Here is a 144179-nt window from a genome sequence, read left to right on the forward strand (position 1 = left end):
AGATGGGACAGATGAGCTGCCTCTCCAGTGTGTCCATGGTGTGGCAGTCTCGGGGAAATGAGCTATAATCCATTTTCAGAGACATCTCATAGGTGAGGAAAAAGATAAAGCCACCAAGAAAAACCTCCTTCTTTATGGCCAACAGCAGCACTGAAGAGCTGAGACTTGTCCTGTTTACCCCATTTGTGTGGCAGGGGTTAGGGAAGAGGGGACAGGTGGGTTGTGGACATGCCTGTCAGTTGTGCTAAATGCAGACCCTGAGTCTCTGTCCCTAGGGTAGGTGCTCATACGTTAGTTTCTCCAGAACACTCTCATGTTACCCTTTGGGCCATAGAGAACAGGCTGGCAGGCAGCCCCAGCTAACTCCAAAGCCTAACCTACTGGAAGAATATTTGTCATATTCCACATGCACATCTCTGTTCAAACATTTAAACGACTGCCCTAGGAAGAAGTTTCTACTTAGACTTCTTCATAATCTCTACTCTTATGGGACTCCGGCTTCCTCAGCTGTATGATGGGTACATTGTTGTTGGAGCCAAGATTTATAAAGCTTGAAGTACTAGGCTCAAAATACAGAGAACCTTGGGAAGGAAACACAGTAGAAAATTCTATCCCAGATATTGTCCAAATAAGATCTAAACTCAGCCCACAGAATTGTACTACCAGACTTATGCCCCATTCCTTGCCTTTTATTTTATTTTTCAGAAAAATGAAGAGGCTTTCTTTCTTTCTTTTTTATTTTACTTTTGTTTTTCTTCTCCTCTCTGAACTTAGAGATCTTGAGTCTACTGGCTTTGTTTTACATGTAACAGCCATTGAGAGCCAGCAAGACTTGTGTCAGACCCATGCCTAGAAGAGGAAAGACACTTTTTACTTGATTTCACGAACAGCTAGCTCATGCCAACAAAATCAATTCCACTTTTTAAAAAATTACATTTTTTCAATCAGCAAAAATTTGCTTTTTCTCCAACACCCTCCAAATCTTCCCAACTAAGAATGAAAGAAAAACAAAACCTGTTATAAACATGTATAGTCAAACAAACAAATGAAAATTCTGCATTGGCCTTATCAAAAAATAGGTCTCATTCTTTTTCTTTTGTTTTCATTTTGTTTAGTATTTATTTCTCCCCAATTACATATAAGAACAATTTTTAAATCTTTTATTTTATTTTTTCCCAGTAACATGTAAAGATTGTTTTCAACATTCATTTTTTTTTTTTTGCGGGGCAGTGGGGGTTAAGTGACTTGCCCAAGGTCACACAGCTAGTAAGTGTGAAGTGTCTGAGGCTAGATTTGAACTCAGGAGCTCCTGAATCCAGAGCCGGTGCTTTATCCAATGTGCCACCTAGCCGCCCCAACATTCATTTTTATAAGATTTTGAGTTCCAAAGTAAGAACAATTTTTAACCCTAATCAGTTTCAAAGTTGTTGCCATTGTATACATTATTCTCCCAGTTCTGTTCATTTCATTCTGCATCAGTTCATAAAAGTTTTTCTGGGTTTTTCTTTTTTTTTGCGAGGCAGTTGGGGTTAAGTGACTTGCCCAGAGTCACACAGCTATTAAGTGTCAAGTGTCTGAGGCCAGATTTGAACTCAGGTCCTCCTGAATCCAGGGCTGGTGCTCTATCCACTGTACCACTTAGCTGCCCCTCTGGGTTTTTCTTAAACCATCCCTTTCATCATTTCTTATAGCACAATATAATTATACTATATTTTATAAGTTATTCAGGTATCTCCCAACTTTATTATATAGAAATGCAATTGATTTTAGAGGGTTCATTTTGTAGATTACAATTTTAATGAAGCTATTGTCTGCCCCGCCCCCCCCCCATTCCCTGGTATTTTCCAAGGTACCATATCATCAGGAAATAGAGATGGTTTTATCTCCTCTTTGTTTATCTTTATGCCTTTTATTTCTTTCTCTTGATATCACTGTTACTAACATTTCCAGCATAATATATTTTTTAAAATAGTGGGAAGTTGGGGCAGCTGGGTGGCACAGTGGATAAAGCAGCAGCCTTGGATTCAGGAGGACCTGAGTTCAAATCTGGCCTCAGACACTTAACACTTACTAGCTGTGTGACCCTGGGCAAGTCACTTAACCCCAATTGCCTCACCAAAAAAAACATAGTGGGAAGTTTGGGAATCTTTACTGTATATTTGTATTGCTTGTGTGCTTTTGCTTTTAGATATACTTTTAAAAATTATTGTGTGGGTTTATTACCCAGAATTGGGAGTCCTTATTTCTTTTTTTTTTTTTAGTGAGGCAATTGGGGTTAAGTGACTTGCCCAGGGTCACACAGCTAGTAAGTGTTAAGTGTCTGAGGCTGGATTTGAACTCAGGTACTCCTGACTCCCTGGACCAGTGCTCTATCCACTGCGCCACCTAGCTGCCCTGAGTCCTCATTTCTTCATCAACAATCTTTTAAACTCTGTCTATTCCTTTCCACTTCTACTACAAACATCCCAGTTCAGGCATTCATTACCCTGTCACCTGTTTTATCCTAATCTCTTGAAGTGTCTTACTGTTTTAGCCTTGCCCTTGGTTGGTGCTTAATAACTGCTTGTTGAATGAATCATTTTCAAACTATCATCCCACCTGCACTTAGAGTCTCCTTGAAGTGAGGGGGAGCTCATTACCTCCTAAGGCTGCTCATTTCATTTTGGGTAGGTTTAATCATAAGGATATGTGATAGGCCTATTTCCCCCATTTTAATTTTAATTTTTTTATTTTTTTGGCGGGGCAATTGGGGTTAAGTGACTTGCCCAGGTTCACACAGCTAGTAAGTGTCAAGTGTCTGAGGCCGGATTTGAACTCAGGTACTCCTGAATCCAGGGCCGGTGCTCTATCTACTGTGCCACCTAGCTGTCCCCTTCACATTGATTTTTATAACCAAAGTTTTTTTGTTTGTTTGTTTGTTTTGCGGGGCAATGGGGGTTAAGTGGCTTGCCCAGGGTCACACAGCTAGTAAGTGTCAAGTGTCTGAGGCCGGATTTGAACTCAGGATTTGTACTCCTGAATCCAGGGCCAGTGCTCTATCCACTGTGCCACCTAGCTGCCCCCACCCTTCACATTGATTTTTAAAAAATTTTGTTCCAAATTTCCCTCCTCACCCCTCCCTAAGAAATCAAGCAATTCAAACATCTTCACATTAGTCAGGTTGTGAAAGAAAACAGACAAAATAACTTTAGAAACAAAGAAATTAAACAAATAAATAACAAATAAAATTATACTTCAATCTGTATTCAGTAGACGATCCCTGCCATCTTTGGCTGAAAAATCAACATAGCCACGTGTAGGTGTGTGTTTTAGGCATGTGCTTAAGGCATGTGTTTTAGGCATGTTTAGGTGTGTTTTACACTGGAGGTACATAGATAAGTATTGTGATGTAGTATGGACCACCCTCAAGTCACGTCAACCTCAACTCTATCAAAAGAGCGAAGACCTAGGCTTGAGAGCTTGATCTGGACCTGCTATCTCTTGGTACTCTCCTCTTAGGTCACAGTGGGTAATGCAGGGCTTCCGAACTCTGCTTGAGGGCAAGTGCTTTCTTAGAGACAATATGGCACTGGGGCTTTTTGGCTGGTGTTAAATGTCATGAAGTCAATACTTTAATAATATGTAATGTTAATGAATAATAAATGGTGCAACAGCCATTATTACACAAATAACCATTGATAAATAAATAGCAAATATTTTAGAAAACCCAACCTAGTTCTCTAATAATTTAGCAAACACAATTTGGTGACCACAAAATACACTAGCCTTAAAAAATGCTGGTTGAATTGAACTAAGTTCATTAGAATTCATCTAATTTGACTTCAGATGGCAAAGGATTATAGTGAATTACTCAACTGAAAACTTGTGAGGCTGACTTACCTTATTCAGGCTATATCTTGAATATTTCCACTATTTAGACACTCCACTTTTAAAAAAATTGTTTATATTTCATTCATCCATTCATTCATTTAATATTTTATTTTTTCCAATTGCATATTCATTTAAAAAAATTTCATAAAAGTATTTTATTATTTTCCAGTTAAATGTAGAGATAGTTTTCAACATTTGTTTTTATAAGATTTCTAGTTTCAAATTTTTCTCCTTCCCTCCCCCCTCCCCAAGACAGCAAGCAATCTGATATAGGTTATATATGTACAATCACATTAAACATATTTCTGCATTAGTCATGCTGTGCTACAAGAATCAGAGCAAAAAGGAAAAAACTCAAAAAAGAAAAACAACAAAAATAGAAATAGTATGGTTCAATCTGCATCTAGATTCCACAGTTCTTTTTTTTTTTTCTTCTGGATTTGGAGAACATTTTCCACCATGAGTTCTTTGGAACTATCTTGGACCATTGTATTGCTGAGAAGAGTCAAGTCTATCACAGTTGATCAACACACAATGTTGTTGATACTGTATATAATGTTCTCCTGGTTCTGATCATCTCACTCAGCATCAGTTTATGTAAGTCCTTCCAGGTTTCTCTGAAATATGCTTGCTCATCATTTCTTATAACACAATAGTATTCCATTATATTCACATACCACAACTTGTTCAGCCATTCCCCAATTGATGGGCATTCCCTCAATTTCCAATTCCTTGCCACCACAAAAAGAGCAGCTATAAATATTTTTGTACATGTGGATCCTTTTCCCTTTTTTATGATCTCTTTGGGAAAAAGAACTAATAGTGGTATTGCTGGGTCAAAGGGTATTCACAGCTTTCTAGCCCTTTGGGCATAGTTCTAAATTGCTCTCCAGAATGGTTGGATCAGTTCACAGCTCCACCAACAATGCATTAGTATTCCAATTTTCCCACAGCTTCTCCAACATTTATTATTTTCATTTTTTGTCATGTTAGCCAATCTGATAGGTGTCAGGTGGTACCTCAGAGTTGTTTCAATTTTACATTTCTCTAATCAATAGTGATTTAGAGCATTTTTTCATATGGCAATAGATAGCTTTGATCATCAGAAAACGGCCTGTTCATATCCTTTGACCATTTCTCAATTGGGGAATGACTTGGATTCTTATAAATTTGATTTAGTTCCCAATAAATTTTAGAAATGAGGCCCTTATCAGAAATACTGGCTATAAAAATTGTTTCCTAGCTTTCTGCCTCCCTTCCAATTTTGGATACATTGCTTCTGTTTGTACAAAATCTTTTTAATTTAATGTAATCAAAATCATCCATTTTGCATTTCATAATATTCTGTATCTTGTTTGGTCATAAACTGTTCTCCTTTCCAAAAATCTGAGAGGTAAACTATTCCTTCCTCTCCTAATTTACCTATAGTATCACCTTTTATGTCTAAATCATGCACCCATTTTGACATTATTTTAGTATAATGTGTAAGATGTTGGTCTATGCCTAGTTTCTGCCATACTATCTTCCAGTTTTCCCAGCAATTTTTGTCAAATACCGAGTCCCTATCCCAGCAGCTAGTCTTTGGGTTTATCAAACAGTACATTACTAGTCATTTACTATTGTGACTCCTGTGCCTAACCTATTCCATTGATCCACCACTTTTTCTTAGCCAGTACCAAATAGGTTGGGTTTTTTTTGGGGCGGGGGCAATGAGGGTCAAGTGGCTTGCCCAGGGTCACATAGCTAGTAAGTATCAAGTGTCTGAGGTCGAATTTTAACTCAGGTCCTCCTGAATCCAAGGCAGTTGATTTATCCACTGCACCACTTAGCTGCCCCCCCAATAGTTTTGATGACTGCCACTTTATAGTAATATAGTTTGCTTTTGAATCCAAGTGTAAGCTTTCACATTTATCCTTAATACATTTTATCTATTATATTAGTCCACTGTTCTTGTCATTCATTGTATTAGTTCTCCCAACAGTTACTGGTATGAATGATAACCATACAACCCTATCAATAAAAACAAATAGTAATGAGTAAAGCCAGATTCCTGAAGCACTAGAGCTTCTCTTAAATTAGATAAACCTATGAATCATTACTTTCTGGTCTGGTAATTGAACTAGTTCTTAACACTAATCTAGTTCACATAGCAATCTTGCCCCAGGGATATGATAGCCTTCACTGAAATCCAGAAATATTATGCCTACAACTTTATCCTTTCAAAAGAAATGAGGTTTGGCATAACCCATTCTTGATACAGTGTACTGTGCCCTTCTAAATGTTGACTTGAATTGGATTCCTTTAATAAAGTTTTATACTTTTTTCAGAAATGCAAGTCAAGCTTACTAGCCCATAGTCTGGATATAACCATCTTCCCATTTTGGGTGGAAAAAAAGGACCATATTTATTCCTCTCTCTGAGCCTCAACAACATCCATAGCTTTTTAGCAAATACATTAGCTAGATCTTTGAGCACCCTGGAATAGAGTCCAGTTAAGTCTGAAGACTTGAACTTCTTTGGTGCAGCTAGATGATCAATCTTAGTGGTTGCTTTCCTATCTTGAGTTTCAATTCCATTTATTTCCCCCATCCTTCCCAAACTGAAGGTAGGGAGAAAAAAAATGCTAAGAATTGATACTTCTTTCTCTACTGACTCTTATCCTTGATCCATTTACTGGAAGCAGTGGCACTATTCTTCCTAATTCTCCTCTCGCCTCCAACACATGAAAAGCTTCTTATCCTTTGCTCTGCAACTCAAATATCCTTCCCGATTCATGGCTCTGATCACATCACCTTTTTACTCAAACATCTTCAGTGGCTACATGATATAAACTCTATCCTACTGAGGCCCTCCAACCTAATCTCATGTTATTCCTTCACTATCACTTTTTATTTCAGCAAAACTCTCTGCTTTCCTATGCTTAATTTACCCTTTCTATTTTTTAATAATTGACTTGCCAAGGTCATGCAGCTAGTAAGCATCAAGTGTCTGAGGCCACATTTGAACTCAGGTCCTCCTGAATCCAGGGCTGGTATTTTATCCACTGTGCCACCCAGATGCTCCACTCCTTTCTCTTTCTGTTCATGCTATTCTCTGTACTCTAAAGCTACCTTTAACGTGAAAGTGCTCTTCTAAAATTTCTCATAGCACGTTATCTGGACTTTTTTACCCATAGCTCATTAATCCTGCCTAATCGTGTAACTACTTGCATCATTAAGTCCACTGAAGGCAAGAACTATATCCTATCTTTGTGGTTCTACCATCCTGCACAGGGCCATTATATAGAAAAAGCATTTAGCAAATCTGTTGAATTAAACCAGTCAGTAGCTGATTTCAGCTACAACCAAACCAGTTTTAAATAAAGACCAAACACAAACTGATATGCATTGAAAACATTTATTTTACAACAGTAGTTTCAGATAGATAATTTAGCAATCTTTATTTTAGTGGATATTCAGACATACAATACATAAATTACCATGCTAAACCATAAAATAATTCCTTCGGCTTTAACCTTATGTATGTACAGGAGCTCAGTAGTATCAAGTGTAACAATCCACAAAGTTCTGACAGCCACATCTACTTACATACAATTCAAATTATGGTCCTTTAGTAACATAACAAAATATATGTCTATATATATATATATATAACTGCTTTTCAGATGCATTTATACTTGGGTTTTTGTTTTTTTAAACATGTCGTACCCCACCCCCCCCGAATCGAACTACAATGTCAAAGTCAAACACCTTCCCATCACTATTAATTCCACTCAGGGCCTGACTTATACTAAAAAAAATTAAGAACCCTCTCCTCCCTATAGTTTTGGATATGTAAAAGATTATGCAACATCCACCTCCCCTATCCAGTCTCTTCCCCAAAACTGAGGGACTGGACAAAAGGGAGATGGAAGAACCAGGACTACCTGTTGGACACCCCACCTAAATCACAAAGAAATGCCATGTGCTTTTATTAAGGTGACAAGTTAAATGGCTCATGGATTGTACCAAGAAAAACTGGTTTTTATGTTTGAGGTAAGAGAAGAAAAGAAATAATTTAGGGGAACGGAAGCCCCTCTAGTCTCCCCTATACTTCACATCTTGTGGACCCAGATAGCAATTTATAACTCAAATGTGCTTTGTGCGTGAATTTGTTCACACCAGGAGGAGCTTTCAAGGCCTTGAAGCTATGTTGTGCTCCAGACCAAAAGAAAAGAATGGTGTTAAGTGATAATTACTGCTACTGTGCCCAATGCAACTCATTTCCAGTTCTTAAAAGACTACCAAATATACTCCAAATAGTAGTTTCTCCCTGTAAGCAGAATGACTGGCTGGATGATACAGTGAAAAAGATGGACCTGAGCATCTCCTGTCCTGGGATGCATCTATCTATTCTAATACTGGGAAGAAGCCTGGGGAATCTACATGTAAACTAACAGCAGGGGCTCTCCAGTCTGTCATGGATTTCTCTCACTCAAGCATTCTATTTACACAACAGGATTGACATCTGTATAGCTATTTCACAGAAATCTAATTTTTCTTCTTTTCTCAAAGCTAAAAGAAACAGTCTAAGGACAATGTTCTTGCTTTCATTTATCAAATCAAAAGTTTGAAGAAGTCATTTTAGTCAAATTTTATTGTTGCTTTACCACTTAAGAGCAACAGTATTGACATACCTGTTGTATAAATATACATATACACATATGTACATACATGACAAAGACATACAATATCACAATCTTACACTTACAGCATGTGATTTGAACCTTGTTTTTCCAAGATATGAAAATGTATTCTTTTTTTACAAGTACCACAGGACCATGAATTGTAAGAACTAAGGACATTTCTGTGTCTGTGTTCACAGTAATTTTTATGTCCAACCTCTCAACCCCATCATTCTAGGGGCTCCCTGCACTCACCATCCAGACTTCTTGTTGAGTTTGAATTGTCAGGGAAGCTACGTGACACAGTGGACAGAGCACTGGCCCTGGAGTCAGGAGGACCTGAGTTCAAATCCAGCCTTAGACACTGTACTAGCTGTGTGACTCTGGGCAAGTCACTTAACCCTGATTGCCTAAAAAAAAAGAAGTTTGAAATGTCCCCATATAAATGAAATCTTATCCTTAGTAACTGGTCCAAGAGAGGCTAAGGAGCTTCAAAACTAGATGTAAAACACCAAATGAAATCACTGCTGAGCATAAAACCACAAGGACAGATGACTCAATCTACAATGAAAGGAACACATAACTGGATAAAGGAGATAGGAGAGAAGCACCTTTCATTCTAAGTATTACTCTTCATCCTGTAAACTAGTCAATTTGATTTTCCCTCTCAGTATTAAGCATAAACCCAGAGTCACACAGTTGGTGAGACATTGATCTTTTCTTTTTAAGTGATTTTACAATTTCTAACAAAAAAGTTTATTAAAGATTGAGTTGAATTGATTAGACAAACATAGCTCAGCCTCTTGTGCACAGGATACCTACTCTCTCTCCTTTAGGGACTGACAGGTTGGGAAAGTGTTTTCTCCTTTCCACATTTTTATTTAAATTGGTGGCATACCATTAATCAGCCCTTTCAGAATTGAGGCAACATTGAAAAGACATGTTCAGTTTCCTTTCCTAAGTCTGAAAGATATGTGGATTTCATGACACCACTTCTGAGCATGTTTTAGTGAAGCTCTGAAAGACTAGGGTCCTGGTCAGGTTTCAAGCCTCACATAGAGTCTAAATTGTAGGAAGTCCTAATACATAGAAGCAATGCCTGTGGGTAAAAAGAGTTCAATCTCAAAAAAAGCAGGAAAAAATAACCAGCTGGGCTTTGCAATAAGATATGGTTATTGATAAAATTGTCTTTCAGGGAAAATGTTCTTTATCTTCATCATTCAACTTCTATGTAGTTCTAAGGCTTCAACGTGCTCTCTGGCCAGATTACTGAATTTTGTTTCTAGTAGGGCCTACTTGTACTGCTTAGATGTATTCATTTGATGTCAGAGAGCTTAGGAAAAGATAAAGAACACAACAAACACAAATATCTAAAGCAGTTTATAACCTTTACAAAACTCAAAAGACTGCAAAAATAAATGGGTTCAAAACATTCCCGTGTAGAAATAGAAAACATGATCAGTTGTCATCAAGAAGTTCACAAGTCTTGTAAGTGAAGAACAAATGGAGAATATGACATTTTTTCTACAAATTTTGTCAAAACAAAATACAAACAAAAACCTAAACTCCAAAACCTTGTTTTTATCAGGTGCAAAAGCCATTTAGTTTATCTCAAGAACAATTTTCTTTAAGGATTTCCTAAAAGCAATGGGATTTCTACTGTAAGAGGAATGACACCAACATCAGCTGCATCAATTTAGCACTAGTTATATAAGAAAAGTGGCCTTTAAAAAACAGCTTGGTGTACTCTAGAGGCAAGACTGACAAACGCCTTGTTAATATTTATGAGATGATAGAACTAGAGAATATAATTTAAAAAAATTAAATACTATTATTTTAGGGGACATTCTAAGAGTAAATTATCAAAGATTTCATGATGTATATATATATATATGAATAAAGTGTGTGTGTGAGAGAAAGAGAAAAAAAGAGAGGGGGAGGGAGAGAGAGAGAGAGGGGTCAAATTTGCATCTTCTCAGATCTGACTTCATCCCTGTTGACTTTTACCATAAGGGGATAATGGGAAGCTCTATTTTTAAAAATTTCATAAAGATACACCCACACCTCAGGAAGCACCTAAGTAACTGTGACTAGGAAAGAAACTTTTTAAAAATAAGAAACAAGAACTCAAAAGTGATGCTGGAGAAACAACATACACAAAAAAGTTAGCTTCTATTTCTTTCAAAGTTTCAGGACTTCGAAGCAAGTATTCAGCATGCCTAATAGGCTCCTCCCAATTTAATGTTCCAGCTTTATCCCAGAACATCAGTCCATCTGTGACAGTTCTGAGCTCAAGGATGCTAAGAGAATCTTGGCACACAATGTTGAAATGTAGAAGCCATTGTTTCCTTAAAATGCTTTGCAAGGAAAAAACAAATTTGGCCAGAAATTTCTTCAGACACACCTCCAATCCTGGGAAAAACTTTACATTTTAAAGCAATATTCACATAACCTGAACATAAATCTGGCAAACTACTCACTTTGACACACATAGATAAGAGGCTTGAGTCTTCTACAGCCTCCTTAGGGCTATTAAAAATAATATACATATATTTGTGACAAAGGTTGGCTCTCTGGGGAAGGGAGAAAAGATATTTTGAAATGAAAGCATAACAACAAAAGATACCAATAACATTTTTAAAAAGAACAACAATTCACTCAATCCATTTTTATAAGACCCATAAAGATCATGTCAAACATAGACCTAGAAACACAGGTTGCCAGATGAGTCTCCTTATTATGAACTACAATACAATAGTTCAGCTTTACCCAATAGGCAGAAAGACTTGGGAGGAGGAAAAAAAAAAAGGAGGAAGACATTTGAAGCATCTTTCAAGCTGTTATATTTTTAAACAAAACAAATGAAAAGTGCTCTCCCCTCATTATTGCCAATCCCTGGGCTCAAAGAAATCCACTTCCTTTGCAGTGCTGGTACCATCACCACTTAAAACAGGGCAATTTCCTTTTACGAAAGTTGATTTTAAAGTTTTGAACTTTGTTTTTGACAATTCTGGGAAAAAGTAATTTCTAAAGTATTTTTTGAAAATACAAATTTAAAACCATACACACTTTGTTACCAACTTGAATTTCAAGCTGAATTATTATTTTTAATGGCAAAGATCACTATGTTATTCCATTATGCTCCTTTATTTTCAGAATGCATGAAATATGAAGCTACCACAATGGACTTTCTATCCCACTCCCCACCCCTAATAACAGAGGGTTAGGACGTGAATAAAGGTGAATCTAATTCATAATTAAAGCTAGATGCATCTGAACATTATTCCTCTTTCACCGTCGAAGGAAATATCTATGCTGGTCACAAAGTTAGATGTCGTATATTTCTCTTGCTACTTTCAATTGCTTCCCTCAGGGAGTAATGTGTCAGTGGTGTTGTTAACAGCCAACAACCACGATCCGCAATCCAGTTCCACATACAGTATTGGTTAACCTTATACACCCTTAGAAGAAAGTTTGTGCTGCTTTTAATTGTAAGGTTGGAGCTTTTTATTAGGCCTCTCTCCTAATAAAGAAGAATGGAAGTTTACAGAGAAATATGGAGGTAAATAAGCATGAAGGGGAAAAGTATCTAGATCGGAATTATCTCCCTGGTGGTGTTGTGACAGTTTTTACAACATCATGCCATGTATGAAGATTATCATGTGATCTCAAATCTAGTTCTTCAGATCTGCCAAGAGGTCCAGCAGGCTCATGGGTAAAAAAAAGTTGCCTAAAGTGTTGATTTTTGGCAAGTCCTAATGAGAGAGAGAGAAAAAAAAAAAAAGCCAGATTCACCCTGCTCCCAAATCCTACTTAATGTTGAAGAAATTTTCAGCTTTAACTATTAGGGACATTGCTTAAAAAGGTTTCACAGATTCAACAAGGGCAGTTACTATAATGGTTCTTTTAAATCAAGCTCCTGGGGAGAAAAATAGATCAGGGCTCTCTACTCTAGCACATACCAGGCATATAACCAAGGAAACCTTTTATATTCATTTCACATAGAGAATGCCTTGGATACTTCCTGTAAATGGCATCAATTAATAAGGCTAGTAAGAAATAAGGATGAGAAATTGATTCCCTATGTAAAAGAAAGTTCATATGAAAATGTAGTAATCAAGACCAATAATTATATAGTATTAGTCATCATATGAAGTTCTTTGTTAATGAAGCATCAGGACCAAACAGTTAAGAAATATAAGCTAAGAAGAGTAATTTATGATTGTTTGCTGGACACCCAATTCTTAGGTCAAACTAGAAACAAATGTAGTCTATTTTAAATTCTATCAGTCTTGTTTTTAGTGGACAAGGGCCACTGAACAGGCTTTTCTTTAACTGATGAACTCAGCCTAAAAGACATCTATATGCTTTATATAGTTTCAGAATCAGGGTAATGACACAATACCTTCACAGATACCCATTGGTGATTATGGCAAGGCTAAGCCTGCTGTATGGGAGAAAGAAAAAGAGAATGAAAACAAGAGGGATAAAGGAAAGGCAAAGGTTTATGTGGTGGGGCTTCATAAAGAGCACTACCATAACTTATCTTAAGATACTCTAATTTTGTCCATTGCCAAAGAGCTTTTAAGAAAAATTTGGACTGATTTGGCAGATTTACCAACTAGTCCCTTTAGAAATCTAAAATCATTTGAATAGAGTAGGCAGGTCATTATTTACCAAAATTACAATTTACAATGTCTATAAAGGAGGCCCCGATATCAATCAAGCTTTATAGAAGAAATTCGGTGTGCCTTCAACACTATAATTACTAGGAAAAGACTTTGTTATTTTAAATTAACTGCTGAAGAGGGTCTCCATTGGGAATGATGAATGGAGGAATGTCAAACAAGAAGCAAGAAAGGGCAAGATAATGAATACAGAGTGCATCTAACTACAGGATACCTGCTTGGAAGTTGATAGCTATTCTGACTCTTTACTCTATTGCTCTGTTGTACCCTCACAACCCTCACAGTGGTGGGGGTAGAGGGAACCAACACTGCAACCCAAACACCCTGAATCTTCCTTAGCATGGAATCTGTTAAATGCAAAAAAAAAAGAAAAAAGAAACAAAGAAAAAGAAAAGTACAATTATTGTTGCAGAGTAACTGTGCTTGGGAAAACAGAAGAGACTTAAAGTAAATTTTAGATACAGAAAACTGGTTTTAAACACTGTGCAAACATGATTTGGTTTCAATATAAAAAAGGAAATTTTTTTCATTTCCACAATAAATTTACCTGAGGAGAAAAAAACCCCACAATGATGTACGTAAACAAGGCTGAAGAGATCAGGTACAAAGTATAAACCACATAAACACAGGGATTATGTCTTCTGAAGAGTCATTTTCATATTTCCAAATTCTTTCATAATTACAGAACCTGGAAGGGACCCCAAAGGTCATGTAATCTAACCCCCTTGTTTGACTGATAAGCAAACCAGGGCTCAGAGAAGTTTAGTGACTTGCCCAAGGTCATTTATAAGATTAGAGGAGTTGGGACCAAAACACAGGTATTCTGACTCCGGGCAAGGAGCTATTCATCATTTCTGGAGCTCATGAACAAAAGGAAGTGTCAAAGAGTAGGCCAGTATACAAAGGTCAAAAACTGATAAGGAAGGATAAAATTCCTATCTGGAAACATCCTCCATTTTGAGCTAAGTCATACATTGGCTTTAACATGGGCACAGGGAATGTGAACAAGTACTCTTGGTTGAGAACGATGAATTCCCCTTCCTATTTTTTAAAGGTCCTCACAACTAAATTGTATGGAAGCAAAAGTGGCTTCAGAGCAATTCTCACTTAAACTCGTAGGTTGAAAAATATATTTAGGCTGGTACCACTGCTTAAAATGCAGATTGCTTCCATTATTCACTTAATTCAGTAACTCCTCGATACATTTACAACACAGACATACATAAAACATAACCCCATACATGCGATTAAAAAAAAAAAAAGGATAAAGGAAGACCGTAGCTAAACTGCTTTAAATACTGCATGCTACAGCACTTCATGTATCATCAAGATACGACACTGAAGGTGACAGAAAAGGCGGAAGGGATTACAAAATATTCTTGGCAGGTCAGTGTCTGCCCTTTCCCTGTGGCAGGAGCTGTTCCCTCCCCGATCTCTATTTCTACTGTTCATGATTCTAATGTTGATTGGCCAGGTACTGATTTATCCATTCTAATTACAGTGTTTTCTTAACTTAGTTAAATCCATCAGTATGGTAGCTGGGGTGGGAGTCAGTTGTGAGCTGGGTGGTCTCTGTGGCTGATGCTGGTTGTATCACAATAGGTGTGTCTGTAGCCTCTGAAAAAGGGGAAAACACACATACTTTATTGCACTAAGAGAACAAAAGCACACACGCAACTTTTGTTACATAACAACTAAATTCCTAACCAGAAACACTCCATTCCCTTTATTAGGAAATGGAACAGAATGATCATTTCAACAAGTCTCTATGATATATCATAGTAACACTTGCTCTGAGACCAAAAAACTGTCAGTTGTCCCCACCCCAATTAGCCTTTTTTAATTTCTTGAGATGTTTTTTAGCTACCCATCACTAGAAGTCCACCTTCTACATCCCTCCCAACCACCACCAGTCTCCAAATTTCCAACCCCACAATTCTACTATTACTACAGAGTCAATGGGTGGGAGACAGTTATTTATGTAAATCTGGTCATTCTTGTTTCTATTTTTACCTCAAATTTCCATGTTCACACCTCAAACGTCCCAGCTTCCACCAAAAACACTCCAAGCACAGTATCAATGCCCTCCTGTTTGACAAGATAGTTCAACACTGGTTCAGGGATCATTCTAGCTATTACCCATGCACACACTGGAGGCTGTATCTATTTTATGGACTGTAACTGTTAAAAGATACTTACCCCTCTCATCAGACTGTAACTGTGCCTCCAAGTCCTCTGGGGAGACATAGTATTCTTGGTCATCACCTTCAGGAGGTTTAGGTTTACACTTTCCACAGCAGCAGTTAAAGCAGCAGCACAGACAGCAGCAACAGTAGCAGCCAGTAATGATCCCACAAAATAAAAACAGGGCCTGGGTAGAAGGAAGAGATTGGGCATTGTTTCAATGACCAGATTTAACATATAGTCCCATTTTACAAGGGATAAGACTTTAATGTACTTGCAAAAAATGGCATTTAGGATGTAAGATGATCATCAATATAGAATGAAAAGGGAAAAAAATTACATATGATACCATTTTCCTATTCAAACTATTGCACAGATAAATCTCAAGTTATTGTTAGAAGTGATAAAAGAAGGAACTCCAAAGATAAATAATAAAGCTCATAACAAAATGAGAGTAATTGCTTGCTGATGCTGGACTCAAAGTTCACTCATAACATACTAAAAAAACCTATTTCCCTCAAGAACTCCAGTGCCTAGTACAATGCCTATATGATTTTTCATGATAAAGTGGTGACCCAGTTTTATACTGATCCCCCTCTGAGAAAAACTTTCTCAAGTTTCACTGGAGAATGGCTATCAGACTAACTCTGAAGAAAATGAATGTCATATGCAAAAGAAGCATTTTTATTTCTGAATATTTCAATAGATCTATGATTGGGGCAGCTAGGTGGCGCAGTGGATAGAGCACCGGCCCTGGATTCAGGAGTACCTGAGTTCAAATCTGACCTCAGACACTTAACACTTACTAGCTATGTGACCCTGGGCAAGTCACTTAACCCCAATTGCCTCACCCAAAAAATTAAATAAATAAAAATAGATCTATGATTTCACACTAACAAGGTGAATTCCATCCAGCAGCACAGAGGACAACCCATCCATGTCATCTCATTTTGTGAATTATCCATTTTGTCCCAGAAATCCTCTTTAGAAAACACACCCAATATGCTGGAGACCTCCCTTAAGGTCTTTTTTACATTTTGTATGTTTTAGCAGAGCACTTAGGCTGTCCATGTGATCCTCATTTTTGCCACTTGATATCCTTCATGTCACTCCTTGTATGTAGTCAACAGTGCAACGATACTCAAGTCTGTGCCCACCATGTCTATTGTAACGATTGGAATAATGCCACCTGCTGGAGAGTTACTGTAGAAAAGCTCTGCCATGAGAAGAAGATGCCTGAGGGCAAGCCATGTGGCTTTTCTTTGGCATCAGGAAGTGAGTTTGCTTGTAGGAGGAAGAAGGGGCAAGGCCGGCTCTCTAAAATGCGTAGATGAATCTAGGCCTTTCTCTCTATCTCTTCACCAAATTCTTATTTTCCTTAATAAATACTTAAAAGTCTAAACTCTTGCTAAGCTTATAATTTACTGGCGACCATTCACTAGATATTTTAGACAGTATAGCTAGAATTTTAGCCCCTTACACTATCCACTGCCCTTTGGTTCATTTGTAACTTAGGGGTGGTGATGTTTCAGAAGATATAGTGTCACAGAGTGTGGCTCGAAGAACATTTGTGTTAAAGTTGGATATTTGCACTGGGATACAGCTTGGGAACTGTAAAAGCATAATGGAATTTCGCCAAAGCAATCTCCTTTTCACCAATTCAATCCTGTTGTCCATTGTCCATTTGCAGTGCCTAGACTATTGCAATAAACTCCTATTACATCTGCCTGCTCCAACTCTCTCTCCTCACGCCAATCCATTCTTTATACATCTGTCAAATGGCTTTTTCCTAAAGTGCAAATCTGACCATGTTTTTCCCTCTACCCAATAATCTCCAGTAGCTCTTTATTATAAACAGAAATACAAGCCCACTTTTTTTTTTTTAAAGGGCATGAGGATGAGTTCAAATCCAGCCTCAGGGGCAGCTAGGTGGTGCAGTGGATAGAGCACTGGCCCTGGATTCAGGAGCACCTGAGTTCAAATCCGGCCTCAGACACCTGACACTTACTAGCTGTATGACCCTGGGCAAGTCACTTAACCCCAATTGCCTCACACACACATACAAAATAAGGGCATTTAAAGCCCTTTCCAACCTGGTCCCAAACTACCTTTTCAGCTATATTTCTTGTTATTCCCATGAACACTGTGATCCAGTCATACTGTCCTTCTTACAATTCCTCATATACAGCATTTCATCTCCAAACACCATGCCTTTGTGCTGGCTGTTCCCTATATCTGGAATGCACTTCTATCTCTCATCTTCAACTCTCAGAATCTCTAGTTTCCTTCAAAGACCAGCTCAAGTACCACCTTCTATATAAGACCTATCTTGATCCCTCAAAATCTATATGTACTCTGACATGTACATGTCTTCCCAACTCTAAGGACAGGGATGATTTTCGTTTTAGGAAAAGTCAGATTGCAAGGTGCTGAGAAGTGAGTAGGAGGTGAGAAAGTGGAGGGACAATGAAGGCAGATAGCTTTTTCTAAGAGTTTGGCTGTTGGGGGCAGCTAGGTGGTACAGTAGATAAAGCACTAACCCTGGATTCAGAAGGACCTGAGTTCAAATCTGGCTTCAGACACTTGACACTTACTAGCTGTGTGACCCTGGGCAAGTCACTTAACCCTCACTGCCTGGCTGTAAAAAGGAGGGGCAGTGGCTTTAGGGTAATAGCTTGAGGGAATGGTTGTACAGATTTTTCTTAAGGGTGGGGAGAGTGGGCATGTTTGGAGGCATCAGGAAAAGAGCCAAAGGATAAGGAGAAGCTTTAGAGAGGTGATGACTGAAAGAGCTCACCCTTGGGGGAAAAAGGAAGATTTGGTATTAAGGGAACATGTTGGGGGTATTGGTGTTAGTAAGAAGGGACACTTTATCTTCCTAGAGGAGAAAAGGGGAGATGATATTGAGGTGATCTGAAATACACAAGTGGGGAGAAAGAGCTGGTAATGGATAGCCTTAAATTTTTCAGTCAAATGAGGCTTTGCTAAGAGGGAAGGTTGAAAGAAGGTGATATAGGCCTATTGAGAAAGGAAGATTAAGTATAGAAGACTGGAGTATAGGGCCTACATGAGAATGGGTAACAAAAATCAGCAGTTTTAATGACTTTCTAGTAGTATCAGAAGAATTTGAACAGCAGCAGAGAAGATGGATTAATGGGGAAAAACAAGGCTGAGTTATGAAAAGGGATAAGTGGTGAGAGAACAAGGGGAAAATAATTAAAAAACAATGAAAAGCTGAGCTAGTTAACTGAACTGGTCAAGACTTTGCAGAGTGGAAAGTTAAGTCTGGAAGAGTGAAACAAAAGGAGAATTAAATGAGGGGTTTGGACAAATGGCTTCTAAGACCCCTTTCCAGTTGTAAATTTGTGATGTTATGATAGAATACTGGCAGACACAGAAATTTCTATAGACTGTGATGGTGCAACACTGGTGGGTGATGAAAAGAGCAAAGGTATCCCCATAACAGTGTGAGCACTAAATATAGGGATAAAGAAATACACTGTGGAAGAGTCCTGAAGAAAATTAGGGATTCTAAGAGGCAAAATAAGAATGCATTCCAAGCATGAGGGACAGCTTGTGCAAAAGTAGAGGTTATAGGCAGCTAGGTGGCGTAGTGGATAAAGCACCGGCCCTGGATTCAGGAGTACCTGAGTTCAAATCCGGCTTCAGACACATGACTTACTAGCTGTGTGACCCTGGGCAAGTCACTTAACCCCCATTGCCCCACCAAAAAGAAAAGTAGAGGTTACAGAAGGAATAATGTATATAGGGAATAATAATAAGGCTAGTTAGACTCAAATAAATATATGAAGTGTGGTAAAGTAGGCTGAGCCCAGATTGTACAGGACCCAACTGAGGAGTTTGTATTTGATCCTAGAGGTCCTAGAGCTGCTGAAGATTCTCGAGAAGGATAGTGACATGATCAGATCTGCAGTTTAGGAAGATTGTTCTGGCAGTTAGGTAGAGGAAGGGATAGATTTGACAACGGAGGACTAAGTAGGAGGCTATTAAATTGCCAGGCAAGAGGTAACGGTGGCCTCAATTACGGCAAGGTCTATGTGAGAAGAGATGCTGTGAAGATTTAAAAAAAAAAAAAAGAAGAGTTGGCACCTAGCTGTATAGGAGAGTGAAAGAAAAAAGTAGAGTTAAAGATTCCTGAATTGAAAGGTGAAAGAAAGGAAAAACTAATGATAGTACATTATGACAGAAATTATGAGCAGAGGGTCATAGAGTCTGAATTGAAATAGACCCATAGAGGGCATTGGAGACAGGAGGAGAAGTAGCTTTAAGATAATAAGTTTTGTTTTGGACATGCTGAATTTGTGTTTCAACAATGGAGCTCAGGAAAGAGAAGTGGATTTGTATAGATCTGAAAGTGACACCTGCACTGATGGAAGTTAATAAGATCATCATAAGTAGAATGTAGAGAAAAGGATTATTATGACTGTTTTACTTTGGTTAATTTTTGGAAGAGTGATAATCAAGTTCCCTTTCTTTTTCCAATCCTAGTTCAGTCTGTATGGACAGCCAATTCCATTTTTGAAAAGCAGTATGACATAGTAGAACAAGGGATGGGAGGCATCTTACTTTGCATCTTGCATCTCACATCTTACACTTCCTAGCTACATGACCACAGGCAAGTCATTTAATTCACTGAAACTGAGTTTACTCAGATATAAAATACTATCTGTGATAGGACTGTGAAGATCAAATGAGATCACCTAAGAAAAGCACTTCACAAAATTTAAAGTACCAAAAGTGTTGGTTGCTATTATTATTTTTGGTGAGGCAATTGGGGTTAAATGACTTGCCCAGGGTTACACAGCTAGTAAGTGTTAAGTGTCTGAGGCTGGATTTGAACTCAGGTCCTCCTGACTCCAGGGCCAGTGCTCTATCCACTGCACCACCTAGCTGCCTGGTTGCTATTATTATTATTAATGTGGTTGCTCTCCAGAGTCTTCTGATTCTCATCTGGAAAAAAAATTCATGATACAGAGGTATGAGACTTCTGAATAATCTACTAACCATGGGCCTCCTTCCTTTAGCACACCTGAGATTTCTTTTCTTTCTTTTTTTTTTTTAAGTTTTTTTTTTTCTTTTTTAGTGAGGCAATTGGGGTTAAGTGACTTGCCCAGGGTCACACAGCTAGTAAGTGTCAAGTGTCTGAGGCCGGATTTGAACTCAGGTACTCCTGACTCCAGGGCCGGTGCCCTAACCACTGCGCCACCTAGCTGCCCCTGAGATTTATTTTCAAAAGTATTTTTCACCATTTTCACTTCTGCCTACCTTGGTGTTAAAGTTATTGAGTATTAAAAATATGTTCATTTGGTTGAAAGGATCTTCATTGAATTTCTCTAGGTCTTTATCCTTCACAATAGATGTGAGTCTATAAACTGCAATTACCCCCATTTTGGTCTTTGTTTATGTTTACCGTGAACACTGAAAAAATGACTATTCCATAAAATTTTGTTTCTTATTGTCTTCAGACACATGAAGAAACCAACTTTGTCAACTCTTTTGTCTCCCCAGAGAGGATGTATGAACCATGTTCCCATTTAACAATAACTTTATGGGTTTTTTGTTTGTTTTACTTTCTTTTGTGGGGCAATGAGGGTTAAGTGACTTGCCCAGGGTCACACAGTTAGTAAGTGTCAAGTGTCTGAAGCTGGATTTGAACTCAGGTATTCCTGAGTCCAGGGCCAGTGCTTTATCCACTGGGCCACCTGGCTGCCCCTTAACAGTAACTTTATGAGGATATCTATCATAGTTTTTGAGTTGAAAGGGACTTTTGAAGCCATTTGGTCCAACCCTTTATTTTGCAGATCAACAAACTGAGGTCCAAAGAAATTAGATTTGCCTGAGGTCACCAAGGCACAAGGACTATCTGGGATTTGATTTCAAATCCAGCCCTCTTGAGATGGTCTAATTTGTCAGTGGACAAAGATTTAATATTTAGAATAGCTACAGCTGGGCTGCTGATGAGTGAGATGAGCAGAACCAGAAGAACATTGTACACAGTATCATCAACAGTGAGTGCTGTTCTACTCTGATGGACTATATTCTTCTCACCAATGCAATGGTACAGAAGAGTTCCAGGGAACTCATGATAGAAGAGGATCTCCAAATCCTAGGAAAAAAAAGAACTGTGGAGTATAGATGCTGAATGAACCATACTATTTCTTTTGTTTTTGGTGCTGTTGTTTTTTTCTATTTTGAGGTTTTTCATCATTGCTCTGATTTTTCTCTTATAACATAACTAATGCAGAAATAGGATTAATGTTATTATGTGTATATATATATAAAAACCTATATCAGATTACCTGCTGTCTAGGGGAGGGGGGGGGGAGAGAGGGAGAAAAATCTGAAATTGGAAAGCTTGTATAAATAAAAGTTGAGAACTATCTTTACATGTAACGGGGAAAAAAATAAATAATTAAAAAAAATAGCTACAGCTGATTTTTTTTAAAGGGGGGGGGGGCGGCAGCTGGGTGGCGCAGTGGATAGAGCACCGGCCCTAGAGTCAGGAGTACCTGAGTTGAAAATCCGGCCTCAGACACTTAACACTTACTAGCTGTGTGACCCTGGGCAAGTCACTTAACCCCAATTGCCTCACTTTAATAAAAAAAAAAGGGAGGGGGACTGGTTCCTTTATTTTACAACATTTAAGAAATATTTCTTGTTTTTAGATCACTCTCAATCCTAATAGATCCCTCTCCCCTCCCCAAAGAGCCATTCCTTATAACAAAAAAAGAAAATAAAAAGCATTCAGCAAAACCAAAACATCAACTGAATCTGACTGCATATGCAATATTCCACACCTTTAGTCTCCCAGTCAATGAAAATGTGCTTTTCTCTTTTCTATGCAGAGGTGGAGGATAGCGCATGCATTGCTGGATACAGTTAACATGCTGGTTAGTTTTGCTGAAGTGTTTTCCCCTTCCCTTTTTCATTTTTTGCTAAAAGGGATGATTTTCTGGATGAGGGCAGGGATAGACTGGAAAAGGCAAAAGATATAAAAAAATTTTTTTTAAAAAAAGAATGACACAGCACTGTTTCTTTTTCTTTGATCTCCCCATTTACATTTTCCTGTAGTCAATTTTTATACTGTTTAAATGGCTATAAAATTCTTGCAATCCACTGAAATCTAATGTTTTAAAATCAGCTATTACAACAAAACACAAAATTGTATAAATACAATTATAGAAAACCCCAAAGAACACTGTGAACAGAAGAGTCTCTTTGAAGCTTTTAAAGGAAGCATTTTCCTCTCACCTTTGCCCACCAGCTGGATAGCACAAAATAGGTATTCACGTTCTCTTCCCCAAACTGCTCAGCTACATAAAGGCCCAAAGAACCATACTTGTCATATATGTTTCGTTTTGTGGCATCAGTCAATATTGCATGTGCGTTGTTGATCTCTTTAAATTTGTCTGCAGCTTCTGGGTTATCTGGATTTTTGTCAGGATGATATTTCAATGCAAGCTTCCTGCAAACAAAAAGATTTTTGCCCATTAAAATTTGGCTCCCTGCTCTTTCACTTTTCCATTCATCTGTGTGGGGCAATAATACAGGAAAACCTTTTTCATTTTATGGTGTCATCCATTTGTACCTGCATTTCTACCTTCATGTTCTTAGAGAAGAACAACAATTAGGGCATAAGAACTTTCTATAATGACAAACCTAACTTTGCTCAAGGAGCTAGGGAAAGATCAGTTGCATGTTTGACTTCTTGCATCTACTTTGTTTCTCTACTGACCTCTAGTGTTCCATTTAATTAACTGAATACTGGAGGGGGGGGGGGAGAAGAGAAGAACCCCTAACCTATAAAAACTTTTTTCATCATGTAATTTATATTTGTTTGCCATTAACTACTCTAACACTAAAGATAATCAGATGAGAATACTAAGATACCTGGTTATGTGCAAAGTCCAAATGGTTTAAACAATGTTCCCATAAACCTGAGGAATCCTTTAGGTTTAAGTGGTTGAGGTAAATAAAACATATAAAAAATGGGGCAGCTAGGTGGCGCAGTGGATAGAGCACTGGCCCAGGAGTCAGGAGTACCTGAGTTCAAATCCGGACTCAGACACTAACACTTACTAGCTGTGTGACCCTAGGCAAGTCACTTAACCCCAATTGCCTCACCAAAAAAACACAACAAAACAAAACCACACCACATATAAAAAATTAGGTCTGAAAAAAAAAAAATTAAGTGACAGATCAAGAATTTGCAGGCCAATCAGTACATAACATCCTCATAGATAGATGGATCATGCATTTTTAAACTTACCACGGATGACAAAAAAAGTCCTATTTGTTATTATTACTATGACTACTATCATTAATCAGCAGTGAGTTTATTTACTTTCTACTGAAAAGAACTGAATGAAAACAGAATTTTCATAAGCAAAATATATGAAAAAGGAGGCCGTCTAGAAGTGAATACGTTTTTCAGAAAGAGCCTACTAAAATGGTCACACTGTTAAAAGTATACACAGAACATTTTTTCCAGGTTCTTCTTTTTCAGTGTTTTATTGATACCCTTTTTAAAAAGAACACTCTCAGTTCCCAATAACCCTCTCCTGCTATCCCTCCCGAAACAATTAAGTACATTTGGCCATGTTTTAAAATTTATGTGTCCATGTTCCTCTTCTCAGAGCAGTGCATATATATCAAAGGCTAAAAGGAAGATCTTTAATTATATTCATGCTTTTCTTTCTTTCTAAAGTATTGCTTTAGAAATTAGTAGTTTTGCATTTGATAATGTATAAAATTCTACAAGGTGCTACTTTCCTCTGAAGAAAATGTAAGACTATAAATTTAAAATATTTTAGGAAATAAGCACTTTTATAAGTGGAAATACAAAATCCAAAACAAAATTATGTCACCTATAAGTTACAATTGTTTTTAAAGAAAAGCTGAACATCTGAAGAAAGAGCCTTTTCCTATAAATGTTGTACCCATCTAAATCTAGATCATAATGAATAGCACCATCTGGGCACTTGAGTGAATTTCTGAAAGTTAAAATTTACTTTCTTACCTATATGATTTTTTTATATCATCTGAGGTTGCATTCTTGTCCAACCCAAGAACATGGTACAATGATTCTCCAGAGGTAGAAAGTGAACGCTGTCTCTGGTCTGCCATTTTATGCTAATCTGCAAAACATATTTTAATAAAAATACAACATTGAGAAATCATCCAAGTAATTTGTAATGATCAGCTTTGTAACAAAGATTCATGTCTAAAGTCTACTTTTAAGATTAAAATTCCAACTGCTACAAAAAGTTGGTAAAAATGGGTGTTCTCGGGGCAGCTAGGTGGCACAGTGGATAAAGCATCGGCCCTGGAGTCAGGAGTACCTGAGTTCAAATCCGGCCTCAGACACTTAATACTTACTAGCTGTGTGACCCTGGGAAAGTCACTTAACCCCAATTGCCTTACCGGAAAAAAAAAAGAAAAAAAAAAAGGGTGTTCTCGGGGGCAGCTAGATGGCGCAGTGGATGGAACACTGGCCCTGGATTCAGGAGTACCTGAGTTCAAATCTGGCCTCAGACACTAGACACTTACTAGCTGTGTGACCCTGGGCAAGTCACTTAACCCCCATTGCCCCACTTAAAAAAAAAAGAAAGAAAAAAAAAGAAAAAAGAGTTTTCTCCTAAGATAATAAAAAGATGTGAAGTCACTAGATATTAAACTATATAAACCTTCAGCATTGAAGCTAATTATTTTGCAGTTCCTACTTTCCATAAGACACTTGAATTTACTCCAGCGTATCTAAAATTTAAAGAAATCATAAAAGTTACTTGAAACCTAATACTTGAGATAAGAATGCAATGTACAATACAATAAAATTAGTTTATATCTGTATTTGTATCTCTTTGGGTAGCAAAAACTGAGACAAAATTGTCATATCCCTGAGCTTAAATTGGGTTGAAGAAAGGCTAATAGTAGTGAAATTATGTACATTTATTTCCTGGAGTCAGAAATACCCATACTCAACCTAGGACTTCAGACACTCACTAGCTGCTTAACCCCTAGCAAGTCACCTTACCTATTTGTGCCTCAGTTCCTCATCAGTAAAGTACCTTGCAAACACACACACATAAACAGATGTGTATATATGTACATATATGCAAATTATTGTTATCTTTACAGTCAATGAGGTATTGATATACACCAAGAGGGTACGTGCCTTGCTCAGGGTCATACAGCCAGTTTGTGTCAGCATCGAAGTACGAAGCCAGGTTTTGAGGACTCTCAGGCAAGTTCTCTATCCACTATTGCTTTAAAACAAAATGCTCTTTGTTCCTAACTTAAAAAAAAATGACTAAATTACAAATTCATGGTACATAACCTTAAGCAGGCTTTCACCACATTGAACATTTTTCTATTTTACCCTCACTGGTTACTTCCTCTCTTATTTTCCATAATAATTGTTCCTAATCCCTCCTTAAACCCCTAACCATACCTCACCCCCAAAACACTTAGAGCAGATTACCTAACAGGAAGTTCTTCAATTTCCTTTCCCCACACTTAGTAGCCACATGGGCTCATTCTCTTCCTTCCCTACTGTTTCAAAAGAGTATTCTTATTCATGTTTAGGTTAATTAATCCTTGCTTTTCTGCCCTGGACACATTCCCTTCTCTCTAAAAAGTTTTACAGAGTATCTCTGTCGCTCTGGTATCTTTATTGTCCCCTCTACTAGCATCTTCCTTTCCATCTAAAAACGTGCTCAAGCCTACCAAGTCCTTTAAAGGATTTATTTGGCCTTTCTAAACTTCAGTCATATCATTAACTCTAATCTAACAAACATTTATTAAGCACCAACTACATTCAAGGAAGTGTGCTAAACCTAGGAGATATCAAACACAAATCTGGGTAGGTGGGGTGAGGCAATGAGGGTTAAGTGACTTGCCCAGGGTCACACAGCTAGTAAGCGTCAAGTGTCTGAGGTCAGATTTGAACTCAGGTCCTCCTGAATCCAGGGCTGGTGCTTTATCCACTGTGCCACCTAGCTGCCCACCAAAGACAAAATTAAAAATACTTCTCCCCCCAAAATCAAGAGGACGGGGAGACATATTCTTTCTTATACTCCTTACCAACTGGCTGCCATCTTCACCATCTGAATGAAATTCACAGCCATTTTCTTTGACCTCTCTCGCTGTATTTGGAATCATTCTTATCCTGAGCTACCTTTTATTTTTCTAAAGTTTATTATGAATTTCAATAACAACTGATACATTTCAAAAATTAATTTCAATATACTATAACTACCCTTTACTCCTCTACACCTCCCCTCTTAAATGTTACCAAAGACTAAATTGCCAAATTCAAAGGCAACTGAATTGGTCCTCTTCCTCCTCTTACTTTGCGGGAACATTTTAAATGGTTGAATTACTCACCCTTTTGGGATATGCTCCTTCCTTGACTTCACTTTCCTTGTTCTTATCCAACCTTTCAAACCACCTGCTCTGGTTCCTCTTCCTGATTCTTTAAGGTGGGTGTTTTCCAAGGTTCTGTCCTCTCTCTTTCTCTATCCTGTTCCTTAGTGATCTCATTCAAGCCCACAGTATCACCTTTTTAGTGGGTGAACTCAGTTTCTATACCTTCAAATGCCTAAACAAGCTCTACCTGCTAGCATCCCAAACCCAACATATAAAAAACCAATCATAACATCTTTCCAAAAAATTTTTTGCTCCATTTTCTGATTTCACTATTTCTGTTAATGAAAGAGTACAATTGTATCTACTGTCTCATGTTTTGAAACTTTGATGTTCACTGATGCTTCACTCTCTTTCACCTCTCATAGCCAGTTATTAAATCTTATTTGAGGAAGCTGGATGGTGCAGTGGATGAAGTGCTGAGCCTGGAGTCTGGAAGACTCACCTTCCTGAGTTCAAGTCTGGCCTCAGACACTAGCTGTGTGACCCTGGGAAAGTCATTTAACCTTATCTGCCTCAGTCTCCTGTAAAATGAGCAGGAAAAAGAAATGGCAAACCACTCAACTATCTTTGCCAAGAAAATCCCCAAAGGGGTCATGAAGACATGACAAACAACTCAACAAAAAAAACCCCACGCATTGTACTTCTGCAGTATCTTTTTTCTTCCATTACTCCTAATTTCTCCCGCCACTATCTTACTGCATTTGGGGGGGGAACCGAATCTATTATTTCATTGGTTATAGCTTGGCCAGTGTTAATTATGTGCAAGGCACAGTGCTAAATAATGCCAGGGACTGATTAAGGAAGGGGAAAAAATGGTGTCTGCCTTAAAGGAACTCATCTTCTAATGGAGAGGCAACATGAAAATAACCATATATCTCAGAGATATGCAGTGCAAATGGAAAATAATTTCAAGGAAGGCTCAGCGTGTGGGAAATGAGAAAGACTTCCTATAGAAGGTAGGATCTGAGCAGAGTCTTGAAGGTCAGTGTCACTGGATCAAAGTACCAGGGAGGTAAGAAGGAGGACAGGTTGCAAAGGGCAAATCCCAAAGAGGATTATATATCTGATCCTTGAAGTGACAGGAAACACTGAGTTAGGGGCTGGGGTGGGGTTATAAACATGGTCAGATCTGTGCTTTAGAAAAATCACTTTGGCAGCTGAGTGGAGAAGGGATCAGAGTGGGGAAAGGCTTGAGTCAGGGAGACCAATTAGAAGTCTAATGGAATACTATTTTCACTTTAATTGTTTTTTTTCCTTTCTTTTGGTTTTCCCCTTTCTGAGTCTTCTTTTACAACATGACTTATGTGGAAATATATTTAACATGACTGTACATATATAACGTCTATCAGACTGCCTACTGTCTTGGGGAGGGAGAAAAATTCAGAACTCAAAATCTTACAAAAATGAATGTTGAAAACAATCTTTACATAAAATTGGAAAAAAGTGGATTAGGGATAAAAAAGAAGTCTAATGCAATGACTGCACATGTATGATTTATATAAAATCGCCTTCTTAAGGAGGCAAGGAAGGGAGGGAGAGAATTTGGAATTCAAAAAAAATAAATGTTTAAAATTATTTTTACATGTAATTTGGAAAAATAATTTAAAAAGAAGTCTAATGCTATAGGAAGGATGTGAAATATGACAGACTGTAAGAGTTGTGATGGCTATTTGAGTAGAATGAGGGGATCTATGAGAGTCTGTGAAGGTAGAAATGCTGAAACTTGGGAACAGAAGAGAAATGTGAAGTTAGTGAAGAAAAAGAATTGAGCATGACTCCAAAGTTGCAAGAATGGATGACTGGGGGGCAGCTCGGTGGCGCAGTGTATAAAGCATTAGCCGTGGAGTCAGGAGGACCTGAGTTCAAATCCGACCTCAGACACTTAACACTTACCAGCTGTGTGACCCTGGGCAAGTCACTTAACCCCAATTGCCTCACTTTAAAAAAAAAAAAAAAAAGAATGGATGACTGGGAAGATAGTGGTGCCCTCAAAAGTAACAGGAAAATTTGGAAGAGAAAAATGTTTGGAGAGAATGATAACAAATTATTTTTAATATATTGAGTTTAAGATGCCTACAGAACATCTAGTTTGAGATATCCAAAAGACATCAGTGATGTGAGATGGGAACTTAGGGCTGTATATATAGAACTCAATTGCAAAAAGACAATAATTGAATCTGTATGTGTTAATGAAATCATCATTATGAGATGTTATGAAACAGGGGTTAACTTTTTTGTGTCATGGATCCCTTTGGTAATCTACTGAAGTCTACAGACCGCTTCAGACTGTTTTAAAATTAAAATATAACAAAACATAGGCTTAAAAAGGAAGCCAATTATATTGAAATAGTTATGTGTGTGTGTGTGTCTATACACACACACACACACATTCATAGACTCGAGGTTAAGAACCTCTGATACAGAAGGAAAAGAGGGTCAAGGTAAAAGCCTTTGGTGCAGAGTTGGATGATGATCTAGCAAAGGAGGCTGAGAAGGAGAATCAGAAAGGAGAACCAGGAGTGAGTAGCATCATGAAAATGTAGAGAAATGAGAACATCTAGGAGGTGAGCAAGCCAGTGTCACACAGCTAGCCTTGTCAGAGGTGAGACTGGAAATCAATCTCCTTGACTCTGAAACTGACTCTCTCAATGCTGGCTTTCACTTAGTACATACGTGTCATTATTACTATCCACTTAATTGGACTATTACAATAGTCTTATAACATGTCTTTTCCAGGCCCATTTCTCCTCTTCTCCAACTTCTCTTTCCCAACCTCTCCCAACCTCTGGCTACCAGACTAATCTTCATTCACAGATCTAGTTATTTCATTCCTCTGCTGAAAATCCTCCAGTGGCTTCTTATTGCCTGAATAAATACCCCTCTTATACACTCTATACTCCAGTCAAACTGAATTATTTTCTATTTTTTTCTTATACCTTTCAGTCTCTTTTCTTTGTCTTTATTCAATATATTTTTTTCTATTCTTAGGATGCCCCTCCCTTCTAAATTTCCTTAAATGCTTTTAAGCCCACCAAGAAGTAGGCTCCCAATTCTCCCCATTAGAAATGACGACTCCTTTTTCTTTCTTTGTGGGGCAATGAGGGTTAAGTGACTTGCCTGGAGTCACACAGCTAGTAAGTATCAAGTATCTTAGGTCAAATTTGAACTCAGGTCCTCCTGACTCCAGGGTTGGTGCTTTATCCACTGCGCCACCTAGCGGCCCCCACCTATAAACATTTAATAAATATATTTTTAATCTGCTGAACTTTGAATACTGAATCAATTATAATCTGAAATGCTTACATAATTTTGAAGTCACACTCTTCCTAAATACCTCTGTGGCAAATACCATGTGCATTTGTCGCTATGTAGTTACTTCTCTGCATAGCTAGTAACAGATTCCTTTGCATGTTTCAACCAGGGCTGCTCTTATCAACACTCTCACCCCAAAAAATCCATTAATATATTATAAGCAAATCATACCCTGATGTTGAAATAATGTACTGAAAATCAATTTAGTCCATTGCCCATGAAACAGTGTTACTATGAAATGAAATAGTGTTCTAGGATCAAGTGACATAAAATCATGTTTTTGAAGATCAAGAAATAAGTAAGGTGAGCTAGATCTTTAAATGCAATTCTATTCTGCTACTTCTGTGCCCAATTTTCAAAGAATCACATGATTTTAGAGTTGCAAGGGATCTCATTGCCAAGAAACCCCAAATGGGGTCATGAAGAGCAGGACATGACTGAATCAGATGAACGACAAATTATTCACCTACAGTCTCTCAATTTCCTGTCCAGAATTACCAACTGTTTCTCGGATTTTCCGTAAGCATTTCAAAATGAACATGTCCAAAAGACAATCTGTAATCTTTACCAACTTCTCCTGTTCCCCCATCACTATCCCCACTAAATAAATTGGCTGAAATAGTAGCTATTAACTATTTTAAAGAGTGTGTGTGTTTTTAATTAGAGATCTGGATAGGACCATCAGTATTAGAAAAGCTATTAAAAATTATTTTAAATAATCTGATTTTTAATTTCTCACCTGGCTGCATTACTTTGGGATTTTTTCTCACTTTTCCACCCTGTCCCCCTTCCCCTTTCCATTTCAGTTTACTTTTTTTGTGTTGTCTTCTATTATTAGACTGTAAATTCCTTGAGGACAAGGGTTCTTTTTTCATATTTGTCTCCCCAGTGCATGGCACATAATAAGTGCTTAATAAATGTTTATTGACTAACTCAATGAGTGATGAATGATGGAAATTTCCCATAATTTAAGTGGTATCATGACAAAAGAAAGTGAGAGCACAGGAATACTGGGTTCAAAACCAGAAAGACCTGGGTTCAAATTCAACCTGTGACACCCACTGGCTGTCTGACCCTGAATAAGTCACTTCTCAGTGCTCTAGGAAACTGTTTCTAATATTGTTAACTTACAGACAACATGCAGACCTGCACTGGTAGAGGGAGTTTTCTCAAATGGAAGATTCCTATAACAATGAAATCACTGATAGTTCCTATCTCTTCAGTAATTTATAGGAGATTAAGTGTGGTCTAATAAGAAAGGGTGTTTGGTTTATAAACTAACCCTACAGTTTGTTGATTGAAATTGTAATCAAGGGACAACTAACAAGAATGTAGTAGAAAATATGAAAAAAAGCGATGGTTTAACTATTTCTATCTATGAAGGATATAATGCTGTAGTATATTTCACTGTTAATATCATCCAATTCTTTTCCTAAGAAAAATGTTCTTTTATTTTGAAAAAAAATTACAGAAAATACATTCCCCTTCAAAGTGTTCCCTTTATCACTGTTTTATTCTCAAGAATAGCAAAATGAATGTGGATGAGTTAAAATACAACAGTGACAAGTAGTTTTTAAAGGTAATCACTTCTCTTTAACCAAAAATAAAGTGTGGAAAATTTTTCTGAAACCAAAACCAGTATAACAGACAAATCAACATAAAGGTTAATAACCTTATTAAGAATCACTTAATCTCAGAGAAACCTGGAGGGTCTTACGTGAGCTGATGATGAGTGAGATGAGCAGAACCAGAAGAACATTGTACACAGTATCATCAACATTGAGTGTTGACCTACTGTGATGGACTATATTCTTCTCACCAATGCAATGGTACAGAAGAGTTCCAGGGAACTCATGATAGAAGAGGATCTCCAAATCCAAGGAAAAAAAAAAAAAAGAACTGTGGAGTATAGATGCTGATTGAACCATACTATTTCTTTTGTTTTGGGTGCTGTTGGTTTTTTTTTCTATTTTGAGGTTTTGCATTACTGCTCTGATTTTTTCTCTTATAACAGGATTAATGCAGAAATAGGATTAATGTTATTATGTGTATGTATATATATGTGTGTATAGATATATATCTATATGTATACAGACATATAGATATAACCTATATCAGATTACCTGCTGTCTAGAGGAGGGGGGAGGGAGAAAAATCTGAAATTGTAAAGCTTGTATAAACAAAAGTTGAGAACTATCTTTACATGTAATGGAAAAAATAAAATACCTTATATGTAAAAAAATTAAAAAATTAAAAAAAAAAGAATCACTTAATCAACAATCTTTTGGGGGGAGGGGAGTTTATATAATTGGGTGCTAAGCACTGTACTAACGATAATAGAGATTTAAAAAGAAAACAAGTATGTCATTCTTGTCTTTAAAACACTCTTGTGTTTTAAAACCATACAAAGGAAAAAATGGACTTGAGAATAATCACAAAGCAACATAAAAAGATGAGGTTTTTCTCCAATACTTTGTAATGCCACTGTCTCAGCCTGTAGTTTCTAAAGTCCTTCCCAGTAACTTTGTATTTCCCATATTTTAACACTACCATTGAGACATAAGAAGAAAATCAGCAGCAGGTAAACACAAAATCTCTGCAGTCATTCTCACAGTGAACAGAACCAAAGCTAATCAAATCTTCTATTTCGTATCAGTGAAATATGTCCAGAGAGCAAGAGGATTCTTATGGTATACCTACAAATCAATTTTCTGAACCATACATTAACTGGCTACAACAAATTTGATCTGGTACCTGGACCACGATTTACAGGCAATTCATTTTTATCCAATAAGCATTTATTAGGTGTCTACTATGTGAAAAATCATTGCAGGGGGCAGCTAGGTGGCGCAGTGGATAGAGCACTGGCCCTGGAGTCAGGAGGACATGAGTTCAAATTCGGCCTCAGACACTTGACACTTATTAGCTACGTGACCCTGGGCAAGTCACTTAACCCCAATTGCCTCACCAAAAAAAAAAAAAAAAAATCACTGCAAGACACTACACTGGGTAATGATGACATAAAGACAAACCAATAAACAGTTGCTTTCCTTCAGGAGTTGACAAATATCCTGGGGAAATATAAAGAAAATGTGATGTTCTGACACAAATTAATTTTTCCACTGATATTATTATTAAACCAAAGTATATTCATTATCCATAATACTTCCTATATAAAGAAATGGCTCAAAGTAGAATCAACCATAAATCCAGTATAAAAAAAAGTAAGGATTTATTTCAAAGGAAGAAAATGAATAGTATTGCCCTACCACCCAAAAGCAACAATAAAAACAAGTATTTTACCAATCATAAAAAATAGGTTTCATAGGTTTGAGATTAATGTATTTTTTCCTATAGCTAATAAATATTTAAACAACGGGCTGTTGCTTTTTTGGTTAAATTTTGTTTAGTTACCCAGACTTAACTGATCTTCAGAAATATTTCAGATCTCACCTCAATGACACATAATATTTTTTTCTTGGTATAAGATGAATGCCATTTCTAAATACTTCTATGATAATTAAGTTTCTGTCCTAATGGTAGCTCATCAGAACAATAACACTGGAAAACAGAAGCAGGCTTGATCCAGTTGCAGATATCCTCTCCAAAGCTTTTTACCAAAGTAACTCCTGAGAAATGCATAATACAATCAGAATTTTTTTGGTAAGCATTACAAAATATGAAAACTGGATGGCCTTGTTTGTAAGGGATGGATTTCTGGAATCAGGGGTTAGGATGGGAAGGGATATGGGAAATCGTAATGGAATAAACAAAGATACAATTTATTTTAAAATGCATTTTTATTGCTATCTTTTTACATCATCTACATTTCCCCAGTATCTCTCTCCAGACAGAAATCTTATGTAACATATTTTTTTTGGTAACAAATATTTTTGAAGGAAAAATAAAACCAAGTGATTAATACATTACAGTAGTATGGAAATATTTGCAATACACCTCAACCACTGACTTCCTAGCACTGCAAAGGAGGTAGAATAGTCTCATCTTTTCTTTGAAGCCTATTTGTAAGTTTATCATTTCAAAGCATTTGCTCTCTGAACTGTTCTTGTCACTATATGTTGTTTTCTTGGCTATGCATACTTCACTCTGCGTCTATTCATTCAAATATTTCCATTCCTCTTTATATTCATTTCTTACAGCACAGTAAGAATTTATGTGCCACAATTTGTATAGCCATTCTACAACTGATGGGCAACTACTTTATTTCCAATTCTTTGCTATCACAAAAAGCGCCCCAATTGAAAAGTATTTCTTAGCATTTGGAGAATTTGTCAAAACATTAATTCCTTACCATGAATTATTCCACACTATGTAAATAGGCCCAAATATATGAAAGCTGCCATGAAACTAGTAATAAAATAGGTAACATCAACATTGTTTTCAGGACTTAGAAAAAGTAGGCTAGACAACTATTCAAGTATTCTCCAAACACAAGTCTCTAACTGCAGCAGTTATTACACTGAACTTTTTTTTCCTTTCTTTTTCTTTTTTGGTGAGGCAATTGGGGTTAAGTGACTTGCCCAGGGTCACACAGCTAGTAAGTGTCAAATGTCTGATGCCAGATTTGAACTCAGGTCCTCCTGAATCCAGAGCCAGTGCTCTATCCACTGCGCCACCTAGCTGCCCCCTACACTGAACTTTTGAGCAAACAGAATGGTAAAGCAGTTGCTAATAATAGTTCTCTATAACTATTCTCATATTTCTCCAAGTCAAATATGTCATAAATTTTTTTTTTTTAGTGAGGCAATTGGGGTTAAGTGACTTGCCCAGGGTCACACAGCTAGTAAGTGTCTAATGTCTGAGGCCAGATTTGAACTCAGGTACTCCTGAATCCAGGGCCGGTGCTCTATCCACTGCGCCACCTAGCTGCCCCAAAATACGTCATTTTGAAAAAAAAAAAGAAAAACTGTTCACATACTCAATGCATGTCAAAGTACATTAATAACATATTTTACAAATGTAGCACACATAGCATGCCTTGTTCTCATGACATCAGCTGCTGCTTTTTTCCAGAATCAATGGCATAAAAGTATCTAGACTCCAAGTAATTAATTTATTCATTTCAAAATAAAATTATAACATTACATATTTGAAAGATAGGAAGTGAGTTAACCCATCTACCATACTGGACATGAGAACAAATCTACATCACAACATGTAAAATGTTGCAGAATAAAATGTTTATTAAATATATTCATTCTCTGGCTAAAGTTTAAGATAATCCAGTTAACAGTAAAATTTTACCTTCAGTTTTTTCCTTTAGGTATAGAATATAGTCCTATATGTAAGACCGGTCTCACTGGCAGACAACAAATGACTCCTGGTTCTGGAGACATACACTGCTGCATAGAAAGCAAGAAAAACCATGTAAACCCTTCAGCCAGTGCAGTGATGCCAGGTGCAACACTGTGGACACAGCATACACAGATGTACAAGCTTAACCAAAAAGTATTCAGATGTAAATGAGGAGGCACTGAAAATTCCTTTTTGATTTTTAAATGCTTCAAAAATGTTTAAAGCAAGAGCTTAATGGGATCATGACTCTAGAGCCAGCTCTGAACACTGCCATCACCTGTGTTGGTCACACGCAAGTGCTCTGTGCTCTCTAATCTAAGAGGCACACTCCTTTATTTTTCATTCTCCTCCAAACTGTGTTTCAGATGCTGTCACATCTTCTAATTTCCTTCGGTGCCTGGAACATGTGACCATCTCTGTGACCTTCTCTCCTGAAATACCCCTGACCAGGTCCTTTCTCTTCTCCCAGGCCAACTAGCTTTAATGCCCACCCAGGCTCTACTTCTGATTTTTGGACTTCATATCCCTGTGCTGGTACCTTTATCCTTCCCACTCATGTTTAGTTCCCTTTTCTGTCTTCTCTAATCAGAGTGTAAGCTCCTGTAGACTCTTCTGGCTGTTCCCATGTGTCACCAGGATTAGTGAAGAGTTCCAAGACAACTGAATGAAAGCTTATTCCGAAAGCTACTGACTAGGCAGCATTTGCACAGATCATACTTTAAAACCAGAAAGCCATTACTAGTGTCTTGAAATACCACAACAAATATCTTACTACTAGGTTGGCTATCCTGCTAGAGGAGTCATAAATCATTAACTGGTCTTTAGACAAGGATAATGTGACTGAGGTTGACTTCAAGGATGAGTCTGAGAAGAAATTCAGTGCCTTGCACATTACTATACCAGAAGATCAATCAATTCACTGCCCTACTGGATGCTGAAGAACAGGAAGATGCAAAAAGTGGTGCTGATTTCATGGAGGTTTCATCTAGAACATCAGAATTTGAGAAACAGCTGGAGAAGATCAATAGTATGATTCCCATTTGAACAGATGACAACTGAAGATCTGAATGAAGCACTCTCAAACCAAACTGGGCAAAAATATTGGCTCCATCAGCCCACTGATAACCTCTAAAATTGAACCACAGAGCACACAGTGCCCCTCCTGTCTCTGAAATGCAGGATAAAGCAATTGTAATTTGTTAATCAATATATATTTATTAAGCACATACTATGGGCTAGGCACTATACCAAGCTCAGCTCCAAGCTCTCTTGACCTCTAATCTTGTATCTTAACTGCCTATTGAATACCTTGAGGTGGATGTCCTTTACATATCTTAAACTCAACATGTCCAGAACCCATCTTCCTTCCTAAATCCTCCTTTTTTCCTAACTTTCCTATTACTGGCAAGGGTATAACCATCTTCCCGGTAACCTAGGATTACAGCCTAGGTTTCATTCTTGACTCTTCACTCTTTTAACTCCCATATTCAATTAGTTGCCAAGCCCAGTTGTTTCTACTTTCATAACATCTTTTGTATATGTTCCTTTTTCTCCTTTAACAATGACACTACCCTGGAGCAGGACTCATCTCATGTCTAGATTATGGCAATAGCCTGCTGGTCAGTCTCTCTGTCTCAAATCTTTCCCCACCATAATTCATCGTTCTTCACTCAGCTGTCAAAGTGATCTTCCTAAAGCAGAAATCTGACCATGTCACCCCACTATTCAATCAACTCCAGTGGCTCCTTAATTATCTTCAGGATTATATTAAAAAATCCTCTGCTTGGCATTTAAAGCCCTTCAGAACCTGGCTTCTTCCCTTCCAGTCTTCTTATTCATTACTAATTCACCCCCTCTTCACATGCCCTGAGATTCAGTGACACTAGCACCAAAGATTCCAATGGTCCAAAATATTCCATCTCTGGACTTAATGTATTTTCACTGGCTTTTTTTTTCTTTTGGCCTGGAAGTCTTTCTTCTTATTTCTGCCTCCTGACTTACTTCAAGTCTCAGTTAAAATATCACCCTCCTCTCTTTTCCTTGGCGCTTCCCAAGGAGGGGTAGCTCTCTCTTCACCGGCACCATGCCTGCCCTCAGACCGCTCGTGAAGCCCAAAATTGTCAAGAAGAGGACCAAGAAGTTCAATTCGTCACCAGTCAGACCGATATGTCAAGATCAAGAGAAACTGGCATAAACCAAGAGGCACTGACAACAGAGTGTGAAGATGATTCAAGGGCCAGATCTTGATGCCCAATATTGGTTATGGAAGCAATAAGAAGACAAAACACATGTTACCTAGTGGATTCAGGAAGTTTCTGGTGCACAACGTCAAAGAGCTAGAAGTGCTGCTGATGTGCAACAAATCTTACTATGCTGAAATTGCTCAATGTTTCCTTGAAGAATCAGAAAGTCATAGTTGAGAGAGCAGCTCAGTTAGCCATCAAGATTACCAATCCAAACGCTAGACTGAGGAGTGAAGAAAATGAGTAAAAATTTGCACATTTTTATTTGTGTTAAACCACCAATGACAAAAAAAAATCTCACCCTCTTTAAGTATACTTTCCCAGTCCCTCTTACTATTCTTTCCTCTGAGATTATCTCTAATTTATCATGTAAATATTGTGTTTGTGCATAGTTGTTTGAATTTTGTCTCCTGCATTAGACTATATATGCTCCTTGAGAACAGGGACTGTTTTTTGGCCCTCCTGGCACACAGAAGGAGTTTAATAAACAGTTGCTGATTTGACAATACAATTTTGGTAAGTAACAGTCTATCATTCTGTGAGGAATCTGAAGGGAGATTGAATTTAGCTGTCTTTCTGAAGAGACTATTAGGTCTGATAGCTGAAGAGTTATTTCTTCATTCTTTAATTCATTAAATAATGTTTAATAAACTGGGGTGGGAGTTGAGAGCTAATTGTTGAATTAATTAGAAAGATGCTGCAATTTTAGTAATTAAAATGGGAATATATACATATAGAACATACACCTTGATTACCATAGAATATGGAATAAGAATAAACGAGGAGAATGGGCTAGTAGCAGACAGAGATGTGATCACCCAACATATCTTTTAGGTTAGGAAGGAAAATCTTTCTACAACCCTGCTGCAAGTAGGGACCTGCACATTGGACTTTAGCTTTTCTCTTTTCTTTCTCATAGGTATTTTCTGCCACTATCCACTCATTACAGTATAATGCAAATTGCCTTTTGGTACCATAGATGATTAATGATATTTATCTCAGTGTTTTATTTGATACATAAATATAACTATTGTTTACCACTTCATGTTGTTGCTGTTGCATATTTAATAATTAGCATAGCACTCTGCTAAATATAATATTTATACACTACTTGAAAGAATGGAGGCTTACATGTTTAGTGATGTTTTCAAACTGGAAGCTCATCAGGGTCTCAATTACAGAATTGAACCAAGACAAAAATTAAAAACAACAACAATAAACAACAGACAACATAATGGTTTTAAAAAGAAAGGTCTACAAGGGGCAGCTAGGTGGCACAGTGGATAAAGCACCAGCCCTGGATTCAGGAGGACCTGAGTTCAAATCCAACCTCAGACACTTGGGACTTACTAGCTGTGTGACCTTGGGAAAGTCACTTAACCCTCATTGCCCTGCAAAAAAAAGAAAAAAGAAAGAAAAGGGAAAAAAAAGACTACCAAAAGAGCCAACTGACTTTGTAGCTCATGTGAATAGTGGACTAAAAATTACTGTGTATAGAAGCAGTCAAGTCTGAAGAAATAGATGGAGTTAGGTTGGAGTAAGAGGGCCACCTTGATAGACCAGAGAAAAAATAACATCTAGTTGCCAAGGAACCATATTGACCACCACCAAATTTTAAAAAGCTGATGGAGCTAGTACAAAAGATGGAATAATAGGGCAAAGTGGCCCAGGAGTACCTGCCTTGGGAAGGCTGAACTACATCTAGGTCAAGACAAGCTATGTATTGACTAAAGAAGCAAAGAGAATAACGCTGGAAAGAGATTTGAAGAGTTTACAAATAATCTGTTGCAAAATGGAACCACAGACAAAATCATCCTATTTCTTAAGACAAAAGAGAATAAAGGTTACAAGAGTATGAAACAAAGTTACTGTAAGCACAATAAAAGCAAAGAAGCAGAATTATCTTCTTAATTATGTTACAATCAAAGCTTGAATGAACACATGATAAATTATTAGAACATTCCCCATAGCTACCTTAGAACACAAAATGAGAATGACTAAGGAAAATGAGAAAGATATGTCCTGAAGTATAGGGATCTAAGTGTGAACACACATCTAGTTTATTTATAAGCTGGAAAAGAATGACTTCAATTTACAAAAGGCAGGAATACTGTTTGTTACCACAACTTCTGTCACATTCACATTTTATTCAGCTGTCCATAGCAAGCAAAACCACAATCTAGGAAATGTATTCATCTTTCTGGAGCCAAATAAATTGCTCAGTAGATAGACCATTGAGCCTGGAATTAGGAAGGCCTGAATTAAAATCTAGCCTCAGACACTTGCTAGCTGTGTGACCCTGTTAAGTCACTTAACCTCTGTTTACTTTAATCTACTGAAGGAAACAACAAGCTATTTCAGTATCATTGCCAAGAAAACCCCACGGACAGTATGTTGCGCAGAATCACAGAGAGTCAGGTATGACTTAATGACTAAATAACAACAAATTCATCTTTCTATAGCAATACTGTACATATTTTTTTTTAAGTTTTCAACGTTTGTTTTTATAAGATTTCTAATTTCAAATTTTTTCCCTTCCTTCCCAAGACAGCAGGTAATCCAATATAGGTTATATATGTACAATAACATTAAACATATTTCTGCATTAGTCATGTTATAAGAGAAGAATAAGAGTAAAAAAGAAAAACAAAAGAAATAGTATGGTTCAATCCGCATACATATTCCACAGTTCTTTTTTTTTCTGGATTTGGAGAGCCTTTTCCATCATGAGTCCTTTGGAACTTTCTTGTACCATTGTATTGGTGAGAAGAATCAAGTCTATCACAGTTGATCATCACAGAATGTTGTTGATATTGTGTCCAATGTTTTCCTGGTTCTGCTCATCTCACTCAGCATCAGTTCATGCAAGTCCTTCTAGGTTTTTCTGAACTCCTGCTCATCATTTCTTACAGCACAATAGAATTCCATTACATTCATATACCACAACTTGTTCAGCCATTCCCCAATTGATGGGCAGCCCCTCAATTTCCAATTCCTTGCCACCACAAAAAGAGCAGCTATAAATATTTTTGTACATGTGGGTCTTTTTGGGTCAAAGTGGTATGCACAGCTTTGTAGCCCTTTGGGCATAATTCCAAGTTGCTCTCCAGAATGGTTGGATCAGTTCACAGCTCCACCAACAATGCCTTAGTGTTCCAATTTTTCCACAGCTTTTCCAACATTTATTATTTTCCTTTTTTGTCATATTAGGCAATCTGATAGGTGAATACTATTCATATTTGAGAAATGTGAAAACTGTTTTCTCTTTTAAATGTACTCATGATACCATAGAATATGGAAATAGAACCTTCATTAATTTACCCATGCAGAAATCTCAAGTAACTATTGCACTTTTATGAGAAAGGCAAAGACAAGAAAACATACTGATAAAGGATTTTTTCTTTAAAACTAACTTCCAGGGTATATCAAAGAATGTGAATAGATTCAGTCCAATTTCTTCCTTCCTTCTTTTCTTTTCCAGGGGCAATGAGGGTTAAATGACTTGCCCAGGGTCACACAGCTAGTAAGTGTCAAGTGTCTCAGGCTGCATTTGAACTCAGGTCCTCCTGAATCCAGGGCTGGTGCTTTATCCACTGTGCCACCTAGCTGCTCCCCGCCCCCCCCCCAGTCTAATTTCTTGCTTTTGTTTTTTTTTGGTGAAGCAATTGGGGTTAAGTGACTTGCCCAGGGTCACACAGCTAGTAAGTGTTAAGTGTCTGAGGCCAGATTTGAACTCAGGTCCCCCTGAATCCAGGGCCGGTGCTTTGTCCACTGCACCACCTAGCTGCCCCCAGATAAAATACATTAAACTAAAACACTGAACCATTTTTTATCCATAAAGATAATATAGTAACCAAATCCCAAATGGCTAAAATAGTATCAAAACAGAAACATCATTAGATTGTTGGGTATATTTTTAAAGTCTCTTTTAGCCAAAGAAATGTAGATTTACTTTGTTCCAATAGCACAATTGCAATGCAAAGTCACCACCAATAAATCTTCTATCCTATGCAACAGATTTTTAAAAATTAATTTTTATTCTTAAAGTAACAAGTTTGGGGCAGCTAGGTATCACAGTGGATAAAGCACCAGCCCTGGATTCAGGAGAACCTGAGTTCAAATCCGGCCTCAGATGCTTGACAGTTACTAGCTGTGTGACCCTGGGCAAGTCACTTAACCCTCACTGCCCCCACAAAAATAAACAGAGTAACAAATTAGAATGATCACTTGCATATACATATAAAACAAGACTGTCATGAAACTGAAGGCATCTAATACTTATATCTTATATTTTCTTGAGTACATAAGAGCAACCTATATAGCTAAATGATAGATTCAAAAACTAAAGTCCAAGGTAATTATCCAAATGTGTTCTAAATCTCAAGAACACATCTCAACAAACTTTTCCTTAGGAACACTGACTCTGTAATCACCATGTGCTAAGTAGCCAATTTAGTCAAGTGAAATTCAATGGGAATGCCTTGTCAAGATCAGATTATATTAATAATAACTTCATACTAAGATCTTCCACTGAAACTCACTTCTCCTGTAATTAATAGAAATTCACAAAGTTCGAAGTATTATAAAAATGTAATCCACAACACATAAATGTCGAGTTCTCAGTAACGAAAACAAACAAAAAGCAAAACACTCCTCTCAGTTAAATCAGAACAGTAAGACACACAGAAGACCAGCAAGAAATGTCATTATTTTATGTTGGACAGCTCCCAGAATAAGAAAAAACCATAACTAATCAAACCCATTTCTACATTTAATCTTATGAATGAAGCTGCTGTAACCATATGAGAGTTCTTTTGCAAATAATACTAACAACAAAGACACTAATAGATAATAATAACTATAACGTTTATACAGCACATTATAAAGAACTTTCACACATCATTTCTCACAACTTTGTAAGGTGGAATGTGTAAATATGATATTCTATTTTATTTATTTTGGGGGCTTTTGTGGGGCAATGAGGGTTAAGTGACTTGCCAAGGGTCACATAAGGTAGCTCAGATTTGCATTATGTAGTTCCAGTATTCAAAAGACAAAAACAAAACAAAACAATACAAAAAAAACCCCGAGCATACCCTTTGACCCAGCAATACCACTCACTGCTAGGTCGACATAAAAAAAGGGGGGTGGGTGGGAAGGACCTTTTGTACATATATGTACAAAAATATTTATAGCAGCTCTTTTTGTGGTGGCTAAGAATTGCAAATCAATTGGGGAATGGCTAAACAAGCTATGGTATATGGTTGTAATGGAATGACTGTGTGGTAAGAAATGACAAGCAGGATGATTTCAGAAAAACCTGACATGAACTGATGCAAAGTAAAGTGAACAGAACCAGAACATTGTACACAGTAACACAATATTGTTAGATGAAGAACTGTGAATGACTTAGCTATTCTCAGCAATACAATTATCCAAGATAATCCCAAGGGCTTAATGATTAAGCATACTATATGCCTCCAGAACAGCTATTTTTCACTTTCATTCTTTTTCTTTTATTCAAGTCATCTTGTACAAAATGACTAGTATGGAAATGTTTTACATGATTGCACATGTATAACCTATATCTGATAGCTTACTGTCTCAGAGAGAGATACAATTTGGAACCCCCAATTTTTTTTAAATGTTAAAAAAATATTTTACATGTAATTGGGAAAAATAAAAAATATTTTTAAACATCTGCTTCCTCAGACAGTAGCTTAACTAAATTTCAATATATTATTTAGAACACTTTCCTTATAACAAATTTAAATATTTCCAATATATAGGGTTAATGTCAAGTATTTTGACAGCCAGAGTGCAAAATATTGAAGGAATATCTATTATATTGCATTTTGTTTTTCCTTAAATATTCAAACTGAAATGTCATTTCACTTTTCTTGAAATATTCAAAATCAAAGACTCAGATCCCATTATTACCTATCTGATTTGCATCTGCAGCTAGGACTCCTTTTTGATGGTAATATGACTATTTTCAAGTTGTGTTGGTGGGATTTTATTTAACAAGAATTTTAATTTGAAGGAGTACAAAAAGCAATAGATTTGAAGTTAGACTGCCTAGGTTCTAATGCTAGTTTCACTAGCTACTACCTTTGTGATCTTGGGTTAAAGCTACTTAACCTCTTAGTTTTCTTGTCTGTAAAATGAGCCATAGGATTAATTATGGTAAGGCCTCTGTATGTTGTTTCCGACTCAAAAAATCTTAGGAGTTTATGAGTCAACATTTTATAATAACTACAAACTAGGCCAAAAAGAACGCAAAGAACCTGAAATAAAGGAAATCACTTAGATTTCAAAGACCTGTGCCTTAATCTAACCTAGTCAATTATGTGATACAGCAGATAGGATACTGGGCTTGAAGTCAGGAAGCCCTGAGTTCAAGTCCAGACTCAGACACTTACTGTCTGTGTAACCTTGGGCAAGTCACTTAACCTCTTTCAGTTTCCTCAACTGTACAACGCATCAAATAATAGGACTTACCTCTCAGGGCTACCGTGAGGAACAAATGAATAGTGCATAGTGCATAGTGACTGGCATATAGGTGACATTATATAAATGCTAGCTATTATTTTGCTTTTGTTTTTATGCGGGGCAATGAGGGTTAAATGACTTGCCCAGGGTCACACAGCCAGTGTCAAGTGTCTGAGATGGGATTTGAATTCAGGTCCTCCTGAATCCAGGGCTAGTGCTTTATCCACTGCACCACCTAGCTGCCCCCTAGCTATTATTATTAATCTTTAATTTAAGGCTTCGTTCAACTGCAAAGCTAATAAATGACTAGCTGCCAATCATCTTTAGTTATGAACACACTTGATGACATAGCTTTATCATTCACACACTAAAGTTCCTCATAACGTTGGCTTTTAGAAAAGTTTTATTTGAGTTCCAATTTGATAGAATTTAAAAGGGAAAACAAGGAGAAATAGTCTTTTCACATATAAGACACCCAAAGGGGCAGCTAGGTGGTGCAGTGGATGGCGCACCGGCCCTGGATTCAGGAGGACCCGAGTTCAAATCTGACCTCAGACACTTAACACTTACTAGCTGTGTGACCCTGGGCAAGTCACTTAACCCCATTTGCCTCGAAAGAAAGAAAGAAAGAAAGAAAGAAAGAAAGAAAGAAAGAAAGAAAGAAAGAAAGAAAGAAAGGACGCCCACAGAAGAGGACTCTGTCCCTTTCAGAGGTCAATCCTGAGCTAAAACACAAAGGCCTACAATTCTGAAAGTCCAATACATATATAACTAACAATGAGGGCTTTAGGAGAACCACAAGATCCTAATCATGGAGGTAGTATGTGATATAGTAAAAGGAGAATTGTTTCTGAAGTCAGAGGCCCCAAGTTGAAATCACTGATCTCAACTGAATTGCATAAACATTCTAGGCTTTGTGTTCCTTATCTTTTTTTTTTTTTTAGTGAGGCAATTGGGGTTAAGTGACTTGCCCAGGGTCACACAGCTAGTAAGTGTTAAGTGTCTGAGGCCGGATTTGAACTCAGGTACTCCTGACTCCAGGGCGGATGCTTTATCCACTGCGCCACCTAGCCGCCCCTGTGTTCCTTATCTTTAAAACAAGAATAACTTTCTAGCATCCTTTCCACTTTAAAAAAAAAAAGATTTTAGTATATATATTTCTTAAAATGATTAATTATTTATTTTTCTAATTACATGTAAAGATACTTTTTGGTTCCAGATTTTTCTCCCACCCTCCCTTCATACCCCTCCCGAGGCCAGCAAGCAATCTGTTATAGGTTATACATTACAATCACGTTAAACATATTTTCACATGAGTCATGTTATAAGAGAAGAATCTGAACAAAAGGAAAAAATACAAAAAGAATAAACAAGAACAATAACAAAAAAGTAACAACAAAAGTGAAAACAGCATGCTTCAATCTGCATTCAGACTCCATAGCTCTTTTTCTGAATGAGGAGAGCATTTTCCACCACAAGTCTTTTGGCACTGTCTTGGATCATTACATTGCTGAGAATTAAGTCTATCACAGTTGATCATCACAGAATGTTGTTGATATTGTGTACAATGGTCTCTTAGTTCTGCTCATTTCACTCAGCATCAATTCATGTAAGTCTCTCCAGGTTTTTCTGAAATCCATCTGCTTATCATTTCTTACAGCACAATACTATTCCATTATATTCATATACCACAACTTGTTTAGCCATTCCCCAATTAATGAGAATTCCCTCAATTTCCAATTCTTTGCTACCACAAAAAAGAGCAACTATAAATATTTTTGTACATGTGGGTCCTTCCCCCCCCCTTTTTTTTCTTTCCCCTTTTTTTATGATCTCTTTGGAATATAGACCTAGCAGTGATATTTCTAGGTCAAGGAGTATACACAGTTTTATAGCCTTTGGGGCATGGTTCCAAATTACTCTCCAGAATGGTTGGATCAGTCCAAAGCTCCAAAAGCAGTGCCTTAGTGTTCCAATTTTCCCACATCTTCTCCAACATTTATCATTTCCCTTTTTTGTCATATTAGCCAACTGGGTAGGTGTGAGATGCTACCTTAGAGTAGTTTTAATTTGCATTTCTCTAGTCAGTAGTGATTGAGAACATTTTTTCATATAGCTGTTGATATTTTTAATTTCATCATCAGAAAACTGCCTGTTCGTATCCTTTGACCATTTCTCAATTGGGGAATGACTTGTATTTTTATATATTTGATTCAGTTCTTTATATATTTTAGATATGAGGCCTTTATCAGAAACACTGTAAAAATTGTTTCCCAGCTTTCTGCTTTCCTTCTAATCTTGTTTGCATTGGTTTTGTTTGTGCAAAAGCCTTTTAATTGGGGGCAGCTAGATGGCGCAGTGGTAAAGCACTGGCCCTGGATTCAGGAGTACCTGAGTTCAGATCCGGCCTCAGACACTTGACACTTCCTAGCTGTGTGACCCTGGGCAAGTCACTTAACCCTCATTGCCCTGCAAAAAAACCAAAAACCAAAACAAACCAAAAAAAAAAACCCTTTTAATTTAATGTAGTCAAAATGATCCACATTGCAGTTTGTAATGTTCTCTATCTCATCTTTAGTCATAAATTATTCCCCTCGCCATAAATCTGACAAGTAAACTATTCCTTCCTTTTCTGATTCGCCTCTGGTATCACCCTTTATGTCTAGATCTTGTACCCATCTTGACTTTACTTTGGTGTATTGTGTAAGATGTTGGTCTATGCCTAGTTATTGCCATAATATTTTCCAGTTCTCCCAGCAGTTCTTGTCAACTAGTGAGTCATTATCCCTGAAGCTGGAATCTTTGGGTTTATCAAACAGGAGATTGGTATATTTATTTACTGCTGTGTTTTGTGTGCCTAAATTATTCCACTTATCTACCTACCACTCTGTTTCTTAGCCAATACCAAACAGTTTTGATGACTGCTGTTTTTTTGTGGGTTTTTGTGTGTGAGGCAATTGGGGTTAAGTGACTTGCCCAGGGTCACACAGTTAAGTAAGTGTTAAGTGTCTGAGGCTGAATTTGAACTCAGGTCCTCCTGACTCCAGGGCCGGTGCTCTATCCACTGCACCACCTAGCTGCCCCTCTATGAAGTAATTTTTGGTAGTTTGGTATGGCATTGCATAAGTAAATTCATTTAGGTAGAATTGAATTGTCATTTTGTTATATCAGCACAGCCTACCCGTGAGCAATTTTTATATTTTTCCATTTGTTTAGATCTGCTTTTACTTGCGTGAAGTGTTTTATAATTGTGTTCATATAATTCTTGGGGTTGCCTTGGCAGGTAGATTCCCAAGTATTTTACACATTGTCTACAGTTATTTTAAATGGAATTTCTCTATCTCTTACTGGATTTTATGGATTATATATAGAAATGCTGATGATTTATGTGGGCTTATTTTATATCCTGCAACTTTGCTAAAGTTGTTAATTGTTTCAAGTAGTTTTTTTTTTTTTAGTGAGGCAATTGGGGTTAAGTGACTTGCCCAGGGTCACACAGCTAGTAAGTGTTAAGTGTCTGAGGCCGGATTTGAACTCAGGTACTCCTGACTCCAGGGCCAGTGCTTTATCCACTGCGCCACCTAGCCGCCCCTCAAGTAGTTTTTTAGTTGATTTCTTTTATTGTTTTGTTTTTGGCGGGGCAATGAGGGTTAAGTGACTTGCCCAGGATCACACAGCTAGTGTCAAGTGTCTGAGGCTGGATCTGAACTCAGGTCCTCCTGCATCCAGGGCCAGTGCTTTATCCACTGTGCCACCTAGCTGCCCCTTTAGTTGACTTCTTAGGATTCTCTAAGTATACGATCATATCATCTGCAAAGAGTGATAGTTTTGTTTCTTCCTTGCCTATTCTAATTCCTTCCATTTTTTTTTCTGTTATTGATAAGGCTAACATTTCTAGTACGATACTGAACAACAGTGCTGATAATGGGCATCCTTGTTGCACCCCTAATCTTATTGGGAATGCCTCTAACTTGTTCCCATTGCATATTTATGCAATGGACAGATTTATGGACAGGAGTACAGGGGAAGAATTTAGGACCACATATGTAAAACAGATAATTTTGATTATATAAAATTAAAAAGCTTTTACACAAACAAAACTAATGTAAACAAGATTATAAGGAAAGCAGAAAAATGGGAAAAAATTTTAAAAACAAGTATCTCTGATAAAGGCCTCATTTCTCAAATATATGAAGAACTGAGTCAAATTTCTAAAAATACAAGTCATTCCCCAATTGATAAATGGTCAAGGGATATGAACAGGCAGTTTTCAGACAAAGAAATCAAAGCTATCTATAATCATATGAAAAAATGCTCTAGCTCACTATTGATCAGAGAAATGCAAAGTAAAACAACTCTGAGGTATCACCTCAAACCTATTAGAGTGGCAAATCAAACAAAAAAAGAAAAATATTGGATGTGGGAAAACTGGAACACTAATGCACTGCTGGTGGACCTGTGAACTGATCCAACCATCCTGGAGAGTGATTTGGAACTATGCCAAAAGGGTTACAAAGCTGTGCTTTACCTTTTGATCCAGCAATACCACTGCTAGGTTTATATCCCAAACACATCCCCCAAAAGAGAAAATGACCTGTTTGTACGAAAATATTTATAGCAGCTCTTTTTGCAGTGGCTAAGAATTGGAAATCAAAGGAATGTTCATAAATTGGGGAATGGATAAACAAGCTTTGGTATTATGATGGTGATGGAATAATACTGTGGTATAAGAAATGACAAGCAGGATGATTTCAGAAAGACCAGGAAAGACTTGTATGAACTGATGTATAGTGAAGTGAGAAGAACCAAGAGAACATTATGTACAGTGACAGCCATTTTGTTTGATGAAGAACTGTGGCAATACAATGATCCAAGACAATCCCAAAGGACTAATGATCAAGCAAGCATACTATCCACCTCCAAAGAAAGAACAGATATTGAGTGAACATGGACTGAAACAAGCTATTTTTCACTTTCTTTCATTTTTTTTCTTTTATGCCAGTTTTCTTATACAAAATGACTAATATGGTAATGTTTTACATAATTGCACATGTATAACCTACATCTGATTATTTACCACCTCAGGAAGAGGGGAGAGGAGGGAGGGAAAGAGGGTTAAATTTTGGAATTCAAAGCTTTATATAAAAACATTTATTTTTTTTAAAACACAAAAATAAACTTCCTAACTAGGAAGTCAAAATTTCTGCATTACTTCCTCAAAGTGAATTTCAACAGGAACTAACCATTATGGAGTTCAAATTCATTCAATGGCTACAATACAGTCTTAAGGCCCATACACTTTCCACTCACTTCATTTTGAAAAAGTTATAATTTTATTGGCATGGCTACTGTCTCTAGCTCTCCTAACACCTCTAAGAGTTCTTGAACTCTGTGCTTTTTTGTTAGTGTTTTGCTATAAATCCTTCACAGAGGATATACTCAACATGTTCCAGGTTTACCTTATGTTAATATATAAAGGGTACAGATCTATCATTCAAACTGTTCAACCATTTGTTTCATTCTCAATACATGGCTGTCACACCTCTTTCCTCAGACATACAAATCCTCAATATCTTTTATTTATTTTTTTTAGGGCAATAAGGTTTAAGTGACTTGCCCAGGGTCACACAGCTAGTAAGTATCAAGTATCTGAGGCCAGATTTGGACTCAGGTCCTTCTGAATCCAAGGCCAGTGCTTTATCCACTGTACCACCTAGCTGTCCCTCCTCAATCTTTTACACTTTACCACAGTCCAATCCATGACTGGTAACATTCTACAACCTGCTTAAGCTTATAATGCATTTTTCTATCAATTTTTATTATTTTGAGATCACTATTTCCCAGTGTTTATAACTATATATCATTAGAAGACTGTTACACAGATGGATCAAGAGAAAGCAGTGGGATTACTGAAAGCACTACACATTTCCCAAACCCGACCTAGTTTCCTCCTTCTCCTCCTGCTCAATTCTAAGCCCAGCTCATAATCCAGCTGCAGCATTTCTCTAAGAGACAAATCTTTTACTTTGTACACTGAGACTGAATGGAATGTTGCACACTACAATTTGGACAATAAATATTTTTCATCCACTCTGTTCTTTTCAGTGTGGATGGTTAGTCCAAGCTCTTTGCATTATTGTGAATTTTATAGAAATGGCTTTGTAGTATTCCAGGGTTCAAAATGTCATCTAATAAGGATTTTGAGAAACTATCAACAGAATACCTCCCATAGCCCTGTGTTTATAATTATAAACATCATTCCTTAAAGTTTTTCCACAAATGTTAATATGCTTTGAACCTCCCCTGAAGAGAACTATGCTAAAGAACTGTCTTCTTTATAATTATCTATAATATTTAGGAATTCCTTCCAGAATATTTTTATAAAACAGGAACAAAAAGGGAACCAGATAGATTTCCAAAATACTCCACTGAAACTACCAACTTGCCACTACATTGTTGCCAATGATTTTGTCCATGTTCTTTGTACTCAAAGACAAGGATTCTAGTATTTTGACTTTTTCTCATAGTGTGACAACAAAAATGTGATTCTTGACCCACTATCTCTTTCAACATTGGATACATCTGAGGAATCTGTTGTTGTTTGTGGGTGGCTCTCTTCTCATCCCATAGGCTGAAGAATGCTTTTGAAAGCAAGAAAAGGAATGATTAGCTTACTCTGGACAGTATCTAGCATGGGACTGTGTACAAATAAGGAATTAGCAAATATTTTTGGTGGGGTTTTTTGAACACTCCACTCTATCCCATCTCTGTTGTTTAAATTGATTATTCTGTAGTTATTGCTTCCCACAGGCCAATACCTACAGTGTATGGCTTGAAGTTTTTCTTCATCAAGTCTTAATAGTGTTCTTCCAGAAATTCTACCTGCTATTGCCCCACTTAAAACTTACCATAAAGGAGTTATCTGGAAGCTCTCCTGTCATAAAGTTCAATAGTACTATATTGCAGTTTGCATCCTTATTAGGCTGGTGGACTGGTTGTGCTTTAGAGCTCTTGTTGATAGTCCTGTCTTGTCATTCATTGTTGATTACAGCAGTGATGACAATGATGAGACTTCAAGTAAATAGATATGTCCTTTCTATCAGCTGAAGACTCATACCCACACGGAAGGTCAGACATAATCGGCTCTCCTAGACTTTCAGCTTAGTTTGGAACCTAATCCCATACTGCTACACCATTCTTCCCCATCTCCCAGAGTACTAACAGAGATGAAAGACAATAGTGAATCCATTAATGAGAAATCCACTCTTCTATATACACTAATTTAAAACAGTTCCACAAATTTTGAAGTTAAGGTTTCTTATTTCTATCTTTCAGGTGAAAGATCACATGTGCCTGAAATTCAACTTAATATATAAAAAGAAACCAGCAAAGTAATTAACACAAACTAACCTAATTTCAATTAGCCTTCTATAAGGGGTAAAATTTTTCTACCTCCATGAAAAATATAAATACAACATGATAATGGACAAATTCTGTGACTACTGAGATACCTAAGAAATCTAACAGAACACCGAAAATGCTATGCTTTTGCTGGTCAAAATATCTAATCAGCAGCTCAAGTTTAAGGACCAACAAAATCACTTAACATGAAAATGAAAACGAAAAAAAAAAAAAAGAAACATTTACTTCTAATTTCCTTTTTGGGACTGACATTTCATGCCTTTCCTTTCTTATGTGGCTAATGAGATTTGACCCTGGTCATTTCTTAACAAGAACTGCCTCCCTCCATTTATTTAATCAAATTTTGGCTCCAATGAACACCTGGTAGTCCTCAAAATAACGAACAATCTTGATGAAAATAATATGGTTCTAATACAGACCCTGCCATGATTAGATTTAGACATATTATGGAATAGAAAGATGTAGTCATAGAAGGGTTGGTGGAAGGAGCTCCCACATACTGTCAAAACTACATAATCTTCACAAGTTTGGATATAATATTCTGAATCACTAAAAACTCTTACATTTTAAAATTGACTTAGAAAGTTATTACATGTTTAATTGAGAGAATGAATTTCCAACACTAAAGACTATAAATTCTTTTAAAAGACACCAAACAATGTTACAACATAATGGCAGGGATAGGAAGGGAATAGACCTGTGATTTCACTGGTACAAGCAATTACAGTTTTAGAGAGTTGCCCAGGGCATTGAGAAGTTAAGTGTGACTTGACACATCTAGATGGTTCAGAAGCTTAACTATAAACAGAGTCTCTCAGGCTCAGAGGTCAGCTATATTCACAGAGCCAGGCTGCCTGCCACAAGGCTCCCTTAAATCACAATCTACATTATATATGTAAACTGGTGTTTTATCAAACCCCAAAAGTGGTCTAATTCTTTTTCAATTTTACAACGTGGTTAGAGCATTCATTACTCTCACTTTTTCTGGGAGAACAAGCTCAAATACTTCTGCCAATATATCTGATGAAAAATTATTTTTTTAAAAAGGACAAATTTTTTCAGTTTCAGTATATCAATTCTTTCAGTTGCTATTTTGTTTTGAGGCATACTGTTGGAATGAAAAACCAAAACCAAAACTCCTCCATCTGAAAACTGGAAAAGATACTTCTTAACGTATTACAAGTATTCTCTCTTCTCTAACTCCAGTTCCCCAAACTCTTAAAACAACAAAACATTAGAATTAGGCAAGTCAAAGCATCTGTACTGTCCAGAGCTTGTAATTTTTCAAGAAATGTACTCTATAGACGAAACTAAAATGGCCTTGGCATCCTCCCCCCCCCCATTCCCAATTAGAAAAAAAAAATGCATACAAATGTTATAGGGGCCTAGTATTAAAGTGGATAGCAGAACGACATTCCTTTTGGTTAAAAAGTCGTAGCATCCAAATTCCCTAGGGAAAATACCTCCCCAATCTCTATACCCAAAACCTAAGAAAACATCGACACAATACCAATGAGTGACCAAATCCAAGAAATCACCTTCCTCCATCATTAATCAAGTCTTCCCAAGGCCTATAACTCTGTCTTCTATTGCTCAGGCCTGTCACTAATTTCACAGCAGATATGTCCCTAGAAGGCTGACACTTTTTCCCCATAAGGTTCCACAGGTTCTCTTCATGCCCCCATTGCCATGCCCCTCTTCCATTACTTCCTCTAACCCCATTTCTCCAAATGTGCCCACCACCCTGCCTCTTCTTTCGGACCCTCCCCGCTCAAGGTCCCTCCCTCCTCCCCGTTTCTCCCACCCACCCTAATTCCCTCTCCACTCACTTCTCTAGTTCAAGTAGCTCATCCCCTCCCAGCTTCCCCTCCGGTTTCTCCGCCCCCCATTCGTCCCCTCCCCCCACTCGTCGGCGCGACGTCCCCTCCCCCAGTTTCTCCAGTCTCAGGTTCCCCATTTCCACGTATCCCCGAGTGGGTCCCTGTACCCTCAACCGGGAGCTCCGCTTAGTGCCTGTACCGGTTTACTTTCCTCCCGGCCGGGGTTCCCAAGCCCGCCCGGGGCTCCGCCGGAATCCTCTCCTCTGGCCCTCCCCCCATAGTGGGGGTCTCCACTCCCTAGGGCCCTCCGGCCTCAGCTACCTCGGCTCCCCGCCCTTCCCCCTCTCCTGTGGCGGCGGCGGCGACGCTGCGGCACCATCTCTTCTCCCCACCCCCGCCGCCCGTGGCTCCATCTTGGCCTTCCGAGGCCCCAAGGCTGGCGGGCTACGTGTGAAGGAGAGGGAGAAGCCGGGCCTGGGCGCCGACGCTGGCGCCAGAAACAAGAGGCCTGGCCCGGCCTCTCTCCTTAGACGCTTACCTGCCCCGGCTACAGCTGGCCGGCCGGCTCGGCTCGGCTAGTCCGTGTGTGCCTCCGGCTCCGCACCCGGTGCTGGGCCTGGACCGCACCGTCTCCACAGTCGGTGACCGCTCCTCCGTGAGACCTGGGCGGCGGCAGAGGGCGCGGGAGCGGCAGCGGCGGTAGAGGTAGGGGTGAAGGGGGCGGGGTGACGGGCCGGAGGAAGAGGAGTCGCGCGCGTTCACGCAACACGCCGCCCTGCGTGCGCGTCCCCAAAGACCCCTCCCCAACCCCCCCGCGCTCGAGAGCGCGCGGCGGCACTCTGGGAGGAGGAAAAGAGACGGAGAAACCCGGCTCGGAGTGGGCGCGCGCACGCCGAAAGGAGTTTTGCTGGGCGTGGGAAAGGGGGCGGGGCGCGCGTTTGAGCGTCCCAAGGGAGATCTCCCTTCCCAAACCGGCAGCGAACCACCTTTCTGTCTTCCCTCAACCTCCTAGTTTCTCGGAGGAAGAAACGAGTCTTTACACATCTGACCGTAAACTGGTTGCCACCAGCCTGCACCGGGGGCGGGTCATCGGGCAGTTTATGGCCCCGGGCAGAAGTGGGGCGAAGGCGGACGCTTTTGGGCGGGATCGCGGCAGCTTCTTCCACGTGGACGTCAGGCTAACGTCTTTAGCCTTGGGTCTGCGTCCTCGGGTTTGCCCTGTGGCCCTGGCCTCTCCGGCTCCCCGCCGAGCAGCTGTTGGGACGAAGCCAGAGGCAGGTTTCCACCCGAGGAGACCCAGGGCGTGTGTGCCGTGGACGCTCCAAGCAGCAGAGACCCACTAAATAGATCTGAATAGCAATAACATTTCTAAAGGTTTCCAAGGCTCTTTTCCTCCCGACAGCCCCGGGGTAGGGATTGGGGAGAGGGGCGAGGGGGAAGTGTAGCATCGTTTTACAAGTGAGGAAACTGAGTTGAGACTTGGCAGAGGTCACAGCTACTAAATGTCAGAGCTAAGAGTGAGGCTGTAACCTACCTGCCATGCTTCTCCAAACTGTAGGACAGGTTTTTGCCTCTGGGAATAAAGCTTATGAAGTGACCAAATGGCAACCCTTGTGATCTTGAATATTTAGAGACGGCTTTTACTTTCTCCGTGTCCTTGAGCCATTTAATTCATTAGACTTTTATTAAACACCTTTCAAGGGTCTATGTCTTATGGGCCCATAGCACCCCAGAAATTCTCTGGGGCACATCAAAGAACCTTCTTGAGAAACTAAACCAAAGGACAGACACACCTAAAGAGATAAGTGGAACCAGATCAGACTGAGCTAGATTAGGGACCTCCACCCTTCATTCTACTCTCCCTCAACCCTGGGGAGATAAGTTTGGATGTGGCTGCTTCCTTTGTGTCCTGAGGAGAGAGAGATGGCTTGAGAGATCCAAAGCCACCCCTCACGGAATTCCCCCAGCCACCACCAGTGGGGGATGGTCCTCCCTCACTTAGGTAACTTTCCACAGATGGTCACCCCCATCATTCCTCTATAAAAGTACCTGCCTGTCTCCTGCTGGAGGAGATTGGTATCTCAGAGCCACTCTCTCTGTGCCATGCCTTTCGCCCCATGAGAAATCCAAGGACTTCTTTCATGGTTTCCCTTCCCGTTCCTCAGCCCCTAAATAAACTACCATCTTATTCTAATTGCTTTTGTGTGCTGGGGGTGTAATTCTTTTTTTTTTTTTTTTAGCGAGGCAATTGGGCTTAAGTGACTTGCCCAGGGTCACACGGCTAGTAAGTGTTAAGTGTCTGAGGCCGGATTTGAACTCAGGTACTACTGACTCCGGGGCCAGTGCTCTATCCACTGCGCCACCTAGCTGCCCCGGTGTAATTCTTTAAAGAGGAATTCCTAAGGACCCCAAACCCCCTACCCCATTCTCCCCATGACAGAAAGGATGAAAAACAATCCCTGCCCCCCTAGAATAAGTATAATTAATGCAAAGTAAACTATGTGGGGAAGAGGAAAGAGCCAAGTAAGTGCTCCCAAGAAAATTCAGAGTGAATACTTTCAGATTGGGGTTTTGTACATATGTTATGTGAACTAGGCCTTTAAGATTATTTCATCAGGTGGAAATAAGGGAAGTGCATGTCAAGGATGAGTGGAAAGTCATTTAACCTTTCTCAGTTTCCTCAATCTGTAGAATGGAAGGATTAAACTGGATGAGTTCTAAATCCCTAATAATAGATAAGGTTAATCTTACTTAGAGTTGAAATTGTAGTATGGTGTTTAAGGGTTGGAAGGACAGACCTTGGAATTTGCAGTTATAGAGGTAATAATTTGGTATCCTCAGAAAGAAGTCAGAAGCTGACAACTCCGCCAACTTTCAACTATTACTGTAAATTTTAAAGTTAGATGTAAATACCTCAGCAAATTGCCCTGTAACTTACCCACTTTTGGGCTATTGAAGCACTTTTCTCCCTTTGCTTGTACAAGCACATTCTTAGAATGTGTTTATATACCCTAATTGGGAATAAACTTCATACTTTTTTTTAAAAAATCTTTCTTCCTTTCTTTCTTTCTTTCTTTCTTTCTTTCTTTCTTTCTTTCTTTCTTTCTTTCTTTCTTTCTTTCTTTCTTTCTTTCTTTCTTTCTTTCTTTCCTTCTTTCTTTCTTTCTTTCTTTCGTGGGGCGATGAGGGTTAAGTGACTTGCCCAGGGTCACACAGCTAGTAAGTCAAGTATCTGAGGCCAGATTTGAACTCAGGTCCTCCTGAATCCAGGGCCAGTGCTTTATCTATTGCACCACCTAGCTGCCCCATACATTCTTTGTGTGTGTGTGTATGTGTGTGTGTGTGTGTGTGTATAAGGTATTTTATTTCCGTTACATGTAAAGATAGTTCTCAACTTTTGTTTATACAAGCTTTACAATTTCAGATTTTTCTCCCTCCCTCCCCCCTCCCCTAGACAGCAGGTAATCTGATATAGGTTATATCTATATATCTATATACATATACATATAGATATATATATACACACACATATATATACACATAATAACATTAATCCTATTTCTGCATTAATCCTGTTACAAGAGAAAAAATCAGAGCAGTGATGCAAAACCTCAAAATAGAAAAAAAAAACAGCACCAAAAACAAAAGAAATAGTATGGTTCAATCAGCATCTATACTCCACAGTTCTTTTTTTTTTTTTTCTTGGATTTGGAGATCCTCTTCTATCATGAGTTCCCTGGAACTCTTCTGTACCATTGCATTGGTGAGAAGAATATAGTCCATCACAGTAGATCAACACTCAATTTTGATGATACTGTGTACAATGTTCTTCTGGTTCTGCTCATCTCACTTATCATCAGCCCACACAAGACCCTCCAGGTTTCTCTGAACTCTTCCTGCTCATCATTTCTTACAGCACAATAGTATTCCATTGTATTCATATACCACAACTTGTCCAGCCATTCCCCAATTGATGGGCACCCCCTCAACTTCCAATTCCTTGCTACCACGTAAAGAGCAGCTATAAATATTTTTGTACATGTGCGTCCCTTTCCCCCTTCCATGATTTCTTTGGGCAAAAGACCTAAAAGTGGAATTGCTGGGTCAAAGGGTATGCACAGCTTTATCGCCCTTTGGGCATAATTCCAAATTGCTCTCCAGAATGGTTGGATCAGTTCACAGCTCCACCAACAATGCATTAGTGTTCCAATTTTCCCACAGCTTCTCCAACATTTATTATCTTCCTTTTTTGTCATTTTAGCCAATCTGATAGGTGTCAGGTGGTACCTCAGAGTTGTTTTAATTTGCATCTCTCTAATCAATAGTGATTTAGAGCATTTTTTCATATGGGAATAGATAGCTTTGGTTTCTTCATCAGAAAACTGCCTGTTCATATCCTTTGACCATTTCTCAATTGGGGAATGACTTGGATTCTTATAAATTTGATTTAATTCCCTATATATTTTAGAGATGAGGCCTTTATCAGAAGCACTGGCCTCAAAAATTGTTTCCCAGCTTTCTGCCTCCCTTCCAATTTTGGATGCATTGCTTCTGTTTGTACAAAAATTTTTTAATTTGATATAATCAAAATCATCCATTTTGCATTTTATAATATACTCTATCTCTTGTTTGGTCAAAAACTGTTTTCCTTTCCAAAGATCTGATAGGTACACTATTCCTTTCTCTCCTAATTTACCTATGGTATCACCTCTTATGTCTAAATCATGTATCCATTTTGACCTTATTTTAGTATAAGGTGTAAGATGTTGGTCTATGCCTAATTTCTGCCATACTATCTTCCAGTTTTCCCAGCAGTTTTTGTCAAATACTGAGTTCCTATCCCAGAAGCTGGAGTCTTTGGGTTTATCCCATACATTCTTTATACATTATTTGGCATCTACTAATATGACTTCTGGACCTGGTCACCCCAGCAAGCCCAATTTCACCATCAGAGCAACTACATTTAAGTTTATTATTATTATTATTCCAATGAAAAAAAGCAGCAGTTTGCAAATTACTTGGGACAAATAATGTTCATCCCATTGCTTCTACTAATACTATGTTGACTCAGGCCTGACCTTGACCAAATGAAACCAGAGTGAACTGGATTCTCTACCTTTAGTCTTCTGGTTACTGGCCAAAGATGCCAAATATGTTTGATTGCCCTCTTTTGTCAAATTAATTCTGTGGTTTTTAAAAATGGATATTATGGGGGCAGCTATGTGGCCCTGGATTCAGGAAGACCTGGGCTCAAATCCAGCCTCAGACATTTGATACTTGACCTTAGGCAAGTCATTTAACCCTCATCCTGCCCCCCCCCAATAAAGAATGGATATTATGCTGATGACATGTGTAAAAATTGTAACTTAAGAGAACAATTCAGTTACTGAAAAAATATTAGTGATTGCTGGTAAAGGGAAGTCAAGTCTTTCAAGGCCACAATTAAACAGGATCAGTTGCACTAAAGAAAGTTTGGTTAAAAACCAAAAACACCAATAAACTGACACTTGCTGCAAAACCACCTACTTATTCCTCAGAAAACAAGCCAAGAACTTCAGAAGGAGCTGGAAGCATTGTTATTGATTCTTCTACAGTGTAACATTAGCTTCTTGAAGTTAGAAGAACATCAAAACCAATATAAAAACAAACACAAATTTATAAGAATACAAATCATTCCCTAATTGATAAATGGTCAGAGGACATGAACAAGCAGTTTTCAGATGAAGAAATTGAAGCTTTCTAAAATCATATGAAAAAATGCTCTAAATAACTATTGATTAGAGAAATGCAAATCAAAATAACTGAGGTACCACCTCACACCTATCAGATTGGCTAATATGACAGAAAAGGAAAATGGTGAATGTTGGAGATGATAAAGGAAAAGTGGGACACTAACACATTGTTGGTGAAGTTGTGAACTGATTCAACCATTCTGGAAAACAATTTGGAACTAGCCCAGAAGGCTATGAATAAAAAAATATCCATTGATCAAGAAATACCACTACTATGTCTGTGTCCCAAAGAGATCATAAAAAAGGGGAAAGGACATACATGAACAAAAATATCTATAGAAGCTCTTTTTTGTGGTGGCAAAGAATTGGAAATTGAGGGGATGCCCATCAACTGAGTAATGGCTGAACAAGTTGTGGTATATGAATGTAATTGAATACTATTGTGTTATAAGAAATGATGAGCAGGCAGATTTCAGAAAAACCTGGACTTACATGAACTGATGCTGAGTGAAATGAGCAGAACCAAGAGAACATTGTACACAGTAACAGCAACATTGTTTGATGATCAACTGTTAGACTTAGCTCTTTTCAGCAATACAATAATCCAAGACAATTCCAAAGGACTCATAATGGAAAATGCTCTCCATATCTAGAGAAAGAACTATGGAGTCTGAATGCAAATCAAAGCATAATATTTTCAATTTTTTTGTTGTTTTTGTTCTTTCTTGTGTTTTCCCCCTTTTGTTCTGATTCTTCTTGCACAACATGACTACTATGGAAATTTGTTTAACACAATTGTACTTGTACAACCTATATCAAATTGCTTGCTGTCATGGGAAGGGGGAAAGGGAGGAAGGTAGAAAAATTTGGAACTCAACATCTTATAAAGATGAATGTTGAAAACTATCTTTACATATAATTGGGGGAAAGATAGAATACTATTAAGTAAAATAAACAGCTAACCATTGTTTGATATGAAGTTTAAAAAGTGCTTGTCATAGGAAAGGCAGTACAAAAACTGGTGTACTAAAGACTGTAAAATAATTTTTACTAAGACTCAACTCAACCTTTTTCATTCAGAGCTATTCCAAGACAGCTATCAGAAGTCCAGGTGAGGCTCTAAGATTTGGCCATCATCACCAGACTATAACATTCACCAAAAAAAAAAAAGTTTAGAAAATTTTTATTTCCTTTGGACCTGGTTTCCCTAGTAAGAGATTGATGAATTCTTGTAAATATATTGATATACTGAAAAGCAGAATTGTTCCAGAATTACAGAAATTCCTTAATGGACAAAAATACTGCAAATATTTACAAACACTGCAAAAAGACCATGCATCATGCCACACTTCACGAAATATTAAGAAATTTATCAAAAAAAAAAAGAAATTTATCCAAGAGATAGAATTAACATGTGTTAGTAGTGTGAGAACTCCCTTGATTTAAACCCCATTGAAAACCTGTGGGCTATAATCAAGGCTAGACTTGGAAAAAGGTAATGTTTATCAAAGGTAAGTTTAATATCCAATATAAGAAAAGTATGGTTCGATAATGAATTAGAATATCAAAGTCTTGTGAAAATGCTCAGTTGCATAGAACAAGTGATTTTGGTAAAAGGACATATGGCATATTTAAGAAGTAAATATCTGGGACAGCTAGGTGGCCCAGTGGATAGAGCACCGGCCCTGGAGTCAGGAGGACCTGAGTTCAAATCCGACCTCAGACACTTAACACTTACTAGCTGTGTGACCCCGGGCAAGTCACTTAACCCCAACTGACTCACTAAAAAAAACAAATAAAAAAAAAGTAAAGAGGTAAGATTTATTTTATGTCAGTAAACTTAATTCTTTTGTTTTGTCCCAAGTAATTTGGGACACTACTAGAACCATATGGAAAGGTTCAAAGTATTAAATAGCAAGAGCGGTGATTCTAAGAAGTCAGAGTTTTTGCTCATATCATCTCATTTATAAACTTCATTAACCAGGTTGTTTGGAAATAATGCTTCCAGCAAATGTAGGCAAGGATCTTATACAACTGAGCCAGCTGGTGTTTACATCATTTCCCTTTGGCAGTTGATGTAGCTTTAAGATCCATTCACAGATAGATGCAGATCCTAGTGCTGCCTTTTGAAGACTGTTTTACTGCAGTTATCTTTTTGGATTTTTTTTTTTTTTTGGCAGGGCAATGAGGGTTAAGTGACCTGCCCAAGGTCACATAGCTAGTAAGTGTCAAGTGTCTGAGGCTGGATTTGAACTCAGGTCCTCTGAATCCAGGGCCAGTGCATTATCCACTGTACTACCTAGCTGCCCCATGCTATTATCTTTTGTGCAAAGAAATGTTCCTCTAAAGACTTACATGAACTGATGCTGAGTGAAGTGAGCAGAACCAGAAGAACATTGTACATAATAACAGCAACACCGTGTGATGATCAGCTATGATAGACTAAGCTCTTCTCAGCAATACTGTGATCCAAGACAGTTCCAAGACTCATGATGAAAAATGCTGTCCATATACAGAGAAGAAACTATGGCATCTGAATGCAAATCAAAGCATACTATTTTCACTTTTTTGTGTTTTTTTTTCTCCTTTTGTCTTGATTCTTCTTTTAAAACATGACTAATGTGGAAATGTTTAATATGATTATTTATGTATAACCTATATCAGATTGCTTGCTATCTTGGGGAGGGGGGAGAAAAATTTGGAATCCAAAATCAAAAAGTGAATGTTAGATACTATCTTTACATGTAATTGGAAAGAGATATCATGTTTTTTGATCTCTTTATTTTTGAGCCTGATATATTAAACTCCTCCCTTAGAATGTTAGTTCTTTGATAACAGGGAATGCTTTTCTAGTAGTGGCTCAATCACTTAGCTTAGTGATTTGCATGTAGAAAGTGTAATCAAGCAGACCCAAGTTTAAATCCAATCTCAGACACTTGCTAGCTGTGTAAACAGTTTCAACTTAATTGTAAAATGGGGATAATGAGTGACTACTTTTCAGGGTGGTTGTGAGGATCAAACGAAATATTTATTAAGTCCTTGGCACAGTGCTTGGCATATAGCAGGTCTTAACAAATGCTCGTTCCTTTCCCTTCATCTTAGTCAAACACATACCATACAGTTCTCTTCAGCTTTGTAGCTTAGAACACATATCTCTATGTGTTCTGCCACCATGCTATTCACTTCACCCTCGATTCTCACCTTTAAAAGGAAATTAGGATTACTAAACTAGTAGATGAGGGGTATGTTTGGGGCATAGTTTGTATAGATTTTAGTAAAATTTTTAATATACTATTGGGCAGCTAGATGGTGCAGTGGATAGAGCACCAGCCCTGGATTCAGGAGTACCTGAGTTCAAATCTGACCTCAGACACTTAACACTTATGAGCTGTGTGACCCTGGGCAAATCATTTAACCCCAATAGCCTCACCAAAATAAATAAATAAAATAAAATAAAATAAATATATACTATTTTGTGGAAAAGCTGAATTAGACATTATTGCAATCAAATAATTCTAAGGAATAGTTGGTAATGGTTCAATGTCACTGAAAGGAGGTCTCAAAAAAAAGCTAAAGTTACATCATTTTACAGAATCATAGAATCCTGAGCACCCCAGGGATTTCTGCCTGGTGGCCCTATGCCATTTAACATTTATCTCAATGATTTGTTTAAAGGCACGGATGATATACTTGTCAAATTTGTGGATCATACAAAGCTGGAAGGAATAGCCAGAATAGTGGATGACAGCCTCCAAAAGAATCTTGAAGGCCAGAGCATGGGACTAAATATAAAATGAAATTCAGTAGTGATAAATGCAGAGTCTTGCACTTGGGTACCCAAAATCAGGTTCACAAGTATAAAATGGGAGAAACATGGATAGATACATTCTGAAAAGGAGCTAAGGGTTTTACAGGACTGAAGGTTAAACAGGACTCAGCAGTATGATGTGGCAGCTAAAAAAGCAAATGGGAATGGGCTGCATTAAGGACCTAGCTTTCAAGAATAAGGAAGTAGTAATGATGGTGTAATCTACCTTCATCAAACCTCTTTGGAGCACTGTGTTCAGTTCTGAGCACCACAGTTTAAGAAATGTTATTAGCCCCTTTGACCCAGAAATACCACTATTAGGTCTTTTTCCCAAAGAGATCATAAAAAAGGGAAAAGGACTCACATGGACGAAAATATTTATAGCTGCTCTTCTTGTGGCAAGGAATTGGAAATTGAGGGGTTGCCCATCAATTGGGGAATGGCTGAACAAGTTGTGGTATATGAATGTAATGGAATACTATTGTGCTATAAGAAATGATGAGCAGGCAGATTTCAGAGAAACCTGGAAGGACTTACATCAACTGATGCTGAGTAAGATGAGCAGAACCAGGAGAACATTGTACACAGTATCAACAACATTGTGTGTCGATCAACTGTGAGATACTTAATTCTTCTCAGCAATACAATGTTCCAAGGTAGTTCCAAAGGACTCATGATGGAAAATGCTCTCCAAATCCAGAAGAAAAAAAAATAACCGTAGAATCTGGATGCAGATTGAACCATACCATTTCTATTGTTTTTGTTGCTGTTTTTCTTTTTTGAGATTTTTCCTTTTTGCTCTGATTCTTCTCTCATTACATGACTAATGCAGAAATGTTTAATGTGATTGTACATGTATAACCTATATCAGATTACTTGCTGTCTTGGGGAGGGGGGGAAGGGAGAGGAGGGAGAAAAATTTGAAACAAGAAATCTTATAAAAACAAATGTTGAAAACTATCTCTACATGTAACTGGAAAAAATAAAATATTTATATGGAAAAAATTGTTATTAGCTAGAAAATATCCAGAGGAGGGCAACTAGAATGATAAAAGGCCTTGAATCTATGATATATGAAGATCTGTTAAAGGAGTACCCATATTTAGTTTATTGGAGAAAAGACTGGGGGCAGCTAGGTAGCTCAGTGGATAAAGCACAGGTCCTGGATTCAGGAGGACCTGAGTTCAAATCCAGCCTCAGACACTTGATGCTTACTAGCTGTGTGACCCTGGGCAAGTCACTTAACCCTCATTGCCCCGAAGGAAAAATTAAAAAAAAAAAAAGACAGGGAGAAAAGAATAGTTGGGGAGGGGGCATATGACAGCTTTTCCCCAAACATTTGAAGGGTTATACGTGGAGAATAGAAATTGTTCTACTTTGCCCCAGAGGGCAGAACTAAGAGCAGTAGGTAGAATTTGCAGAGAGGCAAATTTAGGCTTGATGTCAAGAAAAGCTGCTAACTTATTCGAGCTCCCACAAAGTGCCTTGAGAGATGGTGGAGGCCACCTTTCCTAGAGGTCTTCAGGCTTAGGTTGGAGAACTACTTGTCAGCTATCTCCTGAGGTCCTTTACAACTCAGAATCTGAGATTCTGGGAGCTGCTGTTCAGGAAAAAGACTTCTGGGTCCTCCCTTTAACATGTCCATCTTCAGTCCCAGTCAAAAAGGGAAAGCAGCAGAGGAGTAGCAATCTAGTGGAAACTATGTGCGATTACAGGACTGTAAAATCGTGGGATTTAGAGCCGGAAGGAACCTTTAAAGATAATCTTAGCAAACAAAAGTTGGATGACCACTTACTAGTTATGAGTTCCTTTTCAGGTACTGATTGGACTAGATGGTTGCCTAAGTCTCTTCCAACTATGCAATTTTTTGATTCTTATTCCTTGATACTAGAAACTATTTTGGGCCATTCATCCTGCATTTGAATGAACTTATACATTAGGAGAAAGTTATAAAGGCATATCAATTTGGGTCCAATTTGTTTCTGAACTCAGTTGATAAAGTAAGTACATGGAGAACTTTTCAAATGTTAAAGAACTACAAATGTCATCTATTATTGTTAATATTAAAATATTACTAATATCTTAAAAGTACCATATTTAAGAACTATTCACTGAATCTTCAAGGGAATAACCCAGTTACATTTGTAGCTGTATAGTCTGCAAGATTTTATCCTTCATAAAAACAGTAACACACAAAAAGTTGGGCTCCAATCATTAGTATTTCTGCTAAAAGTTCAGAAATTAAAATGGCCCCCTGTAAAACAATTAAAAAAAAAACAACCTATCAAACAAGCTGGTTTTTTTTACCCTGAAAAGAATAATTTATTGACAAATACCCAATATCCAGTTTAAGGAGAAGAAAGAACAATTCCCACCTCTTCATCTTCCTTCTCCTTACTGTTCCCTAACAATTTCAGTCACAAATAATAAAGCCTGATAAAAGGACACTACACAGTATGCTTCCTACTGCATCTGCCTCCTAACATCGCATGGAATGCAGCCCCTAGGATTGATAAACAGATACTGGTATATCAGAACTTGCTTCTTTAGAGTAGGGAGAACATTAAGGCTGAACACAATAGGGTCACCTTGGGCTGGAAGGAGTATTCCTTCAGCCAGCGAGATTTTATTGATATGTATACAAGCAAACAGATTTTAATCCCACTGCTGAGAGCCAATAAGGCACAAAACTTCACCCTCAAAATCATGCCTCACACTAGGCAGGAAAATTGCCATGAGAAATAATGCCAAATGACATCATTATGAAAACAGGGGGGAAAGTCTCAGAGCTCCTACAAAATATTGATATTAGGAACTTAACAAAATCCCAAGACAGATTCCTGCTAATATGAATCAACTCTTTCCATCCATCTCCAGCCTGTCTTGGGGGAGGGTCAATTCCTACTTCTCATTGACTATTATCTGCTTTTATATCTACTGTAAACAATAGCAGGTTCAGATTTACTGATGAATAATGTACAATCATTTGGGCTTATCCAGAAGTAGAATAGCCGGTAGGACAGGGGGATGAGATGTTGTCACTTAAAAGTTGCTTAAGATAGAGGTTTGCCTCTCATCTGGTTATGATATTCCTTGCTGTCTAGAGAACTTTGAGCTGATCAGCTAAAGGCAGGAACCTGCTAGGAGCTGCTGCAGCAATTCAGAGAACAGAGAAGCAAGTTTCATACACTCAAATGAAGTTAGGGAATGAGCTAAATAAACACACAAACTGGCACAGGCATGCTGCCATGAGGGTTAAATGCAAAACCACACAGTGCTCAAAACCCAGCTTGAGAACCCTCAATTTCTTTATATAAAAAGATTATAAACAAGTAAAGCATAAGGTGATGTAAGGCTTGCATTTCGGCTTCAGAGTTCCAAGATAATATTTCCCTAATATGAGGCTAAAGCTGCTTTGCTTCATTTTGATTTTTGAAAAGTCCACTGCATTTAAAAAATAAAGATTTTTGTTTTGTTAAAGCTTGAGCATTAGTGTAATAACCAGGCAGCTGCTAATTAGTCTCCTTTCTGGAAGGCACAGAAAAATGGACAGTTTCACATCTTGAGAATTATTTTTTTTTTGGGGGGAAAAATAACTGAGCTAGTTAAAGTTTTCTAGATTACTTATAAGAGCTTTCAGAAACTGAGGGAAGGGAGAAAAGAAACATTTTCAAAAAGTGTGTTTCATAATTATACTTCTTTCCATTCCCAAACAGAAATGTATTTGGGCATTCAGCTAAGCTGTAGTGTTTTCCAAATGGGAGTTCATGCTTGGGCTTCTATACCCAATGAGAAAGTCCTGTCCATTTAAATGCGCCCCCCAGGAAGAATAGCACAGTGATACATTTCATCTATAAACTTTAGTGTAAAATATCTGTGTACAAAACTTTTTTGTTCTCTATTTTACTCAAATCCAGCAGCAAGTGTCTATATATGTATGGGTATGAATTCTCAAAACTGGACTCTGTCCATTTCCTGGTTTGAATTATCATTATATTGTTTTTTTCTGCAGAGTTGTTCGTGATGAGTTGAGAGGGTTCTTAAACTCATTCTGTGGCAGCGTAAATCTCCAAAGGGGTCTAGAAAGGAGCATGATCCTGCAGAGGTTTATCACTGCTTCCGGTTGGTGAAGGAAGGTTGTCACTGCCATTCTCCCGGCCACCAACAACTTTGGACTGCAAAGGAGAAGAGACAAAGAAAAAAATGTATAGGAGCAATGGGTCTAAAGTGGATGTATTTTCTACAAATTCTGGTCAATGCAATGACCAGTCCTGACTTAAAAAGACTAATAAATAAATATGCCATTCTTCTACCTCTTGATAGAGAGAAGGCAGACTGTAGAAGGGCCAAAATGAGCTGAACATTTTCAAATACGGCCAATGGGCTGATTGGTTTTACTTGATTATACTCATTTCTTAAAAGGAAGATGTTGGAGGAAAAGCGGAAGGGAGGAAGATGTTAATGAGAATTAACAGAAAGAGAGAAAAAAAAGAATCAATAAATCAAATTCAAAAGGAAATAAGTTCAGAAGGGACATAAGATAATTTTCCTATTCATTAAGTTTAATATACTATGTAACAACAAAGTGTACATATAAGAAGTTCAAAGTTTAAAATATAATCTTGTTATATGTATAATTGGAATATTTGTGCTGACAAATTTATAATAAAAAAAGATTAAAATTTAAAAATAGATATATTTAAAAAACATGCTCAGTATAGGTCCTGAGTCTTCTCTTTAGATTATACTTTTCTCTTAAGTGGCTGTTCTTAACTTAATCACACACACACACACACACAGAAAATAGCAGGTTAGAAGTACCAATACCTTTATGGTCCCAACTCGATCTTCAAAAGACTTGAAGGTTGCAGAGTTCCTTTAAAGAGAGAGAGGGAATATCAAGGAGCTAATATACTCCTTCACCTGGAAAAACTGCCTCTGGAGAGAAGCCTCAATTAAGAACATCTCCCTGGGCTCCTGACATTAGCCAAGGTCAAAAAACAGACATATAACATTATCAATCTGGCCAGCACCCTCCACTGCTGCTATTATCTCGAACCCCTGTGATGTTGCACAACTTATCCCTCAAGTCTGGAATGCATTCCCTTCTTATCTGTATCCAATTATCCTCAGATCCCTTCAAAGCTCAGCATAGGTGCCAACTACTCCATAAGATCTTTTCTGGTGTCCCTAATTATTAGTACTCTCCATCTTAAAATTTGTATCGTCTTGTTTACTTTGTAGACCTGTTGTATCCTTCATCCCCTTTCCTTCCAGGAGAATGTAGGCTACTTTGGGGCAAAAGCAATTCATTTTTGACTCTGTGTCTCCAGTACCTTGGATAGCAATCAATATTTGGCAGCCATTTAATCAAGATTTGCTAAAATGAACCATCAGTGACTTCTTCCAATGTGCTTTCCACCCAACAACAATATGCTAAGATGTAGAAGTGATCTCATAAGTTCCTCCTAAAACTCTGGCTCTCCTTTTCATCTTAATTGTCTATGTACAGGTTTTTTCCCTGGGGGCCTCGTTCCCACCCCCACTCCCGACCCCCCCAACCCCCCGCCCCAGATTCTAAATTCCTTGAGGACAGGAACTAAGTTTTGCTTCATCTTTGTATCCCCAGTGCTGATCAGCACATAGTAGGTACTGAGCACATTTATGCAAGGATAGGTATAATGCAGTTATAAACTACAATTGATCCATAAAACAAAGGCTTCTTTGATGGAGTTCACAATTATAATACACAATCTAATCTTTAAAAGGAGATTATCCTATATAGGTGACCCTGAAGAAACTGATGGAAAATTAGCAGTTTGGGCTGATAAGTGTGGTTTGAATTTAGTGGCAGACAAGAGGGTGTTAGGCTACAAACATGTATGTTTTTCCTTTATACTAAGTATGTATTCCTGTCCCAACTTATTAAATATAATCAAGACAATAGGAATTCAAAGCTGTAGGTTCTTCCTCTTCCACAAAAATTAATAGAAAAAAATGAATTAAAAAACCCCAGCTGCTGGTAATGAGTAAAGAAAAAGATAAAAGAGAAGAGGCAAAGAGAACAGGCCAGGCAAATTGCTCCAATGTGACCTCATTTACACAATCCTATTTTCTTCAAATGAGTAAGTCACCTACTCCACCCTGGAACATTTCAATACAAATGTGTCTATGACCTGGCTGGCTTACAGGAAATCCAGGATATCAATTCCAAACCAGATTTTACTAGTGGCCACAAAGAGTTTAAAATATAAAGAAAAGTTTACAGTTTAGCTCCAGCATCAGTTTGATCAAACTACCAAACAAACACAGTTTGATGAAAAGATAAGAAGATTAAGTCTATAGGGATTTAAAAATATTCCCCAGGCCTCCCCCATCCAGGCTTAAATAAAACAGTTCCACATAAATTGTTCTGGTCCCACCTGAAGTCAAAATATTTGGGTTGCCAGTTCTGACCTCTCTAGTAGAAAGCCAAGTACCTAGACAAGGAAATGTCTACAAGAAGTACCTTGTCGGTGTGGAAGACTACTACCTGATTAGCCTAACAAACTAGGCAGTCAGTTAGGGCTCCTTAGGGTCCTTTCAGAGGTACAATATTGCAGCACTGTTTGACAGGAAAATAATTTTCTCTAGAGACTTCATTAAGAACCTCATTCCCAACAACTAGGCTCTTCCTTGCCAACCCAAGGTAGGTCTTTTTACATCCTGAACTTTTAGGGAGCTAAGGAAAACTGGTCCTTGGATGAGGGTTCTGCAAATGAAGAAGACTGAAAATTATGAGGAAAGGTGAAAAGGCAAGCAATTTTTAAAGGTAAGCATCAGAGAAAAGTCTCTATTCCTGTATCCCCAATCCCTCTGTATATATTCTCCACAAACACCTAGGTAAGTAATTGAGACCATTTATACATTACCTCATAGCTGGCATACTTATTGAATGACGAATGGAGTAGCTGCTACTTGGAAGCATTATAAAAGCAAAGAAGGAAGTAAGAGTTAATAATGAAATTCAGATAGAAATTGAAGGTTCCTAAGATTCAGAATATTAAATATTTGTTCACAAAAATCCTTCCACAGAGAATGCATAAGGAGATGCATCTTGGTTACTGTTACAAAACACAATCTGGTAGAGTGAGTTGTCAACTACAGAAGTATCTTAAGGGCTCCTTCCACAATGGTAATGAAAATGTTTCCATTGATACCAAACTATCTCTCTATGTCTGATCCAGTTCAATGTATTTCTTTACCAGTTCCCTCTGGGACTTCAGAGGGCTGGTGAGAAGGCTGTGATGTTATTCAGGAAGTCCAATTAGAGAAGACTATGCTGTAAGAAAAAACTAACTTCCCAAATCTTCCGGTATATATAATCTAAAGATTTCCTTAAACTGCTTTTCTATAACAGTTCAAATAAAGCTGTGAAAAAAGAATTGAACAAAGCTAAATAAGTCAAAATATTCAATCCACAATGTGTTTTGTATTTACAATTGGAACATCAAAATATAAGGAAGAAATTAATTAGGCAAAAATGGTAAACCTGTTTTTTAAGTTCAGTTTTCTTCCCAACATAGAATGCCAGCAGCGGAAGTAATATCTGACTGGATTTTTTTCTATGTCCCAGTGTAGAAAGAGCTCCTAAGTGTTATGTACTAAAAGAGATAGAACTTATTCTGAAAACAAGGCACAACACCATTTGGAAAAATTAGGAAGCAGCAGTGATTTAAAGGAGAAGTACATGCTACTAACCAGATGATGAGAGAGTTACAGGGGTCAGCATAACCCTTCCACATGAAAAGTGTCTTTTCAGGATAGGCTATACTGTTACCTCAAATATACTCTCCATAAACAATGAACAAGATGAATGAAATACCACTCGAGATTTATCTACAATGCAGTTAGGGCCTTTAAGGTTTGCTTTTGTCAATATAAAAAGACACAAACTTCCTTGATAAATGCTCATTTAATTTAGATGAAGACAGCCATACAACAAAACTTACTCTAGGGAATACAAGAAAGGGACAATGCATATCTGCTCTACATCTCCACTTGTTGAAAGCCTTCACTGATGGGCTCTGGTGCTGCCTCATCTATGAAGTTCACCCTGATTCACCCAACTCAAAATGTTCTCTCCATCCTCAAATTCCCTTATGGCATTTTGTACTTCTCCTTTGTGCTTATCATAATCTACCTTAGAGTACATTTAGTGTATCTGTCACATCCCTTTTATTGGACTGTAAGCTCCTCAAAGGCAGGGAATGTATCATCTTTCATTTTTACATCTTCCCCAACACCTTGCAAATAGTAGGCACTTAAATGTTTGCTGAATTAAGCTGTTTTTCAAAAGAGAGGGGAAGTGTTGAACAGGTAGCGCCAATAGCTGCTACTGCATTAGTACTGAACCCAGCATCTCAGGTTATAATTGAGGAGAAAATGGTACAAATTTTAAGAACTATGAAAATCTTCCTAAAAACATTGCTGGAGTAACAGAGAGTGGCAGAGTCTAGAATGTTTAGGACACACATCACACACACAAATCACACATTTCCTCTCTGGTGCTACCTTGACTTTCTGAGAATGCTGGCTAGCTAAAATTGATTCAGAGAGTCAGTCTTATCCTGCTTTCTGGAGAAAGCCTTTCATCTTACATTTATGATGGGTTAGTCTTACCTAAAGGAATGTGAGAAGGGATGAGCCCTAAAAAATACAAAATAATTGGCAGCAGGAAGAAAGAGAAAAAAATACATTAGGCAAGAAAATCCAGCCACCCAGACCTGCGTAATAGCCCCTCTATTCCAGAAAGTCACTCCCCACCTCTCCTCCCCCTTTAGCAAGCCACTTAACAAAAGGTTTTTTGCCTCTAAACTACAATACTTCCCTATGCCCTTACAAGCTTGAAGAAAGGCTAACAAGCTCAAGAACCCATGTGTGCAAACTCATGTAAAGTTCAACAAATAAATGCCACCTCTCCAAAACCTGAGTGTTTTAATCTAATGTGAGGGTGCATAATTATACACAAAATACCATACTAGACTCCTGACCACAAACTACTCAAGTACTAGCTTAATAATTAACTCCTTATAGTCTATATTCCAGTAAGAAAAATGGCAGACCCAAACTGAATGCATAGCTATTCATGCAGCACACATGGTATTTTGATCTTTTTGTACAGTTTATATTTAATACCAGAAGTCATTTTCAAGGAAATCCATATGCATTCATCACTTTTATCTGGAACAACCACCAAAAAAAGAACATAAAAAGTAACAAAGATACAAACTGTGAAGCAATTTGACCTCCATACATGTAGTGTTTGGCTTTGTGATGATCAAGATTTCCATATGATAATTAAAGGATATTTCAGGCACTCAAAAATATGTACCTGCCCAGTTGACAGTTTTCCCACATTTAATATCTTATAAGCAAAGCATCACATCCTTGCTAATTAGCTTTGCATCAATAATTTGAAGTACTTTTTTCAGTCACTTCAATGAGCGCTAAGGTACATTGCACAATTCAGTTGAATGAGAAGCAGAGATACTTGAATTAGCTGGTTTGCTTAAAAGATTTATTTTCAAACTTGTAGTAAGATTTTAAAATAAATCCATTGTGGACACCATCAGATAAGCTTCTAAGCTGCTTTTTTCAAACACTTCAGTGACAAAGAATTCTTAAAATAATATGACTAGATATTCTAAAATTAATGCCCTCCTATTCTCAACAATCAGAGGTCACATTAGGAAGTTACCAGAGGTTTCTCACTGTAATGATAAAATGATTTAAGAACATTAAAAATATAAAACAAAATTAGATCAGTGGTTAGTTCTAAAAGTTCAGTATTCTAACTTGTACAGGAGCATATATAGGGACATATGTTGGAAGAGCTACATAGTTACTTTCTGTGACAGTGCCCACAAAAGATTTAGAATGAATTTTGAAAGTTCATACCATAACAATCCACTATAGAAGCACCTACCCCCTCCTTGGAATTATCTAAACCTTGCTTAAATCTATTTACACTGTCAAGGAATGGTGTGGACTCTAGGTTTAAAACTCATGAATGGAGTCAAGGATATTGCTTCAACCAGTTTATCTAAGAAAAAAAGAATAGGAGTACTTTAAAAAGTGTACTAAGAACTTTCAGGGATGGAACTCTTAGGAATGCATAGTTAATTAACTGGAGGCCACTGGAAAGTTCACTTGGGAACCATGACCAAGTATAGTTTATGTTCAGGAGACCTTGACAGAAGTACCAGCTCCAGGAGATCAGCAAAAAAAAAAAAAAGTAAATTCATTTAGTTACTTTAAACTTCAACAGCCAAATTGGGGAAAATGGGTTCCCTTATATTAAAAGGGGAAAGCAATGAATTCAAGGAAACTTAGTTTTAATTTCCAACACCCTATACCTCCTCCTTACCCAGGACCCAAACACACACACGGAACAGCAAGACAGAGTAAAAAAAAAAGTGGCAGATTAGTGTAAAGAAATACTGAGCACTTTACTCATTCAAAGGAAATCTCTCCACTGCAGGCAAGTAACTACACTCCCCATAATCTATGATCACATGCACTGGGAACAATGAGTCACAATTCTCATAAATGGAAGTCTTCCTATCATTTTCAAAATTTAACTTTCAATTCCAGTAATCATGAATTCTACAGAGTTCCAGAACCTAAATCTTCTTAGCTCCAGCACCAGGAAAACACAGGAGATGCAACTCTCCTTGCAAACATACAGAACTAGAAATAGGACCATGGTAAGTGTTCCAATAAGGAGAAATGTTTATTATATATATACCTTAATCAAAAAAGGATAAGTCAGTCCTCTGAATCTGACTTAGTTTGCTGAATGTCAGCATTAAAATTTCAGTCAATTGACCCAATTTCCATTCAGAATGATTTAATGGAGCTGCAGACACATCTAGTTTTAATGAGCTGGGTGAAATTCCACATGAGAATAAGCCAAAAATTAAAAAAGAAAACTGTCATCCTTTTAAATTTGCAAGATATAAATCAATATTGGCCCAAAGATCCCAAGCTAAAAATACTGCACAACAAGTGAACTATCCATTCTCAAAAGATGTCTAAAGAAATTAAGCCACTGAAGAGGCTGGTTTGGTGTGGGGGAATGAGAGGGAACATGAATGCAGAATATTACATACAATATCAGACTCAGCTGATCGTCAGTTAGTTTTGCTGAACTGCTTTCTACTGTTCTTTTTAATTCTTTCTTAAAAGGGATGGCTCCCTCAGTAGAATAAAGGATATATTTAGAAATAAAGGTTATTTATAAGTCATACCTGTCAAACATTTTTTGTTTTCCAGACACCTTTAGCTACTTCTCAAGCCCTAAAAAAGTATTTCAAGGCAAAAGCATGACCAACAAGTGGCACCATTCTGAGAAAGCATATTCACAGTGGCTCAAAGCATGTTATAAAAAAAAAATTCATCTCTGACTTTTAAGTCAAATTTTCTTATAACTAATACTCACCTCTTCTCAACTCACTCCAAGGCAAAATTATAAGGAAAATGAGAATGTGATACTAACCAGCAGCATGTGATCAGAGATTACTATCAGTGCTTACCACCTGAGCTCCCCACAGGCCCAAGGAGGGAAGGAGGAGTCCCCAAAAGTGCAGCTTCGATGAAGGAACTGTCCAGTGTAATTTCAAATGAAATTTGTTACAAGAACTTGCACAAAACACCTCCAGAGTTTGCTTTTTAGGTGTTGTACATGTCAGTTTACTTAAGACTAATATTTGTTAGCTTTTTTTAAGAAGAGACAAAGTCCTTTTTGCTGAGGCTTTTCCAAATGATTTCCCTCGCCAAAGCATGAAGAAGGTGATGTTTGTAACTATTATTTAGAAATATTAGCAAAGATACTATGTTGTTTCCCTTACCTCAGAGGGAAGCAAAAATATAGCAACACTTGCTTTAGAGGAACACCTTTCACTAGGTAGGAAAGTCAGCTACAAACTTTGGATGAAAGAGACACTGAAATGCTCCTGTTTTCATTTGTCTGGAACCACTGTACACCAAACAAGTATGGGAGAAGCATCACTGGGACAATCTTACTTTGTATTTGTTTCCCACTAAGAACTTTCTCTGCTCACAGCTAGTCTATGAGCTAGACAACTCTGAGGCAAAATAAATCCCAGGTAAAGAAAAAACCACTCATGATACACAAAAGAAAAATTAGATTAAAATAAATATAGAGGGGCAGCTAAGTGGTACAGTGGATAAAGCACTGGCCCTGGATTCAGGAGGACCTGAGTTCAAAGCTGGCCTCAGACACTTGACACTTACTAGCTGTGTGACCAAGGGCAAGTCACTTAACCCTCATTGCCCCACCCAAAAACAAAACCAAAAAACAAAACCAAAACAAAACAACCTAATAAACAAATAAATAAATAAATAGACATTACAGATTTCCTATGGTAAGTTTAGGTTTCAAAAATACTCATGAATGTAAATATTTAGATAATTCATTATGAAAACAGATCTACCATAAAATCCAATTCTTTAAAAAATCTAAAATTCCATCAGATGTTGATTAAAATACTGATTCTGACCTCCACAAAACTTAAGGTTTAGTAACTGTCTTTCATTAACTTATTTTTTTTTTTAAGTGAGGCAATTGGGGTTAAGTGACTTGCCCAGGGTCACACAGCTAGTAAGTGTTAAGTGTCCAAGGCTGGATTTGAACTCAGGTACTCCCAACTCCAGGGCCGGTGCTCTATCCACTGCACCATCTAGCTGCCCCCCTATGAGTCTATTCTAAGATCATCTATTACCTTACCACCACCAAACCTAGTATGGCTAACAAGGAGCAGAATATACTAATTTCCTAACTTCCCTTCTGTTCTAGGGCACTCAAATGGACATGTTATTAAGCAATATGACCAAAAAAAAAATCAGATGAAGAAAAAAGGGGTAAGGAGCTGAAATCATCAGATCCTATGTTGAGTTTAGGAATTCTGTGCTCCATAGACTTTTCCATTCTAAGACCCAATCACAAGCCACCATACTTTGGTAAGTCACAAACTTACAATGAAGTCTCATCCTCCCTCTCCCTAATAAATTCTTCCCTAACAGAAATTCAGGCCAAAGATTAACGACATTTCCAAGGAAAGGGGTCCTACCTCATATCTCCAAGCTTCCTGCTGATAGCAGAACCCACATTGGACAGGGCAGCTGAAGTCTTCTGTCCTGCCTGGGAGAGAGTTTCCTGAGTCTTCTTGTAACTAGACAGAAGAAGATAAGTTAAACCAACCAAACAAGAATGAGAAGGCTTCCACCCACCAGGCAAGGAAAAAGCACCCCTAAATTCTGGAAAAGGTTCCCCAAAGGAAAGATTCAAAGAAGTTAGTGAATAGTGGGGCTGCCACAGAAAAGTTTCTCCTCCACTTCTGCATGGGCCCTTTTTTATGGTGCCCCTAAGAAAGGGAAGCAGCCTCACCTGTTAAGAGCAGTATTATAAGCAGTATTAAACCAAACTTTTTCAAAAGCATGTAGCCAAGCTAAATTTGGATTATCTATGTTTCACATTCTTTTTCTCCTACTACTCATATCATTTTCCCCTTTCCTCAAGGATGCTGAATCAAGCTTTCATCACAGAACAACCTATCTGGATGCTAGTGCAAAGAAACAACTAGAATGATGGATATGACAACAGAATAGGTGGACTAGTGCCATTTTGGAGGCAAGAGCTAAGAAAGTCCTTGAAGTTACTTTCAGCCACATTTAAGAAATATTAAGCTAATATTCACTTTTTTTTTTGGTGAGGCAAGTGGGGTTAAGTGACTTGCCCAGGGTCACACAGCCAGTAAGTGTTAAGTGTCTGAGGCCGGATTTGAACTCAGGTCCTCCTGACTCCAGGGCCAGTGCTCCATCCACTGCTCCACCTAGCTGCCCCATATTCACCATTTTTATTACCTAAATTCTTACTTTTCTCATCATGAGGATATCAGAATTATGCTAGTATGGAAAGATCGAGAAGATCTTCTGCTATCTAGGGTCTAAATACACACAGTCTCAGTGTTTAGCTTTCCCACTCATATCACTTCAAACATAAGAATTTCTTGTACTACTTCCATAATTTCCCTTTGGGACAGGGTACCAATGTTCAATTTTAACAATATCATTTTAAATATCACTGTTTATAGAATTTCATCTTGAACCTAACACTGAAGTAGATTCCTATGCTTTCATCCCTTGTCCTTCCACCAACAGCCACTAAGCACATCTCCCTTCTCAAGGGTACTTCTGAAGTTATTTTCATTATTTGAGATAAGGAATTTGGCACTAGCACGAAACCTAGTGGCCAAGCTATAACCCATAAATATTCCAGGAAAGAGAGTACCCCAGTCAGAGTTAGAACCTTGAACTAACTCCCCCTTACTCAGCAATCATCACAAACAAAAGTTAAGCTTCACTCATCTAGACCACAAAATCCAAAGAGCCTTGAGAAGCAACCAGAAGTCATGTAGCCTATATCGTAGCATCAAGAGCCATGATAGCAATAAAGGGTTATATAGCCTACAGTCATGTCATCTAGGGTGACACGAGGAGAAATCTTTGGTGAAGTTAAATATATCTTAAGACTACAATCACTTTGAATAAACAAGATATAATTTCTTTTGAGAGATCCAGTCTGTAGGAAGCTAATACTTTATCAATAATACTATGTTAGTTCACACAAGTGTCTAGCAGTGTTCTCTAATCAGACCACAATCAGACTAAGTCATCTGATAAAGTTCCAAAATACATATCTGGCCTCAGACACTTGACACTTGCTAGCTGTGTGGACCCTGGGCAAGTCACTTAACCCTCATTGCCCCGCCAAAAAATTAAAAAATTTTTTAAAGTTCCAAAATAAAAGACTTTCCCTATTTCATACTGAAGTATCATTTCAGAAAATAGTCTTCCTTAAACACTTTCTCATTATATTACTCTCTTGTTCAAAATCCTTCAATGGTTTCCCCACTGCCTACATTCAGACTCTTCAAGCTGGCATCCCCCTACAATCTAATGCCATCCAAATTAGCCAGTCTAATTTCTGGGTATTTCCAACATGAAATCCTTATTCTAATCAAGCCAAAATCTTCACTGTCTCCTGAGCACTCACTCCATTCTCATTCTCACCTTAGCAAATATGCTCATATTATTATTGTCCACTGCTCTTTACTTAACAAAGCCTTATCCATCTTTCTAGGTCAAATTAAAGTCCCACTCCTCCCTGATTATGCTAAAACCTCTTTGAAAGCGTCCGTGATTATGCTAAGTCACACTGATCTTTTAATATCTGTATCACACAAGCTAATACTTTATTGTTTAGTATTTTATATTGTAGATTCCTGTGTGTAAGTCATCCTATCCCCACTACAATGCTCTCTGAGAATGTTTCCCCCCAGATCATCAGAACAATTCTTAGTACTCTATGAATGCTTACTAGATTGGAGATGGGTGGGTAGGGAACAATTCACTTCTAAGACTGATCCGAACACTCTGGGGTTTGAAGTAAATGAGAAAAAAAAAAATTTTAACTTAGCTTTCCCTGATCCCTCCCTAGATTTATATGATCAAATTTCATAGGCTAGTCTTCTCAAAGTACTATGTACCAATCATCTGTACTTGTCATATACTAAACTCTATTTCATTTTGCTACATATGATCTACCCCTATTAGATTACAAATTCCTTAAAGCCAGAGAAACCTGAATTTGAATTCCTTCTCCTCTACTTATTTCCTGTGTTACAATGGGAAAAGTCACAACCTCAGTCTCCTCTTCTGTAAAATGAGGATGATAATAATTGCACCTACTCCAGAGATATGGTAAAGATCAAATGAGATAATCTATAGAAAGTATTGTAAACCGTAAAATGCTATATAAATGGCAGTTATGATGATGTCCCCTAGCACAGAGCCCTATGTATAGCACAAGAGTTTAATAAATGTTGAATCAAAGAAATGGTCATGAAGATATCCATGTTACTGCCAACTAGTTCTTGCACTATAATGCAAGACATACTTTAGTAAAAGGGGAAAAATTAACCATTCACTAAAACCTTGGCAAGAAAATCCCACTCCCAGACCTCCTATGGTCAGCAACTGGTAAAAATGCTACATACAGGGGTGGCTAGGTGGCGCAGTGGATAAAGCACCAGCCCTGGATTCAGGAGTACCTGAGTTCAAATCCAGTCTCAAACACTTGACACTTAATAGCTGTGTGACCCTGGGCAAGTCACTTAACCCTCATTGCCCCGCAAAAAAAAAAAAATGCTACATACATAACCAGCCTTTGGAAAAAAACAGACTCTCCAAAATCTCCTCCTCACAGACTGAATCGAATTGTGATTGTAACATTTCCAAGAGTTGAGGATGCTTTTCTACTTCAAAAACAAAGTGCTGTAACAACCATAACATCAACATGTGAGATCTGACCAAGCTCTGGAATCTATTCTAACACCCTTGGGGCCCAAGGAGATTGTACTTTTTTTTTTTTAAAGTAATAGAAGTCACTACATCTTAGAACTTAAAGGGACTTTAGGACTCATCCAGTCCAAGCCTTTCATTGTACCAATGAGAAAATTAAGGCTGGAGTTTAAGTTACTTTCCCAAGGTCAAACAATAAGTGATAGATTTTGCCTGTATAGGAACATTTCTTCTTCCAAGATGATATAGTCTTCAACATGAAGCAACTGAATTAAATCAATTCTTTTACTCAAATACTTAAAAAAGCTGAGTAATTCAGATAAAATGCTCCATCAGAGAAAGAAAATCCTGTACAACTTTTTTTTAAAGAAACCACTATATATCTGAAAGGGATCTCTTATTTAGCATCACTCTCTTAACAATTACATTGAAAACTTCATTTATTTCAGCCAAGTGATTTGGGTCTGTCTTCCATTCTCTACCCTGACAGTAAGTCAGCTCTATGCTGTGGACCACCAATCTCAAGCACATGCAAATTCAAAAGGTTCCTTACTACAGAAATGCAAGTTTCACATCAAAATCTGTTATTACAACTATACAGAGACTCTGGCACTAAATGATTAGGGCAAGGCTCCACCCAGAAAAACCTGTCCAATCTGTTGGCAAAAAAGTAAGATGTTCCCTTCCTCTTTCCTTAGCTTACCCAAACCTGGCTATTCTTTTTTCCTAGGTTAATAAACAATATTTAGTCACATCTTACACTTTCATTAAAGTTCTAAACCTGAGTGAAATTGGTACAAATTCTTTGAAGGGAAAATAGTTAATTTTATTTACAGACTTACGGTCACAATTACTTTTAGTCTAATACCAATTAATAATTGCTAAGAATTTGTTTTTTAAATCAAAAGAAGCTTGGCAAGACTGACTCCATGAGGAACAAACCACTTGTAAAATTTAGTTTCAGAAATTCAAAACAAGACCTACTCTCCAAACTTGATTTTTCTTTTAAAAAATATATATCTTTGTACTAACTGTGTGACCCTGGGCAAGTCACTTAACCCCTCACTGCCCCGCAAAAGAAACAAACCAAAAAAAACTAGTGGTAAAAAAGCATATTTGTTCTGATTCTTCTTTCACAACATGACTAATGAAGAAAATGTTTAATGTGATTATAGATATAACCTATATCGGATTGCTTTCTGTCTTGGGAAGAGGGGAGGGAAGGAGAAAACATTTGGAACTCAAAATCTTATAAAAACAAATGTTGAAAACTATCTTTACATGTAACTGAGAACAAGTAAAATACACACAAAAAAAAAGAAAAAGTAAAATACTTTTAAGATTGGGAAAAGGGGGCAGCTAGGTGGAGCAGTGGATAAAGCACTGGCCCTGGATTCAGGAGTACCTGAGTTCAAATCCGGCCTCAGACACTTGACACTTACTAGCTGTGTGACCCAGGGCAAGTCACTTAACCCCCACTGCCTGCAAATATATATATATATATATGGAAAAAAAAGTATATAAAACTACATGTTAACATTCTAAACTTAATAAATGGGGACTTTAAAAGGAAGGCCTTACATAATCTCATCTATATATGTACTAAACAAAATATGACAAGTGAGAAGACTGAACAATAAGCCAAAGAGGAAAGCCTTTTTCACTCAGACAACAATGGAGGAAGAATATTTTGAAAATAACAGTTCTAGATAGTACAGCTAAGACTTATAAGATGGGATCGGAGGATCACCTTAGGTTTAAAAAAAAAATGGAATTTAAGAATACCTTGAAGTATCAACCTGTATGAGTTGATGGTGGTGCATTATTTTTTAATACACACACTGCAAAGAAAATAGGATGAAATTTTAAAAATAAAATTATAATAAAATTTTTGTCTCAATTAACTTGCCTCATCCTTTTAGTATTAACACCACAAATGGTGGTCCTCAAGCAAGAGATAAATAGAAGGGGAAATCCTGTTTCCATACTCTTTCAAAATAAGGTAGAGGAGCTAGTTTCTTTATCTTAGAGCTTTTCTTGCCTGTGAAAACTGAAAATAAAGGGTGTGCTGAACAACTCATTAGGAAAAGAATCTGAACCATGGGTAGATACTCTAAGACACTGGTGCCACTGAGTGGCATCTGTGAAGCTGGCAGCATTCTGTCCTCCCCACCATATGCACTTTTTCCTCCCTCTTCTGTTCCTTGATCTTATTCTCTTATTCTTCTTCCATTTTCCCTTCTCTTTAGGCTGGCCATTGGTTCCCAGTACCACTCTTAAACATTGCTCATCTGGGGGGAGGGTGGGAGGAGAATGAAGGGGAGAGGGGGGTCAGAGGGTACTTACAGCTAAAAGTTTACTGATCCCATAACATTCACTGACTTTTATTACAAGGGTGGTCACTCCCATCAGCACCAATCTAGACTGCAAGTCAACTTGTGTTTCATAGTTTTCATCATCCCCACTCCAAAACCAAATTAAGTAGGAAACTACTTAGGGTAAGGCAACCCGTAGGTATGTTATATTCTAGAAATAACGGAACATATTTTCCCCAAATAGGCAAATCATTTGAATCAAAGGAATTAGATAAGAATAGAAACTGGTAATCATATCCAAGGTTTTTTTAACCCAATACAAAAACAGAATATTTTGCACTAAAGTTTCAGACACTCACGCTTCTGAATGGGTTAATTTCTCACTCCAGTCCTCCAATGTGTTGCTTGCTGAAAGATATCTACAAATACATGGATGTTAGAAAAGATCGTACCAATACTCCTGGCAGCCACTTTCCCTATAACTAAATAAATAATAGGTACAGACATTCAAGTTTAACTAGTGCAATTTAATCTTTCCCCAACTATAAGTGGCCTGATGAAGGCATCAACTAGGTACCTCCCAGTAGTATTCTTTATTGGAGTAGTGAACATCAATGTTTCAAGCAGATCCAACCCCAGTAAGCATATTTTCCTTCCATGTTCTAGCAGCAAATTCTGGGTTTTGAAATAATTTTTTTTAACTTTCCCCCACCATCAGGAATTAGTAATTAATTTCACACGGCAGAAGCATCTATCTTTGAGATACCAAGCTACGCCCCCCCAAATATAACTAAAATATTAAATTAAGCCTTAGTGAAGCATTACAAGATACATCTGTTCACCAGAAAAATCCCAAGCCTACCATGATATGATACTTCTGGCAAAACACATAATCTTATCAATTGTCAGTTTTGGATGACATACACTTGGGTTTCTTCATTTTGATATGGGAAATTCATAAGTCACGTTTCCTAAGTTTTTCCAACTGATGTCAACTAAGCTAACTTTTATTAATGGTATTTTGTGTTTAAAAATTTTCATTACATTAGGATTTCATCTCTGTTACTCTTGATTTCCACAGCTGTGTTACTAAAGGATTTGGAGGATGCCAACTCCAACTTCTGTGCCCCTATTTTCCTACCCAGAGCACTGGACCAGTTTAACTTAGCACTACTTGTCTCACAGTAAAAAAATAGATATCTAAGTATTTTGAGCTACTAGAGGAAAAGGATAACTTTGTGGTCACTATTAATAATAGCCTTAGAAATACCTTCAATTGATACAAAGTCTGTCCTGCCCTCTAAGTCTCCATTCTCATTTAAGCTATAGCTGAGCCCAGGGCCTCACCACAATAGATAAGTCTGAAGGGAGTCAGCCTCATCAACACGTTGGCTTAGCGCAAGGGAACAAAATGTAGCCCCCCCAAAAAGCCCAAAAGTTTTGAGGAGACAGGTTAAATCAAAGAGTGGCTCCCCAACACTGAATGAGTCTTCCCTTCTTCTTCAGTACTGACCCTCCCAGCTTGAATCTCACTCCCCTGCACATCTCAGCACCCATAACAGCTACCATTTATATGATTTCTGTTGAACCTTGTGACAACCCCTGTGAGGTAAGTGCCATTAATAACCTATTTCGGAGATGAGGAAACTGAGGCTTAGTGAGGTTAAGTAGCTTGCCCAGGGTCACACAGATAAGTGTCTAGGAGCAGAATTCAAACTCAGGTCATTATGACTCCAAGTCCAATACTCTATCCACTGTATTACCTACTCATTTTATGCTTCTCTAGATTCCAATTTTAATTTCTCCATATGGAGATTTTCCCTCCCCTGCCCAGACATGGTTTCACTAGACATATCATGGCCCCATTCCTACCTCAGGGAATATGATAACCACCTAAACTAATCTAATCTAGTTTAATCCTTTTCAGACTGTCCGTATGAGAATTTTGTCCTATACACAATGCAGTTTGGATTCCAGAACCCTTAACATGACATTAAAAACTTCCACTGCAGGTCCTAAAAGAAAGTACCAATATTACTGGAGTGTTGCTTAAGCAGAGCTTGGTACTCTACTAGCACACACGCAGGATGTGAGATCCAAACTACTCAGACAACACAACTCAGCTCCTGTGAGAAAAACAAAGTACAAAGTTTTAGCCAAGCTGAGCTTAAGATAATAGACTTCTATCACCTTCTACTCTACTGTGCTAGGGAGCACAAACACACAAATTCTCTGCTCATGTTCTCTGATGACTACAGTCACACTTCCTTCAAAACAAGACCTGGAAAAGTCCTGCTGAGCAACCATTTCAAAAGTACTTCCTGCCCTTCCTCTCTCTAAAAAAAAATATTCTAGCTAGATTAGAGCCTTACTCATATCTTTACTGATGTTGTAGAAAACCTCAAATAGAAGGATCTCTGAGTAGAGAAGTAAACAGCCTACACTAGTAACTTATTCAGTTTCTGCCTCTAAAATCTAAGTTTCCACATGATATTAACACTCTTTCCAATAATCTTAAGGGACATCTTACTAAGCCTCAAAAGCGTATGTAAGAACAGATTGGCTGCAGCCAAAGTATCTGATTTGCCTTAGAACTACCCTACTGGAATCACTCCATTAGGACCATCAGTGACTAGGCTTTATCTAAACTTTGGCTCTTCCCTATTGCCACACATAATCCATACAAAGTAGGCATTTAATACATGTTTGCTAAACAACCAGGCAAGGGGAAAATGTTCTGAGAAGTTAGAGTACTTTAATTATCTTGATCATGTCATCCAATTATAGTTAGTGCAAAATAAAATGAAGTTTTAAGTGTGGTCTGGTAATTGAGTGAAATTTCTTATAGCTACTGCATGCACCCTAAAGTCAAGAGAATATTTTTGGTCTCATTTTATTGATAATTGAGAGAGGGAAAAATACCCAATTAGTCACCAAACAAAAGTTTACCCCCAAACACACAGAGCCCTCCCTGCCACCTGAAAGAGAAGCATAGGACAGGAAGAATAAAGGGGCAGAGTGGTTCTGACAGGCCAGGTGAACTCACAGGTCAGACTGTGTAACTTTCTCATTCCACTCTCCAAGTTTCTCAGATGTTTTTCACATAGCTAGAAACAGAAATTCTGGTGGTGAATTTCTAAATCAAGATTCCAAATTGGGTGTTTGAAATTGCATATTAAATAGCAGGGGAAGAAGAAAGCAAAAATCAGAGGTTATTAGAAAACACCACTCACAGTCTGGCACCCTCATCATGCACAATGCAAAAGATCTATCCTTTATCTTTAGTGATGAAGTTTGGCTGTTTAGCATATACTGTGTGACCTTGAACTAAAAGGCCATGTGAAACCAGACTAAGGTTCTAGAAGAAGTGATAAGTTCCTTTTCAGTTCTAACATCATCAAGTATACATTGTTATCATCAAATAATGCTCAACTATTGGTGTTTGGGGGAGAAATAGGAAAGAGAAGAAGTGATTGGTTAGTAGCAGGCCTTAAAACCACAGACACCTGACAACTTACACTTCTGTACTTAAAACAGTGCAATTCTCAGGAATTAGAACTGCTTTGTGTTAGAATGGTTCATGTGAAGTGCCAATTTCTCCATAAGGCTGTAGTTTCTTAAGTAAGGGGAATCCGGGTTCACATAGTACATTCTCTCCTCACCCCTGACTACCCCCCACTCCAGGCCATTGGTTATAACAGGAATTGAGAAATTAGAACAATGATTTCTTTAATGAAAAGTCAGAGAACTGCTTTCCTATTCCCTACCTTCTTTGAAAATCTGCAGTTTTTCAAATGAACTGCCTTAGTCTGACAGGCCAAAATAGATATGTATTTTAGGAGACTAGAATAGTTATTGGGTTGGAGATTCCAAACTTATGTGACTAAGTTCTTATGTTAAGAAAATATATGCATTTCAATATGTACCACACCATATGTGCTACCAAAAACTCAATCCCTGTGGGGAAATGAATTGGTACCCTTGATTTTGAATTCCTGAAAGTCATTTTCTTTTTCAATTTTCTACATGAAATCCAGTTAGTTCTTCTACCTTTAAAAACAAAATTATATCTGAAATTGTAAAGCTTGTATAAACAAAAGTGAGAACTATCTTTACATGTAACGGAAAAAATAAAATACCTTATATGTAAAAAAAAAATTATGAAAAGTTATTTGCTCCATATCTAAATAACTAAAATATTTCCTAAACTCCAGCACTCATCCCTAACATATTTTCACTAAACAAACATATTTTATCCTTTGTCACTGAGAACTTAATACACTAACAAAAAAGCAGAAAGAATGGCCAGTTCCTGAACACAACTGCATTTCAGAATGGTAGCTGCACCTACAAGAGAGAAGAGAGAAATGGGAAAACCTACGCATTGGAGACCTGAACATCATGCCAACTCTTTGAAAGATTCTGCTTCAGTCCATCCAAGGGAGTTAGGCCCAGCTTCCTTTTCAGCTCACCACAGTGTCTCTCTTTGGCTGCCAGGACCTGGCGTAATGTCACAATCTCCTCTTCCACCTTCAAAATAATAAAAATGTTTATTACTGTATGATCAACAATCACAACTCATTTCTATTGCACTTCAAGCTTTACAAAGTTTTTTCCTTGTAATAACTTTGTTAGGTAGGTAAATAAGAAAACTGAAGTTCAGAGAGACTGAGTGACTTGCCCAAGTTTACTACTACTAATCAGTGATTTGAAACCTAGTTCTCCTGACCTCAAATCTACTACTCTGCTATACCACACTGCCTCTGAATCTTCAGTTAAGACTAACAGCCTATTCAACAGATAATGAACTGGCCCCTAAAAGCAAAATATTCATCCTAGGCTGGGAACCCAACATTTAACATTATATTTAACATTATGGCTATATATTTTAATACCCTCAACAAGCTACAAAGCCTTACTTACCTCCTTGATTTAAGTAAGACTTCTGCAATGCCTCAGGTCTAATGTGCATTACTATTTTTAAAAATTCCTTTTTCTGAAAATAATCCTTTGGATGTCACCCCCTATAATAGAGTCTTAAGTCCCACCCATGTCTGGTTGTGCTTAATTAATGTTATTGTTTTAACAATGTAATTCTCTGAGAGGCAATAAGGAGAGGTATAGGGATAGGCACTGAATCAATGATTTCATTGATACAGGGGAACTTCCAGATTAAGATACTCCCTCTACCAATGCACATGGACCCCTTCTTTGAAATTTATAGTTTTTGAGCTGTTCTTAATCTTTTTTTGTTATGGACCCATTTAGTAGTGTGGTGAAACTTGTGAGAATATTATTATCAGGGGCCCCTCATACTCATTCAGCAGGGGGCCTCTGATAATAATATTCTCACAAACTTATAACCCCCTTCTCAGAATAATGTTTTCAGATACATAAAATATATACAATTACAAAGGAAACCAATTATGTGTGTATACATGTATATATATTGCAATAATTATTACAATGTAAAAAAAAACCCTAAAAAACGAATTCATAGACCCGAAGTTAAAAAACCTCTCTTTTAGAGAGTTCCCTAGAACACTTAGAAGTTAAGTCATTTGGCAGGATCGCATTAACTGTATGTGTCAAAGGTGGAACTTGAACCCAAATCTTCCTTACTCTGAGGCCAGCTCTTTATCACCTATGCCACTGTGTCTCTTGGGAGTAGGTATAGGGGATGCACTGGGAAATGTACATGATATAAAAATAAAAAAATAAAAATTTATTAGGAAATAACAATTTGCTGAAATTCACCTAATCATACAAGGCTACCAAGTATAATAATACAGAGCTACCATCTAAAATTTGAACATTTGGGAACAAAATTTGGTCTCTAAATCTTGTCAGTGTTCTCAAAGCCAATAGGAAGTAGCATGAGGAAGGTCAAAGAGAAATAATTCTGTTTATAGACTAATTTCTCATTTACAAATCTATGCACTATTTTAATAATAGCAAGTTATTCCATGCTATTAAAAGACCCAGAAACAGAAGCCTTGCAGAATATTCAGAAATCCATACTAGAGAAATGACTATGAAACCCCAAGAATCATAATGCAGAGAATACATGTAGACTGACATGTTCATTTACAGTATATTAATAGGGCTTATGGCATATCCTCTAATTATCTAGACTATTCAAATTGGAGTTTTGCAAATGACAGAACTCCACCCAACAATCCCATTGTGAGCAGGGCCTTGGTGTTTGATTTATAAACCCCTCGAGGTATTCTAAAACAAATGCAAAATATCAATTCCTTTGGACCATGGCTTGTTCTCCCTTAAGCTTTTTCCAACTTACAAACAATTGTTGCATTCTCCTCACCAATGGGAAACCTGATATACTGGTGTTTGAAACTTATGCGTATTAACACAGTCTATTGAACCCCTGGAGGGGCAGAACCAAGATGGTGAAGGAAAGGCAGTGACTTCCCTGAGCTCTCTGCTTTCCACAAGACCCCTCCAAATACCTTCAAATAATGCCATAAGACAATTCCTGGAGCAGCAGAACCCACAAAAGGATGGAGTGAGATCATTTTTTCAGCCAAAGACGGCTTAGAAGGTTGGCAGGAAGGATCTTTTGTACCAGGGTGAGAGTGGAGGGCAGACCTTTACAGGCCACACCAGAACAGATCCAGCCCCAGGCAGGCCGCCCCGGAGAAACAGGCCTTGGGAGCCTTGGACAGCTCATGGACAGTGAAAGAATCAAGGGGGAGATTACAGGGGTCTCTGTTGGTGCTGAGGGGGGACTCTGTTGTTTTGCCCTTGCTCAGATCCAGGAAGCAGTCAGAAGGACACAAGCAAACCAGAGCTTGCAGCCACAGTGAAACAGGATTCTGTTCCGGGTTAAAGGGCAAACAGGCCTGTGGTTGTTTGCAGACCAGAGCACTGGCCAGGGGAGTGGTAAACATGCTTCTCCTTAAATTGTACCACCATGGACCCCCTGAAGCTTGTGACAGGTGCATCCTAGAAGCAGTGCCCACTTTAAGAAGGAGTTAAAAGTCAAGAAATAGGCTACGAAAATGAGCAGACAGAAAAAAATGCTGACCCTATAAAGTTTCTATGGTGACAAGGAAGATCAAGGTGCACCCTTTAACAGAGGATAGCAAGGTCAGGGCTCCTACATCCAAAGCTTCCAAGAAAAATAAGAATTGGGGGGCAGCTAGATGGTGCAGTGGATAGAGTACCAGCCTGGGAGTTAGGAGGACCTGAGTTCAAATCCGGCCTCAGACACTTGACACTTACTAGCTGTGTGACCCTGGGCAAGTCACTTAACCCCAGTTGCCTCACCAAAATAAAATTTAAAAAAAAAAGAAAAAAGAAAAATATGAATTGGTCTCAGGCCATAAAAGTGCTCAAAAAGGACTTTGAAAATAAAGTAAGAGAGGTAGAGGAAAAAATGGAAAGAGAGATGCAGGAAAGTCATGAAAAAAAAAGTCAACAGCTTGAAAAGCCAAATTGGCCAAATGGAAAAGGAGGTACAAAAGCTCTCTGAAGAAAATAATTGCTTAAAAATTAGGATTGAGGGGCAGCTAGTTGGCGCAGTGGATAGTGCACTGACCCTGGATTCAGGAGTACCTGAGTTCAAATCCAGCCTCAGACACTTGACACTTACTAGGTGTGTGACGTTGGGCAAGTCACTTAACCCTTATTGCCCAACCAAAAAAAAAAAATCAGGATTGAGCAAACGGAAGCTAATGACACTATGAGAAACCAAGACACAATAAAGCAAAACCAAAAGAATGGAAAAAAATAGAAGGCAATGTGAAATATCTCCTTGGAAAAAACACTGACCTAGAAAATAGATCCAGGAGAGATAATTTGAAAATTATTGGACTACCTGAACCCTGAAGTTGGATTCTAAATACTAAAATATGTTTGGTCTTAAAGAGATCCCTTAAGACAAAGCAAAAGTATCACTACAACCTCTGTCCCTTGTTTTAGTATGGGCTAAAACATACTGTAACCATAGCAACCTTATACTAACACTTTTTTTTTTTTAAAGTGAGGCAATTGGGGTTAAGTGACTTGCCCAGGGTCACACAGCTATAGTAAGTGTTAAGTGTCTGAGGCCGGACCCGAACTCAGGTACTCCTGACTCCAGGGCTGGTGCTCTATCCACTGTGCCACCTAGCTGCCCCTATACTAACACTTTTAATGACAATGAGCCTGCCAAAATGTTTCTTTCTCTGTGTCCTACCACATTAAGCTTATCAGTTTTAACCTTGTATCACAAGAAGTTTAATGAAAACATCAAAATACCATTTTAGTAGTTAATATGCATAAAAGTTACACCAGTAGGTCCTCAATCATTGATAAGTTCATTGATAATCTCTAAGAGCAGCCTCACATAGTAGCCAGAGAGCCAGTCTCAGAGTCAGGAACACCTGGGTTCAAGTCCCATCTTTCAAACATAATGGCTCTGTGGTTGTGGCAAGTGACTTAACTTCTCTTTCAGTGTCCCCAGGCAACTTCCTAAGACTCTCAGTTGCAGAAAAGTTGCTATTCTGAATGAAATCATAGATCTAATTGAAGGGGGGGAATCTTTAAGGTGGCTGCTGTCATCCTAGTCTTACATTCCCTTAATAGTGTTCAAGATTTACACAACTATCCCGCCATACTAACTTATCATCAAAGACAAAACTACAACAAAAAGTCATCATGGATAAGGATGTACAAACAATATTATTATCATGTCTACCAAATCACTGGCAATGGGATGGTGTTGAAAGAAAGGAAAACCTGGATCCCCAATTCGGCTACCAGGTGTGACTATGGACAAGTCACATCTCTCTGAACTTCAGTATCCTTATCTATAAAATAGGAGGAGTAATCTCTGCACTACCCTCAAAAGTTATTGAGTAAATACTTTGTAAATGGCAAAATATTATATAAACATGGACTATTGCCAGGTACAACCTTGTTTAGAATGAACATCCTCAGCGGATTTCAGCCACAGTATGATTTCTCATGTAACATTTTATAAGGACCACTGCAGCACCCTTTCCTCTTACCAACTTTAAAGAAAGAAGGTTGTGATTAATAGAGCAAAGAAAACACTGTTGTCACCTTAGTGAGTTCCGATCTGAGCTCTTCTTCCTCTGCCTCTGTCAGACCCTCAGGAATGGAGGTCCTGGAAGTCCCTGTATCCACAGGCACATCTGTCATGGTATCAGATAGCAGACCTTTGTTAGGAGAGTTCAGGTTGATATCTGTCAGAAGAAATAGGATGAGAGAAAGCAAATGAATAACTATGGTATGATCTTCAGATAGCACAGATCTCCCTAAAGGGAGAGGTGGGAGGAATGGGGTTGGAAAGGGCTAGGGAAAAGACCAAATGGGAAGCAACACCAATTATGTTATCTCTGAGTTTCAGAAAGGCAAGCATGAAGCAGAAACACCCTGAGCTTTGGTCTCCCTTGCGAAAATTCTAACCTTTGAGATGGTTAAATCCTCACTACAAAAAAGACAGCAAGTTTTAGAGGGTTTTTGTTTGATCGTTTAAAGTAAAGGAATTTCATATGACATATGACATGCTCCCAGCTTCCCATTCCATGGAACTCCTCTACCAAAGCACATATGTGAATTACATACAAGAAGCACCCACCAATGATACCACCATTGCAGGGTGTCAGCAAAACTAAATCCTATTAGCTCAGGCATCGTGTTATGTCCTATAATCAGGGACTCCACTGGACACGTTGGCAGAAAGTGGAAGAGGTTACAGAAACTGTTCTCTCCAAAGTTACCAATGATTTTTTAATTGCCAAATCAAATGTCTTCTTCTTAATCTTCCTTCTTCTTGAACTCTCTTGCAGCATTTAATACTGCTGATCACTTCCTTCCAGATGCAGTCTCCTCTCTGGGTTTTCATGCCATTGTTCTCTCCTGTTTCACTTCCCATTTGTCTGAATGCTCATTCCATCTCTTTTGCTTCTTCTTCAACCGTGTCACATCCATTAACCGTGGATGTCCCCCAAAACTGTCCTGGGTCCTCTTCTCTTCTTCTTTTACACCCAAGATTATTTATTTATTTATTTACATGGTTTTTTTTTTGGTGAGGCAATTGGGGTTAAGTGACTTGCCCAGGGTCACACAGCTAGTAAGTGTTAAGTGTCTGAGGCTGGATTTGAATTCAGGTACTCCTGACTTCAGGGCCGGTGCTCTATCCATTGCGCCACCTAGCTGCCCCTTTTATTTATTTATTTATTTATTTATTAGTGAGTACACCCAGGATTCTTAACCTGTGGGTCCATGATTTTAAAAAGCATTTTGACAGCTGTATTCTAATATAATTGGTTTCTTTTGCCATCTTATATATTTTGTTTTATGTGTTTAAAAAACATTATTCTGAGTAGAAGTCCCTAGACTTCACCAAACTGTCAAACGAGTTCATGACACACACAAAAGTTAAGAACCCTGTTCTATATTATTTCACTTTATGAGCTCATCAGCAACCATGGGCTCAATTACCACATCTCTATACAAATCTATATATCCAGCCCAAGTATCTCTCCTTTGCTAAATTCCAAAGTACCAACTGCCTTCTGCACATCTCCAACTGGATATCCTATAGGCATCTCAAATTCATTATGTCCAAAACAGAAATCATTATCTTTCCCACCCGTACTGCCCCGCCCCCCAACCATAACCTCTTCCAGACTACCCTATTACTGTCAAGGGTTCTACCAATCTTTCCAAGCACCCAGACTCACAACCTCAGGGTTACCCTCAATTCCTCATTCTCGATCAACACACATATCTTTTTTTTTTTGGGGGGGGGGGGTAATGAGGGTTAAGTGACTTGCCCAGGGTCACACAGCTAGTGATTGTCAAGTGTCTGAGGTCAAATTTGAACTCCGGTCCTCCTGAATCCAGGGCTGGTGCTTTATCCATTGTGCCACCTAGCTTCCCCCAACCCACATATCTTAGTTGTCAAATCTTAACATTTCTCCTTTTTCCACATCTTTCATCTGTGATAGACAGTATGTCCCTTTTTCTCCACTCACACAGCCACCACTTTAGTACTGACCACCACTCACTTAGCTAGCCTTTTAATTGGTCTCCCTGCCTCAACTGTCTGGCCACTCCAATCCATCCTCCACTCAGCTGTCAAAGTGCTTTTCCTAAAGCAAAGATCTGGCCTTGTCAAACCCTTACTCAATAAACTCCAGAGGCTCCCTATCACCTCCTGCACCAAATGTAAAATGTTCTGTTTCTCATTCAAAGCCCTCTTACACTTTTCTCCCTTCCAGGTACACTCTGGTCTACTTGCTGTTCCTCACATACAATACTTCCAACTCTGTACCTCTGCACTATCTCTTACTTTCTCTGGCTTCAAGACTCAGCTCAAGCCTCACTTTCTTCAGAAGGCCTAGTTCCCCAGCTGCTAGTGCCTTCTCTCAGATTACTTTCCATCTACTCTGTATATGTCTTGTGTTAATTAGTTACTTACATGGGCAAGGACAGTGTTTTTGCCTTTCTTTGTATCTGTGGTGCTTAGCACCACAAAGCAAGGGATAAATAGATGCTAGTTGTTGACTGACTACATTCCATGAATGCACTACTTTCTATATCAAGTTTAAACTTCTTGCACTGAATGAGATCTGTCCTTTCTTCTTAGCATATAGTCTTCTGCCCTTTATACTCTAGAAATCTAGAAGGTACCACAGAAATGTAGCTTATTTCACTTTATTATTGTTTAGTATGACTACACTAAAACATTACAAATTAATAATAAAAGTTTTTCCTAGCACACTCAATTTACATCATTAAAATTTGAAAATAGGGGCAGCTAGGTGGTGCAGTGGATAGAGCACCGGCCCTGGATTCAGGAGGACCTGAGTTCAAATCCGACCTCAGACACTTAACACTTACTAGCTGTGTGACTCTGGGCAAGTCACTTAACCCCAACTGCCTCACAAAAAAAAAAATTGAAAATAAAAATGCATTTCTTTTAAAAGCAAAACTTATAGCCGACTGTAAGATTCTTAAGGGTAAGGAAAATGTCTTATTCACCTTTGTATCCCCAGTAGCACTTAGCTTTGGGCCTTGAACCTTGGGCATAGGTGCTCAATAAGTAACTGTTGAATCGAAATTGTCCTCTTTTCTAAAACGGTGCTGAGAAATATGTTTAATGTGATTGTACATATAAAACCTATACCAGATTGCTTTCTGTCTTGGAGAAGGATGAGGGAAGGAAGGGAGGAAGAAAAATTTGGAACTCAAAATCTTATAAAAACAAATGTTGAAAACTATCTTTACATGTAACTGGAAAATAATAAAATACTTTTATGATTGAAAAGAATAAAAAATAGTGCTGATTCTGAATTTAAATTCTGTTTAACTCATATTCTTTTGCTTAATCATTTTTATCTGCTGTGGTATTCGTTAAGGTAAATAAACACCTGAATTTTGCTGCAATTCTTACCCTTCAATTTTATTTTAGAAAAACATACCCTGGGGAGGAGTGCAGCAATTTAAAAAATAGAAACCAAGAGATACATTCCCCACAACAATCACCATCAAATTATAAAAACTTCCCCTGAAGTACAGAAAGAAACAACAGATATCAAACTAAAAGCACGCAATCTAAATCATGTGATGCTGTAAAAAAATCCAAACTTCATATCTGTCAAAATGCAAAACATTCTCTCTACTCTGAAAGCCTTGAAATTATTTTACCCCAAAACTTAATAATTCTGATTTCTTATCACATTCCTCTAACCAGGCCATAGAAACACCACCGAAGAAGCTTTTTCTGAAACAGACTTGATTAGGTGTGTCAGTATTACAACTTGACCCACCAGCTTTGCTAACTGCCATCTCCTCCTCCTCTCCATTAGGTAACACCAGACACCCACATTAACAACAGATATAAGGCAGGCCAAGAGGAATGTCCCACTGAAGACCTGAGTAGGGGAGGAATAGCACAATGAAAGTAAAAAGCGTTATGGTGATTAGTCAACAGCATCCTGGATGCTGACCTTACAAACCTTATTCTGAATGGTGAGTACTTACTACAGAGACACATCTAGACTAGATCCTCCAAATATCAGTGCGAGAAGGAAGGGGAGTGTTGAGGAAAGAAGAAAATTCCTTTATGGGAGATGTGTCAGGGGAAGAAACATGAAAATGGATTGAAAAAGTAGAGGGAGGGGAGAGGGCAGTGAGGAGTCTGGGGAGCTTAAGGGAAGGAGAGTCTGGAAGTGAAGCCGTTGAAGTTGGAGAAGTCTACATGGAAGGTGGTTTGAAAGAGTAAAGAGACTAAGATTTGGAAGGAGAGCTGAAAGAGGAACAATGCTGGAGGGAACTAAGGAAGGGCAGGCAAGAAAATAAAAATACTGAGAGAAAGGCAGGAGAGAGGTCTAAGAGAAATCCAAAATGTAGGAGAAAACTCCAAGAAAGTGACTGAAGATGAAGACGTTGTGGGGTAGGAGACGTGACAAGAGTTGGAGGCAGGACAAAGGGGCGATAAAAATGAGGGGAGGCATCACTGAATGCAGTTCTCTAGTTAATAAATATTTGCTGAATGAAGACGATGGAAAGGACGAAAGGGTCACTCCCAGAGGCCGGGGGAGGAAGAAGTGAAGGTGCCAAAGAGGGTCCCAGACAATGGAAAATGTTCCCGTTGGTTTTAAGAAGAATTGCAGATTCACAGGAAGGAGGCTGTCCAATCCAATCATCTTATTTTACAAGTGGAAGAATTACAGAGAAACTTGCCTCCGAAGGTACTATTAACAGGCAGAGGCAGAATGAAAAAAATCCAGGTCTTCTAATCCCAGTCCAGCGTCCTCTTCTATTCTGAACTACCTGAATTGGGGGCGGGGGGGGGGGGAGGGAACGGGCAGTAGATCTAGAGAAATAAGAAATAAGAGCTAGAAGGGATGGGATGACACGACACGGGAGATGGACAAGGGTATACAGAGGCCGACAGACGGATCCCCATCCGATACGTGTGGGTGTGTGGGAGGAATTCTGAGGAAGGGAACCCAATAGAAGAGACCAGGGGAGGCTGGGGGGGGTGGGCCCACCAAGGAGACGCGGGTCGACCAAGGAAGGATGGAGGACACCGAAGGGCACATACAGGGGGTCTGAGGACACCACGGAGGAGCACATATGGGGGGGGGGCAGCATACGTGTCAGGGAGCCACGGGGATATCTAGACAGAAGGGACATGGGTATGGGGCAGGTACAGGGACAGAGTGCCTTGTTAAAGGGGATGTAAGGTGCTGGGAGTGCAGAGAGGAGTCAAGGGCTGAGGGGGCTGGAGGCGGAGCCCGGAGGGGCGGGTTGGACCAGAGGAGGGGCCGGGCGGCCTGACCGTCCGTCAGTAAGTCAGTCGGTAGGTCAGTCAGTCAGTCAGTGGCTCTGTCCCTCCTCTCCTCCTGCCCGGCTACCTTGGCTGGCAGGGATCCATGTCCAGGCGTATGCGGGTTAAGGGCTGAGGACAAGCCTGGTGTCGGTCGCTTCCACTCAGCGTCCAGAAGACTCGTAGCCGCTGCAGCCGCCACCACTGCACGTAATCCCAGCCGCGGCTACTCACTTCCCCTTGGGGGCCCCGCTGAGAGCTGGCTCCGCCTTCCCCCGGAACCATCCAATAAGAGCATCCTCCGGCCACGTCCGCACTCGAACTCCGTCCTTCTGATAGGCGAGTGTCTGGTCACGTGATAGGGGCTAGGCAGGTGTGGTTTGGGGAGTCCAGCCCAGTTCGGGTTTCACCATTGAGATTAGCGTGCTCCGGCCTAGAAAGGCAGGAAGCACTGGAGACGAGGGGAGTATGGGGAATCGGAGGACTCCCTAGTCTTGGATTGCGTCTGTAGTCTAGCTCTCTCTCTGTAGTCGGGCTGCTGACGCCTTAGCCAAAACCTCCCTTTCTGATTTTGCCTTGTGCCCAAGTCGTTCAACTTTAGGTCTTCTTCCTCCAGGCCCCATGGCGAAACTAACCTGAAAGTTCCCTAGACTTTTCCACCAGACTCCCCTTGCCGGCCCTCGCCGCCATCGTTACTGTTATCAATCTCCAAATTCTCTGTTTGAAACCGCACCTACACATCCCCCACTTCTTTCCTTGGGTGGATGACTATTATTACTCTCAGTCTTGCCAATGGACTTGTTGATCTTTCAGATCTGTGGGGATTTGGAAGATCCCACTGATGAGAAATGGAAGAGATTTTTAATTGCCGCCAATAAACAACGTTAGCTCCTTGAAGGCAGATCTGTATTTCTTTGGTGTCCCCGTCACAGTAACTTGCACATAGGTGCTTAATAAAAGCTTTTTGGATTTAATTTTAATTAAGTACAATGTTGTGCAAGGACAAGAAGCTACTTGGGGTGGTGATAGACAGCTTGGGCCTCAGAGTCAAGAAGACCGGGATTCAAGTCTGCCTCCGACACGTACTGATGTGATCTTGAGCAAGTCATTTAACCCCTCAGTGCCCCAGGGATCTCTCTTAGACTCCAGTTTGGTGAGCAAATGTAGATCTCCATCAGTAAAAGGAGTTTCCCCTATAGGCTTTCCGTGAACTAATGAAACCACAGGTTTTGTTTTTAAAAAGGTGCAATAGGGGCAGCTAGGTGGCACAGTGGATAGAGCACCAGCCCTGGAGTCAGGAGTACTAAATTCAAATTCGGCCTCAGACACTTGACACTAGCTGTGTGACCTGGTCAAGTCACTTAACCTCAATTGCCTCACTAAAAAAAAATGACTTTGAGCAACTAAGTCATAAAAAAAAGGTGTGCAATGACACTGTGTTTGGGTTTGAGTGCTTGGGGTCGATTCTTTGCTTTGTGACCCAGGAAAAATTGTGCAACTTTTTAGTCTCTAAAACAAGGGCAATACTATTTGTCTTACCCTCCTTTACAGGGTTGTTTTGAAAAAAAAGTATAGCAATTCATTTACATGAAAGTGAAAAACTTCTGCACAGGCAAAATTAGCATTCATGTAGGGTAAGAAGGGAAGTAGTGAAATTTTGGTAATAAAAGTCTGGTATCTAGAAACAACACTAATTGGATGATGGTGGAGTTGTGCATCTACACAACTGTTTTAGAAAATAATTTGGAATTATGCAACTAAAGTGACTAAAATGTCTGTACCTTTTTAGATGGCTAGGCTTATACACCAAAGATACACCAAAGAAGTCACTGAGAAGGAGAAAGTCCCCCATATATACCAAAATTTATAGGAGTACTTTTTGTGATAGCAAAGAATTAGAAATAAAGTAGATTTAAAAAAAAGAAATAAATTAGATGTTCATCAATTGAAGAGTGATGTCATTAAGGGAAATGAGATTCAGACAAGATCAGGCATGTTTAGGGTAGTATGGTTGTTAAAGGGTTTGGGTTTGGTTTTTTTTTCCTTTATTTTTTTAATGGGGGTAGATGAGAGACATAAAGCAAATACTTGTTAATTGGAAAAAATTGTTTTAAATTTAACTATAGTTCACTTTAAAAAGATTAAATAAAGCTGTAAGGAGGAACAGATTTTATGAAGATGATTTATTTTCATTTATTTAAGATGCTGCCAGGACATCTGGGTGGAACTGTCCATCAAGCAAATGGAAGTGGAGATATAAAACTCAGAAGAGAAAGATCAGTATTGGAGTTACAGATTTAGGAGAGATCTGCATAGAACTAGTAATTGAAGCCATTGCATTAGATGAAGTCACCAAAGGAATTAATCTTGAAAGATAAAAAAAGTCAGGGGAAAAATAAAATACTAAATAATTTTTTTTTTTTAAAGAAAAGGGCTAAGGGGCAGCTAGGTGGCGCAGTGGATAAAGCACTGGCCTTGGATTCAGGAGGACCTAAGTTCAAATCCAGCCTTAGACACTTGACACTTACTAGCTGTGTGACCTTGGCAAGTCACTTAACCCTCATTGCCCTACAAAACAAAACAAAAACAAACAAAACCAAAAAAAAGAAAGAAAAGGGCTAGGTGGCTCAGTGGACATAGGTGGTGCAGTGGATAAAGCACTGGCCCTGGATTCAAGAGGACCTGAGTTAAAATCCAGATTCAACCAGACACTTGACACTCACTAGCCCTGTGACCTGGGCAAGTCACTTAACCCTTATTGCCCTGCAAAGAAAAGAAAAGGGCAAAGGAAGAGTTTTGGGAGATACTACATATAGGGGCTAAAAGGAAAAAGAAAAAAAATGAGCCAAGGAATTATCACTTCACTTCTTTCCACTTGGAATCCCTAGTTCATTTTAAGGCTCTGCTCAAGTTCTACCTCTGCCTTCTAGTTCTGCCTTTTCTGATGATCCCCAGTTGTTAGTGTCCCCCACCCCACAAAAACTACTTTTTTTTTTTTTGGTCTGGACCTGCAGTTTCATCAGTATAGGAAGCGTTCCTATGAGAAAACTTGCTTGCCAGTGAAGATCTGGAACTGCTCTGCAATTTATAGTCTTAGATTTTCCTTGGGGCACTAAGAGGTTAAGTGTTTTGCCTAGTATGAGACTTGAACCCAGACCTTCCTGGCTCCAAGGCTAGGTTTCTATCCAAGTTACCAGAAGGTTTTCTAAATAATTTGTATTTATTTTTGCATAATTTGTGTATTTACTTAACAAGTATTTGTTAAGTGCCTATGTTCTTGACATTGTGTTATATGCTGGGGTACGATTACAATGAATGGAACAATCTCTACTTGAAAAGATTTTATATCTTAATAATGGAGACAACAGTATAGACATACACATTCATACACACATATACATGTCTATATAGATAAAATACAAAGAGAATAAATACAAAATAGTTTGAGAGGGAGGGCATTAGCCATTGAGAGGATGGAAAAATTGTTTCATGTAGAAGGTGATGAACAAGCTGCATCCTGAAGGAAGAAAGAGATCTTTGAAGTAGACATGAAGGAGTGTACACTCTAAATAAGGGAGACAGCCAGTGCAAAGATAGAGATGAGAAATGGAGTATCATATGTATAGAATCCAGAGAAAGCCAGAACATATTTGAATATAAAGATTGCATTAAGCCAGAGAGAGTAAAATGAGACTGGAAAGATTGGTTTGGAAGAGTTTTCAGAGGAAGAAATATAATAATCAATATTCATATAAAAATCTTCCAAACTGCTACTAATAGAAATACAAATTCAAACCACTCTGTAGGTATCACCTCATGTACATCAATCTGGTCAAGATGATAAGAGATAGCTATAAGGAAAGTCTAAATGAATTCCCTTAATCAATTCCATATTATAGAAACATTATTTGAGGTATCTAAAAGTATACTTTTCTATGAAGTCTGAGCATGTCCATTGGTATGATACTGGTTGGGTTCCACCTCCTTCAAATCCCAGCTAATATCCTACCATTCACACCTAATCCCCCTTAATTCTAATACCTTCCCATTGTTGACTATTTTCAATTTATCTTGCATATAGCTTGTTTATACATAGGTGTTCCCATCTTGTCTCCTCCATTAGACTCTAAGCTCCTCAAGAACAAGGACTGTCTTTTGCTTTTCTTTTTATCCTCTATGCTTAGCAAATAGTAGATGCTTAATAAATATTTGCTGACTGTTCTTTGACTGATTGCCTGGGGCTTCCTCCTGCTGATTGACTGACTTCAAATCTTATTCTTTTCTTTGGGTCCTGGTTTATCATGTCTTTACTTATCATTTTTTTCCCATGGGCCTTCTTCCAGAGTACAGCAATGGTTGAAAGAGATTTCTTTCTCCTCTCACACCCAGAAGCAGTTGATGTCAATACACAGAGCCTGAAAGGAGAAATCCTGAGAATGAGATGTCCCAGCTTAACAGACGGTAACAACTCTGACACTGAAAGTTTCCCACTGAAGCACAAGGCAGAAGCAGACATGTGTGTGCCCACTCAGCTGAGAAGGAGAGTCCCATGTCTGGGAGCTGCCTGGGGAGAAAACTCAATTTTGAGAATTCTTGAGTTGAGTGTTGATGCCAGACATTCTAGAGAGCACCAATTTCTTGAAATATTGTGCTCCTTGGGAAAAGAAGAGAATGAATTTAGTTCCTGAGCAGCATCCTATTTAGAGAGCAATGTAAGGGGCTAAAATTCTAGCTATACTATCTAAAATCTCTAATGAGTGGTTGCCAATAAATTATAAGCTTTAACAAGAGTTTAGACTTTTAAGTATTTATTAAGGAGAATAAGAATTTGGTGAAGAGAGAGATAAAGGCCTAGATTCATCTATCTATCAAAGGGAGAGCGCATTTTTAGCTCCACTCTGCACCAGAGTCCTCACAAAAGAGAACAAGAGAGCCAGCCTCACCCCTTCTTCCTCCCACAAGCAAATGTCACTTCCTGACACCAAAGAAAAGCCACATGGCTTGCCCTCAGGCGCCTTCTCCTCATAGCTGAACTTTCCTACAGTAGCTCTCCAGTAGGTGGTGACATTCCAATTGTTACAGTCCCCCCATTTGTTTCTTCAAGAAACACAGGGTGTTTCTTTGGTGAAACAGTCAAAATAACAGAATATAATACCCTGTGCTAACAGACAATATGTTAATAACAATACAGAAAAGGAAGGGGCAGCTAGGTGGCACAGTGGATAGAGCACTGGCCCTAGAGTAGGAGTACCTGAGTTCAAATCTGGCCTCAGACACTTGACACTAGCTGTGTGACCCTGGGCAAGTCACTTAACCCAATGGCCTCTAAAAAAAAAAAAAGAAGAAGAATATAGAAAAGGGAGAAAGGAAAGTTTTGTCCAGAGGGGCAGTCCCTGATGAACTGGTTCTTTGACACTGGCCTGCAGAGGCCCTCCCTCTGCAGAATACATGTTACAAATGGTATATATGATAAAGGAAGGAAAAAAGAAAAACAACAAAACTGTTCATTTAAAGTCTCTGAAAGTCTTTTCTCAGATGATTCTTGGGAAGTCCTCTGGGTATAGTCGTGGAATGGAAATTTTTTTCTGGGTTGATGTGAGGATGCTGGTAATCAGCCAGGACAATTTCCTACAAAATTGAGCTTAACACAACTTTAAAATAGCTTTGTCAATAATCAAATCAAACAAATGAAAGTTCTTAAAAACATGTCTAAGGGAATTCAGAATCTTAGTTGTTACACATGAAACATATAATAAAACAAAAATTGAAACATTCTCTAAAACGTAATATTACTATAGTCCCCCTTGTGGAGGGTAAATTGAGAAGACAATCGCTGCGATTTTAATTTAAAAAATAATTCGTGGTCACCACCTGTAAGGGGCTAAAATTCTAGCTATAATCTCAAAAAATTTCTAATGAGTGGTCGCCAATAAATTATAAGCTTTAGCAAGAGTTTAGACTTTTAAGTATTTATTAAGGAGGAGCAGCTAGATGGTGCGGTGGATAGAGCACTGGCCCTGGAGTCAGGAGTACCTGAGTTCAAATCCAGCCTCAGACACTTAACACTTACTAGCTGTGTGACCCTGGGCAAGTCACTTAACCCCAATTGCCTCACTAAAAAAAAAAAAGTATTTATTAAGGAGAATAAGAATTTGGTGAAGAGAGAAAGACCTAGATTCATCTATCTATCAAAGGGAGAGCACATCTTTAGCTCTGCTCTCCACCAGAGTCCTCACGAAAGAGAGCAAGAGAGCCAGCCTCGCCCCTTCTTCCTCCCACAAGCAAATGTCACTTCCTAACTCCAAAGAAAAGCCACATGGCTTGCCCTCAGGCACCTTCTCCTCATGGCTGAGCTTTCCACAGTAGCTCTACAGCAGGTGGCATCATTCCAATCATTACAGCAAAATGAGTTACTTGGATAGATCCAGTTCAACAAAAAGTTTACTTACTCAGAAGCCCCCAAAGTATGTTTACCCTCCAAGAGAAGTATCAATCACTGAGTGGCATTGTGAGTCTAGGGGGGAAATTATGTACATTCTCGTGTGACAGAGGGATTTCATTAGAGTATAAGGGTGTCATTCCAATGGCAACATCAAGTTTAATTGTATATGTGTGTATGTGTGTTTAGCTGGTGGGCTATTTGAATATCCAGTGTATGTGAGTTGCTCTGGATCCTTTGTATCTGCAGCATAGTAGATCTTTGCCTGGCCCAGAAGGCCCAGAATATCATCATAGTTTCTGTTGTCATTATTCAGTTGTTTTGATCCTGTGTGACTCTGTGACCCTGTTTGAGGTTTTCTTGGCAAAGATACTGCAGTGGTTTGCCATTTCCTTCTCCAGCTCATTTACAGATGAGGAACTGAGGTAAACAGGGTTAAGTAACTTGTTTTGGGTCACACAGCTAGTAAGTATCTGAGGCCAAATTTGAACCCAGCTTTTCCTGAATCCAGGCCTGGCACTCTATCCACTGCGCCACTAGCTGCCCTAGTCACAGGTAGTAAGGGGCAAATACTGTTAAGATGAAGCTGTAACTGGTGATGGCCTTACAAAGTTCAAAAAAGTCCCTTGACTAAATTAGAAGGGAAGCCTATCCATTCTGTGCAGAAGATTGGCCACACCCCTGGTGACTCTTTTTTTTTTTTTTTTAGTGAGGCAATTGGGGTTAAGTGACTTGCCCAGGATCACACAGCTAGTAAAGTGTTAAGTGTCTGAGGCCAGATTTGAACTCAGGTACTCCTGACTCCAGGGCCGGTGTTCTATCCACTGCGCCACCTAGCTGCCCCACCCTGGTTGACTCTTAAAGAAAGTTGAAAAGTTTGATAACAACTAGTTTGGATGAGTCCAGACTAAGTCTAGTTTTGTAGTGTGGTGTTCTATACTAAAGCACCATAGGGAGGTTTTTACCATAGGAAGGAAGTAAATTTCTTTCTCCTCCCCCTACCCCTATTGACCATGGAATCTAGTAGCTGAGTTACCTAGTAGGAGATAGAATTCTCCAGTTCAAAAGTCTGAAGCACAGCTAGGGAAGCAGAGGAAAATATTTTCTAATTCAATATGTAAAAAGAGATACAGGGGCAGCTAGGTGGCACAGTGGATAGAGCACCAGCCCTGGATTCAGGAGGACCTGAGTTCAAATCCGGCCTCAGACACTTGACACTTACTAGCTGTGTGACCCTGGGCAAGTCACTTAACCCCAATTGCCCCACCAAAAAAAAAAAAGAGAGAGAGAGATACAGTGACTCAAGGAAGGAGGCAGTTCCAAGGACTATGATCACCTGGTAACAGAGAGCAAACTGTAGATTCAAAGGATATTATTTTAACACAATGGAAGTGACTTTTGAAGAAATAAAGATTAGGAAGCCCAGATGAACAACTTACCACCCTCCCAACAGAGGTGAGTGGCCCTGAAGAAACAGTAGTCAGATTCAACAAGAAGAGAAAGGACATCAGGACCCTAGAGTACTGAAGGGGTGAGTTACCTTGGTCCAAAGTATTCCCTACATGTAATATCTCACTACTCACCAATGCTGCAAATGTGTTCTCATTACAGATATATGTTCATCCTCCCCATAGAGGTGTGTATTTATGAGAGAGTATGCCCCAGTTTTAGAGAGAATATTTTTATGGCTCTTATTTTAATCTGTCATCTTAGTAAAGATGCTTTGCTTTGAGCTGTGTCTGATAGATTACTATTAATGGGACACATATGGTGGAACCTCATGAGATATAGTTTTAAGAGTTCAGATCCACTGGACTACATATACCTTTAAAACCTATAAGAATAGTAGCTGCTCTTGAGAAGTAATGTTACAATCTTATGCAGGGTAAAATGAAGAATGTCTCACCCAGTATCCAGTATGTTAAGTATTTGTATGGGACCTGTGGACCCCTTTTTATTCACATTTGGGGAAACTAATACATAAAACAATTTCTTTGGACGAAACTTGTGAGTTCAATGGCATATAGTACTCTCAGTAAGAAAACTCCTTGTACCAAATGTTCATCTGAAACTAATCTGCACCTTAGGGAGCTGCCAGAGGTGTGAGGAAGTTAAGTGTTTTAGTATTTTGTCCAAGGCAATTAGCCAGCCATCAGCATGTGTCAGAGGAAGGGACTAAACCACCTCTTCCTGACTTGGAAAAGAATTCTCTATTCACTATGCCATGCTCCCTTTCATAAGGTGTATATATATATATATATATATATATATATATATATACACACACACACACACGCATATATATGTATGTATGTATATATATGTATGTATGTATATATATGTATGTATGTATATTGGGTGGGGCAATGAGGGTTAAGTGACTTGCCCAGGGTCACATAGCTAGTAAGTGTCAAGTGTCTGAGGTTGGATTTGAACTCAGGTCTTCCTGAATCTAGGGCCGGTGCTTTATCCACTGTGCCACCTAGCTGGCCCCCTTGAATGTTATTTATTACAATGGAAGATTGGCATAGGAGTTGTTTCCCCAGAAGTGAAACCTTTTAAGAACTTCTGATTGTATTCTTTTAAGGAAGAAGGCACAGGTAGGAGGATCTAGTGGTGGGCTGGAGCTATGGCCAGGAAGAATTAGTGATGGTGACTAGTGATGAGAAGGGAGAGAGAGGTAGGCTTCCATTGGGTGAGCTGCTTGATTGTCTTCTTGGGTCTCCTTGGATAAAGGACAGAGGCTGGTGGGGCCCAAGACCTTCTCAGGACCTAGGAATGGGGTTGGCTATTTAGGCCTGCCTCAGTAAGGTGAGTCCAGTGCCGACATGAATGGCTCTTTAGGGAATCCTAGCAGTAAATATTCCAGTGCCATGGGAAATGGAGCAGGCTTGGGAATAAAGCAAAGAAAAGGGTCCCTTCAGGCTGGGGGTTGGGGGAAGTGGGGGAGGGTGGCAGTGATGGAGCTACACCTTCCTGGGAACACCTTTGTCCTCCATCCCAGGAAACTTTTCTTTCCCATAAAGTTTTCCCTCCATCTCTTTAGCTTCTTGAACTTTCCCAACGTGCAAAGTTTGGCAGGGATATAGCCTATCCAGAATCAGAACAAAGAAAAAGCAGAAACAAATGAATCAATCAATCAGTGAAAAGCATTTATTGTGTTTATTATGTACTAATACAAATTAAACAATGTCTATTCTCAGGTAACCCATACTTAGCTACTTGAGGTGAGGGAAGAACACATGAAGAATTCAGCTACAGGACCGACCGGAAAAGTCCAGAAATTTAAGAGAAAGGGCTGGCAGCTGGTAAGACCTAGGGATCCTTAGGAAGGATTTTAAGAAAGGACACTTAACCTACTATAGTCAAATTCTTTTGGGGGGGCAGGGCAGTGAGGGTTAAGTGACTTGTCCAGCGTCATACAGCTAGCGTCAAGTGTCTGAGGCTGGATTTGAACTCAGGTCCTCCTGAATCCAGGACCTGTGATTTATCCACTGTGACACCTAGCTACCCCTATAGCCAAATTCTATGCTATAACCTACTATAGCCAAATATTAGAGCTAAGTTGAGATTAAAAACAAATAACTAAAGACTTTTGGGTACATTGACCCATTACTAGTCTCTCCAAAGAAGTTTATAATCATATAATAAAGGTGGGCCCAAAGCCAAAAAGGACTTTGCTGATCATATCTATATAATAAATATGGTATGTGATTATTAAGGAATGTGGCTAATCTGGGGAAAAATAGGACTCTGCACCCTAGGCTTAGCTTTTTCTCTGGGTCTTCATTATGCTAAGTACTTTACAAATATTATCCCATTTATCTTCATAACAACCCTAGGGAAGTAGTTGCAATTATCCCCATTTTATACAGTTGAGAAACTGAGCGTAAGTGACTTGCCTAAAGACACAGTGTCTGAGGCATGATTTGAACTTAAGTCTTCTTGACTTCAAGCCCAGTAGCACCATCTAGATGCCCCCCATGTACAATGATGATGATGATAATGATGAGGTTATAGTCTAACATCAAAGGTTAAAACCTAGCGAATACTCATCCTAAATTATAGAGAAGTTATAACATTCAATTCAATAAAGACCCTACTACATGCCAGGTACTACATGAGGCTCTGGGGATATAATAAAAAAAACAAAACCCTACTGTCCTTAAAGTAACTTATATTCTATTGGGAAAAGAACAACATGTACATAGAAAATTAAACACGAAATGTATATAAAGTAATTTTAGGAGAAGGGGAAGACAGACCCAAGATGGCAACGTACATTGTGGTCTAAAAAAGGCACCAAACAAAAAAAAACCCAAAAAACAAAAACAAAGTGGCAGCTAGATGTTGCAGTGGTTAAAGCACGGCCCTGATTCAGGAGTACCTGAGTTCAAAATCCGGCCTCAGACACTTTAAACACTTACTAGCTGTGTGACCCTGGAAAAGTCACTTAACCCCCATTGCCCCGCAAAAAACAAAAAAACAAAAAAAAACAAAAAAAAACAAAAAGGCACCAGACTGAATCTTGATTGGAAAATCAATCAATCAATCAATCAATAAACATTTATTAACACCTAACTCTGTGGCAGGTACTATGCTAAGTACTGGAATACAAAAGATAATCCCTACCCTTAAGGGATTTACAATCTAATGGGGGAAAAACAAACACATAAATGTGTGTTTATGTGTGTGTGTGCTCAAGCACAAGAAACATGAGTCACATGCAAGGCAAATAGAATATCTTAATCACAATGAATCCTTTTTCCAGCCATGGTTAGCATAGGGAGACAGACCGAAGTCTGTGGACGATGGGTCTAGGCTGGCAGCAGGACAAGAAAGAGTCCCAGATCTAGCACAGAAGGGCCTAAACCTGTGCAAAGTTCAGGAATAGGTGCCAACTGTGGAGTTCTGTTGCTTACTACCTAGTTCAGAGAGACAGAATGGAATAGGGTCTCATTTCCAGCTACTGACAAAGTCAGATACTTGGAGTAGAATTAACAGTGGCGGAATGTCAGACCAAAGGACCCTAGAGTTCTGTTTTGGGTGTGGGGCTAGATGGTTTTTCTTCCTATTTATTTATCCTATCATTGTTTTCTAAACCAGCAGAGCTTTCAGCTATTGCTTAGCCCAAGCCCAGGTTCAGGAACTTGCAGAGCTCACATCAAAAGGGCAGTGATCAGATTTACTCTTGATCAGACCACTTTGGAAGCACTGAAAGTCCGTAGATCCTCAGTCTTGAACTATCTCTAAGTGTCTGGAATTGTTGTTCATCCTTCATTCTCAAAAGAGGACCAGTGACATCAGGAGAGGAATGTCTTGCTTGCAAGTAAATGGATTTAAGTGAGTCAGGGCTGTGCAAAGTCATCAACCTCACTCTCTTCTCCAGAACATTGGAGTCCAATGGCAAGGAGTCCATAGGTCAAGATGACTGGCAATAGCCTGGATATTGGTGGAAGACCTTGGCCTTTTTGAGCTAATATCTTTCCTAGGGCTTAGTTTGTTTGATACAATGCCCATTCAGTAACTGAGAGACTGGCTAAGAATTGGAGCAAAAGATGGGCTAGGTAATAAGATGGGGTACCTTCAAAAAGAAGGGAAGGAACCTCAGAGTTTTTGCCAGAATAGAAACAATTGCTATATTTACACTTATTCTGAAGCACCAAAACCCAAACAATGAACAAATGAAGCTTGGGCTAGGACCTATTATTGGCCATTCAGTGAAAGCCAGAATGATTTGGATTTAAGGGCATGGTCTGTAACTCCATTTGAATCACAAAAGGCTTTAACAAAGCCTGGTTTCCAGAGTTGTATTTCAAGAAATCAAAAATGAAAACTACATGAAAAAACAGGGTTGATTGTCTCAGTTAAAAAACAAACAAGAAAAAAAAGATAGGATACAAGGGAAGAAAAAATCTAGCTCCCACACCCTAAGATACCTTGTGAAAATATAAGCAATCAAAATTTATACTTCCTTTGGACAGAGCACCCACATGAAATGGTACTGACTCTCCACACAGATGGGGTTGGGGGAAGAGAAGGATCCTAGAATAACAGAATTCTCAATACCCCAAGAAAGTAGCAAAAAGACTGGCCCATAACTTTCATCCAGAAAAGATAAGATCTGGTTCTAACATAAAGTTAGAAGTCAGAAAGTAGACTAGAAAAATGAACAAACCAAAATAAATCTCACCATAAAAAGCTATTTTGGTACTAGTGATGTTCAGACAAAAACCCAGATTACTCTATAAGCACAGCCTCAAAGAAAAATACAACTTGGAATACAAATCAATGGAAATTCCTAGCAAGAAATGAAGCAAAGGGTTTAAAAAAAATTGAGATTTTTTTTTTATATGAGAACACTAGAGGAAAAAATTGAAATAAATGAAAGGCATGGACAGAAAGAATCAGAAAAGGAATTAAAAGCTTGGCAGAAAGCGGCTAGGTGGCATAGTGGAATAGAGCACCGGCCCTGGGATTCAGGATGACCTGAGTCCAAATCTGGCCTCAGACACTTAACACTTACTAGCTGTGTGACCCTGGGCAAGTCACTTAACCCCCAACTCGCCTCACCAAAAAAACCCAACCAAACAAAAAAAAAAGCTTGGCAGAAGAGGTATCAAACCTTGCCAAATCATAAACTTCCTGAAATTAGAAATAAAACAAATAGAAGTTAATGACTCTATGAGACCACAAGAAAATATAAAATGAAGTCAAAAGATGAAAAAAAATAGAAGAAAATGTGAGTAAAAACAACTGATCTGGAAAACTGATCAAGGAGAGAAAATTAAGAAACTTTGGAAGACTGAAAACCATAACCAAAAAATAGAACCTAGATATCCTATTTCATTTTTAATAGTATTTGTTTTATTTTTCCAGTACATGCAAAGGATAGTTTTCACATTCATTTTTGTAATATTTTGAGTTCCAAGTTTTTCTCTCTCCCCTAATATTGGTTATACAGTACAATCATGTTAAACATATTTCCACATTAGTCATGTTGCTGAAAGAAGAATCAGAAAAAAGGGAAAAACTCACAGAAGAAAGGAAGAGAACCAAAAAACCAACAAAAGTGAAAATAGTATGCTTTGATCTGCATTCAGACCCCATAGTCTGGGCAGGTAGGTGGCGCAGTGGATAAAGCACTGGCCCCTGGAATTCAGGAGGAACTGAGTTCAAACCCAGCCTCAGACACTTGACACTTACTAGCTGTGTGAACCTGGGCAAAGTCACTTAACCCTCATTGACCACAAAAACAAACAAAAAAACCCCCCAGACTCTATAGTCCTTTTCTAGATGTGGAAAACATCATCCATTAGATATCATATTTCAAGAGAACTACCCCAGATTCTTAAAACCCAGAGAGCAACATGGAACTAGAAAGAATCCACCTGTCACTTTCTGAAGAAAAAAAATGCAAAATGAAAACTCCCCAAAACAGCCAAATTCGTTTCCACATTAAAGAAAAAAATATTTCAAGTAACCAGAAAGAAAAAATTCAGTACTGAGGAGCAACAGTCAGGATCACACATGATTATAAATTATAAATGAGTAGAGAACTTGGAATATAATATTCCCAGGACTTACAACCAAGAATAAGTTATCCAGAAAAATTGAATATAATCTTATACAGTAGAAAATGGATTTTTAATGAAATAGAAGACTTCTAAGAATTCCTGATGAAAAGACCAGAGCTTCATAAACCCATAATTCAAACACAGGAGTTAATAGAAACACAAAAACATAACTATAGGAGAAAACCATTAAGGACTAAAACAAAGATAAACTGCTTATATTCTTATATGAAAAGTTGTACATGGTTTGAAAACCTATTATCATCAGGGGTCATAGAGAGTCTAATTAGACAGATGTCCTGGGAATAGTTTATTTATGTCTTCATGATTTTAAGAGAAAAATGGAAAGGAGGAGAGGATGAATAATGGTGGGGAGAAAGAGGAAGGACGGTTAGGGAAATTATCTCACATAATTAAGGTTCAAAAGTAGAAATCTGTACAGATGAGGAGGGGACGCAGAGAATGGCTAATACTTGAACCATCACTCTCATCTGAACTGGTCAAAGAAGGGAAACACTCATACACACACAGAGTTGGGTACAGAAATAAATTTTTATTCAAAAGGGAAAGAGGAGAAGGGAAAAGGGAGAAAGGGAAGTTAGAGGAAATATAGATTAAGGAAGATGAGTCCTAAGCAAAATAAACTTTTAACTAAAGATATACATAATATTTACAGATTTTTGAGGGTGGCATAAAAATGAGATCTGAGTGGGTGTCCATTCATTGGAGAATGGCAGAACTACTTATGTGATGTTTTTACAGTGATATGAATATGATGGAATACTATTAAGTTGTGAAAAATGATCAAGGAGATGAAACATGGGAAGACTTGTATAATGGATAAAGGTGAAGGAAACAGAAATAGGAGAATAATTTATACAATGACAAAAATAGGATAAAGATAAATAATTTCAAAAGATTTTAGAACTCCTATCTGCATAATCACTGTGAGAAATATCACTCAAAATCTCTGGAACTCCAGCATGGGGGATGTGTCAAAAAGCTTATTTATTTTCATTCTTGTGAGAAGGGGCCAGTCCCTAGCAGATCTAACCTACGTGCAGGCTTGTAGGCCTGCCTTTTATCTTCTTCCCATCCCTAACAGGGATGGTCCTCCCTCTGGCTAGTCAATCAACACAGCATCCCGTCCCTCCGCATTAATTCTAGTGGGAACCTTCTTTGAGAAACTCTCTTATTTGAACTTAACCCCCATTTGTGGATATTAGCATCTGCTTCTATTCTAATCCCCGGGACATTAAATAACCTATAATTAGTTTCCCAGACAGCTCCAATCCACTGAGAGGAGCCCACATTTCCACAATCACCCATTCAACAGGTACCTAGTCAACAGAATGAGACGTATGACATATATGTTACAAACATACAACACACGGCATGACCAATTCAGGAATTTGTTTCACTTGACCATACTTGTTTATAACAGTTTTTTTTTTCTTTCATCTCTCAATTGGGTGGGGTGACAGGGAGAGACGGCAGATTTTTGCTGACTAAAAGAAATAAAATTTAATAAAAAAAATTAATTTCTGGAGGGAGGGTCTTATATGAAGGTCAATTTGTTAACAATATAAAGAATCACAGAAGGCTAATGGAAGGATCAGGTATAGTTGGGGATAGTGACACAGGTGAGGTGGAGTCAGTGAGGGAGTAGATTGTTAAATTTTTAAAGTGAGCAATTACACTTAGAAAACTGGCAAAATGCTTCTAATCCAGGCTTGACTTATTGTTTTGTTGATTGTCTAGACTCAGAAAGCCATGGATAATTTTTTTTTTAATAAAAAGAGATTTATTAGGAGAGAGAAAATATGGCTGGGGAACAGATCACCTTGGTGACTATCCCACTGTACGAGAAGACTGGTTCCTTTTGTATTTTTTTTTTTTAAGTGAGGCAATTGGGGTTAAGTGACTTGCCCAGGGTCACACAGCTAGTAAGGTGTTAAGTGTCTGAGGTTCGAATTTGAACTCAGGTACTCCTGACTCCAGGGCCGGTGCTCTATCCACTGCGCCACCTAGCACCCTGTCTTTCGTATATTTTACCAGGACAAAGAATTGGGAGGGAAATATAACAACAGGGAGGGGATTTTGGAATAATGGGACATCATTAAGATATGCAGCACCCATCCCATATCTTGCATATCAGTATTCCAGAGTCTTGTTTCGGCGACCCCCCATTCCTGAGGTGGGCAGGCAGAATTACTCTCCCTGGGAGAGTTTCAGGGATGCCTTGGGGGTTGGGATCTTACGTTTCTTGGGGTCCCACTGCATTCCCATAACATTCCCACCCTCTTATTTTTTTTTTTTTTGGTGGGGCACTGAGGGTTAAGTTACTTGCCCAAGGTCACACAGCTTAGTAAGTATCAAGTGTCCAAGGCCGGATTCTGAACTCAGTCCTCCTGAATCTAGGGCAGTGCTTTATCCACTGTTCCTCCTAGCTGCCCCTGGATAAATTTTTGTTGTTGCTGTTGTTGTTGTTTAGTGAGTTGCCTAGGGTCACACAGCTAGTAGTGTCAAGTGTTCTGAGGGCTGGATTTGAACTCAGGTCCTCCTGAATCCAGGGCTGGTGCTTTATCCACTGCACCACTTAGCGTCCCCTCCCCTGGATAAAATATTAATGCACATTAAATTAAAAAGTTTGTCCTCCATAATTTTTTCAAAATTTTAAAATATTTACCAGATGGGTTGAAGGAGTAAGGTATGGTAATTAGGAAAATAATCTTCTGCCTGGACAGTTCCAGTCAGTTTAAAAAGGAAGAAAGTCAAGGAGTATAGCAATCACAGTCTGCAGGGCAGATGGTGAGTCCTTGGTCCGGTCTTATAGCCAAGCAGGAGTCTCAGGAATTCTGAGGCTTTGCCTCCAATTTTTGGCTTTGTCCCAGGGCTACTACTGTGAGATTATCTGACCTAAGCTATGGATCAGGAAGTATAGTTTGAAAAATAGAAGCATTTAAATACTTCTTGGGAGGACCCTGCTCCCTTAAAGAGCTTGGTGCCTATGACAAATAATCTTTGGCTAGAGATGAAAGATTGTAGTAGATTAAAACTTTTCAGGAACAGAGAAGCCATCCCTTAAATGAAAAAAAAAAGCTGGAAAAGGTTTTTTCCCTCTAGGAAGACTGTTGTTATCTCTGGCTGAGAGCTTCTGCTTTTCTAAAAGAGCTATATAAAGCCTTGAGAGTTTTAAATTAAAAGAGCATGGCAGAGTCCACTCTTCTCATGAGGAAACCCTTAGCACAATGATTGGCATATAGTAGGCACTTAATAAATGTTTATTGACTGAGGAAGAAAATAGTACTATAGCCAAGGACTTTTAGCTTCAGCCTGAAGCTGGAAGGCAGAGATAAGCTTTACAATCATCTATGCCCAATGAAGCCATATCTGACAGCATCTGACAAAGACTATTCATTGGTGGAGCAACTTCTTTCTGGCAAAGAGAGTGTAACAGTGAAGAACAGTAGGGAACAGACCTGATAAGAATATATCATTGGGGGGCAGCTAGGTGGGCACCAGTGGATAGAGCACCAGCCCTGGTCAGGAGGACCTGAGTCAACTCCAGCCTGCAGACACTTAACACTTACTAGCTGTGTGACCCTTAGGCAAGTCACTTACCCCAATTGCCTCACACACACACACACACACACACACACACACACACACACACACACACAAGAATATATCATTGGCCCTAAAGCATCAGCAAGTATAACTTACCTCTCTATACAAGCCTCTGGATGCTATGTTCCCTGTGTGTGTCCTTTTCCCCTCACTATGTGTGCCCCAGGGAAATATTTTCTGTTATGTAGCTTAGACCTTTAACTAGCTTTCCTAGAGTTAGGCAAGCTATCTCAGCCCCTTAGGGTTCTTTCTAATGTACCCTGAGGGGTTGGAATTCTCTCTTTTACTGACATTGACTAACATTCCAATCAGGTGTGCTCCCCCCTTAATTGCTAGTGTGTAGTGGCCCCAATTCCATTTAACACATTAACATTGATGTTTTTACAAAGGGTTTATTTATATTTACTTCAAAGGCATAGCAAGAATAAACATGCATTTCCCCCAACACCTCAGGAGTATATCCTCCACCATATTACTACTTCTGTTTCTGGAAATAAGCTCAAAACTTGGCTCAGTTCCTACATAACATGTCATACAGCATGACTCCTGAATGAGTCCTCATCTCAGCTTCCACGGCCTGAAATCAGAAGGTCATTCCTAAAGTTTACTCCCTGACCATCAGTGCTGGGTTGACTGTAAAAACCTGGCTTTGGAATATAACTTCCAGGTTTCTGTGGTCACTCTCCTGACATTTTGAAACTCATAAAGTCAGAAACTTCACTCCCTTCACCTAAAAGGGAACAGAACAAACATAGAGGCCAAGTACTGAGGCCTGCTTCTTGGGGGCATGTGCCTTACCCTTATAGCATTGTCTCTCTCTTTTTTTTCTTTTTTCTTTAGGGCAAATGAGGGTTAAGTGACTTGCCCAGGGTCACACGAGCTAGTAAAGTGTTAAGTGTCTGAGGCTGGATTTGAACTCAGGTCTCCTGAATCCCAGTCCCGGAGCTTTATCCACTGCACCACCTAGCTGCCCCCAGCATTATCTCTCAATGATCACTTTGAATGAAGTAGTCCAAAAGACCAAATAGCTGCTGGAAGCACTTAGGTACGAGATACATGGGAAAGCTGGACTACGGACTTTTGAATATTTCCACATTCAGTTAAAGAGCCTTCTATTCATCACACAATCAGCAGACCAAAACAAGTTACAAAATGTCTAGACATCCCTCCAAGGCACTTCCCTTACCGGAGATCCCGACTCTCTCAGAAGCAGTCTTATTTTCTCCACTTGGAGAGCTCCCACCTGGAGCATTCTACCCATATTGCCAATCCTCCATTACAATATTCTTCATTTCCTGTGTTGTGTATCAGCTATCTTTGCTTTGGACTAATCAATTTTTTGTTGTTTGTTTAAAGTTAGACCCATCAGTAGGACTCATGGAGTATAATTTTAAGTAGATATGGACCCACAGAGTACCTAGAACCAGAGTAGCTAACTTGAACCTCGTCTGAGGAACATTTCCTGTAAATTGAGGAGATGTCAAAAGGTGCTTCAAAATGGTTAAATGGGTAGGCAGTGTGGTTGAAATTGAATTCAAATTATCTGAGTTCAAATCCTGACCTACTTGTGTGATGGTGGGCAAGTCACTTTACTTTCTGAACTTAGTTTCTTTTTGTTACCAATAAAGGCTTCTCTGTGAGGGAGAAGACACAGGAAGGATTCTGAATATGCACCCCAATTTCAGAAATGAATCCTTGCTTAGGAGTTCTCTTAAGTCTTTCAGCATAGTCTGTAGTGGGGAGAGAGAATGTACAGGAGGGATTTCAGAAAAGGAAAAGATAAGTAAGGGAGGTATGATTTACTGGGAATGGCTCTGCCATCCCCAAGAATTTTCTTTGTTTTCCCAAGCTGCTTAAACTCTCCAGAAGAAAGTGAGGGTAGGGGTGGAAGGAGTTTGGGACAAAAGGGATGCTTGGAAGGACTAGGGACCTTTGATTACTTCATCCTGAGTGGAACAGGAACACTCTCTGGTCAATTTGTTAAAATATAAGAGAATGCCAGAAGGCATAATGGTAGAGTTTAGGTATAGGTGGGATAGGGTTGGTATCCCTATGTCCCCAGCAAAGTTTAAAACAACTTTAAGAGGAAAAATAAGCTTTGAAAGGAAAAGAAAGTTCCCAGGAATGGGGGAAGAAGAGGCATCCCCCAGGAAGTCAAGGCGCCCTCCCTTGCCTTGATTTTCCTAAATATAGCCACCCCAGTTTTCTTTTCTTTTTCTTTTTTTTTTAATTAAAAAAAATTTTTTTTGTAAGGCAATGAGGGTTAAGTGACTTGCCCAGGGTCATACAATTAGTAAGTGTCAAGTGTCTGAGGCCAGATTTGAACTTAGGTCCTCCTGAATCCAGTCCCAGAGCTTTATCCACTGCACCACCTAGCTGCCCCTAAGTTTAGATAGTTTCTAATGTTCTCTTCATCCTCTAGAAAAATGACCATTTCATCTCTAGACTGGGAGGAGGGCCCCTGTTCTATTACAGGTCTCTTTCAACCCTGTCTCACCTCTTCTCAGTTGCCTTTGTTGTCCTCCAAGGCTTTGTCCTGAGTCTCTTCTCTCTACATTCCTTATCTCTAGATGAGTTTTAATGGGTATGATTCTCTATGAAATAACTACCTCTATGAAAATGAATCCCAGGTCTATATATCTAGACATAAGTTCTTTCTTGAGCTCCAGTACTGCTCTACTAGTTATTTGTCAGACATTTCCAAACATATTCACTTAAAGGCATATCAAATTTCACATATGCAAAGAGAAGTTACTCATTTACCCCTATTTTAGTTGAGTGCACACTGGTTACTCAGTCAAGCAGGTCACAATCTCACAATCATCCCTCTCCTTCATTCCCATGTCCAATCAGTTACCAATTCTTCATCCCTTTCTTGACACTCACAAGGCTACCACCCAAGTTCAGGCCCTTATTAGAGAAAGCTAGGTAGTACAGTGGATAGAGGTCTGTACTTCCAGTCAAGACCTGAGTTCAAATCCAGCATTAGACATGAATGGTGATACCCTGGACAAGTCATTAACCTCTGTCTAGGTTTCCTCACCTGCAAAATGGGGATAATAATAACACCCATGTCAAAGGATTGCCTGAGAGATAATATCTGTTAAAGTGCTTAGCAAGTTCCTGGCATGTACTAGGTTCTTTAAAAATGCTTCAGGGCAACTAGGTGGCACAGTGGATAAAGCACCAGCCCTGGATTCAGGAGGACCTGAGTTCAAATCCAGCCTCAGACACTTGACACTAGCTGTGTGACCCTGGGCAAGTCACTTAATCCTCATTGCCCAGCCAAAACAAACAAATAAATAAATTTTTTAAAAAATGCTTCCTTCAAGGGCAGCTAGGTGGCGCAGTGGATAGGAACCAGCCTGGATTCAGGAGGACCTGAGTTCAAATCCGATCTCAGGCACTTGACACGTACTAGCTGTGTGACCCTGGGCAAGTCACTTAACCCTCATTTGCCCTGCAAAAAAAATGCTTCCTTCCTTCCCTCATCATCTCTCATGAGAGACATTGCATTTTCTTTTTCTTTTCTTTCTTCTTTCTTTCTTTCTTTTTTTTTTTTTTTGCTTGGCACTGAGGGTTAAGTGATATTGCCCAGGGTCACACAGCTAGTAAGTGTCAAGTGTCCTGAGGTCAGATTTGAACTCAGGTGCTCCTGAATCCAGGCAGGTGCTCTATCCACTGCACTACCTAGCTTGCCCCTTGACATTGCATTTTCAAAAGAATTATTTAGAAGCAAAGGCAAAAACAATGGTCTCTGCCTCAAGGAACTCACATTGTAATGGAGGAAGATGAATGAAATAACTATGTACCTACAAGATATATAGAGAAAGTATTCGGGAGATAATATCAGAGGAAAACACAACAGGGGGGACTCAGGAAAGCATTCCTGCAAAAGATGGGGTTTTGAACTATTAAGTCTTGAGAAAGCCAGGGAAGCTGAGGCAGAAGTAAGGAAGGAGAGCTTTCCAGGCATAGGTAACAGAAGGTGGAAAGGTGAGAACTTGACCACTGGATATGGGGGAGAGGAGAAAGAGTTAAAAGTCAAGGTAGCCAACCTAGGTGATGAGAATGATGTTAGTGCCTTTCACAATAATAGCAAACTTAGGAAGAGAGAAAGGAGAAAGTAGTCAAGTGTAATAACAATAATTAGCATTTCTATAGCTCTTGAAGGTTTTCAAAGCACTTTACAAATATCTCATTTTATCTTAACAACAACATGATTAGACCTGAGTGTTAGGAATGCTGCCCTCCCTGTGCCCCCAACCCCCCACATACATACTTGGCAGTTGAGTGGAGGATGAATTGGAGTGGGAAATAATTTGAGGCAGGGAGATCAGTTAGAAAGTTTTTTGCGGTAGTAAAGAAGAGAGGTGATCAGGACTGTGTGAGTAGAGAGGAGGCATACTCTTACACATGAGAGATGTTGTGAAAGGAGAAATGGCAAGATCTGACAACAGATTAGATATGTGGGGTAAGAGTGTAAAAGTATGGACTTGAAGATAACACTGAGGTTGTGAACCTGAGTGACCAGGTGAATGGTAACATCATGGACATTGTTAAGAAAGTTGGAAAGAGGGGAGGGTTTGGGACATAAAGATTATGCATTTTGGGGGACATATTGAGTTTGAGATGCCTATGGGACATCCAGTTCAAGATATCCAAAAGGCAATTGGTGATATGGTATGGGAGCTCAGGAGAGAAACTAGGGCGGGATAACATAGATCTGGGGATCATCTCTACTTAGATAATTGTGCACATGGGAGTTGATGAAATAACCAAATGAAATATAGAGGGAGGAGAGAAGATTCAGTATGGAGCCTTTGGGGATACCCACGGAGAGTAGGTGTGACATGGATGAAGAGTCAGCAAAAGAAACTGAAGAACAGTCAGATAGGTAGGAGGAAAACCAAAAGAGAAGAGAATCACAAAAGTCTAGAGAGGAAAGAGTACCCAGAAGGATAAGGTGGTCATTGGTATTGAATGCTACAGAGAAGTCAAGAACTGGATGGATTGAGAAGAGGTTATTTGATTTGGCATTTAAGAGATCATTGGTAACTTTGGAGGAGGAAGTTTCAGTTGAATGATGAGGTAAGAAGTCAGATTGCAGAAGGTTATGAAGAGAGAGGAGAGAAAGTTAAGCCATCTAGTGTAGAAGTCATCTTGAGAAGAAAAGAGAGATATAGACTATCTATCTGATAGGGATGGTAGGATCAAGTGAGGGTTTTAAAAGAATGTTATTAAGCCATGATGTTTGTAGGCATCAGAAAAGAAGCCAACCGATAGGAAAGAATTGGCAATTAGGGAGTGAGAATGATGGTGGGAGCAATTTGCTGGAGAAGCTAGGGAGAAATGGGATCAAATGTACCTTTAGAGAAGTATTTGTCTTGGCAAGGAGAAGTACCACCTCTTCTTGTGAGACAGGAGTTGCAGAAAAGGTAGTAGGGAAGATAGGTCTGAGTGATGTGAGGTGAAGAAGGAAGAAGACAGAGATCACCAAATTGCCTCAGTTTTTTTGATGAAGTATTGATGTGGGACGACATTAGGGTGATTAGATCGATCATGAGGAGTCCCAAAGAATTACAAGACTTAGTGACTCAGTTTCCCAAGTTTTATTGCAACATTGTGGGGGACCACAGGGAGAGCACCATGAAGGTGTCTCTCAAATAGGGAAAGAAAAGACAGTTATATTTATAGAATGGATAAATTGATTATCAGTCTCATAATAATCTCCATCTTAGGGAGGTACAGGAGAGGGCTTATACTAATTTGGAGTTCCTGGGGTCCTAAGCCAACCCCCAAGGTGGGTACCTTTTTCCTTGGAGGTGTGTTTTTAGGGTTTACATGTCATTAGGTGAATCTGGGGACAAACTTGGCCTTTTCTGCGCATGTTACCTCAATTTGCCAAGGTCAGATTGTCCCTGTGTTTCATTCCCAGTCCTAGTTTTGGGGCATTAACATTTATCAATTTGAATTTCTATAGCCTGTCTCTATGTCTTTGTTATCATTAAGGTCTCTATGATCTGCCTCTTTATGTTCTTGTTATGAGTGGTGATTAATGTGGGTAACAAGAACCTAGGCCCTGACCTGTATTAATGAAGGCCCAAATCTTAAATTATCCATTAATCCCTTTTGGAGCTGAGGTCTGTAAGTTATAGCTCCTCTTGGAGCTCAGATCTAAATTAGAGCTCGGGTCTTAGGTTTTTCTGTTAATCCCTTTTAGGTACTATTGATAGCTACTATTGATAGGTTATCTGTTAACCCTTCTAGCTTCCTCCATCATTCTTCCCTTTTCATATACTGCAATACCTTTATATATATATTAGTGAGGCAATTGGGGTTAAGTGATTTGCCCAGGGTCACACAGCTAGTAAGTGTTAAGTGTCTGAGGCCAGATTTGAATTCAGGTACTCCTGACTCCAGGGCCGGTGCTCTATCCACTGTGCCACCTAGCTGCCCCTCTCTATTTTTTTTCTGGTTCTCTCTCTGTGGTCAACAGTCTTTCAATAAAACTTGGGTAACTGAGTTACTGAGTCTTGTAAGTCTTTTGGGATGCCTCACAATCAATTTGATCACCCTAATTCCATCCCACATCATTATGATCCCTTCTCAGCTGAGAGTTGGGAAAGAGGTCATACTGTGAGGTTTGAGGAAGGATGAAAATGTTTGGAATAGCCACTGTGATGAGTGGGATATCGAATTGATTAGGGATGTGTGAAAGGACTGCCTTGCTACAATAGGAGCTCGGTTGAGATGACAATTTTAGCGGACATCACTATCAGCAGAATTTTGTGATTTTCTCCATCCTTGTTCAGCAGTATGTGAACTGTAGTGAATAGGGTAGATGATGGGAGTAATCTAAAATCGAGGTTTGGCAAGGCTTAAGTGGGCAAGGGATTAGAGAATAGAGCATAGTATAGCACATTGAACAGGCTCACTCAGTGGGGAAGGGAAGCGAGTTCATTCAGTGTAGAGGTAACAGCCTGAGAGGCAGAAGGGGGATGAAGAACAGGAGAAGGTGGTCAAGACATAGGTAAAGATGGAATGGGCAGCTAGGTGGAGAAGTGGGTAATGAGCTAGCCTGGAATCAGGAATCAGGAAGGACTTGTTCATATTCTGAGGTCTCAGACTCTTACTAGCTATGTAACCCTAGGACAAGTCTAAAAAAATAATAATTTAACTTTGGTTGCCTCGGTTTCCTCATCTGTAAAATGAACTAAAAATGGAAATGGCAAACACTCCAGTATATTTGCCAAGAAAACCCTCAAAGGGGTTACAAAGAGTTAGACACAACTGAAAACAACAACAAAGATGGAATTATAAAAGATTATGAACACATAAAGAAATTTTGGAATTCATGAATATGTAAGTAGAACAGTTATAAATGATGGAAAGATCAAGCATATGACCATCTCTATGTGTAGCTGAGGTGGAGTAGGTCATGGGAATTGAGTAGACCAAGAACCTAGAAAATTAGGATATTTGAGAAGATATCAATATATATGTTGGTATTAATATGCATGAGGGCAGGAGTTAGGGTAGACTGGTTCAGGCACTGAACTCACTGAGGAAGAAAGAGGCAAATGTCTCGCAGGTTGCTAGATAATGGCCAGCAGGATATGAATTGGGTAAGAAAATTTGTACAGTATAACCTTCAAGGAGATATTACTATGAGGAGGAGGTAGAAGGAGAGTTTGGAAATAGCAATAGGGAGCAAGAAGTGTTCTGAGTTCTCCACCATGAATGAGGGATGTGTGGAGAAAGGGGAACAAGATAGAGTTATGAATGAAAGTGCAACTAGTACTGAAAAGGATGTTCAGGGATTTGGAGTCCTCAGGAGGGAGCTAGATTATAGTGACTGTCAGAAGGACAGAAGGAGGGAGAAAGGAAGAGGTTTAGGATCAGTAAAGAACAGTGGAAGGTTCAGACAGATTTTGAGTGGGACACTGGGACAAAGGTAAGGTCAAGGGGCATGGGAACAAGGGAATTGGCAGTTGGGGAACAGGATATCAGCAACAAGGGGGTTCAGATTCACTGAGATGGGGAGAGTTTAGAGATTACAGGGGTAGGAGCAGGCTTATCATTTAGAACCTATTATAGTGTCTAGGTCAAGTATCAGTGTTCGAAAGAGGTCTGGTCAGGGAGGCTGTTGATTAGGTTGTCTTTCCCCATTCCAATTTATCTTCCATACTATTGCCAACATCATTTTCTTAAAGTATAATCTGACTAATTCTTTCCCCTGCTCAAGAACATTGAGTGGTTCGTTATTGCCTCTGGGATAAAATACAAAATGTCTCAGAGTCTGGCACATAAAACCCTTCACAATCTAGCTCCACTTTATCCTCCCAGCTTTATTGCCCTTGTCTTTACGCTTTCTAGGTTCCAGCCAAACTGTCCTCTTTACTGTTTCCCAAACTTAACCCTCCATCTCCTAACTCCACACCTTTGCACAAGCTGTCCTTCATGTCTATAATCCCCTCCCTTCCATGCTTCTGTCTCTAAGAATCCCTAGCTTCCTTCATAGCTCAGCTCCTGTATGCCATCCATTTTGGACTGGAAGACTTTCCTGATAACCCCCAGGTATTACTGCTTTTCTATCTCCCTACTGCTTCCAGATTATCTTGTGTGGGGGTTTTTGCTTCCAGGTTGTATTTTCCCCACTTTTACCCCACCCCCATCCCACCCCGGTAAAAGGATTGTTAACTACTTGGGAATATTTTTTTTCCATTTTATCTTTGTACTTTTTTTGTGCCTTTCCATAATATTTTGCATGTGGTTAGTACTTTATAAACACTTGTCAAATTGAATTAGAATTGGAACTATTCTACAGCATTGTTGAAAAAACTTGAACTTGTCAGACAGAGGGAACAGCACAAGCAAAGGCATGGAGATGGCCAAGCTTAAGACAAGTTCAACATACATCAATTAGCTAGCATGCATCAAGTACCTGAAGGAGTATCTGGTGAGAAAGGTAGGCCGGAGTTAAAAAGGGGATGCCAGTCATAGTAGTGAGCTTGGTCTGAGATGTGCATTCCTTCCTCCCAGCTGAGGCACTGTGGTAGTCATGGGAATTGAGATGATTTTTTCTCCCTGCCTGGATTCTCCTTCCCTAGGAAAGGGGCTCAAGCCCTGTCTCCTTCATACGACGGTCTAGGACCAGTCTGTCAAGGTCACACCAGGGTACTTATCTCCTGAAGACAGGTTAAGCCCAATCTCTTCACTCTCTAGGCTGACATTTTTTTCTTTCTTTGAATCTTTCTCTCAGTATTCCAGAAGGTAGCCTCTGAGGACCTGCATATCAGAGACATGGAGCTTGCTCATTGTAGCTGGGAAGTTTATGAAGCTCTTCTTCATTCTTCTTGACTCCCATCCCACTCCTACTCCACACAGCATTGTCTTGTGCCTCATCCTGTACCCACGTGTTATATTGTACCACAGATATTTACACACATAATACCTATTCTACCAGACCTGTGAGCTTCCCTTGGACAGGGAATGAATCACTTCCATCTCTCTTTCCTTTGGCTCCTAGCACTGCCCTGCATATAGTAAATGTGTGCTTGTTTAATTGAATTTCTCAAACCCTTCCTCCAGAAGGTGGATCCAGCATCTCATAGCTCTATGCTTGGAGATAATTTTAGGATTCTCTGTTTCAGGCTGAATAGGCTTCACTTTAGATACCCAGGCTGCATTCTTCAAAAATATAGGACTCTATACCATATTGGCCAGAATGACCTTGCTTGTAGTGCCTCTGTCGGAGGCAAGGGGGCAGCATTATCACAGGGAAGCTTTAGTGCTCCATTCCAAGCTTCTAGGCGATTTCTCATTTGTCTCATGCTATAGAGCAGAGAAATGCCCAGCATTTAGTGGACCCCCAGGGATACATCTATGTGCACCCATCATCACCCAGTCAGTTGAATTAGTTATGTCACTTTGGGAAGAATGTGCTGAAGAAAAGAATGAGTGCTTGGGCAGGGTATCTAGACTATGATGTAACCAAGAGGGGTTGTTTCAGCTGTGTCAGGGTTCTGGTTGGGCTCCATGGAAGGGGTAGATATTTCTTAATCATCCCTGGAAAACTTGGTGATGAGGGGCTGACATCTCCAGAATCTCTGGAGTTTCCTTCAATCAGCCAACCAATCAATTAACAAGGATTTATTTTGCACCTACTATGTGCCAGGCATTGTGCTAAGTCCTTCAATTGACCAGTATTTCAAACTTCTGAATCACAGATTCAAAGAATGTCCAGAAAGGTCCATTCATTCATTTCTCCATGGTGGAAGCTTGACTTTTTCTTCTGCCTCACCTCTAATAAAGAAGTCTTGCTGATTTTATCCCCCCATTCAGAAGCCAGCAGCTTGACTGAGGGGGCCTGGTGATTGAACTGAATCACAGAAAAAGGGCTCAGAAAAGCCAGAGTTAGTTGAAAGACTCTTTTAAAATACTTGGGAATTGGGAAGATTTCTCCCTCAGGACTGAGCTTGCTAAACTCTAGAGACTTGGATAAGAGAAGCCAAAGGGTCCACTTTGAGATAGTGGAAAGAAAAATGGTTTAAGTCCAGACTCTATTATTTCCTACCTGTGTGACCTCAGGTAAATCACCTAACATCTCTTGGCCTCAGTTTCCTCATCTATAAAATAAGGGAAAATTGGATTACACGAGCCCTATATAAACTCCTTCTAGCTATACTGTAAGTCTATGATTTATTTCTTTCTATTTCCTCTTTACTGCAAAATAGCCTCCTAACTGTGATCTTTCTACTGCCTTTCCTACCTACTTCAATCCACTGGTTTAACACTTCTGTAAAAACAAAAAAAACCCACCTTATCATGTATTTGTGTGTATTATAGTTATATGTATTAATTTTGGGGGTGTGTGTGTGGCAATTGGGGTTAAGTGACTTGCTCAGGGTCACACAGCTAGTAAGTGTTAAGTGTCTGAGGCCGGATTTGAACTCAGGGCTTGCTGAATCCGGGGCCAGTGCTCTATCCACTGCGCCACCTAGCTGCCCCTGTATTAATTTTTTATCCCCCATTAGATAGCTTTATGAAGGTAGGGTCTTCATATTATCTAAATATATCTTTCCCAAGTGTTTAGTTACAGTACTTTGCACACAGTAAACTTTTTTTTTTTTAGTGAGGCAATTGGGGTTAAGTGACTTGCCCAGGGTCACACAGCTAGTAAGTGTTAAGTGTCTGAGGCTGGATTTGAACTCAGGTACTCCTGACTCCAGGGCCAGTGCTCTATCCACTGTTCCACCTAGCTGCCCCGAACTCTTAATAAATGTTTACAGAATGTTGAAATCAACAATTTAAATGAAATGAAACCCACATTTGTAATGAAATCCACCCCTATTTTTCAGATGAGGAAAATGAGGTCCAGGAGGGCAAGGTCAAATTACGAATTGAACCAGGTCTGGCCTCTCAGGGCAAGAGTTTTGTCCATTATATACCGGAATGCTGTAACGTCATTCCCTCCCATCCCACCCCACCCCCCCTCACCTTCGAAGAAAGAACCTCTTTGGGGCCTCGCACCTTGAGAGGCAGTTTTACTGGCACCCAGAAGAGGGGCAGGAAGAGGAAGGACAGGATTGGAGCCTAGAGCAGGCCAGTTGCAATGCAGGGGAAAGCTCAGTCTCTTCCTGCCTTCCTCTACAGCTCCCTCTCCGCTTTCACGCTTTCCCCTGACCCAACCAGCTCTACAACGTCCACGGCAACTGGAAGTCCTCAGCACCCAGTGGGCAGCAGTGAGTGGCCTCAACGTTCTTCATGTATTTCTGAGCCAGGAATATCGCAAGTCTCTTCTGTTGGACAGGGGACAGGTCTTCACCCACACTCCAGGGGAAGTCTGGGCCGTTAGGGTTTGGGGAAGTGTTTTGGTCCTTCCACCTTAATTTCTTTCTGGACTTAATGATCTTAGTCTTATAGTTCTGCAATACAGTCAAGCACCATTTGCCATCCACACAATATTTCTGGCACACAGCAGCCTCTTGCTCCGGGTTAGCTGCCTGCAGCCAGTGTTTTACAGCCGCCATGGTCTCAACCGTCATCACTCTGGGGTATCGGTATTTTAACAGCTTTAATAGCAGGTAGTTGCCTCGGTTGCCCTCCAAGTCGATAGAGCGGGGTGCCTGATCTTCACTGTTCTCCGAGGAGAGAGCCTCCGTGTTGACCACTTCGTCCAGCGTGCGGCGGATGAGCAGCACCGGGCCTGCATAACAGCACAATTGCTCTGCCACGTTGAGGTTGAAATGCTCCCGCACCGTATGTTCTACCAATCCCTTGCAGAAGGTGGGTAGCACCTTCAGGGCCAACGGCATGAGGTCGTCAAAGGGAGCGTCTAGCACCAGCGCGCCGAGACGTGGGTAAGTCATGGTGGCCCACGTAGCTGTGAAAGTACCAATGGACCAACCGTAGATCACAACACACTCAGGTAGAAAGTTCAATCGGTGCAGAGCGTATTTGACTACCACATCCATGGCATTGGCGTCGTTCTGCGGCGAGGGATCGCCGCTGCTCCCGGCGAAACCTGGATGGTTCCAGCCCAGGACCGAGTAGCCAGCCTCCAGTGGCGCCGCAAGACAGCCCATCTCATAGAACCCTGCATTGCCCTCGCAGCAGATTACTAGACGCAGGCCGCGGTTCTGGCGGCCCGGCCGCTTACGCCGGTCCATGAACATGGTGTCAATTTCATTGCCGTCACAAGCCTTCAGCTTAGCCCGCTGTCCTTTATACTTGTCCAGGAGGAGAGCCTGGCCCTCGAGCAACATCGGCAGCAGCGCCTTGGTCGTGATGAACATGGACCCAGGATAGACGAGCCAGCGGCCTAAGGAATGCGCCAGTGCATAACTGACCAGCTGGCGGGACAAGTCCCGGATCTGGTTCAGAAAATGGGTCTGGGAGCCACTGCGGCTGCCTTGCGGAGTCGCCTGCATCAACAATACACCCGCAGCAGTCCCAGCGTCATTCAGTGCCGAGTACCCATTGCTTTGGGTGCCAACTTCATCCCAGCGAAAATCCACCGGCCAACTCCTGAAATCATTGTAATTGTCGGCAATTAAAGTTTTAAACACATGCCCAAGTGCTTTCGTGAAGCAGTTCACACACATAAGCAGTAATGGACAGGGGCTTCCATAGCGAGGTAGGGATAGGGATGGGTTTAGGGATGGCATGGGGCAAGTATTAGGACTAGGGAGATTTGATGAGGCAGGGGGAGAGTCTACAGAAGCCCCAAGGGACCGTCAAATGTCAGGCATCACCCTGGAAGAAACAGTTGAATGGCTGGTCGGCTTCAGTAGTTTCCATTCTTTCCTGTTCTCCCCCATCTCGGAGTAGATGCAGCTCTGAGCCAGCTTGATCCTCTCAATCCCCTTATAGGGGCTGCCATTATGACCTGTACTGACTAAGTCATCAATCGGGGGACTCTGTAGGCCAGCCAGGGGATAGTGATGGTGGTAGTCTGCTTTGTGAATTAGCATTAGCCCAGAGCTGGTCAAAACAAAAAAGAAGGGAACCATGAGAAGCTCTGAGTTGGGGAACTCGCCAGATCTTGCTCCTTCAAAACATTTACCACCTCTAACTCCCAACCTCAGGGGCTGCTAGGTGGCTGAAGTGAATAGGCAGCAGGCCCTGGAGCCGGGAGGACCAGAGTTCAAATAGGACCCCTCCCCCACTTACTAGCAGTGTGACCCTGGGCAAGTCACTTAACCCTGTTTGCCTCAGTTTCCTCATCTGTAAAATGAGCTGGAGAAGAACATGGCAAATCACTCAGAAGAATCTTGCCAGTCAAAGGCAGTTGGTGCTTCTGGACTCAGAGTCTGGAAGAATAGGATTTGAATCCCATCTCAGACATTTAATAGCTATGTGACCTTAGGCTAGTCCCTTAAATTCTTTGGGCCTCAGTTTTCTCATCTGCAAAATTATGTCCTCTAAGGTCCCTTGCAGATTTAAATGCATGAACCTATGATCTTCTACCCTAGACTGTGGATTATGTGTTAGATGTAGAGAAGGGTGTGTGTTGAGGCCTCTCAGTGCTGGATTTAGAATTGGAAATTTCGTTGGAATTTAAACTCCGCTACTTACTATATGTGTTAACTTAGACAAATCACTTCCCCTCCTGTGGGTCTCAATTTTCTCTCCAAAATTGGGGGGTTGGAGAATATAATCAGTTTCCTTTCAGCTCATGATCCCTCACAATTTGACCTGGGTAATAAGAACTTTTAAAACAAATTATTTTATTTTAAATTTTTTTCCAATTACATGTAAAGATATTTTTGAGTTCCAAATTTTTCTCCCACCCTTCCTTCCCTCCCCCTTCCTGAGACCAGCAAGCAATCTGATATAGGTTATACATTAAAATCATGTTAAACATTTCCACATTAGTCACATTGTAAGAGAAGGATCAGAACAAAAAGAAACCCCCCCCCCACACACACACAAGAAAGAATAAACAAGAACAATAACAAAAAAGCAACAACAACAGTGAAAATAGTATGCTTCAATCTGCATTCAGATTCCACAGTTCTTTTTCTGAATGTGGAGAGCATTTTCCATCATGAGTCTTTTGGAATCGTGTTGGATCATTGCATTGCTGAGAAGAGTTGCCTATCATAGTTGATCATGACATAGTGCTGTTGATATTGTGTACAATGTTCTCTTGGTTCTGTTCATTTCACTCAGCATCAATTCATGTAAGTCCAGGTTTTTCTGAAATCCATCTGCTTATCATTTCTTACAGCACAATAGTTTCCTATTACATTCATATACCACAACTCATTTAGCCATTCCCCAATTGATGGGTATCCCCTCAATTTCCAATTCTTTGCTACCACAAAAAAGAGCAGCTATAAATATTTTTGTACATGTGGGTCCTTTCCCCTTTTTTATTATCTCTTTGGGATATACACCTAGTAGTGGTAGTGACAGGTCAAAGGGTATGCGCAATTTTTTTTTTCAGCAACAAACATTTATTTTATTTTCCAGTTGCATGTAAGAGTACTTTTCAACATTCACATTCATTTGGGGCAGCTAGGTGGCGCAGTTGGATAGAGCACCTGCCTGGAGTCAGGAGTACCTGAGTTCAAATCCCGGCCTCAGACACTTAACACTTACTAGCTGTGTGACCTTGGCAAGTCGCTTAACCCCAGTTGCCTCACTAAAAAAAAAAAAAAAGAGTTTCAAAATTTTTTCCCCCTCCCTCCCCTCCCTTGTCCTCTCCCCATCCACAAGTTTGCAACCAGGTTATATATGTACAATCCACAAGTGTTCTTTTTATCAGTTCTTTCTATAGGGGTGCATAGTAAGCTTCCTCATTAGTTCCTTGGGATTGTCTTGGATCATTGCACTGCTGAGAGTAGTTAAGTCATTCACAAATTGGTATGCACAGTTGAAAGGCTTCTGGGCATGGTTCCAAATACTCTCCAGAATTGTTGAATCAGTTCACAGCTCCACAGCAGTGCATAGTGTTCCAATTTTCCCACATCTTCTCCAACATTTGTCATTTTCCATTTTTTTTCATATTAGCCAATTGGATAGGTGTGAGGTAGTACCTCAGAATAGTTTTAATTTGCATTTCTCTAATCAGTAGGGACCTGAGAACATTTTTTCATATGGCTGTTGATAGGTTTAAATTTTGTCATCTGAAATTGCCTGTTTATACCCTTTGACCATTTCTCAATTGGAGAATGACTTGTATTCTTAAATATTTGATTTAAATATATATTAAATATATATCTATATACATTTTACATATGAGGCCTTTATCAGAAACTCTGTAAAAATGTCTCCCAGTTTTTTGGGCTTTCCTTCTAACTTCTATCTGCTTGCATTGGTTTTGTTTGTGTAAAACCTTTTTAATTTAATGTAGTCAAAATGATCCATTCTGCATTTCGTAATGTTCTCTATCTCATTAAAAAATTAATGTAATAAACATTTTTCTTGATAGTTTTGGGTTCCAATTTTTATCCTCCCTCCCCTCTCCTTCCCAGAGGTGGCAACAATCAGATATGGATTTATACATGTATGATTATGTTAAACCATACTATATTTGTCATTTTGTACAAGAAAACTTGATTAAAAGAAAAAATGAAAGAAATGAAAAATAGTATGCATCAGTCTGTTCCATCAATATCAATTTTTTTCTTTGGAGGTGCATAGTATGTTTCATTGGGATTGTCTTGGATCATTGTATTGTTGAGATAGTCAAGCCATTCACAGTTCTTCATCAAACAATATTGCAATCTCTGTGCACAATATTCTCTTGGTTCTGCTCACTTTACATCATTTCATGCATGTCTTTCCAGGCCTTTCTGAAGTCATCCTGCTTGTCAATTCTTATAGTATCATTATACCACAGTTTATTTAGCCATTTCCCAATTGATGGGCATTCCTTGATTTCAATTCTTAGCCACCACAAAAAGAGTTGCTTTCTATCTCATCTTTGGTCATAAATTCTTCCCCTCTCCATATATCTGACAAGTACACTATTCCTTCCTTTTCTAATTTGCCAATGGTATCACCCTTTATGTCTAGATCTTGTACCCATTTTGACTTTACTTTGGTGTATGGTGTAAGATGTTGGTCTATGCCTAGTTTCTGCCATACTATTTTTCAGTTTTCCCAGCAGTTTTTTGTTCAAATAGTAAGTTCTTATCCTGGAGGCTAGAGTCTTTGGGTTTATCAAACAGTAGATTGCTATATTCATTCACCTGCTGTGTTTTGTATGCCTAACCTATTCCACTGATCCACTTCTCTATTCTTACCAGTACCAAAGAGTTTTGGTGATTGCTGCTTTATTATAGTTTTAGAACTGGTACAGCTTCCTTTACATTTTTTTCATCAATTCCCTTGATATTCTTGACCTTTTGTTCTTCCAGATGAATTTTGTTATTATTTTTTCTAGCTCTATGAAATACATTTTTTGTATTTGATTGGTATGGTACTTAATAAATAAATTAATTTAAGTAGAATTGCCATTTTTATTATAATAGTATGACCTACCCATGAGCAATTTATATTTTTCCATTTGTTTAGATCTGCTTTTATTTGTTGAAAAAGAGTTTTTGTAATTGTGTTCATATCGTTTCTGGGTTTGCCGTATGAACTTTTTTGTTTGTTTGTTTCAGGGCAATGATGGGTTAAGTGCCTTGCCCAGGATCACACAGCTAGTAAATGTCAAGTGTCTGAGGCCAGATTTGAACCCAGGTCCTCCTGAATCCAAGGTCGGTGCTTTATCCACTGTACCACCTAGCTGCCCCCTAAAAAAAGTCCTGTGTTGTTTTGTTTGTTTGTTTGTTTGTCTGTTTTTTTGGGCAGGGCAATGGGGAGTGTCAAGTGTCTGAGGTAGAATTTGAACTCAGGTCCTCCTGAATCCAGGGCCAGTGCTCTAACTACTGCACCACCTAGCTGCCCCAGAACTTATTTTTTAAAAAATATTTTGATAACTGCATTTCAGTATACTTGGTTTTACTTTTTAATCCAATGTGTTTTTATTTTATACATTTAAATACATTATTATGAGAAGGGGTCCATAGATGTCACCTGTGAGAAGGGACCATAGATGTCACCAAACTTACAAAGTTATCCCTGACACATACAAAACAAAAAAATGTTAAGAACTTCTTCACTGGATTTTACTCTCTTGGTTCTCTCTTTTCTTAGGCATGATTGGCATGCTGGAGTGAGAGCTCCAAAATCTGACTTTCTCCTGAACAGCAGCTTCCAGAATCTCAGAATTTGAGAGGTAGAAGAGACTTAATCTGTCATCAAGTTCAATCCACACAGGAAAGAAATCTCCTCTACAACCTCATCCCAAGTCGTTGTCCTGACTCTTTTTTTTGGTGGGACAATGGGGGTTAAGTGACTTGCCCAGGGTCACACAGCTAGTAAGTGTCAAGTGTCTGAGGCTGGATTTGAACTCAGGTACTCTTCAATCCAGGGCCAGTGCTTTATCCACTGTGCCACCTAGCTGCCCCCCCGACTCTTCTTGAAGAAGACCTCCTAAGAGGTAAAAGCTACTACCCTTGACACAGCTCATTCCACCTCTGGATTGCTCTGTAACAAAGTTTTCTCACATCAAGCCTAAATATGCATGTTTGCAACATCCATGCATCTCTCCTGATTCTACCCTTTGGGGTGAAGCACAACAAACCTAATCCCTCCTCCATATGACAGCTTTTCAGATACTCAGAAGTTATTATAGTCCCCTTGAGTCTTTTCTTCAACAAACTAAACATGCCCATTTCCTTCAATCAGTCTTTATAGGTCATGGACTCAAGACTCTTCACCATCCTGGTTGCCCTCCTCTGGACACCGGTTTAGGAAAGTCTTTCTTAAACTGTGACACAAAGTGAACTGAACACAATACTGCTGACAAAGGAATTATTCTTAATTCATGGACTTTATTACTCCCTTGATGTAGCTCAACATTATATTAGGTTTGGGGGAACTCCTATACCCACACTGCTGACTCATATTGAGCATGTAGTCCCCTGAAATCCATACACACTTGTACATATACACATAAACATACATAGGATTCTTTCTATGTATGTATATGCATATACATACATATATTTTTTCCAGTTAAGAAAAACCTCTTATCTCTCGCTTTCCCCCCTCCTTGAAAACAAACAGCAACTTTATAACCTTATACCTTATAAACCAATATGTATGGTCAAGTAAAACAAATCCCCATATTGGCTATGTCTGCCCCACATTGCTACCCCAAAAAATCTATGTCTCATTCTCTACTGAGTCCATCAATTTTCCTGTTAGGAGATGAGTAGGCATGTTTCATCACTGGTCCTCTGGAATCCTGACTGGTCATTTTGTTGATCATAGTCCTTAAGTCTTTCAGGAATTGTTTGTCTTTTTTTTTTTAAACAGGGCAATGAGGGTTAAGTGACTTGCCCAGGGTCACACAGCTAGTAAGTGTCAAGTGTCTGAGGTAAAATTTGAACTCAGGTCCTCCTGAATTCAGGGCCAGTGCTTTATCCACTACACCACCCAACTGCCCCTAGAGTTGTTTGTCTTTACAATTTTGTTGTTACTATATAAAATTGTTCTTCCTGGTTCTGTTCACATTCACTTTACATGAGTTTTCTACAAATCTTCCAGCATTCTCTGAAACCAAACCTTTCATCATTTTTATGACACAATTGTGTTTCATTATATTCATATGCCATCATTTGTTTAGTCATTCCCCAATTGAAAGGCACCTCCTTAGTTTCTTTGCCATTACAAAAAGAGCTGCTATAAATATTTTTGTATATATGGATCCTTTTCTTCTTTCGTTGATCTCTTTGTAATCTAAACCTGTTAGTGATATCTCTGGGTCAAAAGATTTGTTTGAAGCTTTAGTAATTTTTTGGTCATGGTTCCAGATTGCTTTTAGATAAATTATTTTCTATTATACTAATAAACCCTGTTATTTATTAGGATCCAGGGCTGTTTGTTTCCTCATTCAGGGACCAACCCCTGTAGTTCAGTCAGCTAATCTCTGAAGGACATGACTGACTGATAGAGGAGATTTGTCCTAATCCTGGGATACCTGCTTCTCCATCTTGGGCAGGACCTCACTCAACCAGGAGATCTTACTTCTGTTTGAAGTGTAAACAGAATCTAATATAGGTAAAGTCTTGCCCTGAGAGAATAAGCCCATCTTCTTGCACCCCTTCATTGGAGTTTAGGGTGACATGACTCAGAAAGGAGAAAACCAATCACAGTGATCTGAGTGGAGATGGATTCTCCTATCCAGATTGCTGAAGGCAGCTGAGTCTCATCAAGTCAGTTCTCAGAGGAGAGACTGAAACCCACCTCCAGTCAGAAATGCACCCACCAATCAGAGTTAATTTCTCCTTTTGGGGCATTCCCTTTCAAAAGAAATATTTAAGTCATTCAGAGTCTCCATTAGATGTCCTTCATTACCAAGAGAAACCACTGACCATCAATGTATTGATTATTAGTTAATTTAATCAATAAGTTGATTATTAATTACTCAGAAACTGTCTCTCGGGTTTTTCATTCATCACACTTTCCAGAATGGTTGGAGCAATTAACAGCTCCATTGACAGTATATTATTGTCTCACAACCCTGCCAGCATTTGTCATTTTCCTTTTTGTCAACTCTATCAATCTGATGACTGTGAGATGAAACTTCAGGGTTGCTTTAACATTCATTTCCCTAATTATTGGCGATTTGCTTTTTCCTATGGCTATAGATACTTGGATTTCTTCTTTTGAAAACTACTTGTCCATATACTTTTACTGTTTATCAATGGAAGAATGGTTTCTTTTTCTTATAAATTTTAATCCATTTCTTATATATCTCGGAAAGATACCTTATCAGAAAAAAAATTGTTGTGAAAATATTTTTACCAGCTACTTGCTTCCCTTTTAATTTTAGCTTATATTGGTTTTATTTTTACAAACCCCTTTTTTATGAAGTCAAAATTGTCAGTTTTTATCTTCTGTAATACTTTCTATCCCTTCTTAGAAATATTTTCTCCTATCCATAGGATCTGAAAGGTAATTTCTTCCCTGTGCCTCTATTGTATTTATTATGTCACCCCATTATGTTTAAGTCATGTATCTTTTGAAGCTTATTAACCCCTAGATCTTTTTTCAAAATAACTGCTGTATAACCTTGTCTTTTTCTATCTTATATTTGTGTTGTGATTTTTTGGTACCCTAAGTGAAAGACTATTTCCAATTTATCCCTACTGAATTTTATCTTATTAGATTCAGCCCCAGTATTCTAACCTGTCAAGATCCTTTGGGGTCCTTATTCTGTCATCCACTGTGTGAAGTATTCCTATTAGCTTTGTGTCATCTTCAAATTTGCATAGCATCTATACATTATCCAAGTCAAACACCGATCCCTAGGGTTACTTCCCTAGAGATCTCACGCCATTTACATTAAGGACTTTTTGGGGTTGAGCTATCTAACCAGTTCAGAATCCATCTGTTTGTATTATCATCTAATTCACATCTCTCCATCTTCTCTCCAGAATAGTATAAGAGCTTTTTCAAAAGCTTTGTGAAAATCTACATAAACCATATCCACAGTATTTCCCTCCTCTCCTAGTTTAATAATCCTATCAAAAGCAAGGACATGTGGGGCAGCTAGGTGGCACAGTGGATAAAGCACCTGCCCTGGACTCAGGAGTACCTGAGTTCAAATCCGGCCTTAGACACTTGACACTTACTAGCTGTGTGACCTTGGGCAAGTCACTTAACCCCCATTGCCCCGCCAAAAAAAAAAAAAAAAAGCAAGGACATGAAGCTGGTCTGGCATGAACTGTTCTTGATGATGCTATACTGGCTCTTTGCAATCACTACTTCTCTATCTAGATGTTCACCAATTATCTTTTTTTAAAAAATTTTTTTGGCGGGGCAATGAGGATTAAGTGACTTGCCCAGGGTCACACAGCTAGTAAGTGTCAAGTGTCTGAGGCCCGGATTTGAACTCAGGTCCTCCTGAATCCAGGGGCAGGTGCTTTATCCACTGCGCCACCTAGCCTGCCCCACCAATTATCTTTTTAATGATCCATTAAATTTTTTCCCCAAGGAACTGAAGCCAAGATTACTGGTTATTAGTTTGTAAAATCTGTTCTCTTTCCCTTTTTTTGATACTTTACCGCTGCCTAACCGTGTACCTCTTGCCATTTTTCCATAATCTTTTTAATATCCACCAATAAGGGCTCAAAGACCACATCGGCAAATTGTTTCAAGAACTAAGGATTGGGTTCCTCTGAGCCAAGTGATTTGAATTTATCAAGGTAATATATTTCCCTACTATGTTCCTACTTATCTTGGATATTAGTTCCCTGTTAGTCATTTTAATTCTGTGATATCTAGCGTAAAAGTCATTCTTCTTTGCAGAGAAAATAGAAAACAAGACTTGAACATCTCTGACTTCTTTGTCATCAGTTATCATCATCCCCTCCATCCCAAGCAAAGCTCCTATCTCTCTTTGATCCTTTTTTTCTTTCAAAATAGCTAAAAAATCTCCCTTTCATAGTCCTTAGCTTCCCTCATCAGCTTCAGCTCCTTCTGAACGTTAGCATTCCTCAGATCACTTTTACAGGATACATTTGATAATCATTTTATGTTACCTAACCTTGCCTCTATCCTTCTGTACATTTCTTTTAAAAAGCTAAGCCAGTTGGCAAATTCCCACTGCATATACATCAATCTCTTCAGACAAATCTCACTTTTTTCCTTCTTCTCACTGGAATTGTCCCTTTTGGTCTTCTAAATATTACTCTTTGAAGCATCTATTATCCCTCCTAGGCTGACTTCCTCTTCAGCATTTTAGTCCATAGAGTAATCTCCATCTATATTTCCTGTAGATGCTTTGAAATCTACTTTCCCCAAATCTAGAGGGAGGTCAGACTTCCTAATGGCATCCCTGCTTCCTTCAAGAATCATTTCAAGTCCCATCTCCTAGAAGTCTACTCAGATCTCCACAGTTGCCTAGTATCCTCTTCCAGAGGAAAGTTATTTTGTCTAAATTTTGTATCAGTCTTTTTTTTGTGTGTATATGTTGTTTCCTACAATAGTAAGTATAAGTTCCTCAGGAAGGGGGACCGTTTTGGGCTTTCTCTAGTATTCCAGAGTCTAACACATTGCCCAACACATGGTAGGTGCTTAATAAATGCTTGTTGAATAAATGAATTGAATAAATAAAGTGAAGCTTTTAAAAAAAAAATATTTTTTTTTTGCGGGGCAATGGGGGTTAAGTGACTTGCCTAGGGTCACACAGCTAGTAAGTATCAAGTGTCCGAGGCCGGATTTGGACTCAGGTACTCTTGAATACAGTGCTTTATCCACTGTGCCACCTAGCTGCCCCATAAATGGAAGCTTTAACTTCAGGGATTGAGAAATCCCCTGCTCACAAATCTTATCTTCCCAACTGAGATCTTTAGGAAAAGAGTAAGAATCCAGGGTCTCCCTGAATTCTTGGAGTGATATACATGATGTTCAAGAATGACCAGAAAGTCACTGTCACCCTGAACTAGGGAGTAACCATCAACCTAGGTTAGATAGGGAGTGGCCCGGTTCAGTGGAGGCTAAGGCCTCTTACCTCTTTTCCTCCTTCTCTCCAAAAGGAGGAAAGAGAATTCACATTTCTGTAGCACTTAGAGGTTTACACAGTATTTTAGTCACAACAACCCTGTGATACTACAAGTATCATTACCAACATTTTACAGAGAAGGAAATCCAGAGATTTGCCTCATGTCACGCCACATGGCTGGTAAGAGTCAGAGCTGTGACTCCAACCAGGTCTTCTGACTCCAAGTCTAGTCCGCTTACCATTAAAATGACCACAAAACTCCTTTCCAAAATTTACCACCACCCCCCACATACACTCCACCTTTGTCCAGTCTCACAATGGACTAGGTAAGGGAGAGGTGGTGTTCAGGAGAATTCGCCTTTTTTTTTTTAGGTGTTGCTTTCAGGTTCAGGTTCATCGACATTTATCATAATGTCAGTGTCTCTTTCAGGTCACTGGTGCTTCTCTGAGACTAAGCCAGAGAAGCCTTGGCTTTCCCAGTGATCTTTCCTCAGCTAGAATAGGTTTTTCTCCAGATAGAACTACATTTTTCCTTGTTGACTGTCCCTTTCTATATACCTAAGGATCCTGGTGAATGGACTATGGACCATGGATGTGATATCTCTCTTCCCCACTTTTTTTTTTTTTAAGTGAGGCAATTGGGGTTAAGTGACTTGCCCAGGGTCACACAGCTAGTAAGTGTTAAGTGTCTGAGGCCGGATTTGAACCCAGGTACTCCTGACTCCAGGGCCAGTGCTCTATCCACTGCACCACCTAGCGCCACCTAGCTGCCCCTACTCCCCCACTTTTGAACCAGGATATAAGGAGCAGGATGGCCATCAGTGCAAGGGTCTCTAAGAAGGGATACTGAAGGGGGAATCAAGTTCAAGTTTATGACTGATTTCAAGTCCTACCCTAAATCCCCTGTGACTCAACTCCTGGGGACATAGGGATGAAATCACCTAGTGGGAAAGGCAGTGGGTGTCTGATGAACTGCCAGCTAGATCTCTATGCTCCAATGCCATTATTCTCCTGGTCCCTCAGAGTGGGCCGGATGTTATCAACCGTCCCAATCCTGCAGGCAGAGGGTACCACCCTGGGCTTGTGGCCATAGCGGGTTCCCATGAGTAGGATAGGACAGGAGCCAAAGACAGGAGGTTGAAGAGCCTGAGGACTCCAAATGTCAGGGGTTTTGTAGAAGAGTAACCTCAGGAAGCTGGCACCTTCCCAGGAAAGAAGGGGTTGTAGGGAATCTAGGTTGGAAATCCCCATCTACCCAGTGCTTATCCTAGATCTGCTTTGTTGCAAGTCTGGTAGTGTTTGACCTTCTCTGTGTTTTGAGGTGGGCAGAAGGTAGAAACTTCCTCTTTCTCATCCTCCTGAAGTCCATTCCCCTCCAGTCCTGTACCTCCTACCCCCACCCAGCCAAACCACCCCCATTTACCCTTGTTCCTCTTTGCTGGGTTGTGGAAACAGCTTCTCCTTTCATGGGGAAGAAGGGGTTGTTGGGGGTCACCTGATTGAGCCCCTGGTTGAAGAAGCTGCCAGAGTTAATACCCACTGTTCCGCTAACCCAAAATCTGGGGGAAGGAGGACCTGGCACCTACCTCTCAGAGAAGCTGAACTATGGTAAAAGAAATTCGTGCTTCTTTTGAAGAGCTTTAAAGTATAAATTCAAAGAGTTCCCTGCACCTTCACCCCCATCTCCATGAATCTCTGAGCCTCTGGAAGGAAGATAGGTCCAGAGAGGCTAGAGAGGCCAAGGGACTCCTCCTTCCTTGCTGGCATCATCATACCACTGGCTCCAAGATTTAGCCGTTTCTTCCCCTCTTTCCCTGAGCACATTAGCCTAAGAGGGAGGGCAAGTATCTTTAGGAAAGGGAAAGACTCAGTCCCTGCCCTAGTAGACAAGTATCTATCTGTAAGTGAGAACATCCTGAGAAAATTTACTTCTCAATACTGTAGTGGAATGAGCCCTCAGATTTGGAGTCAGAATTTGATTTCAATTGGATATGTAATGTCTGTGCAGTAATCAGTAAGCTTCAGTTTTCTCTTCCAAAAATTAAGGGAAAAATATTTACTCTACCTACCTCCAGTCATAAGTCACTAAGTATTCATTAAATGCCCCACATTGTACTAGATCTGGGGATACAAAAAAAGGTAAAAGACAATGCCTGTTTTCAAGAAGCTCACATGGGGAGACGATATAGAAGCAGCTGTGTACAAATGAGCTATATACAGGAAAAACTGGAGATAATCAGCAGAGCAAGTACTAGAATGAAGGGGTCAGGAAAGGCTTCCTGTAGAAGGTGAGATCTTAGCTGAGACCTGAAGGAAAGCAGGGAAGTCAGGAATTGGAGAAGAGGAAGGAAAACATTCCGGGCATGGGGGGACAGTCAGTGATAATGCCCAGAGTTAGTTAGAAGATCTCATCTGAAGAAGTGCAAAGAAGCCAGAGTCACTGGGGGCAGATATGATAGGCAAGAAGACTGGAAGGGGTTGGGTGTTCTGGGTGATTAGGAAGGACATTAAATGGCAAACAGGATTTTATATTTGATTCTGGAGGTGATAGGGAGCCACTGAATAGGCAGGTGATATGGTCATCAGGAAGTGTTTTGTAATTCTTTTTTTTTTAGTGAGGCAATTGGGGTTAAGTGACTTGCCCAGGGTCACACAGCTAGTAAGTGTTAAGTGTCTGAGGCCGGATTTGAACTCAGGTACTCCTGACTCCAGGGCAGGTGCTCTATCCACTGCGCCACCTAGCTGCCCCTGTTTTGTAATTCTTAAAGCAGGTATAGAAATGTTGATTATTAGTAATACAAATGGTGTTGATGTACCTTCTATGCCTGAGGGATGTTCCCCAAACCTTGAGGATTAGGGAGTGGGTGGGGAGTAGGGAGGGCTAAAGAAGCTTCAGGGGTCCCCAAAGAGGAGGTCATTAGGCAGAGGGGGAGTCAAAGAGTGAAAGTCAATGAACAGAGTGGGACAGGAAGCCAAATCTGCAAGGGATTAGGGTCGAGGCAGTACTAAGAAGTAGTGATTCCTAATTAAGGGAGGGGTTGGGAGTGGAAGAGCGGCACTAGATGGTGAAGGGGTTAGAGTGCTGACGTCAGGAGGACCTGAGTTCAAATCCAACATCAGACGCTAGCTGTGTGACCCTGGGCAAGTCACTTAACCCTGGTTACCTCAGTTTCCTTATCTGTAAAATAAGTTGGAGAAGAGAATGGCAAACTGCTCCCAGTATCTTTGCCATGAAAATCATGAAGAGTCAGACATGACTAAACAACAACAGGGCCTGGAAATCAATAAATAACAAAAATCAAGAAGATCAAAAGTAGAAGTCGCCCAATGGGGTTAGTTCAGTTCAGTCTTCTCCTCAAGAAAGGGTTTTCCTAACATAACCTCAGATAACTGCTTTTATTTGGCTTTTAAAGTCCTTCAATATCTGGCCCAGGCCTACCTTTCCAGGCTTATTATACATTCCTTTCTTCACCTACTTTACATTCCAGACAAACTGACCTGTTTTCTTTTCTCTGTATGAGACATTCAATCTCCCTTTGCAATGACTGTTTCCCCTTCTTACCCCTGCCCCATATACTTCCTCCTTACCTCCACCCAGCTATCTTCAAGCTCCACTTCTTATATGAAGTTTATCCTGATCCCCCTTGAAGTATCTTTGTGTCTATTTTGTATAGAGGTAGCTAAGTGACTCTGGACAAGCCCTATAACCTCTCTAGAGCTCAATTTCATCATCTGTAAAGTGAGGGGTAATAATAGCACCTCCCTTATAGGTTTACTGTGAGGATTAAATGAAATACTATAAAACACCGTGCAAACTTTAAAATGATACTAATTGCCTCATTTTGAATTTTCATGTGTATATGTGTTCTCCTCCCAATAGAATGTAAGGAACTTGGGATCAGGGACCATTTTGGGTTTTGTCTGTGCTTTCCACAGTGCCTGGCACATGATAGGTGCTTTACAAACACTTGTTGAATGAATGAATGAATGAATGAATGAATGAATGCTTCAGGAAAGCGCCTCCCCCTACTGGTATATCCTTCTCTTCTGGGCTGAAATTTTTTTTTTTTGGCAGGGCAATGGGGGTTAAGTGACTTGTCCAGGGTCACACAGCTAGTACGTGTCAAGTGCCTGAGGCCGGATTTGAACTCAGGTCCTCCTGAATCCAGGGCCAGTGCTCTATCCATTGTACCACCTAGCTGCCCCTGGGCTGAAATTTTAATGAAGGAGTAGGCAACCAGGATCTCCCTTGACATCTTGTAATGTTATAATGATGCTCAAGTGACCAGTAAAGTCACCCATGCTATGTAGGTAATCCCCATCCACCTGGGTTATGAAGTAACCAATAGCATAGGCTAGGAAATGACCAATTTGAGAAATCCCTTGGTGTGACCTGATTCAGGAGGCAACAAATATGTCCCTCTCAAAGGAAAAGTCCCTGTAGATGCTGACTCTTTCCCATACATTCTTTTTTTTTTTTTTTTTTTAGGCAATGGGGGTTAAGTGACTTGCCCAGAGTCACACAGCTAGTAAGTGTCAAGTGTCTGAGGCTGGATTTGAACTCAGGTACTCCTGAATCCAGGGCAGGTGCTTTAACCACTGCGCCATCTAGCTGCCCCTTTCCCATACATTCTAAACTCTTATCTTAATCCCTGTGTTTTGGCCTTGGCTTGGTTTGAGCTAAACTCTTCCAATCCAATCCTTCAGCCTGAATGTTCAGAGCCCTGTCCCTTCACTGAGATACCTTAGATTCCAGTTTTCTTTTTCTTCTTTTTGTTACACATCTTGGATGACAAATGAGCTGCTTCTGGAGTTTATGATGGAGAAAAAAGGTAATTTTGAGAAATTGCCCCCATACTATCACACACAGATAACTAAATGTGTTTAACAAGAAAGTTACCTGGCTGTTGTGCTCTCTCAGTGACTGGTGCAATATCCTAGACTTGGGTTCTTCCTCAGCAGAGTAGCTTGGTCACAGTCCAATCATTCATTCCATGGTATGAAACTGGTGCAATTCATAGCACTTGAAATCTGAAGATGTCATAGAAGTCTTTGATTATTTATTTTCTCTCTCTTTTTTAAAAGGTTAGCAATCTGAGATAGGGCAAATGACTTTCTTAGACTCAGTGATATAGCATGTAGAGCAGAGGTTCAAACCCATATCTTCCAGTTCCTAATCCAGAGCTCTTTCAACTACACCCTGATGCCTCTTTCAGGTCATCAGGAAGCCTCTGGGGGGCTTTGGGCACTCTACCCACAGAATCCTATCTATGACTCACTTCTTTTGACTCTCTCTCTCAGACAGGAAACCTCACATCACATACTGTCACAAACAGCACTTCCTATCACCATGAAAAGAAATAAAACCAAACAGTTCACCACAAATGTTCCCAAAGATGCCCAGATCCTTCATACTAATTTAATTTAGCAATCATTTATTGAGTACCTACTATATATATGCAAGGTACCACATTAGGCACTGGGAAAAGAAAGGTTAAGATGAAATGGTCTTCTGGGAACTTTCTACTGGCCACATGCACATGAAAAAGTACAGTAAGAGCAAAACCAAGAAGAAAGAGAACACTGACAACTGGTGGGGCAGGGTAGGCATTAGGAGAGTAGGGGAAGGAGATCCAGGGAACCTTCATGGAGGAGGTAGCACATGAGTTGAGCCTTTAAGGCATAGGATTCTGAGAGGAGTTGAGGAAGGAGTGTATTCCAGGCATGGGTGACAGCTTGTACAAATTCTTAATTTAAAAAAATTTTTTTTGTTTGTTTTTTGGCGGGGCAATGAGGGTTAAGTGACTTGCCCAGGGTCACACAGCTAGTAAGTGTCAAGTGTCTGAGGTCGGATTTGAACTCAGGTACTCCTGAATCCAGGGCCGGTGCTTTATCCACTGCTCCACCTAGCTAACCCAGCTTGTACAAATTCTTGAAGATGGGAGATAGCATTACTGAGTTTAGGTAACTCGACAATGATAATGATAATATAGCCTGAAGTATAGAGTTCATGAAAGGGAATAGTATGACAGGAAGTTGGAAATGTAGGTGGGAGTCTATTTGTGGAGGTCCTTAAATGACAAGGCTAAAGAGTTTGTATTTAGACAGCTAGGTGATGCAGTGGATAGAATGCTGGGCCTGGCATCAGAAGATCTGAATTCAAATCCAGCCTCAGACACTTACTATCTGTGTAACCCTGGACAAGTCACTAAACCTTGTTTGCCTCAGTTTCCTCATCTGTAAAACGAGCTGGAGAAGGAAGTGGCAAACCACTCTAGTATCTCTGCCACAGAGTTGGACACAACTGAACACCAACAAAAGCAATGGGGAAGCTACTAGAGTTTGTTGGTTTTTTTAAAGTGGGGGAACCTATGCCTTAGGGAGATTATTTTGTCAGCTGCATGGAAGATAGATTGGTTAGGGGAGAGATTCACATCAGGTAGGCCAATTAGGCTGGAGGTTATTGCCGGAGACCAGGTAAGAAGTGATAGGGCTTGAGCCAGTGTAATGGGCAGAGAAAAGAAAACAGATGTGAGATATGTGGAAACATCTGACAAATTTTAGCCATTGATTGGATATGGGGGATCAGGGAAAAGAAAGATTAAAAGATGACTCTGAAGTTGTGAACCTGGGTGACAGGGAAGATGGTGTCTCCCTCAGCAGAAATAGGGGTGTTTGGAGGCAGTCAGGTTTAAGGGGAAGAATGATGATTCCATTTTGGATATGCCTACATGACATCCAAGAGAGACATATTGCAGGAAGTTAGTTGGTGGTACATGGTTGTCTAATGTTCTACCTCCTCTAGATTCATTCCCTGTACTCAGATTGGTTTCCTATTTCCAAAGCATCAATTGACTACTTACTACCAGAGTCCTGGGGGAAACCCCAAGGGTCTGGATTTCTCTTATTGTCATTCATTAGACCCCACTGGTATATCTCCCATTAATTAGATTTTTTTTTTTGGTGGGGAAATGAGGGTTAAGTGACTTGCTCAAGGTCACACAGCTAGTAAGTGTCAAGTGTCTGAGGCCGGGTTTGAACTCAGGTCTTCCTGAATCCAGGACTGGTGCTTTATCCACTGTGCCACCTAGCTGCCTCAAGTGCCTAACTTCTACTTGTTCTCTCCATCTTATTTCAGAAGCTTACCTTATTATCCCTCTCTCTTTCCTGTCCTGTCCTCCTCCCCTTGACTTTCTCTCAAAGTAGGAGGCAGAGATCTGGGCTAAAAGAGAGGGCATGGAAGAGGCACTGAGCAACAAAGAGCTTTGGAATAGACACTGAGGGAAGTGGGAAAGTTCAAGGAAGAAGAAAAAATTTTGTGCACCAGTGTTGCCGTTGTTGTTGTTGTTTGTTCTTTGTTCTCAAAGAGGACCATGACATCGGGGTGATATCATGACTTGCACTGAATTG

General features: G+C 39.2%; 4 protein-coding genes across 8 annotated transcripts in view; all 4 read right to left on the reverse strand.

The window, feature by feature from the left end:
* Window positions 1–37, reverse strand: part of LOC122739080 (tripartite motif-containing protein 54-like) — a 9789-nt gene extending 9752 nt beyond the window's left edge. The window contains 1 exon segment of the mRNA XM_043980935.1: window positions 1–37. This exon segment is cut by the window's left edge and continues 83 nt beyond it. Within this exon segment, the coding sequence (XP_043836870.1) occupies window positions 1–37 (37 nt within the window).
* A 13823-nt stretch (window positions 38–13860) lies between these two features.
* DNAJC5 (DnaJ heat shock protein family (Hsp40) member C5) lies at window positions 13861–54248 on the reverse strand. Of its 2 annotated transcripts, XR_006354661.1 has the most exons (6): window positions 53997–54248; window positions 24446–24563; window positions 22678–22891; window positions 15421–15592; window positions 15235–15309; window positions 13861–14838 (listed from the first exon to the last, which is right to left on the reverse strand). XR_006354661.1 is itself a non-coding variant. In XM_043980932.1 (5 exons), exons 2-5 carry the CDS (start codon window positions 24550–24552, stop codon window positions 14735–14737), a joined length of 597 nt encoding a protein of 198 aa, XP_043836867.1. In that variant the 5' UTR covers window positions 24553–24563; window positions 53997–54234; the 3' UTR covers window positions 13861–14734. The 2 variants fall into 2 exon arrangements, 1 of the variants encoding a protein (XP_043836867.1); XM_043980932.1 differs by lacking the exon at window positions 15235–15309 and having other exon boundaries at window positions 53997–54234.
* Window positions 54249–65295: 11047 nt separating this feature from the next.
* Window positions 65296–96302, reverse strand: TPD52L2 (TPD52 like 2). 4 transcript variants are annotated; one of them, XM_043983088.1, is made up of 9 exons: window positions 96138–96302; window positions 90808–90950; window positions 86120–86268; window positions 82098–82157; window positions 76132–76233; window positions 71660–71686; window positions 69910–69951; window positions 67826–67874; window positions 65296–67173 (listed from the first exon to the last, which is right to left on the reverse strand). In XM_043983088.1, exons 2-9 carry the CDS (start codon window positions 90904–90906, stop codon window positions 67078–67080), a joined length of 624 nt encoding a protein of 207 aa, XP_043839023.1. In that variant the 5' UTR covers window positions 90907–90950; window positions 96138–96302; the 3' UTR covers window positions 65296–67077. The 4 variants fall into 4 exon arrangements, with proteins under 4 accessions (XP_043839023.1, XP_043839024.1, XP_043839025.1 ...); XM_043983089.1 differs by lacking the exon at window positions 82098–82157; XM_043983090.1 differs by lacking the exons at window positions 69910–69951; window positions 71660–71686.
* A 29089-nt stretch (window positions 96303–125391) lies between these two features.
* ABHD16B (abhydrolase domain containing 16B) lies at window positions 125392–126864 on the reverse strand. The gene has a single exon (XM_043990120.1). It carries the CDS (start codon window positions 126862–126864, stop codon window positions 125392–125394), a length of 1473 nt encoding a protein of 490 aa, XP_043846055.1.
* Between the last annotated feature and the right edge of the window lie 17315 nt (window positions 126865–144179).

The sequence above is a fragment of the Dromiciops gliroides genome, chromosome 2, assembly GCF_019393635.1.
Source record: "Dromiciops gliroides isolate mDroGli1 chromosome 2, mDroGli1.pri, whole genome shotgun sequence".
In the NCBI taxonomy this organism is placed as follows: Eukaryota; Metazoa; Chordata; class Mammalia; order Microbiotheria; family Microbiotheriidae; genus Dromiciops; species Dromiciops gliroides.

Bases quoted from the DNA above. Each gene is read 5' to 3' on its own strand.
- DNAJC5 (XM_043980932.1), bottom strand. From the start codon at position 24,552: ATGGCAGACCAGAGACAGCGTTCACTTTCTACCTCTGGAGAATCATTG. The intron at 22,892-24,445 runs GTAAGAAAGTAA...TTTTGTTTGCAG, and splicing joins GATATAAAAAAATCATATAG to GAAGCTTGCATTGAAATATC. The intron at 14,839-15,420 runs GTAAGTATCTTT...CCCCTTTTTCAG, and splicing joins GTTACAGTCTGATGAGAGGG to AGGCTACAGACACACCTATT.
- TPD52L2 (XM_043983088.1), bottom strand. From the start codon at position 90,906: ATGACAGATGTGCCTGTGGATACAGGGACTTCCAGGACCTCCATTCCT. The intron at 69,952-71,659 runs GTAAGACTAACC...GCTTCCAAGTAG, and splicing joins CCCTTCTCACATTCCTTTAG to CAGCTACTCCATTCGTCATT. The intron at 67,174-67,825 runs GTATTGGTACTT...TCTCCTTTGCAG, and splicing joins ATCGAGTTGGGACCATAAAG to TCCAAAGTTGTTGGTGGCCG.
- ABHD16B (XM_043990120.1), bottom strand. From the start codon at position 126,864: ATGCCATCCCTAAACCCATCCCTATCCCTACCTCGCTATGGAAGCCCC.